Source organism: Apus apus, chromosome 7 (genome assembly GCF_020740795.1).
Source record: "Apus apus isolate bApuApu2 chromosome 7, bApuApu2.pri.cur, whole genome shotgun sequence".
Taxonomy (NCBI): Eukaryota; Metazoa; Chordata; class Aves; order Apodiformes; family Apodidae; genus Apus; species Apus apus.
In genome coordinates, this window is record NC_067288.1 from 8,992,098 (window position 1) to 9,120,358 (window position 128,261).

Sequence of the window (128,261 nt, forward strand, 5' to 3'; positions counted from 1 at the left end):
TCACTGTAAAACAAGAGCTTGTTTGCCTCTGACAGTGTAGGTAGTGAACCACAAATAGATATATGCATACATGTCAGCTCTTGACAGTGCACTGGAGTAAGCACAATACATAGGGTGTCACTGCATGGTGGCAGCCATTTCATTTTTCCATGATGCCTTTAGGACTGGCACAGCAGGAACCTGCTGCTTGCTATTTAATTAAGTGGAAAAGCTGTGAGTAAATTACTGTTAGTTCAACAACGTTGCGGACAAAATCAGCAACTGCCAACATATGCGATAGTGCATATGCTGCACCTGATTGAGTTGAGCAGAAACTAGAGCTTAACCTGCTGTTTCACTAGAGACAAACCAAAATTAATTAATCCGTCTGTTATTAACCTCTTGTCTGCTACCTTAGTTGTGCAATACAGGATTGCCTTTTTGAAGTCTTGCTCATCTTCTGGATGGGATTCTCTGTGACAAGAGCACAGCTGAGCTGAACTCAAACCTTGCACACTGAAGGGTAGCAGAGCAAGGAAGTTCAGCCAAGATTGTGCAAGAAGAGGGCAAATAATACAGGAGGATGGGCAAACCAACCTATTCTCATGACATTTCCTCTAGGATCAGAAAGGTCAGGTACAGAAAGTTCCAAGTTTGCAGAGGCTTTTGCCCCAAAGGGCATGCTGTGAGGGCCAGGTTTGCTGCTGCCCCTTTGTCCCTCCTTCCCATCCTTGAAGACAAGGAGCAGCAAAGCAGCTGTGCTAAGCCTGCTTTCTTTGTCCAGTCTTGTCCATGACTACAGTAAGCTGACAGCCTGGACATTTCTAGACATCATGTTAAATTGTCTTAACCACGTCAAGTCTTAACCAACTTTCTGTAACAAGTCAGCCCTGTGTTAGATCTTCTTACCTGACCTGGGAAAGCACTATTAGCATGGTTGTCTTTTTTTTTCTAGCTACTTCTGTGATGTTAATGAAATACCTAGCTCTGGTTAGATACATAAAAACTGGCAACATTTTTCAGTTTGCTGGTTTTTTAGATTCTGCAAGAAAAAGACAATAGAAAGCAAGAACATTGCATTCTAATTTGCTCAAACACTAAGTTTTCTTACTTTCAAAAAACTGCTGTGCTAAAATTGGCTTTCTGTTCTCAGACATATCATCTAGGCTTCTATCTGAATTTCTGCATAGACATCATGTCATATGAAGAAGCTGCCAAATATTGACCATATTTTCTTTAAATAGGTCAATTTCAATTGTCTTCAAGAGTGTTAAATTGTCTGCAAAATTGGATTTGCAAAATTGGAAATACAATAGAAGCAGCTGATCAGTATGTATAGCTTTTTCAGTAGATAAAATATGTCCTGGATATTTTATCCAAGAGAGTGCCATTGATGTAATTCTGTTTACAATATCTTATTTTGATTAACATTTGTTTTTAATCTGATTTTCTGAAATCTTTCATTTGAGTTTTCATTTTGTTAGGCATTAGAAATCCAATCCAAGATAAAAACCTCTAGGGAAAAAAAGTTTTATTAAGCCTAACGTTCATGACACATTCATTTGCCTTGTTTTACCAAAAGGATTTTCAGGAATTGATGTCTTGGCTCTGAACATACTCAGTTATGTCTGGGATCCAAATTATTCTTAAAGCAAAAGTGATTGGTAAAGCAGTGCTGTGTGTAAAAGGCCAAAGGACTGCAGACTATTTTGGTTTGTGTTTAATCAGTTTAATAATTTCAGCCTTTCATTTGTGCATTTACCAACAAGCTATTAATAATTTTTCTGGTATAAACAAATTCAGCCAATGATACAATAAAGATAGCCAGGATAAAGGGTATTGAGGAAGAAGCAGGAAAAAGATGTACAGAGGAGCTTTAGCACTGTATTTTTGCTTTGCTTCCTGTCTATAAATATAATTTATTTGCTGATTTTTCAGTTATCCAGAGTGGAATTTGCATTACAAACAGCTGCACATATGTCAGCAAAAACTATGCCCATTATCTGTTTATATACAAGACGATGTGTGTTCACACTACATTCTGATCTGGTTATGTATCAACCGTAAACACTGAAAGGTTTGCAGAAGGGCAGTTTTGCTAATCGCATTTCCTTGAAAATGACTTTTCCTGGTTGTGTCCCATGAGCAATCTGCCTTTCATTCTCCTGTTACACTGTAAATAGAATAGGTGGACTTGCTGGGATTGTAGTGATGTGCGGTGTCTGTGCATGGTGACAAAGAAGGTCACACGTAGAGTTTATCAGGGCTGGGACTGTGTTAGCACTCGCTGGGCAGGTTGATTGCTGGCACCGGCAGCCCTGAGCTGCAGAGTGCCAGGCCCCAGGCAGAACCTGCTGATCTCAACTGGTATTAGGTGGATCTGGGCTGGTCTTTCCTGAGGTGAAGCAGCATGTCCTTGCCTTGTTTCTCTGAACTGTGTGTGTACAGGTTAACCAGTTGCACTGGATATATTGGTTGCATTTTGTGTATTTCTTTTTAACTATGCAATCATAGAATCATAGAATGGTTTAAGTTGGAATAGACCTTAAAGATCATCTAGTTCCAGCCCCCCTGCATGGGCAGAGACACCTCCCTCTAGATCAGGTTGCAATCCTTTATGGTCATCCAACTGCAGAATCACTCAGGGAAGAGACTATTGGAGTTTATCTGACTTGACATAACCATATTTGGCACTAAAAGAATCTCGTTTGTCTTTGTCCCACAGTATTTAAGTTATACTGGTACAGTAAGGTATCTAAGGTAGCACAGTGACACTGCCATGAAAAATACTGAAATTAAGGACAACATGGAAATTTTTTATTTTTATTTTGTAGCTTCATTAAATACTTCTTGTAATATTTAATATCATAAAGACTGTCTAGGTATAATGATTCTGTTAGATTAGCTATAATGCTTGGTTTAGCACCAAATCCAGGGTTCAACAGTTCTCAGAAAAACAAGAATCAGCAGCATTAAGGCCTGAGCTTGCTTGTGTGACCCATGATCTAAACTTCTCAAGATCTTTGGTGTTTGCTCCCAAGTAGAAACTGTTGGTAGTATTAAACATGAACAAAAAGATTCACCGAAGTCTTTAGGCTGTAGAGGAATATGCCATGTCAGTAGTTATTTGGATGTCATGCCCTTAATCTGTTATACCTAAGAATGAAACCTCTTAGGAATGCTTGAGATTTTTCATGGGATTGCACAGAGCTGCTGAGGCTTTCAAAGGGGCCTCTGGGGTTTGCTCCAAGCCCCTGCCCAGAGAGGCTGGCAAGGGCGGCTTGATCAGGGTTGCCAGTGGATTTTGAATGTCTCCAGAAGGAGACTCTACAGCTCTTCCTCTGGAAAGCCTGTTTTTGGGTTATAGAGTTGTTTTCTTATATTTAATTTGTGCTACTGTCTTTTAGCCTTTAAATAGCTACCACTGGAAAGAGTCTGGTTCTGTTTTCTTTATCCTCCTCTCAGCTTCTCTCCACTTCTACCCCCAACCCACCCTGTTTTTCCCTTCGTAATTTTTACACAGGCTTTATGTTTGGCTTTAAAAGTAATAAAGGAGAAAGTCATACTGCTGAAGTATTTCTACTATAATTTTTTTTACTGATAGCAAAATTCTTAAGAGCTGTTTTTCTGTAGATGCTGAATAGTAACTCCTTCCTAAACACTAAAACACTGGTAGGTGTAGGTTTATGTCTCAGAGAGGTCTGGAAGATGCTTTATCTGTAATGCTTACCACAAGCACCCTGTGTGTGGCTGAGGTCATGACAGGGAAGAGTGTGTTTTGTAGCACACGTGCACCTGTAACCACATTTGGATACTGCAAGACACTTGTCTTTGGTAATTACTTTTATGTTATAATGATGCTTTTTATTTTTTGAGCATCTTATTTTGTGAAACCTCTTTTCATCTGGCTGTTTAAAACAAAACAAAAAAAAGCCAATCTGACTTTTCTGGTTTTAAAAACAAAGCAAACCAAATGAAAACAAAGTAATAAAACCCAAAAGGATTATCAACATCAAGCCATCATAGCTGAAGGCCTGATTCTTCACTCTATGTTAAGACCAAACTCCCTCTGCCCTCTCTGGTGACTGTGCCTTTCCAGGGCATTTGCTTTCTTGCTCCTGGTTGCAGGGAACAGTGTGTTTCCATTGCCCTACATGATGAGGGCAGAACAAGGAGCCATGCAGAGCACCTTGTTTGGCTGTATGAAGGTCAGGTCACTTAATTATTCCAGCAAGCCCAAACACCTTTTTGTGAGCCTTCCATTTTATGAAGGTTGGAGAATATTTGGGTTTTTTTCCCTCTATTTCACGGGCAGTGGACAGGTGCTCAGGGAAGGGTTATTGCCTTTCTACTTATTTTTTGTGTGTTTCTGTACAGATTAATGTGTCAGTAATTAAGGAACACAAACCAGTGCTGATTATGTGTAGAAGGGAAATTGAAATGACACAGATTATTTTTGTTTAGCTTCTGTTTCTCCCTGGAAAACAATATATATTCCTTCACTACACTTGTTGCACATGGCATTTTATCTGAGTCCTGCAGGACAACATTGTTCGCTGCTGTTGGGTTCTAAATCAAGCTAACTCCCTGAAACAGTATTAAAGTTTCAATGCTATTGCAGGTCAGTGACTTACGTGGTTGGTACCTAAATTCAGGAGAATAAGGTCACCATATTTTACATTATATCTCTGAGAAATGAATTAAGGAAATAGATAATGGACAGACTCTGCCAGAATTATTTCTTTAATCTAAATTATTCTAGCAGACACTTTCATTTTAATATTTTTCATAATGAAATTTGCTTATATATGAACTAGAATAAAAATAAATTATTTTTTATTATTGGATCTCTACACATGCTTTGCCTTGGCCTTTTAGGTATTCAGTAAACAAGAAGTTTATTTTAAATTTAACATTTAATCTCTTAATGATCACTTGTACCATGTAATCAGATTTGTATGAATGACCTGTTACAGTACTGAGTTCTTGTGATTGTGCCATGACTTTGATTACTATGATTGTGCTGAAGCCTCCCTTTGTTTTCATATTATTTTTTGAAGTTCAGCTGAGATTAGAAGGCAAGTCACCAGCTTTTGTAAGTAAGAAGGAACACTGAAAAATTTATATAAGGCCTATTAAGAGAAATGGAGTCTGGTCTTACAGAGCTAGCAGCCAGAGGCATGTAGGTTTCTGGTTTGAATAGCTAAGCAAGGCCATAATGCCATTATTGGCATTGAGATAAAGCAAGAGTAAAACTAGCTGACAGGATGAATATAAAAAAGAACCTTATTTTCTGTAACAAGGCAAGAGTATGTGTGCACACATGCACACGGAATTTTAAGCAAACTCTGAATGTTCAGATTTGGTAAAATGCCTGGCTGCAGTCAAGGCACAGCACTAAGTGAGAAGCAAGAACAGGAGCAGCACAGCTCTGATGTACACAGATGAAATAATGTTTGGTGTTTTTTTAATTATTATTTTTTTTTTCTGTGAGCCAGTGTAATTCTAAAAACGACAGTAAAGTTGAAAACTACAGTAAAACTGGGCCAGCTACTTACTTTTTTTGGCTTCCTCCAGTTTGTCCTTGGCACGTTTTTCTGCCTGCAGAAGCTGCTGGATTCCCTGTGACTGGCTGGTCATGCTGATTGCTGAGGCCGGTGCACTTGTGCAGGGACTGGAGCTGGGAGGGAGTTTTATACAGCTGCCAGGCTCTTCCGTGTGCTTTTTGTTCTCACTGTTATTACAGCAGCCTTCCAGATTGCACCAAACCAGCGGGCTCTGCCTGGATTGCTGCTGGGCAAATAGGCCTGCTAGTGTGATCAGAAAAACACAGCAGTGAGGTTGAAAGGAATGTTCTCCCCTCCTCAGGGTCACAGAAAAGCTGGTGTCCAGTTAACACATTGAGAAGAGCACTCCAAGTGACTGGTAGTTTAATGTGGTGGGTTTTTAAAAAAATTATTATTATTTTTTAATCTTCTATTGCTGAAGCAGAATATAGTTAATCTTGTTTTTGGTATTACTTCTTAACATTAGCTGGTAAAGTTTTTCTACTTTTAAAAAAAATCTTCATTGGAAATAAATTCATCAGGGACAGAAGTTTAGAAAAGCATGTCGTGGTTAAGGTGTACTCCATGTTGTAATCTGCCACAGGGGAGATGCATGCTGTGGTGGGAAGCTGTTGGATTAGCTCTGAGGTCCAGACTCTGGGAAGATATGACTGGTGGTCAGTCCTAACATACACACAGACACAACTGGTCAAGTGAACCCATGAGTGTGGCTGTAGGTGCACATCCTGTTTCCTAAGGTGCAAAAGAGTGTCTTGTGAGCTGCTGCATCAATAAGCCTAATGCACATATTTTGAATCCTTATTAAAAAAAACCCATCAAATTCCACTTTCACAGGTAATTTGGTCAATGCACAGGAGGCAAACATGTCAACATGCATAACTAAAATAGGTTGATTTTTAAAAAAACCCACTTAATAGTATGAGTAAAGCATATTTATTACAAGTTCTTCTGACAAAGTGTTAGGGCCAGGAGATAAACTTCTGATGCAAATGGATTTTTCTGGCTGCGGTGATATGTATGTATACAGGCAAGATTTCTGCATATATATTATAACATAAAATATGTATATATAAAAAATATTTGGTGCTCTCTGCTAATGACCCTTGCTGTAGGGCCCTTTCTTTTCTGGGGCTTCCTAGGGCAGCTGTGCCATGCTTCTTGCTTGCTGAGAGTTTGTCACCTGGTCCATATGAGGAAATGTATACTGTTGTTGTGAAGGGTTTTTTGTGTCCCCATAAATAGCTGCAGGCTTGAGGGAAAGTGGAAGGAGAAGCCTCTGGCTTTATTACCTTCTTCAGCTGTGATCTGAATGATACTGCATAGCACTGCGACTGAAAAGGAAGTTTTGTTTTCTGATATCACAGAGTCAGATTCTACCCAGGCTCTCTCTCAGGAAAATCCCTATTTCTGCATTATATTAGTCACTGAGTTTCTCCCTTTTTCCAGAAACTGTGTGAGATGTCTCCTCATCTCCAGCACTGAAATCAGAAGTCTGCTCTAGCTGCAGGAGAGCAGACATGGCACTATTTTTAGGAGATTTTTAATGCATAGCCTTGAAGTTTATTTTATTTGGACATAGAAAAGGAAGTGATGATCAATTGTACAAAAAATGTGGAAACTGTAGGATTAGGAAGCCTGTTGTGCCAGTTCCAAATGATCTGACTGGCAAAGAAAAGCAGAAGTGGAAAATGAAAGTAAAAATTGAAGAGGTTTGGTTTACTTGGGGCAGGAAACTTGGGCTCAGAACTTTAAAGCAGTAGTTACTTAAAAATTAAATAGGAAGCAGAAATCTCAGGCTTGTCTCAGACATCAAAAGTATATTCCAGGCAAAGGGTCTCATCAAGCAATTCTCACTGCTGCAAGAAATGTTACAAAACTGCCAGGAAAGGAAACTCTTTCAGAGTTTCTGCACTTGGCTGAAAGCATCGGGATCACACCCTTTGATTTTTCAGAGCAGTGCTGTAATTATGTTATGTGGGCCTCAGTAATAATCTGAATTTTGATATTTACAATCTATTAATTTTAAGTAATATTTCACAGGAAATAGTTCTACATTATTAATTTTAATGGGGAAAGAATCCACCATTGAACAAATGACAAAGCTCTTCTATTGTTAAAAATGCATATCTTTCTTTAGCAGCTCATTTGAGCTGCAGATGTCACAGTTCGCATATTTCAATGTTTTTCTGACTAAAAAGAAATCTCAAACTATAATTTTCCTTGCAGTTAGTTCATATACAGTGTGGTGGCATGCCATACTGGCACTCCTCATGGCATCAGGCAGGTACTGGTTTGCCTCTGCAGGGGAGAAGATATAATTTATTTTGGCTGGTGCTAAAATTTTATTAGACTCCACACAAAGTTGTGCCACTTAGAGCCAGTTTCAAAGCTTGTCTGATGATGACAGTGTTGATCTCAGACTAAGTTGTCATGAGACCTCTGTGTATCTCACTTTATGGGTAATTCATTAAAATAAAGTAGGTTAAGCCACCATCTGACCAAACAGGCTCCTACTTCATCACATAAGCTAATAAGAAATTTCTCTGTGTCATAGTTGCTGGCTTTCTTTCCAAGTCAGCTCCAGACTCACTTAATTAGGGAAAAGAAGCTGATGTGGTGACTGGTGATGGAAGAGAGGTGTTACCACAGGGAGAGAGGGCAGAGAGAAGGTTTGGTGTTTGTTTTTGGGTGATTGGTTGTTGGGTTTTGTTTGTTTGTTTCTTTGTTGTTTTTAAAGCAAAGCCCTGGAGCAAGGAAATGAAGAATCTTACAAGGGGTGAGACACCCTGCTGAGCTCCCCCTGTTCATCCACAACTTAACCAGCAGAAACCCTCTAAATCAGGTATTTCTGGTTTAGGTGGGGGCTGTGCAGGTGCTGCCTTCTCTCTGCAGTGGGAAGGGCAAGGCCAGTGGCTAAATTAATCCCAGGTAGTTCAGATTATTTATTTGGAAAAAAAGCTACTTGCTGTTACTCAGACTGAGCCTTACCCAGCATGAATGCAACAACTTCTCAGTCTGTCTACCACTGAGCAGTAAAGGCAGTGCTGTGGCATCCTTTTATTGTGGTTTAAGTGTGCACAGGCCCTCCTGTATGTAGGAGAGCAGCAGGGAGAGTTTCTGCTGAAATGTGTTTAAGCTGAAAGTCTCCCATGCATTCCCTCTGTGGCTGTATTTCCCAAAGCACATGCGTTGTTGTTTTTTAATAGCTTTTTTATTATTAAAAAAAAATATTTGCAAATGAGCTGCTATGACTACCAAATAGTATGTTTTGTTCAGGCTACAGCTTCAAAGCAGCAACATTGATTCAATGATAAAGTGTTAAAATGGGCAGTGTGTCAGGCAGGGCAGCTGGCGCAGATGCCTTTGTGTGTCAGGGTGTTCCTTTTGTTTTGTTGTTCTTGAAAGGCCTAAGTAAGGAAAAGCAGTGGGTACACCTGCATATCTTCTACTTCATGATAGGGACTGCTTTTCTGATTAAAATAGAGCACCTTCAGATGAAGTAAGATCTGTCATGCTGAGAAAGAGTAGCAGGCTCCTGCCAGTGTTGATATCAAAAGATCTTTGTGCGTGAATTAAAATGTATGCTGTGAGAACCATCACGTATTTCTCAAATTCACAGCCTTTTCTCTCTGAACTCAATAACCATGTTTGCTTACGTAAAAAGAAAAATAGTTCCAAAGTTTGTACTGAAGCTGTAATTGTGTCTGAAAGTGAGGATTCTCACCACAGCATTTTCTGACAGTGACGTTTTCATTCTGCTGACATCAGCAGAGCTGAGCTCAGCAGCCTGAATTTCATCCAGAGGCCCAAAAAATATGGGAACTAACAGGTAAGCAAAGATGAATAAATACGAAAATATTGCCAGAGGCGGATTGCTGCCATAATGTCTGGGTGAGCTTATTGACTGCTGGCCAAGTCTGTCAACACAGCCCCAGCTTCAGAGGGCATCGCAGTCTGCCTGCTGTATATTGAACACCTACCTGTAAGACCAGCTCATTTTTTTCCTAAATTTGGCCTGAGTCTAGATATGAGTAATTAAGTTTGCAACTCTAGTTGGTTTAGCATTCAGAGAAAGCCAGTGTGAACTATGTCTTGAACTATTTTTTCTAGAACTTCTAGGAGAAAAAAATAAGCAAAAAAGAGTTTTTTTTTTTGTAAAATAATTCAGATAAAATAAATTTGGTTTAGTTGGTTGGATTTTGTTTGTTTAGGGGTTTTTTTTGGGTTTTGTTTGTTTGTTTGTTTGTTTTTTTGTAACGCAAAAATTAAAAAAGGGCAAAAGCCATAATATTTAAAACTTCCAGGTTAATTTATAACTTGACCGTCATTATGGTTGTGATTATTTCCTACCCAGTGTATGGTGTGATCACCCAAGCTAGCAAATAAGCCCCCAACGAGCAGATTGCTCACTCCCCCACAGTGGTACTGGGGAGAGACTCAAAAGAACAAAAGCAAGAAAACTTGTGGGTGAAGATAAAACAGCTTGAAAAGTGAGTGGAAGGAGTGGGGGGAGGCAAATTGATGCAAAGACAGTCACTCCTCACCTCCTAGAAGCAGAACAATGCCCAGTCAGCCTCCAAATAGTGGCTACTTTGGAAAGATCCCCAGTTTTCTTGCTGAGCCTGGAGTTACGTGGCATGCAGTGCCCCTCTGGTCAGTGCTGGTTACAGTCCTGGCTGTGTTCCCTCCCCTCTTGCCCACCCCAGTCTGCTTCCTGGGGGCAGAGTGAGGAACAGAAAACCTTGACACCCAGCAAGCACTGTTCAGCAACACCTAAAACCATCCTTGTGCTATCAACACAATTTTAGTCACAAACCCATACAATGCGCTGCAATGAAGCAATTAACTCCATCCCTGCCAGACCCAGCACACAATGCTTCATTTCAAATAACTTTTTTTTTTTTCTTTTTCCCAGTGCAGCTCTTTGCAGTCTTCTTGGTTGTTGAACCAATTTGCTGAGCTTTGACAAAATATTAATTTTTTTACTTATTCATGTCATTGTATTTCATTCCAGCTCTGAGCAACACCAGCTTAAAATGAAAGTGAAAAAAAGAAGTAAGCAGAATTTCCTTTCTTCCATTGAAAATATTAATACTACAATAGGAAGAAGGAAAGCGTTTTCTTTCTTTTAGTCCTCATACAGCAAGTGATTATTCAGAAAGGTAAGAGGTGGAAAAATGACAAATGCTGACAATCAGTCTGTAAGACCTGAGTAGACATTGCCTGAGCTAAGCCATGTAAAATTTCCTGACATTATTACTGATACGTTTATGAAGGTGATGGGGGTGTTTTTCTCCTTATTTTGGAAGACCTACTTTTGAATTAGTATTCCTAAAACAAGAAACGTACTTAGGCAAGTACATGTGTATGTACACATGCATGTGCTTGTGCATTGAGATTTAACATCTCAATTTCTTCACTTTCCGGTGCCTTCTAGGATTCCTGGTTTAATTAAAAAATAAAACCCCAAACCAACCAACAACAAAAAACAAAAACCCACAAAACTTATCCTCAGTTCAAAAAAGAAATTGGAACATTAACTAATTTTAGCTTGCTCATCACTTCACAGCATGTCTCTGATATTTCTGTTCTGTTGCTCTTGCTCCTCAAGTGGCTGCAAGAGTAGCACATCTTGCATGTCAGTTCCTCATCTGAGAGGGGGAAGGACTTTTCTTGTCAGGTCTTCATGCAGTAAACTCCTTCCCCCCTGTCTTTTTTAGGCAGTTCCTCAGTAACTCATAGGGATTTGAGTTTTGCTTTGCAGGAAGTACTTCTGTTGATGAGGATGTCATGTATCTCCATGCTTATATTAAGCATTTGTCCCTCTTATGATCTTGGAAAAAGGGTTGAAGTTCACCATTAGTTTTGCTTTGCTTTCAAACATTTCATTTGCAAGTCATTTCAGAGCTTAAGCTAAACTAAGCACAATTATAGCATGTTGAATGTGTCCTGGCTTCTAGTGTCAGACTTGAAAGCTGGTTGATTTATGCCACTGCATCCAGAGTGTAAAAAATGCCAGCACATCCTCACACAGCATGCATCTCGTTTTCCTACCGTAAGGAATTTTTCTGCTTTATCCATCAAGGACATGTATATAAGGCCTTCCTGATAGATTCTCCTTACATTTCCAGGGCTGCCACTGCAAAAATCACATCAGATTATTTCTGTAAACCAGCTCTGGTGAATGTTTTGGACAATGGCACAATGCATCATCCATCGATTAGTGTTTCTAATCCAGTACTCATTTTTAAAGCATAACTTTATGCATATAGTACTCTTTAAGATGCAAATACTGTGGAAGAACTTGTGAAGGAAAACCTGGGAACTGTAACCTGAGAGTTAGAGCGACTTAATGCTTACAGCTGACAGAAAAGCAGCACTGTGCACAAACTGCGAGGCCTTGTGCTCTCGAAGGAAACCATCGGCACTGGATCTGAAGGCCACCTCGCTGGTTATCTGCTCTGCTAGAGCAGGAGACGACCAGTCTCACAGGAGAGCTGGTGGGCCCAGTAGAGACCCCCTGCCTCCTTGTGCCTCCCCCAGGCCGCGGCTGGCAGGGACTGGTGCTGCCGGGCCAGCCCGGCCGGGAGGGAGCTCTGAGGCGAGGGAGCGAGACGCGGGGTGGCGGGCCTGGCGTCAGGGAGCAGGACTGGCACCGAGATGAAGCTGGTGGGAGCCAACTGCCAAGCTGGGGCCCTTGTGCCACCTTTTCAAAGGGAGGGTGAGGTGAGGCTCTAAACTTTGCGCTCGGTCCAGAGTTGTTTGAGATTGTCCTTTGTGTAGGATGGAAAATAACAGAAGGGGCAATTCAGAGAAAGGTTGAAGGTTGTGTGTGTCATTGTCCTGGAAGTGTAACAGTCTGGAAAAGGTGCATTTCTTACAGGAATTGTGCTTTTAATGGTGGGTCTTGAAGCAGGGGCCTCGAAGGGCTCCTCGTATGTCTTTCTCACAGCTCCTGTGTGGACTTGTTGGCTCTTCTGTGGTTATTGCACAGAAGCTTCAGGTGTCAGATTCTGCCTGGGAAATGGAAAGGACGAAGAAGAACAAAGTTTTGTACAGTAAGAACTCTTTGGAAGTTCCTCATCTACACACAAGGGAGTATTTTCAGGCCCAGAAGAGAGCCACAAGATTTCTGGTATCACGCAGCACTTTAAAGGGGAACATCTGAAGACAGATCTGTGCTGTTCTGAAGTCATCACAAAAAAAGGTGGATTACTTTTTTTAGTTATTTATATTTTTAATATAAAATGGGACTTCATTAACATGCAGTTAATGTGAATATGAAAAGTTTTCTTCAGGAAATATATGGTTGTGGGCTGCTGGAAATGACAATATTGACAAATGATTATCAATTTGGTTATTCTGAGCAGCTGCCTAGTTTATCTTTGAAATAAATGCCTAGAAAGATGTCTTTTTCTAAGAAAGAATTAGAATTAGACTACTATGAAAGCAAAAAATATTCTCTGTATTTCTGTCTGAGGATATTGTGACTATTTGCATTGTCTTTTTTTGACACTGTAGGCAACAGCAGAAGCAGCATGGATTAAACTTTCTCTCACAGAGCATGGCAGACACTCTTAATAGTCTCTCAGAAGAAAGAAATCATTGCTTTGAAAAACCTCAAAGGATGGATTAAAAAAGAAGCTTCATGCTTATGGTAAGGTAACCCTTGATAAAAGTCCACACAATATTGCCTCTCAAAAGCCTCTTGAAATGAAATTAAATCCACTAACATCCTTCTTTAGTAAAGGCCAAACAAGTGATAGCTTTTATTCAGTTAGTGTGCCCTACTGGATCTTTTACTTCCAAGCCATCTGAGATCCCTCTTTCGCTTCTCCCTCTTTGTTAGTTAGGGGTGAACACCTTATGCCAAAATACTGAGCATTTTCTACCTCTTTCTGGCCACTTGGCTCCTCCTTGCCTTCAGAACAAGAATTACTCTGGCTTTATGAAATAACCTGTGAGAGAACAGAGAGCAGCCTGCACTTTGCAGGTACCAGTAGCTCCTTCTCAGCACTGGCTGTCCAGAACCTCATGTTCAGTACAACCTTCAGGCAGGCTTCTGCACCCACCCACCCACATAGCACTGCCAGCCCTTCTACACACTCCTACAGCCATGTTTTTCTGAATCCCACCTGAGAAGGAGAGGTATAGACATGGTGATGAAAAGACAAGCCTTTCTCTTTGTGAGCTGCAGTGAGGTGAGGCGGGAAGCACCTGTGTACATCAAATAACTGTGGTGTGTTACAGTGTCAGGCTTTTCGGATGTTGTGCAAACTGACTCCAGTAGCAACAGGTTGATATATTTTTCATAATGTGCATATTATGTCCTATATACTTCAGAAAAAAACCAAAACAGGAATATGTGTTATTACACTGGGGATTGCTTTGAAGCATTACAGGTAGAGCACTATCATTTGCCTGTGGTTGCTCAGTATAAATTACCTCTTCTCATTATCTCATATCTTTCATATCAGTGTTTTCTTCTGACCCTCTCACATTTCTGTTTTTGCAGTTCTGCAGTATGGGAAACACTTGTTATTACAGCACTGGTGATACTGAAGAAATAACAAGGCTCTACATTGTAGAAAGTTGTGTCAGTAGGTAAGTGAATTAAAGGGTGGGAGGGGAGCTGGCGGTAAGTTGTTCTGAAACCTGACACTTTACAGTAACTTTGACTTCCTCTATACAAATTTTCGCTCTTTTGAAGTTTACAGATTAAAAATACAAAGGGATGAATTGGTATGGGGAACCTTCCCCCTCCCCAGGTGGTACCTTATGGGCTTGTTACTGACAAACCAAAGGTTTTTGTGAAAAAATACTCCTGTGGCTGGATGTATGTTGTGCTTTTATTGGGCTCACAGATCTAAATAACATCTTAACACACTCCTTTGTCAAAGAATCTATGTTTATTTAGAAAACTGATCTGAAAAATAGTTTTGCAAGGGGAACCTTCAGAGTTCTCTGCAGAAATGTGATTTGAGCGTATTGAATCCTACCAGCCTGAAGATTGTTGTCTACCAGAAGTTGGCTTGAGCTCTGAAGAATCAGATTTGTGGTGCAGTAAAGGGGCATTCTTAGTCCCCAGAGGCAAGAACTACGGATGCTATGGCACATTGGGACCTCTGCCATACAGTCTATGGGCAGCCCACGTGTGTCCTGGCCTAGAGAGGATGCAAAGATGACCTAGTCCTTTCCTGTCCTGCATGATGTTTTGTCAGGTTATCTAACAGCCACAGGCAGCAGTGGGGAACAAGCAGTGTACCCACATTAGTGAAGTTTTGTTTCTAATGTTTGTTCAAGGGATACAAAGTGGGAAAACTGTTGCATACTTCCTAGAGCTGGCATTCTCTAGCTTTCATTGATACCCCCAAGGAAAAATGAAGAGGCCTGAGAGGCTGTATTTCTTTCCTATGTAATCACCAAGAATTCAGTTAAATGTTTTTGGGCTTACGGTTTTCAGTAATGTTACTAAATCACAGCCTTTGCACAGAAGCTTTAAAGCAGCAGGCTTCAAAATTTGAGCAAAGTCTGTCTTGGGAAATGGATGGAAGATTTCTTTGGATTTACTGCAGTGATTACACAGACTCTTAATGCTGAGAGTCTTAGTAGAAGGTGAGCAGCAGTAGGCTTAGCATTTGGAGGAAACCCTGACATTAAAAAGAATATTTCAAAGCAGATATATTTCAGATTCCCATAAGAATGAAATGACTAGGGGAAAAAAGACAGTTAAGGTCACTCTGGAGTGGCATGAATGAAAGCCTTTGCTTCACTTTATGAAGAAGACATTTTTTACTTTTTTATTTCAAGACTGTTCATTCTAGAGGTGAGGTTTTTCTTCTTATTTGTTTTCTAGTGAAATGCCATAAAAATAGCTTTACTAACAGTTTCAATATGGAGTGGGCTTAGGTCTCTACCAGTGATTGGTACTGACTTTAAAGATCATGTTACATCTCCTTCCCTTTCCCTCCAGTTTGATTATTGTATTGGGCTGTTACCTTAAGTCATATGCCTGGATTAAGAGATGAGTTTTGAAAGCCTTTTTTTGTGTTTCCTACTGCATATTCTGTGGTATCTTGGAGTTCTTCTGCTGTCTCTACATTGTCATCCATGGTATCATTATTGATAAAATAATGTTATTAGAAATAGATACTTATATTTTTAGAAACAAAAAAAAGTCTGGAAATATTTTTATCTCCAAAACATCGTCTCAAACAGGCAGGAAATATCTATATTTATCTATCAAAAAATCAAAAGAGCAAATTGTAGTTTAAGGCAAAAATATGAAAAGCATAGCATTAATTATGGAGGACTGGCTTTTCAGAAAAAAACCCAAATAAGAAAACATAAGCTGCCCTAAACAAACTTCATGGACAATTCTGCTAACTGCTTTCAGTTACAGCTCTGTATGCAAATCTATAAACTCTAGATATTAAAAAAATAATCTGGATTCAGTTACTGATTCATAACCATTCTCAGAATTCACCATCTAAGTGTCCACAGGAAGTAATGATGCTTCAGAGTCCTAGCATTTCAGAGCTAACTTGTTAAATATGCAGAGAATAATTAGGAGACGATTGTGTCTGTAATCTTCTTAGTCAGATGTGTAGATATTTGCAACTAGAGAACCTTTATTTTTTTTCATAGCACTCATATGCTGGGCATGATAATATAGAAAAATTCTTGGTTTTGCTCTTCAAATATGCAAGATGATTTTAAACAGTATGAAGTATTTGGCCTGCATAATTGATTTAATGGGAACTGATTGATGGTTAGTAATGTTTTAAAATTAATTAAGGTAGTTTTAAAAAATTAATTACATTTTTAATTAGTTAAAAATTCATGGTTACTGAAAAAGGTTAATGGGAATTAATGAAGATACTGTGTAGCCTTATCTTTTTTTAGGTTTTCTTACTGCATTGGAAAGCATATATTACTGGTGTAGGATGAATAATACCACTGTGTTAGTGGTAGAAAGAGATTTCATTGATAAAATCCAGAGAGCTGCTGTACAAGAATGCCAGACACTTGCCATACAGTGTTTTGCGATGGGGAATTTTTTTTTCCAGTCCTTACTGGCTCTTATGGATGAGGAAAGAATCCTCAGTGGAAGTGTGGTGGTTGGTGTGTACAAATGTTCATGTGTGCATGTGCACACACATGTTGATGAAAAGCTCTACCAGTCCCACTCTGTGCTGCAAAAATAATTTTGAAGTCCGTCCCCCTGTCCTTGAAGCATCCCAGGGCTAATTGCAGAGATAAGAAGAAACATAAAGTGGGGATCCAGAAGGCGGAAGTATTTATACATAAACCAGAATGGGAAAATAATGTTTTTAAAAGAAAAAAAAACAACAACAAAAATTAATGCAATGATCACTTCTAATTGCCTAACTAGACACCACTGCTTATCTGTGTCTTATATATTTATTCCCTTCTCTTCCTGAAATATATTTTTAATATGTTCACAAAGTTGATTTGAAACATGCAGCAATAAGCGACTATAGAGCACTGTCTCAGGGAATGATTAACTAATGATATAAAGAGTATGTAGGCTTCAATGTGTTATGACTAAAGAAGGGGTTGGCTTTTAAATCTGCATGGCTATAGGTGGAAGGAAGCATGTGTATAAATGTGCATATATGTGTCTCTGTGGACACATACAAATAGTTATATAAATGTCAACAAAAGCTGCTCAAATACACACTGTTAGGTCTCTAGTGTTTATTGCATGCATTTTAAATGCAGTTTTTCTTTCCATATGGACTGGAGCTTCAAGCTCCTTTTCTTTCTGCCCTTTTCTTATTGGGGTATTCATTTTCTTTGTACAGAAGACCAGCAGGAGGTCTGAAAAAGGACTTTTTCTAAGCAAGGACTACAGGATTTAGCCTATAGTTTTAGTGTAGATGAAAAAAATAATGGATTACTTTGAAAAAACAAGGATAATCAGGACCATTTTGTTCAATACTACACCGCTGTTTCCAGTAATTGCCTTGTGCAGTTTGCAAGTCTTTCCATTTTAAGTAAATACATTAACTTCTGAAAACCCCTTATAGCTGTAAGGTGAGGCCTTTTGAAGGAGGTATTCTTTTGATGGTTTGTGGGTCTCTTAAATACACTTCTTTTTTCTTCAAAGTAAATCTTGTAGACTCCCTGTCACAAAACCTTCTTGTTAGGAATTCTGCTTGAAGAACTGTTTGAATTTCAATATTAGGTATTTCAAACAAATACATCTAATGGCTCAATATATTTTTCTTATGGCCAGTCAGTGGACCTAAATAAGAAAGGGAATATCTGATAATTTGAAATCTATTCCTACCAACATTTTGAAGAAAAAAAAAATAAATCTGAGGTTTTTATAGTTATTCCTGGAAAATAAGAAAGGGAAAGTAAATGTAAACTTTCAAATTTTGAAGCTGTTGAACACAAAAAAACCAATAAGCCCCTATCCCACAAAAAAAATTGAATATATATATATATAAATTTAAAAAATAAAATCAGAAATCAGCTCCCCACTCCCCCAGGCACTTGGTGAAACTCTTCTGGTTCATATTGATGCAATAGTGTTACGAGTTACAGAATAACCTTGGCTAGCAAAGCTCAGGACATCATCACATCATCTGCCTGTATCCCTTTCTTAGAGCAAGGCTTACTTCAATGTTACTTGCTCACAGCCTTTTTCAGTTGACTTTTGACTCCAAGGAGGGATGTTCCACAGCCTGGGCAGCTCATTCCACTTGGTGACTGGTTTTGGGAGATTTTGGTTCTAAATACTGAGTCATGAATTTGCTGGATGCAATTGATGCCTGTTCCTCATCCTTTCCTTGTGCACCTCTGAGAAGTGTTTGACTCCTGTCTTCTCTTTAACCACATACCAGGCAGTTGAAGACAGCAATAGCATCCCCTATTAGCCTTTTTTTTTTCTCTAGACTGACAAACTTAGTCTTCTTATTCTCTGCTAATTCATCACGTGCTCCAATTCTCTATACTTTTCTAAATAAGATAAATGAGAGGTGCAAAAATCTGTAATATAAAACAATGCAGTAACATATAGATAGGTTTTTTACTTGACCCTAAATAGAGGAAATAATGACAGACATGCTTATAATTAATTATCAGTATAAGTTGTCAAGTGAATAACATTTGTATTTGTTTTCTATACTGAAATCCTATTCTAGCAGATTTTATTGATTGCAGGACAAGGATTCTATGTCACACATTATGTAAGAGAGAGGCCATAAGGTTTTAAAGCACTTACTTCAGGATTTCTTTCTGTAGCTGAGAATGGATATTTTGTTTGATAGTAATTTTGAAAATTAAGTTGTGCTATAGTGCAAATATTTTGTAGGCTACAAATCTGGAAAGAGAAAAAGTAAAAAGGTACTTTTAAAGTTGGGTATGGAGAAAAAGCATATCATCTCAAGAAAACTTCATAATGAAAGCCAGAGTATTTGCTCAGTGTCGCTGCACAGTTGTGAACATAAGGAAGTACATACCTCGTCTTGAATTAAAGCCTTTAGCTATAAGGCAATTAAGGGAGCACTTAGATGACTTGAAAGCTTGTCTGGCTTATGCTGAATTGTTTACAAGATTCCTACAGCTCACCTTGTTTTTAAGAAAACCAGAAGTGAACTTTTTGAAATCCAGCCTCATTCTTACAGTCAGAGTCTCCAGGAAGGAGATTCATAAATCTGGAATGCTATAAAATATTTTCCCATAATTCAAGGTCGAGCTATAAATCTAAGTTATCAGGTGTGTCACTGGATATGTATTTTTCTCTGGTTCTTAGAGTGTAAATCTTCCAAGAGGTGACCCTTTAACTGCTATCAACATTAATTTTAGCAGCAAATATGAATGCTAACTTTGCTGTGTGGGGCAGTCTGAGTTACTAAAAGTAAGTATATGATCAAAACGTGTTCTGTATTACACAAACATGGAACATGTAAAGGATCCTCTTAGCATGATAACCCTTCCATTTAAAAATGACAACAATTTTGCAACTTCACTCATGTACACACACACACTCTGAGGATCTTGTGTATCATTGTTGCCTTGGAACACTCCTTGAGACTTCTCAAATGTCTGTAGAGATGAGTGTAGAGCACAGGAACCTGACACCTAGATGGAGTTGCATATAGTGAAGCACATTGTACCAGCATTCATGCTTTCTCTGCTGAGATTATTGCCAGCATCTTGCTTTTATCTGCATTGCTCTGAGTGATCACCACTTCCTACTTCATGATCTACTTTTCTCCTCTGCTCTGCTCTCTTCCTCCCTCTTCCCTCCCATGCACATTTGCATTGTTTGTCCAGAACACGTGTGCTGCACAGAGCTGAATTAATCAAAGTGTGCATTTCCATGGTTAGGGGGCACCTGATGAAAAAACAAAGATTCTGCCAGTTCTTGTCCTGACCTTAGGAGAAGAACATAGATCTCTGCACTAGTAATATAGTATGTCTTCCAAAGATTTAAATGTTCAAATTATTCCAAATAATGCTGTAGAAATGGACATAAAGCAACAGCTATTGCTTTCATATAGAAAATGCAACAGGAAGGAGGATATACAATAGGTAGGTCGAAATGTGTGTTTAAACTACAAGCCAAAACACACTGAGACATAATACACATCCCGTTGAATGTACTGCTGAAAATCGGTATTAGGGAGGGCTATCTAATGGACCATTTTGTTCCATACAACATGTTCATGTCCTGTCTTGTTAAGTGGAAGGCATCAACAAGCTGAAAGAGCAGCCAGGGGTCAGGCAGAGCAAGAGATGTGCTTTCAGCACTTGCACTGGACAGAACTTAAAATTTCTGCACACTTCTGCAAGCCCTCCACTGCCGCAGAGCAGGGTTCATTGGTTCTGCAGGACCTGGGGAATCCATGTTATGTGTGTTTTAAATCAGTGCAAACTTTAAATCCCCCAATGTATCATGACAAGAGCTAAGAAACCAGCTTATCACTTTCAACGAACCTGAGGCAACTGAAAAAGTTTTGCTGAATTTTTCAAGTGGTCCTTATATGAGAATTTGGATAGTATTTGTCTGTCACTGTAGTTTTCTCCTTTCAGTAAGAAAGTGCTGGCTCCTTGTGACACTTCAGATACAAAGCTAGACTGGTGACAAGGAGCTCAGTACCTCTGATGTACAAAATGAAATCTAAGATATTAATTAGATTGTCCCCAAAGGACCAGTCTTTTCATCCAAACAATCCAAAGGTAAAAGGCATGTGCTGACATAAAAGGTTTCAGTGTGTTAAATTTAGGTTGGGAAGCCAGGCACTGGCTATCAACACTGCTGTTTTCAGCTTGGAGTATTAACTTCAGTGACCAGCAGTGGGCTGCATCAAAGTGCCTAAGGTGATCTCCAGAAGGTCCATCTTCAAAGAGATCCACCAGAAACATGAGCAAAATTGTGACTTTGCTGATGTATCTTGGATTTCACTTAGCTGGAAACCAAGGTTATATACAAATGAGGCCCTCAGTTATGAATTTTTCAGCTCTGCCCCACTGCTGGCGATTGTTGGTTCCTGTTCATACAGAAACCAGAAAGTGAAACTGGGTTGGAAAGCTGAGAGTAGCTTTACTTCACAGGCCAAGCTGAGGCAAAAGCAAAAAGCAGCAGTCAGGAGGTTTTTTTTGCTTTTCAGTCGTATCAACTTCAGTTATAATTTTTGGGACTTAACGGTCTTAATCTGATGGTCTTGGAAATGCTGCTTCTGATCTTTGTGAGTAATTGATAGTAAAGGCATTAAGTCTATCTAATGTTGCATTTAAACAAAACTTCCTTTCAATATTTAAAATATTGATAAACACAGTGTAAAAGGTAGTAGCAGCAATAACCTAGTAATTGATAGTAAAGACATGAAATGTATCTGTTGTTGCAGTCAAACAAAACCTGCTTCCAATATTTAAAATATTAATAAACACTGTGTAAAAGGTAGTAGGAGCAATAACCTAGCTTTGGTGGGTATTTGATTGGATTTGAGATAGATAATCTATTTCATAGGACTTTTGGTTTTTGTTCTTCTTTTTGAGCTTTTACTTGATCACTAAGCAATTTTAAGAGGTTGTGGAGATTGGTGTAAATAACTTACAAAACAAACTTTACTCAATATAACTCTTGTACATCACAAGAAGCAAATTATTTTTTTCCTTAATTCACTTAAGTGTTAATGAAAGCATAAAACTCTTTTAAATTAGTAAATAAGTAAAGATGGATGATCTTCAGAGTGTTCACATGATTGGATGGCTGTACAAAGAATATGTACATTTTTCACCTGCTCAGCTTTCCAGCACTGACCTAGGACATACATTGTGTTTCTCAAGAACATTTTTTCTACTTCCCATCAGCACTTGGAGCGGAGCAGAGCAGAGGCCACTGTGGAAACAGCAGAGAACAGTTCTTCCCACCTCGTTTTGGAACTTCTCCTTTTTCACCCTGCTTGTGTTCCTCATGCAAACAAAAGGGAATGAACTTCTCACTTTGCCCCAAAGCCCCCAAATCTGAGGGTTTGATTTGATCTCAGTTTCCTCAGGACTGGCATTTTGTTCTCTCTCTGTCTGAATATTGTACTAGTATGTGAAAGACATTATTTCCAGCTAGAAAAAAGTGTAAGTCTGACCTTACAGATGTGTGGTTTAAGATGGTGAGCTATCTGTGAACAGTAGTGAGAAAGTTTAAATGTTGGTGGGTATTTTTTCAGGGCAATGTGGGAAACTTGGAGAAAGGAAGGCAAGAAATAGCACAAGGAATTTTCTGGGTCAGAGACAGTGGAGGGCAGGCTGGTCTTATTTTGTTTGCTATCATCATAATCTGTCTTTAAATTATGTTCCTGTTTACAGAAGGAGGAAAGGAAAATGAGCAGTTTAATCACTTTTCATAGTAAAACTTTGTGAATCTGTATTTTTTCACAGAAGTTGGTCTCTTCCACCTAAAATGACACTGTGCAGGAGGAGGGGATAAAATCTGCCAGAAACTTCACCCCTTCAGAATGTGTCTCCATTGATCAGTACAGGGGCAACTTGTTGAACATTAGCAAGCAGAAAATAAAGCTGGGATGTTAAACTGAAATGAGGCTGATATCTTTCACAATATACCTTTGTCTGAAGAAGAAAACCCTTAATTTTTGTTTAACAAAAATAGACTGACTTTGCTCTAGGAATTGGCAATGTTTAGCTAACAAGTTTTTCTTGCTTAGCATAAAACCAAGTTTTAAATGCCTCTGTATTTTAACCCAAAATTTCATAAACTCTAAAGCGGATCTTATGAGGAGAAGACGACAGTGGGCAGAGCCTCTTGCTAAATAATTGTTGTATTGAGTTTCATCTTCTGTGGTTATTTCCTAACTTACAAAGTATAGGAAATAACACTTGCTATAAGGCAGAAAGCGGATGTGCAAATATTTTATGCTGACCTTGGGAGGTGGGGAGTATATAACCTCAGTCAGTATGTCAGCCTGAGCCTGAAATGGGAAAAATGACCTATTCTTGTTATGCCAGAATTTATATTGCTAACACTGATCTCTTTTTAAAACGAACTGAAGAAGCAATAGTGATACTAAGTGACACTAAGTTTTGGGTTTTGTTTGTTTTGATAGAGACTAGAATTTTGGCAGGATACACAAGCACAAATTATACTATTAGCTGTCATGAAATTTCTTTGTGAGACAAGTGAAAGATGCTCCTTTGTTGAACTAAAGGAATTCTCTTATTGTTTTACTCCTATTGTGATTCAGTTGTTCACATAGTCTGAGAAGTCCAGGTGTTTGGGCCGTATCAAAGCATGGACTATTTCAGCATGAGATATTACAAGCTTTCCCTCCTTCTTCGCCTTCCTCTTTTGGCTATTTTTGGCTATTCCATTGCATTGTATGCAGTAAACATGTTGTATGTGTTTATAAGGCCCCAGCAATATGTTTCTTGAGGTTGTCTGAAACAAAATAGTCAATTTGTGCTAAGTATCTTGGAGTGTTTATCACAAAACATCCTATAGTGAAACAGAAATAAGCTATAAAACAGAAATAATGAAATATTTCAGAGTGTTTAATTTCCCAGTGCTGTCATTTCTCTTAACTGTCTTTAAATCACTCAAGTACTTACTTGGCTCTCTGCCACAATTTCTGTCTTACACAAGAGCCTACTGTTTACCTGGCTGTTACTTCAAAAGTAGGTATTTTTTATATTTCTGCACCTCTGTTAGCTGCCTTTGACTATGGCCATTGACAAGAAGTGATAGATAAGCTTTTGCAATTGCATAAATGACTTAATATAGTACTCCTTTTAATCCTTTTAATGAAATTGAAATGCTTAATTAAGTCTGTCTTTCACTTTTGCTCAGATTTACCTCCTGCACTTCTCGTTCAGACAAGACACCAGTCTACTCAGGTAGGGTGATTTTCACTGAACTTTCTGAATACTGTAGAAGTTTGTAGAAGGCCAAATGAACACGTGATCTAAAAAGATCAGCCAGACCATGTTAAACTTTTTTTCCTAAATAATCTAGTATTGTCTTCAGTTTTTCTATTCCATTTCCATTTTTAATCTCGATGTTTTCTGTGTCCCAGGACAATAAACATTCTTGGTTAAAAGAAAGGATAAAATCAGTATGGAGGTAGCAGAGAAAATGAGAAGGGTGATAATTTGGTAATTACGTATTTAATGCAGCTACTATTGCAGACAACTAATCAATTTGAAATATTTTGACTAAGATATACATATAACTTTTTTTTTTTTTTTTTGGCACAGAAATGGGAAGTCAGGGAAGATGGGTTGCAATATTGGATTTTTTAGCACTTCTGCTGAAGTAGCCAGTAAGTAAGGAACATGGACTTTCAGAAGACTGAATAGAATGAGTTTCTGGGACGATACTTCAAAAATATCTTTCAAAAGTGTACATCCCAGGATGTAGCTTCATGGGTTTTTCAATCTTACAGAAGGTTGTTGTGTTTTTTTATGCTACAGAAGCTTCTCAGAAAAGTTTGTCTCTGACAAATAGTTCACAGTGCTGTTTCTTTCCAGTTCTGATAACTCTTTCTCTTTAATGAAGCTTTCAATTTGCTGCCTGTGCTAATTATTTTGTTGTTTTTATAGTGTGAGATAAAAAAGACAACCAGTGTATCTTTAGACAGACTTTTCCTGAGTTTCAGCATTATGAACTTGCCACATTTAAAGATAACGTGTGTGTGTGTGAAATGTAAATTGAAGAGCTTATAGGCAGGGAAACTGGAGGAGGGAGGTGTGACATAGATCCTGATGTGGAAGATAAGTCTATGGGATCAGTCTGGTTTCCTAACTTTCAAATTCAAAGATGGGTATTATGAATTAAGATCATAGGAATCTTCTGGACTCTTTTAGATTTATAGCAGTAGTTTCTTGACAAGCCACTGAGGAAGAAGTAATGCCTGCCACATGCTTATCTTCGGAGACATATATCTAATCTATTTGGACAACCCCAGAGAGAAAAATCATGTTAATATGTGGAGAAGGGCAAGAGATGGGCTATCAGAAGATGACCAACAGCATCACTGTAAGCAGACCGGCCTTCTGGGTAAATATTTATAGTTTATGCTTGTAAATACCTTGCTCAAAGGCATTTTTGTGCTTCTCTACCATGATGACTGCGATCAGATGTGGGAATACATTTCTGTCAAAAAAATAATCATAGTTTGGATGTTAAGAAAGCATTTGGTATAACATTATCTTGCATCTTACTGTAAAAATGAACACAAATAGTCTTGGATATAAGCACTGTCACCTGATAGATAGCAAAACACTGGAAGGACTTGCAGACTGCAGCTAATAGTGTATGGCAGTGAATCTGGCATCCTAGGTGGGAAGCAGTCTGAGTGGAAGCAGAACACAGTACTAGAAGCAAAAAATACAAAAGTTAATGTCACAGAAGAGACCGATTTGGGAAAAACTGAAAAAAGCACGACACAGACTAACCAGCTACCCTTTTAAACTGGGTGATGGAAGGATATGAAGAAAAAACCACTACGGGTAAAAATGTTTATTTTATCTTTCATAATGCGAAATGAACTCATTGCACAATTTTTGAATGTCTCATATGAAGCTAAGTCCTGAGCTGTTCTTAGCATCTAGCTCTCATTCAGATCCAGGAGGAGGAGCAGATGTTCAGCACAAATCTGACCCGGTGCCTACAGGTATGCTGCCACTGTCTAAGGACAGCAAATTCTAAGGGGATGTGTTAAACACAGCTATTCAAGAACACCCATTTTGCAATAATTGGGCCTAGCGTTATCCTGATTTTGTGTGTAAGCAAGAAGTAAGTGCTTGGCACTTCTGAGAGCTTATCATAGACTTATTGCTCATGTTGAGCCACATTGTGAATAGTGCCTCAGGGATACCAAAATATGATCTCTGTCCTGAGCAGGTACAGCCTAGATCATGCAGGCAACATATGAAGTGAAGATGTCAAATCATCATTGCCTGAGGGTTGATAGCAGCAGAGCAGTATGCCTGCACAAAGAGCTGTATTGTTTACTCTTGACCTTAAAATAATTTGATCCAATATGACATACTAAGTAAAAATGTTTTCTTTCTCCAAGAAATATTTCTTGGCAATTGCAAACAAGCCTGGAAAAGTATATACAAAATAGGTTCCTTTCCAAATATTCAACACAGATTTGAGTATTGTAATATATATTCTCTAGCATGAACAATGTTTTCACAGTAAGGCTGTCAAATTAATTTTACAGGATAAAATGCATTTAGGAGGTAGCTCCTGTGATTTAAACAGAGTTGCCCTTGGGATGAATTTATTCTGTGTCCTTAGTGTTTGCTAAGGTGTTTGCCTTCAGGTTTTGTGAAACTGCTTAAGTCTGATGGTGAATATCAGTATAACTGAACTGAGCCATACAAGCTGACTTCTATGCAAGGAAAATTATGCAAAACAAAGCCAGCATAACTTTAAATCCAAGCAATGTATAGAGTATGTAGAGAATTTAGTTTTTATTGAATTTCATACTCTGTATGTTATTCTTTCAAGTCCTTTGGACACAAATAACACAAAGATGAGTTCTCAAGAATACATTTATTGCGAAAACAAATCTATATATTTTGTAGACACAGTAACACAAAACAGCATCAGGTTTAGGTATCAGTGAAGAACACCATTGCCTGAATTAAAAACAAAGCCAAAATCCAAAAAATAAAACCAAACAAAAAATGGAACCCAGTTAAAATTCTTTCCAATGAATGCCAAAGTGTCACCATACTGGCTTTGAAAATCTGGACTTGGATGTTGTGTTGAGTGAGGAAGATGTATGCTCCATCATTATTTGGCTGAACTCTTAATGATACGAATACAGGCTGAAACCAAGAAGCATGAAATTGTATTAGGAGAGCACAGAGAGTGTGGTTTCATTGGCATCTTTCAGTCACAGTTCCCATGACACTGAACTCAGCAAGCATCAGGAATAATAATTTTTGGGTGGCACAAGACCTGTGCAGGGTGAGCATGGCTGTTACTTGATATCTGATCTCTGGTACAGAGTGGTCTCATCTTTTATGAGCAACTTGTGAAAATCCAACCTGAGACACAAATTCATTTGGCTTGTGGCTGTATGAAAGTGCTGTGCATACTCCAGTTACTGCTACTCTTGCCTTCCTTTCATCTTTCTAGTCTGTTTTCTCCCAGCCCTGAGGTACCAGGCTGAGACAGGGAACAGTTTTGGGAACACTCTGTGTGGTTGAAGAGGGGAGTCTCAGAGTCGCTTACATGGATGAAAAGTTTGTGGTCTCCCTGCCTCTAGGTAGCTAGCAGTGGCTTTTATGGCTCTTCTCTACTTTCCTCTACCCTTCACTGTACTAGGAGCCAGCTCCATGGTTTCTCCTCAAAGAGCAGAAAGTGATTTTTAGCTGCATTAGCTAAATGATGGAGTTGTTCTGTGGCAGAGGTGTTGTGTGCTCCCTCCTTTTCATACACACACACACACAGGCATGTCACTGTTACTTGGAGGGAGGAAATTGATATTGAAAACAGCAAGATGCTATGCACCCTGAACTGCCTCCTAATAAATCTACTGTAGAGCAGGGAGCTATGGAGAAATGCTTATGTTTACCTGGCTTATATGGGAACTTTTTTTCTCTCCAGTCGTTGCACATCCTTCCTCTTTCCTAGATGTATTGAAAATGCTATGACCCCTTTTTTGTGGGTTTCCCACTTGAGTACAGTTGCCTTCATGGATAAGTTCATTCCCTGTGAGCTCCTGCATGAGCAGGTGCAGCCCAGGCTGTCCATTTTTTTTGTTTTGTTTTAAAGTCTGTGAAATATTCTGGGAAAGGAAGTCTGCTTAACCACAGAATCAAGCATGTTCAGCTGAATTTTCTGTTCCTCTGACTTGCTTTTGCCTACATGGTGTGGTAAGACTTGGCCAAGCAGATTTTCTGGAATCTGGGCAGAGCTTTTTCACCAGCCAAGTGCCTGAGTAACCTACAGAGTGTTTGCCTGACATGTTATGAGAGATTGTGCAGGAGAATGGGCATGTGTAGAGCTTTGAGGACCATAGCTCCTTGCTCTGATGCTGTGGTCTCATTGGCAGCGGGGAAACCAGACCTCCCTCCTGGCTTAACCAGGGGGTCAGATGACTAGGCCTTGGGTGAAGGCTCAGCCTTGGGAGCAGGAACAGTTGCCCTCCCGCTTCCCCATTTTGGGCAACAGTTCAAGACTGGCACTGGCAGCTGTGCTAAGACTCCTTTTCCATCTAACTCAAGTCACATTGCCAAGAACAGTGGATATGTAGTTAGAAGGAAAATACTCCCATGCCAGAAGGGCACTCTTGGTTCAAGAGCTCATGTCAAATGTTTGAAAATTTATTAGACCTAGCCAAAGGTTACAGAGCTGGGAAATAAAGAGAATTGGGAATGAAGATGGATGATATCTTTATTGTCTACTTATGCAACAATTATTAGTCTCAAAAAAATGGTGGGAATTTTCATTGCTTCTTTCCACAGAATAATTTTATTTTTCTCCCTCCTTGCATAATCTGTTTCAGAAATCTCTTGCAAGGACAGAGTATCTGAAAATACAGAATCTAATAGTATGGTTCTCAGAGACATAACTCACTCTCACGGTAGAACCAAATGTTTTTTTGGGAACTGTCAGTCAAACCCAATTGTGTATTTTAGGTGTTGAAGCTGGATATAGCCTGCTTATATTCCTGTAAAATATTTGCTACCTCTGAAATGCAACTAATTTTACACTTCTGTTATTTATTGTGAGTTTGTTTCATTTATTGTTTGTCTTTACAATTTATTTTTTTTGGTAACCCTTTAGACTTGTTCTGGGATGGTTAATTTATCTGCAAATATATGGTAGCTTCAGCATAAACATTTTCAAATAGCATAGTTAGTGTAATGTAACAAACATTTATGTCATAAAACACTAATTAGTGCACAATTGATTATTTTATTATTATTTCAATGTATTTTCCTGTAAAATGATGTGACTTTCTTCATACTAGATTTTGCAACTTAGCTGGAGCAAGGACATACTACTTGAATTCTTTCTACTTTTAATTCCCTTTCTTTTCTCTGTATTTCAAGGGCTCTCTTATTCAAATATTTGATATGAAGCAGGAGACCTGTATTTGTGATCTTTTCCAAAGGTTTCAGATACCAGTTTTTATTGCCACTTCATATTTTTAGAATTTTATTGCAGCTGTGATATAATTGCTCTTTGAGCTGGTGTTTAACTGCACAGAATATGGAGGCATTTATGGTAATTTAACAAATTGACTATTTTGCAAGGTAGGTGAATCAAACAAAGATAGATTTTCTTCTTACAGGATTTTTTTATTTGTTAATTTTGTTGTTTTGGGTATTTTGGCTCTTAACTTAGAAAAAAGAGAGAGATTTCCAAAGAGATGGGTAACTTAAGCATTCACATGTTTTTTTAATGTAATTTTAGAAATCTTTAACAATACAAATTATGGTTCTGGCTTTGACTTTTTCCAGTGCAGGGGAAGTACACTGCTCTAGTTACATACCGACATAATCATTTGGCTGATTAGAAATTAGGGCTGTGTCCTGGAAAACAATATATTTTAATAGCCCATTGCTTACTCTGCAAGTAGAGTAGATTATTCCCCTCCCACTCTCCTAAAAGTGGGGTTTTGGGTTTATCCTTGCAAGACAACTGCGGCTTATGTTTGGGAAAAGTCTTCATGTGCTCTAATAGCCTTAAACACATTTGTGATTAATTCTGGGTGAGCCATGAATGCGAAATAATATATGGAATGTAAATATATTGGGGTGGGCATAAAAATCATAGAATCACAGAGTTGTTTGGATTGGAAAACACCTCTAAGATCATCAAGTCCAAATGTTAAAATATTTATAGAAAGCTGCAGGCTGAACCCGTGTGATACAGAGCTCATTGTTAGATGCTGAGCTTAAAATGCCATTATAGCATCTTTATAGTATTGCTTTCACCACAGGTCTGCACCAGACTAGAACTGAAATTTTCAGACGTTGTAATCTGTACTTTGGCTTGATCACAATGCAGTGACCTTAGTTAGCAAAACAAGCCATCTCTCCTTGACAGAAAACTGAAAAAAGAAGAGCTTATACTCTACACTATAGGAATTTCCCCTTCAACCCATCATGTCCTCTTTCTGCAGTAACTGCTTTTCCACTCAGCAAGTATACAACAACCATTTGCTGACGTTCCCTGTGGCTGAGAGAGACTCAACTGCCCTCATTTGTTAATGAGCAGAGTGGAAATGGCTCCATCAGTTCTGAAGTCCTCTAATACACACACCTTTATATCCCACAATGTCTAGGTTTTTCTGACTAATGAAAATGCTAGCGGAGCAAACAGATTCTCTTTGGCTGATTCTATGGGGTTTTTTTGCTTAAATCTGAACTTTATTTTTTGTACCTTCTAGCTTTGTGTACATAGTTGGTAACTACCTGCATGGGTAGGGACACCTCCCACTGTATCAGGTTGCTCCAAGCCCCTTCCAGCCTGCCCTTGAATACTTTCAGGGATGGGGTTTCCATTCTCAGTGCATGCAGTGAGGGAAAATGTCTTTGGTGTACCTTGCATCAACTCTGGGAAACGGACCTCAGTTCACAGCAAGAATTCCATTGAGCAATTAGGAACTAAACATTACAGAAACCAGAATTAGACTGCCTCTATCTATTTGTTGTGTATTACTGTCATATCTATAATTGCACCCTTGTGGAGAGATTCAGAAGTATATCCCATGTTTAAAGGGTTTTTAAAGGATGCCCCTTTTTATGAAGGCCTTGTTGCCAGTGTAAGGGTTTTGTTGACTCATGCTTTGGGTGTCTCTTTTTCTCAACAAAAATGTCAAGAAGTATCCATAACATAGGATGTATGCAAGAGAATTAAAAAAAAATTAAAAAAATAATTGTATATTTGTGAAATTCAGTGCTTTGAAAAAGTAGTTTTGTTTAGCTCCTCAGTAGAAAGAAATGGCTGAAAATAATCTATTTCACTTGAATTAAGGAAGCTGTGCATTACTGCAGCAACTTAAGAAAAGCGCTCTTGACTTCCTGGAAACTGAAAGAATTTTTTTTTGAAGAAGTAATTGTCTCTGACATCACTAAGCTGCATAGCGAGTTTGCGAGTGGTTAGTTTGGGGTAACAGAGGAAGCAACTCCTTCACAGATAAGCAGGCAGTGCAATGTATGTGCCTAGTTATTCTCCTTTTTGTTCAAGTTTTGCTGAAAAATTCTTTTGCAGACAGATAACACTTATTTTGCTTTCCAGAGAGAGACACATGCTGTTTCATAAGGATACGCCTGATTTCCAGAAATAACCATGTTTTTGTGGCTTAAACTCTTAACATTTGGTGTTGCATTTCTGGGACAGGATGCTTTGGTCACAGGTAGGTAGCAATTGATATTTCTTTCTGTCTTTTTGATCCCTAAATGTTCTCCATAGAAGTAAAGCAAATGAAAAGTTTTGCAAAGTGGAGAAATAACATTTTTGTTTGGAAACTAGAATACAATTGTATGCAGTAGTGTCAGAATCTAGATCAGGAAGATGGGCGCAGAACGTACAAGGCTGAAATTTCTTCTGCGTGGTCATGTGTGAGAGTTATACAAACCATTAAAAAAAAGCCAGATTTGTAGTTGTATTTGAAAACCAACACATTTAGGTCTCTTATGTGATACAATCTTTGTTTGGTTTCATCTGATGATGGAGTACTTTGTTTTCTGTGTTTAAACAATTCAAGAAAAAAATCTTACCATCCATTTTAGTCTCTCCCTGATCTCAGAATCTGCTTACAGTTCCTCAAATGTTGGTATTTACTGCAGTGGTGTTTGTAAAAAAACTTAAAAATCTAAGCATTGTATGTTAATATCTCCAGTTGGGAAGTTACTTATTTTATATTAAATTTGTAAAATATATATTATTTATTTCATAAAAGCTGCTTCTTCAAAAGCCTTCAAAATTTTTAATTGTCTGTCCGTTTACCCCACTGCATGTGAATTTGTCACTTGACATTTTTAATTTTATGATAGAGCCCAAGAAGTTTATTTTGCAAAACATGCTAGATGTCACAGATAATGTGCCTAGGAAGTGAAGCAGTTAATTTGGGGGTAATAATTTATATAAAGACAAAAATGGATCTATGGTTAAGCAAATATTTTATTAAAAGAACCTACAGCATTCTATGTGTATGTGCCTTCCATCAGTTCAGCTAGTTCATGTAATTTGGAACAGTTAATGGCAGACACAGAAGCTTTTCTCTAAAGTAATGCTCACCCTAAAAAGTAGCTTGAAACACGTTCTGAAATGGCAGAAAAAACTATGCAGGGCTGAAACCTCTCTTCACATACATTGAATTTATGCCTGTGTCTACTATCATGTCACTATAGTAACTCCAGGTTTACTCTCATGTAAGCAAGAAAATGATCTGCCTTTAGTTTATGACCAGCAAAGAAGAGTGTTTGAAGCCTGAGCATTAGTTCTCTTGTCTTTCAAAGTCTCTGAAGAGAGGCAGCACTGAATAAATCTGATTGGTAAACTGTTAGATATTATAAGAAAACAAATGAATACTGTACTACAGAGGAAAAGAACAAAATCTCTTGGTTTTCCCATCCTTAAAAAAAAAATATAAATAAAATCTAATCTACTATCCTACTTTCCATTTTATAAGTCTTTCTGAGACTTCCCACTGCTCCCTTTTCTCCAGAAAGGGCAGGTGACTGTCTGCTCCCTCAGCCACCTCCACAGTCAGTCGATGTATTTGCTAACAGAGACGGCTGTAAGACAGAAAGAGAGATGGCAGCATTTTATTTCAAGTAATGGTTATTTCCTCTGTCCACATAGAGTAGTCTAGCTTGAGCCAGTTCCTCTCTCCATACTTTTACTAAACAGAAGACCCTTAAAGAAATGAGAACTTTTAACCTCTGCCATGCTTAAAGCCATTTACAGTTTCATGCTGGGGTATCAAGTACTCAACTACATGTGAAAACAAGGTGTGTGACGTTTTGTATAGAGATTGGTTCTCCTGTAAGGATCACAGCACCATTTTACTTAATCTTTGCTGTGTAGATTACTTTGCCTGGTAGCCGTGGGTGACTGGGGCATCTACTAGGGAGGAGTTTGTTAATGGAGGAAAAACATTTGGAAAAGGTGGCCTAGGCTTTAGTTTTATGGCAAGAACAATTTTCAGGCACTTGTTAACAAGTGTTGGGTGGGCTTTGGAATTTGTTTTGTTGTTATTGTTATCCAAAAGTGATTTTGAAGACCTAGCAGGAGAAATACAAAAGCTGTCTGACTTCTACCACAAGTCCAGACATCCTATAAAGCATCTCTAATTCCCTGACATCACCAAGCCACTTTTAAGAGCATCGGACTACATTAAAAGACATAATAAATTTAGGGTTATCTACAGCCTGCACAATGGCCCTTTCACTTTGTAAATCACTCAAATGAAAGTCATGTAGAGCTGGTTCTCTTGGTAAGAAATAAGCCAAGTCAATGTATTTGTGGATGTACGCATCTATACCAATATATGGTACCAATATACACTAAACTTGGTGTAAAATTCAGTTGGTCCTTGTGAACATTTGCACTGCTGAAACATCCCATTAAATTAATCAGTGCTTTGTGCGCTATTTGTTAGTCTTTCAGCTGAACTTACATGAAATAGCTAGCTTTACTAAAATCTTTAGTTGCCAGATTTGTGCTTCTTCAAATCTTTAGTGTAAGGCTGATAACATTTACTAATATCTAATCTATCCTGACCTTCCAGTCAGAAAAGTTATGTTAACATACCTGATAAAATGCATCAATGCCTGTTTATGCAAAAAAAAAAGCCCCAAACAACAAAGTAACCCCCAAAACAACAGAATAAAAAAACCTCAAAACAAAAAAACACACAAAAAACCCCAACCCCAACACTTTGCCACTTCTTCCCCAGCCCCCTCCCTGATTAAACAAACAAAAAAAAAACAACAGAAAAAAACCTTTGATTCCATTTAGAAAAAAAACTCAAATGCTTGCAAAGCAAGCACTTTTTTTCCTATTAGAAAATTAATTCAGGTTCCTCCTCCACGCTCAACAAACACATTAGCAATTTGACAGCTTTCAAAAGCCTTCACCCACTTCTGAGCCACTTCCTTTATTTCACGAAACTAAATAATTGCTTGATAGTTTTGGGTGTGACTTTTTTATTCTCCAAGTTTAAAGTACCAAGCTTTGGCAGGCACATGAAATCTGGGGCCATGCAGTCTCCATTCCCAAGAGCTGTGGAGGTTTCTACCTGGAAGTGTTACATTGCCTTGCACAGACATCAGTGTCAGTATAGCTCATCCTATGGCTTTGACTTTCTGTAATAAGCTTTTTCGAAGATGGGTCTACCTCTTTGGAAACAATGTGGCAGACTTAATTTTTAAGTAGTAGAACTTTGGCTCATTGTATGTGTAGGATAAATAATAAGGGGTATTACTTTGGCAGAAGGGTAGGTATTAAGGTAGAAGAAAGTAAAGCGAAGGCTAAAGCGCTGCCTCTGATGTTCTCTTCTCATGGGTGCCCTGCTGCAGACTCTGCTTAGGACTGTACCATATTCTTTTTTACTGGTGCACTTAAGGCTTTCAGATATACATACCCCAGAGTCCTGTACTCAGGGACCTCTTTAATAGTTTGAAACAAATTGCCTGCTTTTCACATCTTGACCAGCCCCAGTGCTTTATTCAAAATCAACTGAGACAGAGTCTGTGTGTGCACAGAGGTGCAGGCCATCCTGCTCACTTCCTGGGCTGGCCAGACACAAGCCACTTCTAAACTGGAAGCCATTAAGTTGCATTATGGTGCTGTACCAAAGCCACAGCAGGACACATGTTAATCGGAGCACAGCAGCACGCTAGCATAGCTATGTGGTTTCTGGACTAGAATTAGTTACTGGTTTGAACCAAACATGTAATTTGCTTTAGATATTCACCTAAATCTGCACAAACATAACGAGCAGATGGGTGGTTGCTGCTGCAGCATATTGATTTTAACTGCAGCTAGGGCAAGAGACAATCGATTCTGGACTAATGGGTCTTTCTTACATAGTCTGGAAAAGACATTTGCTTGTCATTCTATAAGTGCTCACATCAGTATATTGACATACTGAGAATGTTTTTACAGAATAGACCTAAAGCTGCAAAACTGCCATGCAGAGACCAGTTCTAAAGAAAATCCAGCTCTCTGTGGCATGGTATGTTGGAACCACTTCCTTTAGTTTTAGTTTTCATTTGATGAACTTACGTCCACATATTTAAGTTCTGAAGAACAAAGGGACAGTGAGTGGGTTAGAGACATTACATATATAATGAGATAAGGGAGAAGAAGAGGGGGCAGAAACAAGATGAAGTGACTTTTCAAAATGTTCCTAGTATCAGGAATCAAACTGTTTTTCTGACTCCTGTGACCTATCTGCAGAGCTGTCTGCCTCCCTGGGAGCATCTGTATGTGTTAGACAAGTAGGCAGTTTCCACACTGAAGTTGTGTGTAAATGAAAATGATCCTATTTTCTTTTGCAGTGCAGCTGCGTAGTGGTGTGTTCTGTACCATGCTGGGAGCAAGGAAAGGAGAACAGCAGGCCATGAAAATGTTCTGTCCTCTGTTTACATTCTTGATCTAGTTTTAAGATTTAATATTCATAAGGATACATTTGGCCCACCATGAAGACAGAGCAAGTTAACCCACAATGAACTCTCTGCTGTCATGGCTTGACTTCTTTTCATACTCATTCATCTTCCTCTTTTAGAGTTAGCACAAGTGTCTCATCGTTACCCTGTGCTGTGTTTTGCAGCACATACTTGCCCTGAGTCTTTCCACTGTCATTCCCCTTCATTTGGGTGGCTGTTCCTCCTGTGCTGCCAGCCTCAGGGGTGAGGACTCAAGGGTGGCTGCAGAGATGGCACCTAAGACAGCAGAGGAACAAGAGGTGCTGCAGGAAAGTGCCAAGCAAGGCTTGCTAGCATGAGTTCAGCAATTTGTGGCTGGGAGGGAACTCCCTTCAAACCCTAGCAAGAACATGTGCTTTGTGGGAATGTACCAGCTTATGGCTGGACTGGATGTCTGCCCTGCTCAGGACAGACATACCCCTTAAGCTGGCTGCCAGGCAGTCCTGCCTGGGAGAAATGATTGTCCCTGAGCTCTGGTGCTTTCTGCATCACGTGGAGATGTCCATTGTTCACATTCATCTCTAATCATATAACTAGCAAAGGAAGCAGTTACTTCTTTCAGGCCAACTTAGAAACTACAGAAAGTCCAAAACATTTTGTGGGGAATAGTTAACTCTCTTCAAAGCTCAGTTTAGGCACTGAAGCACTTCTGTGCAAAAAGTGGTAAAAGTTTTAAAGTGGCAAAACTCTGACATCCTCTTGTAAATATCAAGAGTAAAAAAAAACAGATACAGGTGCAAACGCTGTTTTTTCCCCTACAACTTGACTTTTCTCTCAGACTTTCGTACTGTGTGTCCTGATGTATTTCCAGGCTATCCACGCACTTGCAAACAAATCTTGTTCACTGGTGGTTCAGTAGCTGTTTAAAGCATTTTATCTATTTTCAGGATTATTTCCCTTTCAAGTCGAGTAGTTTGGGACCTTCAGTGCCAGGATTTTAGAAACTAGTTGTGAGCACTTCAGTGCCAGCTCATATTATCCATACTGTTGTATAGCTAGCAGGATTCACTTCTTTTCTTATCTTTTATTCCACTACCTTGCAGTACTGTTCTTCAAGTTATTCTCTCTGTGTCAGTGCCTCCTCAGCTAGCCTGCTTGCTTAGGTTTCTATTCTATAGTTTCAAAGACTTTGCTTATAATCTGTTCTTCATCCCACCACCCTGCACTGAGCTCTCAAGGTGTCTTTTGTTGTGTGTGAATGACTTTTTGTTGCAAAAATGTGGATTCCACGGAGCAATATTTTTAATTGCCTTTTGAAATACATTCTTTTCCTGACAAAAAGATAAATAATCAAACTAGCTGTCTAATAGAAAAATGAAGCCATACAATGAGGCTTTCTGTACAACATGTAGGGAAATAGTAGTTTGTTAAATGAAGAATGTATGTCCTATATGAGCTGAAAGATTTTACACTCAAGGAAATGTGGTACAATACAGAGCCTCAGCTGAGATGGTACAAAAATTTATGGCTAGTACAGCCTTTCCAGGTAATCATATACATTGCAGAGGCTACAAATGCAATATTTAAGATAGTGTTAGTCCCTGAACTGTTTCTGGATGCTTGTGAGTTAAGACACATTTGGATGGGAAAAAAGGGCAAGAAAAATGGCAGAACATAGTCAAGCTTCTAGAATAAGATCTGAGAGACAGAAGTCAGCTGCAGTCCAGGCTGTCTCAGAAACACAGAGTTTGAAGTGTTAGGTCGTTTTTCTTTCTCCAGATCTCAGTTTCATCATCTGTTAAGTTGAAGGTAGTAGCCTTTATCCTGTTGCAAAATGTAGAGTAGTAATTCCTTAAATATTCTGGCGGATGCTTTTCTCTTGCAAGCTGTAAAGTACCCGAAATTAATTTGAAGAAACTGGTTGTGCATTGGAATATTTTATATAGTGGATCTGAGGGGGGAAAAAAAAAAATAGCATGAAAAAATTACCTGTGCATAAATTTCTATCTTGTTCTCAGTCCTAAAGCACAGGTGTTGTCAGAGGAGAGCCAATACATTTGTGCTGAGTAGGAACAATCCATACTGTGCTCACCTTCAGCAAATTTGAAATTCTCTAAAATGTGATCACATCAACTCTAGTCTACATTTTAACCAATGCTGAGTGAAATAACTGAAGTTGGTGAATGAATCCCTGTGAGACATAAGAACAGGACTGCCAGTTTCTAACTTCCAGTGTCTGCAGCTGAGATGAGACTGTGTGCTAAACAGCTGCAAAAGGCTTCATGTTACAAAGCATCCTCCAGACTTCAGGGGTAAATGCAACAGTGAGCCTGTCTAGTAAATGAGGTGTTTTAGGAGTCTCAGTGGTAGTGTTTATAAACGTAAACTGTTGTAGAGAAATGCAGGCCAAGCTGAATCTGTCAGCATATGATTTAAAATCATATGCTTTCATTATCAAAGGAAAGATGACTAATATTGCTAGTGCAGCAGTTTAGTTAATCTTCCAGTGGTAGACCCCTGATGTCCAAAATGAATGCATATTCACATGCATGTACACTTTAGAGAAATCTTTTGGTTTTCATGAGTTTTGGATAGAGTATCTGGAGGATTTTTTTTATTCATCTCACTCTTTCTTGCAATAATTTAAATTATAATGAAACATATTTTTTAAAGGTATATTATTTTTTATTAGTTGGTCCCTGATGGCAGTGAGGGATTATTGTCCTAGGTCTCTTGTAAGCAATATACAAGTTCCCTCATCGCCAAATAATGTGTATGAATGTGCAAGCCTGTGCCATGTATTGGTGTGTGTGAGTGGAAGTAACATTTCTGATACTTGAGACTGCCCAGTAAGTACACAACTTACTTGGCCTTGTTTGCAGTTAATTAATTCTTCTGTGCTCAACTGTGTTGTCTCAACAGAACTGAAAGAATTTTCTACATCCTCCACACACCTGCAGACTAGCATGGTAGTCTGAAATAGGAAATGTGGTTGAGGTTTGAGGGAAAGATATGAAACAGCAGTAAAAAATGTGCGTTAGTGCAACTTAGTAGCATTTCTGATTTTGCTGTCCCAGTCTGCTAATCAAATGACTTAGAAATAAATGTTTCTGAGAACAGCCCAATGCGCTCACTGTCGCTTTAAAAACGTAAGGAATAATACAGCTTAACCCATTGTCATCTTAAATACATACAGTTTAGAAGGTTTACAGTGGAGTGATGCTGAACACAAGGGAAGCAGTACAAGGAAATGAATGTGAGATCTATAAAGAGTAATTTATCCTTGATATTAATAGATCAAGGTTTTGTAATATTTAGAGGTTTTGTAATACTCAGAGGTAAAGCTTTAATAAAATCCAGTCATGTTTGGCCTCCTGAATTTAGCACTTCATACTTTTCTGAAGACTGGCCAGTTTGGCCATGAGGATTTTGAAGTGATTAAATAAGTTTTAATGTGCAGTAAGATAGTGTTTACAGAGGCCTATTGTTCATGGAAAACTCACCTACAGGTGCCTTTTGAGTCACTACATGATCTGTTAAGTTCATTACAAATAGTAGAAGAGTTCAGGAAAAAGGGTTCCTCAAAAATTCCAAGGTTTGAGGGTCAGAATTTTCCAAAAGCTAATAAAAAAGTGACAGCTGCATTTGTCTTCCTGCTGTGATTAATATTGGGCTTAAGGGCCTGCTAAGATACAGTTTTGCACCACCCTGAATAAAGAGACAAGTGCTTGGCACATTAGCTTGTTAAAGGTTTTTGTGATAATGTTAGGAAGAGAGCCATTTAAAAAGTAGAAGTGATTCTCCTACAGAAATGTCAACAAGTGTGTCGTCATTGCAGCAGTGTGCCTTAAATGGCAAGGGAAGGATTGCTTGCAAACCACAGCTTCTAAAAATCACTCTTCACGGAGCAGTGAAGACATCTTAATGCAGAGCATGTCAGATAAGTCATTTTTGGCTGGTCTGCAGTTGATGCCATTTCTCTCTGCAACAGAGTTGCTGCTCACCTCAGTCTCACCTCAGTGGTGAGGTCAGTCGAAAGTCTGAAAAGGCTTTCAAGTGTCTTACAGAATGTATTTTATTTTTATGGTATTTTACTGTGTTTTAATTTTTCTTTGGCTTTATATTAGAACAGACAAATAAAGTCCACTTTGTTTTTTTTTTAACACCTACTGAGGTCTTCAAACTTTATGTTCTGCTTTTTGAGAGCTGTTTGGAGGAGACATCCCCAGTTTTGACTGTAAGCTCCAAACCACTTGAGAATGGTTTTTTCATAGAAGAAAATTATCAGATTTTCAGAAGACATGCATGTGTAGGTCACTGAGACAACGTGAAAACTTGGAGTTTGCAGCTGCAAGTTCATCTTTTCCTAAACTTTTCCTGAAATTGCAAATACTGAACACTTGGAAAGTCAGGAAGGAGCAGCTCCTGTGTGTGTGTATAACTGACCTGTGTGTGCAGTAGGGCTGATGGCCACAGCCATGATCAGCATTCTTGTTGGGTTAGGTGCTGTACAAACATAGGTGAAATGTGATCTTGTCCTTGAAGGATTTATGAGATGAGTCTGGACAGCATGAGCATTTCTTAAAAAGACAGGTAAGGGAAAAAGTAATAGTAGCATATGTGCCTAGCCAAAGAGCTTGCAGAGTCCTTGACGCTATGTTTTTCTTTTCTGGGAAAGGTACATACAACATCTTGCTCAAAGTTGCATAAAGCTGAATAAATGATTGCCTGGATCCAAAATAAACTTTCCTGCCGAGGTCCATGTATTGCAGGTCTCCCATTGTGCTCTTCTTTACATTACAAAAACTGATGCACATATTCATGGAAGATAACTCTTAATCATAAAAATCACAGAATGATTAAATTGCTGAAAGTAAAAACTTACAGTGCTCTAAAGCTTCTCTCTCACTATATAGAAACAATAAAAAATCAGGTCATATACGAAGGCATTAGGTTTATTTGCAATGATTATTTTCTCCAGCTGTTTAATCCTTTCATTAACATATTGCATTCTCTCACCAGTGAGTGAAACACAGTAAATAAACAACGGAATGTGTAGATGATGTGTTACAAGTATACACACCATTCACTTCCTTGTATGGGAGAGCATGTAATCTCACCCCTCCAATTCTTAATTCTTGTAGCGGATACTCTATCTGCAGGAGATGAGCTAGCAGAAACAGCATCTGTATATGAAAGAGAGGGACCACATTCTGTTCTGTTCTGAAAATGATTGTGTCGCATTCAGCATTCTCATATTTTAAGTGTTCATAAATAGTAATAGCAATAATAAATCAGTTTTGAACTGTAACTGACATAACGTTTATTTAGACTGAAAAAACCCCACTCTATAACTCTTCTCTCTTGAAAAAAGAAAGGAGAAATAAAGAACTTATATTCAGGATTGCAGAGGATTACATTATGTTTCCCCAATATCAGGTAGTGGACTCTGTAGACCCAAGCTTTGGGAATTGCCTGCAATTAATTCAAATGTGACCTGGATCCATAATATACTATAGAATTTAAAAAAAAATAAATTATTGAGCTCTACAGAGATGTGGTTGTGGTTTTTTTGGTTTATTTTGGGTTTTGTGTGTGTGTGCATGGAATTGGTTTTGAATAATTTAAAAAGCACTGCAATGCTGGCTTATGTCAGATCTTTACAGTGTTAGTGGATGCAGCTGGTGTCTTTTTAGTGAAATGTTCCATAGTTAGAAGAATTAACATTCATTAGGGAGTTCTGATCTGATATGAAGTCAAATGAGGGGAGATCAATGTTGTGGGACAAGGAGTCAGGATGTGATGGTACAGCTATTGCTACTCCAAAGCATCAGAGGAAGGATAGTGAAACTGGTGAGAGAAGAGATTGGATACTGGGACTGAGATGGCAGCAGGGAGCGGAGCAGCCCATGTCCCCAGGTTTTACCTCACCTGAACTATCAGCAAATATCTGCAAAACTCATCGATTAAATTCTTCTGGCCCTGTCCTACACAGAAAATAATTTTTTCTCTAAAGTTAACTTTACTACCTAAACACCAAGAGGCGGGTCTGAGCAAGGAGGTACACACATCCCAGTCCTGCTGATCAGCCTCAAGGAGTGACATTGTGCCCTTTCATGGAGTTTCTGATTTTTATTTTTTTTTTGAGGGTGATGTTTTTAAAAACTAAGAAATCACGTGTATAGAGTGACATGAAGCTAAGGACCAAGTTTTAAGGAAGAAGCCTGGTCTCTATATCCTCTGCAGTTTTTCCTGTCAAACGCCATTTTTCCACTACAAGATTCTCCTCTCTGTGTAGAGAATATATGTGTTGCTCAATGTATAGTTCAGGGTGCATTTACAGAATTCCTGTTCAAAACTTTCTGCAGCTAAAAATATTTAGCTTTTTGAGAATGGTGCTCATCTTCTGTAGCTACACACATATGGATTTTTGTGTTTGTGATGACAAAATGATCCAAAGACAAAATCAATCTGTTGATTCAGAAAATTAAATGTGAGGCAAGCACCACTTCAGTTAATTTGCAGTTTTGAAAGGTCACCACTTCTGTGAACCAGATTGATATATTTAAGATAAAAACCTGTTAAGTGCAGGTCAATTATTCATGAATTTTGTGTGGAAAGTTTAGTATAAGTAGATCATACAACAGTTATGTGACAAGAGCTGGAATATAATCCTGTTACCTAAATCAGTATTTTACTACTTAGCTGTGTGATCTCTCTTCTTTCTTTGTGTATCACTAACTCTATGGCTCATGCACAGTGTTAGCTTTGCAGGCAAAAAGTGTCTTCACTGTACCCTCTGGAGTGTTTCTGTGCTGGACAAAAAGAAGAGTCTGCAATCACAGATTGAATTATCTTGGTGAATGTTCAGAAGTGTTAGGAAACGCAAAGAGCTAGGGCTTTGACCTGGCGATACAAGTTGGCATTTGCCAACTCTTGAATAAGAATACCTTTGCTCTCCAGACAACGTCTTTTGCAACAGCTTATGTATGTACAATTTGATTTTAAAACAGTCATCATGCATTGTGAAATTCACATGTATCTGCCACTTTCCATGCTGCACTTCTGGCAATGTTGTAAATTAAGCAAGTCAAGATTTTTCATAGCTACTCTTCCAGTATTTGAAACAGAGTTGAGGAACTAATACTAAAAATCCAGTGCAAACTGGACGAGCATAAACTGATTCAAGTCAAGTTTCTTTGCATTGTTGCTGAAGGTGACAGGGTTTTATCTATCTATCTATCTATCTATCTATCTATCTATCTATCTATCTATCTATCTATCTATCTATCTGTCTATCTATCTATCTATCTATCTATCTATCTATCTATCTATCTATTTATTTTTAAATGGCTATAGTGGATTTCTTGAGGATCTCTTAGGCTCCTAAATCCATTTTATGCTTTGGAAATTTTGACGTTTGAAATGACTTACAATGAATGTGCTGATATATTGTACCTGCAGTCCCGATGATAAAACACACAGCATGGGGTTTTTTCCCCAATAAATTAGGGGACTTCTTTCCTATGTAAGGAGTAGAGAAGTACTGAAGGCATGACCACCATTTTACCTTAGTCTAAAGAGGATGAAAACTTAAAGGCTTATCTCCAGCATTTCTTCAGTTGTAGCATGAAGAAAGCCTTTTTCTTTCCTTTCTTTCTTTTTTACAACTAGCACTTGGTGTCTGATGCTCCCTGATTGGCCTCATATTTTCTGATAGCCAATAGAACTAGTGCAGAGCTTAGCTCTGCTGACTACTTAGTCATAATCAACTGATTTGCTGCTTGGTCCCTTGTCTCCTGTCAACAACTCTGAAGCCGGGTAAAAACTGGATTGGGGACCCACAGTGGAAAAATCTGTGGAATCTAAGATTGTGATACTGAGCACACTTATAGTTATGGAAATAATGTCCTTAGTTTTCGTAGTGATTATCTCTGATTCATTTTGAGGGAGAAGCACTAACACTCTTGAACTGATTCATCAAGATAGGTAGCATCTTTGTCTCTAGATGAGTATGGAAAATTACCTGACCTTTGATGGATATTTTGATAAAAGCAGACACACAGGTCTAGGCCAGGTTTCCAGGAAGCGTAGGCAGAATACTATCATTCTTCCACTTGTAACAATGATTAAAGGCAGTTCTTAAGGGGAAGGGGAGGAATTCTTGCTCAGAGAAGTCGCTGAGAATGTTTCTTTTCTCTAGAGAGTAAACATATTGTGCAGAATGAATGTGGAGGGGAAGAAGCAATATCTAAGTAAGAAAAATAAGCTCTTTTTTCCAGTCAGGAAGGGATCTCATTCGTATCTTAATAATGGTTAGAGCTGCACTACTGAAACAATTATAGTGTTCCTTCAGAAAATGCTTACCTGGAGAAGCTTTCAAACTCTTTTTGTAAGACTTTTGCTTGGAAAAAATATTGCTTATCTTTGAAACAAATGTTACTAAGGTTTTATTGCTATTACTTATTAAATCTGTACTGTTAAGAAAGTGAAGAGTTGTGTACTAGTTTAATTTGAACCAATTTCTTAGAATCATAGACGATGATCATCCAAATGCTTCTTGAATTCAGGCAGGCTTGGTGTTGTGACCCCTTCCCTGGGGAGCTTGTTCCAGTGCTCAAGCACCCTCTGGGTGAAAAACCTTTTCCTGATATCTAACCTAAACCTGCCCTGATTCAGCTTCTTGCCATTTCCCCGAGTCCTGTCACTGGTCACAGGAGTGAAGAGATCAGGACCTGCCCCATCTCTTCCCCTCGTGAGGAAGCCCCAGACTGCAATGAGGTCACCCCTCAGCCTCCTCTTCTCCAAGCTAAATAATCCAAGTGATCTCAGCCGCTCCTCATAAGTCATCCCATACAGCCCCTTCACCATCCCCATGGCTCTACTTTGGACACCTTCCAATAGCTTGATGTCTTTTTATACTGTGGTGCCCAAAACTGCACACAGTGCTCACACACAGTGAGGCCACACCAGTGAGATTAAAATATGTCACTGTCAGGCTAGACACACAAGACTTGATCCCTTAGCCACCATGTACCCACTCTTCAGGATTCTCAAACCATTAATGGGATGACAGTTCTTTATAGAGTGTGGGTTTATGTATGTAATTAGAAATACAGTAGCTCTTCATAAATGCCAAAGGGTTTAGAATAGATTTCTGCATTCAGGAATGTACCTGAACCTTGATTATTTGTTACATGTGTAAGAGGTTTTGAGCAAAACATAATGTCAGTAAGCGTCATTGTTATTTTCTAAGTGAGACAAAGAAATGAAATTTCCTTAAAACAATGATGGAACATGTGTCTTTATAGGGAAAAGTAAGTATTTCCAGAAATCAGACCATGTATTTATGTTAGTGAGTGCTGCTAAACATTAGTTGTTAAAGATAATGCAAAAGAAAAGAGACATCTGCTCATAATAGCAAATTATCACTGAATAGATTTCTGCTTCATAAATGGACTTCAATGCACCTTCTTAAGTATCTTGCTGTTACACAGAGCTCAAAAAAATTTAGCAAAGAAAAGTCATTATTCTCAGGTTAAAACAGATCCAGAGAGCTGACTTCTAAAAGGTCACCTGGAAAGTTGTTGGACAAAAAGAAATAATCTGGAACTTTTGCTGAGTATAAAGCAAAAAGATGGAGGGGGAATGAAGACAAGAAGGAGCATTTTTTTTTAATTTGAATTTTTAAGTTGTCTGTGACTGTTATTTCATAAATGAAGTAACATATTTTGTAGCAAACTCAAGCAAAAATTCTTATCTAACAATGCAAACCAAGAGGAGAGAGTAGCTGATTGTTGAGTGAAGTTAACTGTTAATTTAATGAATTTCAGTCAATCAGCAGAGTGGTAGGAGGCCTGTGTAACACCTCAGCTAGTTGCAGAAATCCTGGGTTAACATTCTGCATAAAGTACATGTCACCCTGGCAAAGGGTGGATGCAAGAACTTAACCTGATATTTAGCAAAGACTAGTGGAAGACGATGTGAAAGTATTAATCCTTCTTCCTGGGAGAAGATTGCTGTCAGCTTCAAAGAAAATTTCTGCCTGCTTCCAGGCAGGGGTATCAAATCGAAGGGTTGCTGGGACAGTTGGGTAAGATCAAGGGATGTCACCTTTTAGTCGTTCTGGAGCATAAGCAAAAGTAAATCAAGAGCAGGGAATTAACAAAGGTGTGCTAGTAATTTTGCAACAGAGGTCAGTACATTCAGCAGTTGCATTTAATTCTGTGATCTGGAATTATTGTTGTACTGCAGGAGGCAAATGCAAATGGGAATTAACATGATCAGAATTACAGTGATACATCTTAGTGGGGCAGATTTCTATAAAAGTTACCATTTGCTCTGCTTGTAGAAGAAATGTGATGCAGACACCTAATCTATGTCATAGGTCACAGTGACCCATCTCTTTGAGTTCTGTTTCAATCTGTGCACATAAAATCATGTTTCCACTGGAGGTGGAAGGTGTTGCAGAGAGTATGTGGTTGCAGTGTTGGTGCAGTCGTAGAGGCAGATGAGAAATGCTGCTACAGGAAATGTGATCATTAGGGAAATGATCTGTCATGAAATTCATTGTAATGCCACATTTCAGAACAAAAGTGCTTCAAAGCTTTTAGCTCAAAAACAAACTCAAAACCAAATCCCTATGAATTCTTCTCATACTGAGACAGGAGATTTCACTCATAATGAAGAACACTGGGAATGACTGACAGTGTGTGATGCTGAGTATTTGAAGTGTTGGATGTTGGTTTCTTGTGCGCAGATTCCATCTAGAAGCTTCACAATGCAGTTGCTGGAGAAAAAACCAGTTTGATTGCAAATAGAGGCTAGCTTGGTCTCTCTGCTCATTATCTTTATGATACACTCGCTTTTCAAATGCCTGCTGCTGTTACAATATCCAAAAGGCTTTCTGAATTTCAGTACTTTGATGATTCTTTGCTAAAAATAATTAGATTTAATATTAAAGTGTCCAGTGTTTACAGTCTTACTGGTGCATGTTTTTAATACTGCTTTTGATGCCTTTATTAATGTAATGATAAGTTGGTGAGCACCAGCCCAGCTCACGCCTTTTTCATAGGTGAAGCCTTGCTATGAGGAAAATAAAGAGAGTAAAAAAGATTCCAAAGAGCTTCTCAGCTCAGATGGGTTGTCTGCACACTACAGGGGGAAGAAGAAAAAAAAAAAAAAGGAGGTTTAAACACTATACAGTACAGATTATCCAGATCTGAGGGGTTTAAAAGGCTCCTCTGGAGATGCAGAAATTGTTAAACTTCTACAAAACCCAGTATTTGCCACTTTTTTGGCTTACAAGGCCAGAGGCATTTCAAGGACACATCTCTGTCCATTGTACTAGTGTTGTACTGTCAGCAGACTAATAATTAATCAAAATGAACTTTCTTTATTTAAATATACCTTTAATCCAGGGTAGGAACCCTTATTTTCTATGGCACTTATGATTTATCAGGGCAACTTTATTGAAATCAACTGATTTTTTTCTTTTCTCTGATTTTCATAATTCCGTTAAGCAGACATAATATTTTTGGGGGAGTTTCAATTTAAATTAAAGAAACTGTTTTTATTTATAGGAATATTTTTCAAAAGTTTAAGGATGCAAGCTATGAAATAAATAAAAAATCCTTAAAAAATTACAATGTAGACAAGATATATGCCTAGGGAGGTTGTGGAAGCCCCCTTCCTGGAGGTGTTTAAGGCCATGTTGGATGAGGCTTTATGCAGCCTGGTCTAGTGTGAAGCATCCCTGCTCATAGCAGGGAGGTTGGAACCCGATGATCTGTAAGGTTCCTTTCAACATTAGTCATTGTATGATTCTATGAAATACCCAGGTGAAAACACCTTTGACTGGATCTCTTCTGCAGGTAGTAGTATGCTCTAAGCTGCACCTTGCAGCTTTGGCCTTCTGACTGTCCAGGGCGGCATCCTGGCACATGTTGATGCTCTCTTCTTTCCTGGAGATTTAGGTTTCCTTCATCTATCAACCAGAGTATGGCACATGGAGGTTCTTCCCCTTTGGTGTCTGTTATGCTTGATTGACCTGTAATCTTGGAAATGTTTTCAGGTTTATTGGTATAGACATAGTAATACATTTCTATTGATGCATTAAGGATGAAGTCTGAGGCCGCTTGGAGAGAATATATTCCACTTTTAAGAAAAACACAGGTAACAATATACAGATGTGGTAATTTGGTTTTACCTCTCTCAATTTTAAAGTTGGTCTGAAAAATTCTTCTCCGTTTTATTTCCGGTGCTTTGGAAGTTCATAGTAATTGAGTTTGTTCTTTGTGAGGACAAGGCAGTCTCACTGCAAATAATACTAAGGTAGACTGGAAAATGGTCATACAGGGAAACAAAGTTAATTCACTCAGTTATGTTGAGCTCCCAGTATACCTAACCAAATGACTCCTTGCACTGTTTAACGCCTTGCTAGAATTTTAGCATGAAGAGCTCCTGTCTTATAACTAGGCATTTGGAATTAGTTTTAAAAAAAAATCTGTGCACACTTGGTATTAGAAAGTAAGAGATGTGAGATACTATATAAATGTAATGTCTTGCAGATAAATATGCTATCTTCTAGGTATAATTTAAACAGAGTAAAAGTTACATCTCTGAAGTCCCCAGTGTTACTTTTGCAGGCTATGAGCACTGTTGTTCTCTGGGACAAGTGTTTGGAAGTTAGCTCTAAGAGAAAGCATTTTAGATTGAACTTAGAGAAAAGATATTAAAAAAAAACCCAAACTGAACTTCCAGAACCTGTAATGAAATCATGGTAATACACTAGGCAAGTGTGTGCCTGAGCCTAAATGGAGAGCAGGAAAGCCAGAAAAAAAAATAAATAAATTAGTGTTTGTTTAGATACTAGATAGAGGTGTTCTTCTGAAGCTGGAAATACATCTGAAGTGATGCAAACTAAATATCAACTGCTATAGGTAAAATTCAAAGAATTATTACCAAAATGAAGAAGAAATTACTTCAGGGCATACCATAAACCATAATAGATTAATTAAGTATTCCAGTGTATGAGAAAAGCTGTGAATAACTTGGTGCATCAGCTAGATTGTTAAAAAGAAATAGGAGCAACCAAACAGAAGACAAAAGACATCTTAAAAAAAAAAAAAAAAAAATCATTCAGTTGACCCTACAGGGATTCCTGTTCACTGCTTGAAAGTATGAGGCAATGTTTGAAAGCCGGGTATGCTACAGTCTGTTAGTGGTGTGAGAAAAGGGGTGCAGCAGTGTAACAGCACAGGGTGACTGTGTATGTGAGCAGTGAGAAGAGATGAGACCCATTGCCATTTTTTTTTTATGCTAGATTTTCTTTAAGGAAAGAACTCTGTGTGAATCTTCTGAATGTTGTTTTAAGAAAGTAAGCTTCTCAGCTGAATAATGTGGGATTCACCCAAAATTTATTGAAGGGCTTAGGAATATGATTTTAAAATAAACATAATAAACAGCTCCCTAAGCCTCAGTTGCCATGGTGCAGGTAGTCAGTGTACTACAGTAATCTTCTTTTTAAAGGTGGCTCTGTGGACTTTACAACAATGAACCTTCAGTAATTAAAGAACACTGGAAACAGCAATAACAGAAATATAAAAGGAAAAAGTACTTTGGATGTTTGTGCTGGGCAATTCAGATCATCCTAATCCAGGACAGTCAGTGGATTTTCTGTGTACAGTGTAATCCTGATGGAAGGTAAACTACAAGCAGTCTTATTTCTTAGGTAATAGCTGACTAACACTGTGATGTACCATGAGGCTTGCGTCATTGAAGAGAGTCCTTGTGTAGTGCTTTGCAGCTAAGGAAGCATGCTAAAAATGCAAGATGAGTCATTAGGACAACTACACTTTGTGCCAGTTTAGTTTTGCAAAATTCTATTTTCAAATGATGTAGGCTGAAGTGCTAGTATTTTTGTACATTGCTGCTATTCACCTCAACTTGGCGAGGAAGTTTACTAATTTGTGGGTTTACAGGCAGCCTTGCCATGGGAACGGGAAGGCACTTGCTTACAATGCAAGCTGAGAGCTGGTTTGCTAAGTACATACCAGTGTTCTGCAAAATGGAGATAAAATTAAGGCACCCACATCCTGTGACACCATATAGTTCTTGCACACTGCCATTTACCAGGAAATTGAAAGAAGTCCATTAGTTGCAAAGACTGTAAAAACATGAAAATGCTTGAAAAATTATGCTTGATTAGTCTGTACAACTGAAGTTGTGCCTCGTGAGCTACATCTTCTTCTGATGCAACTCAGCCTCTTCCTGGTGGTGTCAGGAGGAGGAGCAGAAAACAGCTCTGGCTACTCATCTGCCATGTTAGTTTTGCAGATGAACATAAGTACATTTCCATAATTTGTAGCTAACACAAGTCTTCTTGTACATCTGTAATAATTATTTACTGTTAGTTCCTTTGTTCTCCTTGTTCAAAAAATGTTCAATATGCAGCCTTAAATTATTTAAAAAAATAAACTGTATTCTATTTCTGGAATACACATACATTTCAAATGAAGTTATAGACTAGGTAGAAACGGACATTTTCTTTTTATTCTTGTGTTTGGCAGGAATAATGGTAGGAACTTAAATTTTTATTTATCTTTAGCAATAAACTAATAAACAGGGCTGACTATTTTGGAAATTTATAATTAGAAAAGAAACATAAATTTTCATTAAGCTTGCTAGTTTACCTGAAGTCAAGTAGTGCTTCTCCAGTGAAATCTGGTCAAGACTAAAGGGATAAACAGTGCCATGGTCACCTGTCACAGGCTTGCTGGGCAAGCAGATCCAAATTTCTATCTCTGTAAAAGGCTGAACCAATCTTTTTGATCTTGTCACCTTTGAATTTCAGAATTTTTGATCAAGTTGGCAGAGAGATAGCAAACTGTCAAGGCATCCCAAAATAGACAACCTAGGGGGCAATTCTAAAGCAACTGCAAGTTCATAGTAAATCTCTGGTGTAAGAACGGTCGGTGTTCAGGCTGTAGAGACTGGACACATCTTTTTAGATGGGGATATTTGTCCTGGGGAGGCATAATCAGATTCAAGGACCAGTTTCCTGGTGCATGACATAAGCAGATGCATGATGATAAGATAATGAACAGAGCCAGGCAGGAAATAACCAGCCCCTTGAACACAGGACCATTACAGTTTAGAGGCAGGCTGCTGAAACTGCCTCAGAAACACCAGAGAATCAGGAACTTCTAACCATCTGGGCCGGGGGGGGGTTGGGGAAGGCAAAAAGACAAGACGTAGCCAATCACATATGGCTTTTGCAATTTTATGCTTCCCAGCAGTCAGTAGCATTATCTGGTTCATGTGCAGAAAGCAGTGAAGCCTGCAGGACCCGCATCTAGTCCCAGACCCCTCTCTTAGACCATCAATGTATATATTCAGCACTGCATCACAAGCTGTGTTAAGTGCCGGCATTAATGCAGAGAGTGGGGAGCAACACATGAAGATGTTTTGTTGGACAAAATTACTGCCAGAGATCAGAAACATTTAACAACAGTTTTGTTGGATTGCAGTGGGTTTTATTTACTTTATGTGATATCTCTAAATCTCTGCCAAATCAGTGTGTGAAGAGTAAGCAAAACTTCAGGCTAATGGGTAAACACCAATATTGACATCTGAGTTTTGTCCTGTAAGGTCCGAAGGCAGGAACTTATCAAGACAATGGGAACACTCCCATGCTTAAGCCACTCATATCTAAACTGGAGTTGATTTATACTGAAATGGAAGTTTGACCATATGTCTGATTAACTGTAATGACTCATAGCCAAAAAGGATGTGACTAGAGGGGACAGCAAAGCAAGACAGAGAGGTCCCTGAACAAGCAGTAGCACAACAGAAGCAGGATTTTTACAACCACATTTAGTATCCTTGTGCCAAGGCTCATTAACATTGATGAGATAAAAGATTACTTTCATTAGTAACTGCCAATAGCTTAAAACTAAAGGCAAAACATGCTTAGCAATTAAGCCATTTTAGCAGTGTGTACCTTTGCACAAGTAAAAGCACCTGGAGTCCTGGCTGGAGAGCAGACGCTGAGGCACACATATCTGAGGTAACACAGACACATGTTCACAGGGAGAAAGCCATGGCCAAACAGATTGTAATTCATCTAATTTGGGAAATTCCCCACGATACCAGGTGCAGAGGGATCCCACTCAGCTCTGCAGAGCCAGCTCCTCCACTGCAGCCAATCACCCAGGATTGGGGGTTGAGCAGGGGAAATGTCAGCTCTTGTGGGTGATGTTAGGGACCTCAGTGCCATTTCTTGCATTCTTTGGAAAATATTTTTATAAAAGTTCCATTTCCATTCATCAGAGAACCAATCCTTTGGGGTAGCTATCTGCCCAGACATCTGCCAAAATTAACTGACAGCCTTTAATTCAACTGTCTTGTATACCATCTGCTGTGGTCCTAGAGGATTGACTACTCATCCCCTACCAGAAGAACATTTGTCCTGGGTGGGGAATTCCATTTCCTCATCACTGTGTTCCTCATTTTCTTGGGAGTTTACTGATCTTTGCAAAGGTTTTCTTTGGCCCTGTTAACCTAAAGAAGGCTGCTGGTTTCCTGCCTTATCTTTCAGTACACTATTTCAGATTGCTTTACAGCATTATTGCTGCAGATGCTGTTGATCTGTTCTTAGTTTCTTTGGGTCTTGATTATGTAAATGTACATAAAGAACATAGTTTATTTCCAAAAGGAAAGAAAGGCGTAACATTAAATGTGTTAAAAATGCACAATTGATAGATTTTGCAGCAGGTGTTAGAATGGGCAGAGCATTGTGCGTTCTTGATCATAGAGTTTCCTAGAGAAGAATCTTGTGCAGCAAAGTGGGAATCTATAAGCTAGAGTGTTACTTTTGAATTGATTTTTCAAACTTTCTTGGATGTGAAAGTAATCTTGAAAATACTAACTGAAATACTGCAGCCTGTTTGAATCTTCAGGTATAGTGGTCTCAATTGCCTTGCTAACATTGGGCACCATTATATGTCTTTCATAATTTTCTCTGCAGTATGAAGTGTTATAAAAACAGACAAATTGACACAGTTTGGCTGCAGGTGCTGTAGGGTTTTGATCATAGTTCAGTTTATCCAAGTACTCCTAACAGCACACACATTGGTGCAGAGCAGCCCATGGAAAGCCAGGTGATTCCAGACTGGAGCTGGTCTATATGCACTTAGTGACATGCAGAGAAAAGGCTCATGTGCCTTCCCAAGCCAGGAGAGCTGAATGCTGAGTGAAGAAGCACTGTCAGTCCTCACTTCCTATTTCTATTTGCTGCTGGGCAGGTATCAGAGCTCAGTCACGTGCCAGGCTGTAGGAGTTCTGATTCAGAACATCATGCTTATTCTAACTATGGGCTTAGTTTCTACTGAAGTCAATGATGAATTTGTGTGCAGAAGTGCTTTCTTGAACATCTACCACAACCTTTTTGTCTTTTTTTGTTTGTTCATGCTATCAGATTTGTGCAGCATGCATATGAAATGCTGTGTATGTGCTAAATAATATCTCCAAGTGTCTTAATCTACACAACTGAAGAATTTCTAATATATTCCCTTAGTTAAAAATGAAAGAGCAATTAATTATACCAGGTCACATGGTCATAATCAGCATTTCAACCAAATGCTGTTAAGGTATAGACCTTGAAAGAATGGAATTTGCACATACTGGCTCTTTCTGCTTCAGCTTTTCCATCTGTCCTTACAGAAGACATTACACATGCTTCTTCCAGACTGCTCTATGTCTATGTGTGTACACAAACTTGTTTTACATATCAAATTGAGTTTCTGATTTCCCAGCAAGAGTTGTTCTTGCTATTGTCATAAGATATGCAATGCCACTATGTACATCATTCTTATTATTAGATACCAGAAATGCTTGCAGGTCTGCTGGATTTCCTGGATTGTGCATTGCTATGCCTATATAAAGAGTGTAAAATTATTTAGAGCATGAAATTGGATGTTCTCTTAGCTTTGGCCCGAGGGCTTTCCCTGGATCCCTGTACTTTGAAAGGTCCATAAAATTCTTTTCCTACATAAATTATTGTCTAGCATCTTTATGTATTATCTTTGTTTTTACTTTTCTTTACCAGACTGCTCACTGAATATGTTTAAAGTAAAAAAATATAAGAAGAAATGGAAGAAAGGAAAATATGTATGAAATGCTAATGAAAATTGCTTGCCACACACAGAAGATGGAAGCATAGCCTGTTTATATTCCTTTTCCCTTGAATTATTTAAAGCAATACTAAAATTAGTGTAGTTCAAATCCTGAGGCACGTGAGCTTTAGATTTCTCAGGTTCTTTGCCTGGAATACGGGGCACCACAATCCCTCTGAGCAGACTGGAGTTCTTCCATTCTGAGACTTTATTTTCATCTCCTGAAACACTGAACATATACTGGCTGTCAGAAAAGGCTGGTCAACACAGGATTTAAAGCAAATTCAGATTAATTCTTTTCCCTTTTTTTACTTATAATTATCAGATATCTTATTAGTTGAAGTCAGGGCTCACATCTCATGTTTGTTATAATTAAACTTGCAAACAGAGAAAGAAAAAAAAAAAGATTACACATTTCAAATGCAGGTAACTGCCCAGAGTTTGTCTTCAAAATTAAAGATCTAATTTTCAAAAGAAAACTAAAGAAGGAAAGGGGGTTGAGAAACCACTTTTATTCAAAGTTTTTGTTGCATTTAGGAGTTGTACATGCTCAGCTGTCTTCTGAAATCTGTTCATCACTTTTTTTGGCATGACATGAGGTGCAGGTCCCATCTTGATAGCACCGGCTGAGCTTCCCTGAAGGGGCAGAGTCCAGATTTGCCCAGATTTTGCAATTCAGATTTAGAGATAGTGAGAGGCTTTTTTTGTGTGTGTGCACAGCATCCTGGGGAGCTCAAGTTCTAGGAGTTTCTTTGAAGCCCTGTGACTGTTCCTGTTTATGCAATCAGACAGATGTGAGTGCATTTTTTTATAGCACTTGTCTGTAAACTTCATAATTTTTAGTGAATTTCTATTCACGATATGCCATTTTAGTAGAATTGTGCCATTATCTCTACTTTGCAGGGGATATTACATAGGCAGAGAGATGGAGGGTATGTCTGACCATTCACACAGTAGGAAAATGTGGAATCTCTACATCAGATTCCACAGGCACGGTCACAGTTCCAGCTTTCCACATGCTGGCTGTGTAGAAGGTAGTTTTCAGGTTATATATCAAACATAGAAAATTGTAATTAATTTAAATGCTGGTAATTTTTGTTTTTCAATAAAAATAATTATTTGATATTAGTTTATGTAGGAGAGACATAAATAGTTTTTAATGGGCAGTTTTTTAAAAATATATTGATATGCTTCACTGAATGATTTATTTTTCAAATGATTTTTGCATGAGTAATGGTGTTACAATCTGATGCTTATATGATGCCTCCTAACAATACTTCATGTGTATATTTTACTGTTTTAAGATGTACCCTAACAAGTATATAGTTGATTCAGCAGTTGATCAGTAAATAGTTTGTCACAATAATTTATGAACCACAATAATGTTATTCAATAGCATATTTAATGAACAATATTCAGTTCCGTTCATTTCTGGTTTGAATGTCTGGAGGAAAAAAAGAAAAAGGATAGTAACCAAGTAAAATCACTCTCCCTTGGAACAATGAGAGTTTGCTGGCTGCAGCTGGCAGCCCTGGGAGGGCAAGGAACCTGCCCAGCAGGCAGAGTTGGTATGGGAACAGTTCTCCACTGAGCTGACTGTTTTTTTTTTTCCCTCTGTAGTTTTTATCCTTTTAAGAAACAGAAGCTAGATGTCTATCAGCCAAGGCTGGTTAGGATCTTCTCTTAATGCTGGAAGAAATCTGGGTCATGGGAGATGGCTGAGACTAGCAGGATAGTTTAGAGCATTGCTGCTTGGAGATGTGACGCTGGGACTTCAGCTGCTGGAGCACAGGGACTGCTAAGGGTGCTGTTAAGCTTGGAGCAAGAAGCTGGAGAAATACAAATGACAGATCACTGGAAAATGAAAATTTTGTGCCACATCTTTATTCTGATTTGTGTCTTTCTGAAACTGTAGTTAAGGATCTGGGCCTGTGCAGGCAGAGTAACCGAGTACAGTAAAGCCCAGTGCTGTGTGCAGTTAGAATTAAGCAGCTGTAGAATTAAGCAGCTATTTTTATTTAAGCCTGAACTGCACAATCATCAGAGAATTCAATTAAACAGTCATGTAATTCTTGTGAGCAGATATAATCACATCCTCACTCTGACTCCAGTGTGCTCATTTGAACCACAGGACACGTTGTCATCAAAACCAGCAGCTGACTCTCCCCAGTCCTGGGCTCTGTAGCAAGGATGCTTCCATTGCAGCAAACATAACTGCAATCCTCAGATCACCACTCCTGTGAGCCACTTGGCATCTCCTGCAAATGTGTGAGAAATTTTGTATTCAGGGCACTATCTGAAATGTGTGATTTTTGCAGCAATACTGAATTACTGGGATCTTTACCTTAAAGAGGATAAATGTGGGAACAGTGCAGCTGCCGCCTCTGCATTTACCCATGTCACTAAACCAGAGGTTTTCTGTGACTGCAACTTTGGAAAGACTTGTGAGGCTCTGGGCTGTTTCTGTTCCCAGCCCCTGCTGCTGAGGGTCTCAATAGCCAGATGCTGTCACTGTCAGAGCAGCCTTCAGGAACACTCTGCTACACCTTTGCCAGCACTATTGAGTGTTGCTCTCTGGTGGGTTATTGCTCTGTGGCTCATCTCACTCTTGTCTCACTGGAATGGGGCTGTTTGCCACCTCTCAGCTCTGCTTGCCCTGCCCTCAGCCCTTGGCCACGGTGAAGACATGGCATTCCTGTGGCACCTTTTTAATGAAAAAAAAATCTGCAATGCATAAAAAACAAAGTAGTAGTTTGCTAGGGACTAGCCATTTGTGATAGTGAAAGGATGGATTTGTGAATTTACACAGCGCTAGTTTGTTGTTTGGTGATCCTGTTTGTAGCATAGACTTTTTCTAAGAATTTGTGAATGCCTGTCTCAGGTTTTGTGGTTGGTTCTTAATCTTCATATTCCTTTTGTAACACTGGAAATGGTCCTTTCCTTTTCTTCATCTTGCCTGACTGAAACCTTTCCAGACAGCACTCACAGAACAAAGCCCTGAGCAGCTATGACTGGGATTGAGGAATACTGATATTTCTGCATTATAATAAAAATAAATTAAGAAGAAGCAATCTCACCTGAAAAGTCAGAATTCCATCTTAAACTCTTTACTGGCTCAGTAACAACATGCATCTAAGGTTACAATAATAATAATAACACTAAGATAACAGATTAAAGGAAATGTCATGGTCTCTTTTCAGAGCCTGTGTGTTTTCTTTCAATTTTTTATTGTACTTTGATCCTATTTGGTAGGAAAGTTAAGTCTTTGGAGATCCAGGTGATGTCAGTTGGGGACACAGATGTTCAGAGTACCTGGACATCAAGTATTTCTCTCTGTCATCTGCACTCCTCCCTCAGTTCCACCAGGTCAGTTAGCTATTTTTGTTTGTGTCGTTAGCAGAGCAATGGATCAGAGAAAATCAATTATTACAAAAAAGAAAACCTCATAGACAGATGTAATTTCTTTAGAGAACTGTAAATTTCTTTTTAAAAATTACCCACTGCATCTTTTTGAAAATCACTGATTAGTGTCCCTGCACATAATGCACCTAGTACGTAGAGAGCTGTTGATCCAAGGACTTGGTGCTGATCTCTACCAACCAGAAGGTATTTCTGAATTCAGCAGTCTTTATATTATCAGTGGCTAAAATGCTGCTATTCATGCAATACTAAGCTGTTTATGGTTTGACTTTTAAGGTGATTAAAGATAGCTTAAATAATATTTCCAAGTTGTTTTGGTTTTGCAGAGCAAAGGACTTATTTTCTATTGCTGGCAAAATTATTTAAGAAGTAATGTGCAGTCAGGAATAGATCTCCAATACCATATAATGCTTTTATCTTGAAGGAACTTAGAGGCAGATAGAGAAGCAAGTCAGATATTTAAATAAACCATGGTCCAGTAAGATAGCCTGAAATGAAGTTCGCCCTTATCTTTCACCAATAATCAGTCAGTTCTCAGTTGCAGCCTCCTTTTCTGGTCACAACTCTTGAGAACTGAGCTGCCTTCAGCTGTGCTCGGTAGCTCCCCAGGGTTAATAGAGGTGGCAATTGCAAAAACACAGGAGTGGGAATTTAGGGGACAATGTAATAGTTGCGTGTTCTTTCCTTGTTCTGCTTGCCTTGTTCTGCAAATCCAGAAGCAGTCTGTAGGTGTCATAAAGCTGAGCAATGTGGAGCAAGTGTCTCTCTCTAGTCGAAATAGATGTGGGAAAGGAAGATCAAGGAAGGTACAGGAAGGCTAGAAAAGTCATATCTAAAGTTAGGGACTGGCCCGTGACAACAGACAAGTTTAGCACGGTATCAGTGTGAGTCTTGCTCTTGACTTTATACATCCGTAAATATTGAAAATATACAAAAGGCAAAGTAAACATCAACAGTTTTTCTTTCCTATGTAGCACAAAATTGCCAGACAAATATCACAGCCAGTCTTCTATTCCTCATGTATAGGTGTTTCTTAATGACTGTGGACAGAAGCCAGCGTTTCACAGTTGAAGTAACTGTGTTACATCAGGGTTTGATATTCTACCCTCTTGCAGAAAATTCACATGGTGACAAGTACTCCCTGCAAAGCAGCCTGGATCATATCCCAAAGATTGCTGCCCCTCACTGTATCATATTAATGAACCTGTACAACTAAAAATAATTAAAAATGCAAATTTGGTGAAAAGGAGTTTAATAGGGAAGTTTCTTGACTGCACTAGAGAAGTTGTGGTTTAGCACTAAGATAGGTCTGATTGCTTGAGCATGTGGGTGCTATGGTAACTCAGTTTCACCATTTGGAAGCACTTAAGCTCTAAACCACAGTATGCTGCACCCTCTTCCTTTTGAGTAGGGTTCTGTAGAAGAAAAACGAAGTAAACAGCATGAGAGAAACCACAGAGCAGCAAAGGCGACATTAGCTGTAGTGGTACAAGTGGGTTGCTGTAGTTAAAGTCCTCCTATGAAGACTGAGGATGTCATTTAAAGTGCAGTGCAATTGATAGAAATGCATTCCTTCTGCTTGCTGCACACACAGTATTCCTGGAAAGTTATTTTAAGTTTGCAAGGACTGTATACACACCAAAAGTATTTGAATTGCTGCTTTTAGTTTTTGTCCTACTCCAGGTTTATGGTTTTGGGAAATTCTAGGTATCATTGGTAACAAATGTTGTTTCCATGACAGTATTTCTTGAGGGAAATTTCTAGTTTTCTCTGTGTTTTGGATTTTGTTTGTTTGTTTTTTAATGTATTTCATTTGATTTCATGTCAGTTGAGGAAAAAGTAGTAATTATTTTTCTTGTGCTTTTCTTCTTAGAATTTCCTTAAGACAGACTCTGTATGTTAGCAGAAGTTATGCTTGGTACTAACATATTTTAGCTGATGAATCTTGTTAAACTTTGATTTTTTTACTTCCTCCTCTTTCCTGAGTCTGCAACATTGTGTTTCTCCTTGTATTGCCAGCTATAAATTTTTTTTAAATTCCATATCAAGGAGAGGGTCATAGATGTTGGGAACGAAGAACAAGCATTCATTTCAAAGTGCAATTTTAATAAAATAATACCACTTCCTATGATATTTAGCTGTAGTGTAGGCCTGCAGTTATTCCTGAGATGTGGCTTGCCAGAAGACTCTGCCTCCCACAGTGCAATACAAGTCTAACTAAGAACTGGTAGGTGTCTTGGGAATGAGAAATTCTTTGGCTAAGATTAAGGGTGGTAGGAAAGAGTGACAGGATCAGGCTCTTAGGCAGTGATTGCAGAGTATTAAGGAGGCAATTATTAATGAACTTGTATAAAAGAAAATATTTTGAGAAATTCAAATGGAAACTATTTTGATTATGATTTTGGAGAGTCAGAATGAATGTTAAATCCTCATGGCCAAAGGAAACAATTGGCATTTCTCAATCAAAACATTTTATAATTTCAACTAAATTAAAATTTACAGTTCCAACTTTTTATCCCTCATTTCTTGTCAAAATAAGTATTGGAAATATTGCCTGTGGCAACAGAAATTATAATATTTATTTTAGGTTTCAGTCTCAGCTACAGTAAATGTATAGCATTCCTGTGACGGCTGTAGGGTTATGAAGATTCTTACCAGTTAGGTTATGGATTACTCTGAAATGATTTCAAGGCTGCATCTTCAAAGACCAAAAATGGAGACTGAATGTTCCAGTTACCCTAGAAATTTCTACATATTAAACTCAAATGGATAATTTGTTTTTTTTTTAGTCAGAGCATGCGAAATTTCAAATATTTTAATGGGAACTTTATATGGCATACTTTTAATCAATTTTCAAAATGCAGGAGTTTATCCAGAAATTGGGAACACTTGGTTTTCTTCCCCAGAGTTAGTGATGAAAAATAAATTGTAATTCTAAAATTCTGTGATCATAAAAGCACTTCATCACACATGATTCTACCTATAAAATTTGAGGGGTCCTCTGTGGTATAGAATGACTCAGATGTTTGAGTGTTTGCTAACCTATTCATAGGTCTGCCTAGATTTATTTATAAGTAGCATTGGATCCCTTTATTTCATGTTTGCAGCAAAAAGCAGCAGTAACATCTCTGGCCTTGATGCTAATTTACTTTAAGGTCCCTTTAGCTGATTGTGGCAGCACAAGGGAACCTTAAAGTAGGTGTGAATTACATCCTATCCCACTTGAAGTTTAAAAATAAATCAAAGAAGGGGAGCTGGCAGCATTTTGAAAGGCTCCTTGCCTTACTCACCCTTCACCTCCCACTAGGAACTCTTCTTTTTTTTACAATTTAGTATTGGCTTGTAGTGGAGCTGACTAATATCTGTGCTGTTTGCTAGAAGACCCCTCAAAGAGCTTTACTCCATCTGAAGAAGTAGACCACATCCTGTTGCCTTCTGTGGAAATGTGAAGAGCCCTGACCCTGCTGAAGCAGCACCATTCAGCTATAAAAAGAGGGAAGACAGGACCTACACTAGCTGCTTTGTGTGAAGTGCTGGAGGTTACTGGGATCTGTCCAATATGCTGAAGGGTGCAGAGATCCTGGGAAAAGGGCAGTAGCTCTGCAGAAGCACTAAGCATATTTCCTGGCAGAAAACCCCAACTGCCAATGGTTTTGCAGACAAGAGGTTGAGAGGAAGGATTACTTCCTCTGCTCCCTCCCCAGGTCTGGCAAAGGCATGCAGAGCGCAGCTGGATGTGAAGAGCCAGCTGGTATGATACCATGCTAGATAAAATGCCAGATATACTATTAGCAGAAAGGGATCCTCCTTGATCCTCCTGTTGACGTTTCTTTATGCTGTGTGCAGTAAGGAAAGGAAGACTGCAGCCCTCCTGTGCTCAGAGGCGACAGCCTGAGCTGCTGGCATGCAAGCACGGGCCCCTGCCCAGCCCAGCAGGAAATAAAAAAATGGGTCTGTGTGCCCACTGTGCAAATTAAGCAGCAAAACTGACTTAAAAAGCATATTCCCTGACATCAGCTAATGCCCATTTTGCACATTGAACATGATAATGATTTTAGCCTCTTAATGCAGATTCTCCATCTTATCAGCTGGAGTTTCCTTTCTTAACACATGTGCACAGGAGTTGTGTGCTGGTGCTTCCCTCTGCTCAGGAAGATCAGAACCTGGACTTTCTTGGAGTTTGTTTTCTTTTAACATATCCTAGGTCTGAGTTGTTTTCTGTTGAGCCATTTGGTCCTGCCAAATGGAAAGCATTTTCATTCTCTCTTTCCTGAGAGGAGAGCAGTGAGCAATAACTTCTTATGTGGGTGTGACTACAGTTTACTGCAGCAAGTGCAGAGTCACTACAGCCCCTCCTGAACTTCCAAATGTGACCCATACAGCCTCCTGTCTTTGGAGTTTGAAATGCTTGGCGCTTTTTTTTGTGGCCTGGTTGCTTTCAGTTTTCCCGTTTACTCTTCTTGTTGAACACTGAATCACAGAATCATTGGGAGTTGGAAGGGACCTCTAGAGATCATCTAATCCAATCCCCCTGCTAAAGCAGGGTCACTTAGAGCACATTTCATAGGGCTGCATCCAGGCAGGTTTTGAATATCTCCAGAGAAGGGGACTCCACAGCCGCCCTGGGCAGCCTGTTCCAGTGCTTTGTCACCCTCACAGTAAAGAAGATTTTCCTCATGTTTAGGTGGAACTTCCTGTGTTCCAGTTTGTGCTCATTGCCCTTTGTCCTATTGCTGGGCACTGCTGAAACGAGTCTGTCTCCACCCTCCTTACACTTAACCTTTAAGTATTTATAGACATGAATAAGGTCTCGTCTCAGCCTTCTCTTCAGGCTAAACAGAAGAGGTTTCTTCAAAATACAGCAGTCCCTGTGTATCAGTCTCAGGACATGTATGCCCTTGAGCATTCAGGTGAAAGGGTGGTCAGCCCATCCATTTTAGGTGTATTTCATTCACAGCCTGTTGTCCAACCTAAACCTTTCATTTTAAGGAGTGGCTGCACTCTGTCTGCCAACTGGCGGCCAGAGAGGAAAGAGAATGAGAGCGATGGGCCAAGCTCCAGTCTGCCTTTGGGATGTGCTGGTTGAATCTTTTTGCAGGGCACCCGACTAAGGTCAGACTTCCTCAAACGTTACTGATGGGCTACAAATCTTTCTAGAAAGTCAACAGGAAGAAACTTTTAGTTGAATCAAGGAAAGGGAAGCTTAGAGAACTTCCTCCAGTAGTAGGAACTTTTTGTATACTTTAATTCTTCTGCTTGTGTTACCTGATCCTATCCTACCCATCTTATCTTACGAATGTCTTATGGCTGGGTGCAGTTTGAGAAAAGGTTTGGGATAGTTCCTGTTTAAACCCAGACCAACTTGTTTAGCTTGCTAAGTTATCAGCCTTTCAAACTGCACAGTATGTTTTTTTGGGACTGGACATCCTTATTCAATTTTAGATATTCTTAGATTTCAGTCTTCCAGATTCCAGAAATATGTATTAGAATATAAATGTAAGCAGACACTTTTGGCTTTTAAGTTAATTTTGTTAACCCAAGGTTAGCTCATACATATTTGTTAGCTGTGGAACATTTTTGGGAAAAATAAATTAATTGTAGAAATATGCCTATTAATATTGGAGTAACACAGTCTAGTGTGTTTGGAACCTTCTGTATTTTCCTTCAGTTTAGCTCCTGTCTCTCAATAAGGTTATATGGGGAGACATATCTGCTATCTGGTTTGAGAGGAAGTTTTTAGTGTTCTGGTGCCACCTATTGAATTCTTCTCCATTGCATCCTATTCCATTGCTATTAAAAATGATATGATAGAATCATAGAAGAATGGGAGACCTTTAAAATATTTAGAAGGGCTTAAAACCACCATGAAATTCTGTTAAAATGCTGATTCTTATTTGGAGGGGAAAAAGGGCAATCTAAGACTATTATTTTCCAAACTTTTTAAAGTGATCTGCTCTAGTTGACACGGGCTTGCACAGGGCGGTCGGAGTGGATGATCTTTTGAGGCCATTTCCAACCTCGAATTCTATGATTATAACTTTTAGTATCTGTCGCCATGAGTGAACAATAAGCCTCATGCTATATTTAAGCTAGTACATTATTCCTAACTTTACAAGGGAGAGGATGGAGAAAATTACTTTCACAGGAATCTTAAGTGAATGAGGCAATCAGAAACACATCACAGTGACAACCTTATGAACCTTCTTCTGATCAAGTTATCATACTTTACTTGGAAGAGGGAATCTTGAAATATACATTTTTGTCTCAGCCATGTTTGCATTACAGATCAGTAAATAGCTTGAAAAGCATTTTTAAATGTTTCATTACTGTCTGAGCAGGGATTGGTTTAGGACTTTTCCTGGAACTACTCTTATTCTTTTCTTTAAAACAGTTATTTATGTGAAAGTTGATCTGTGTAGGTCCTCACAGGAAATTAATTTTGGACTTAAGATATACTTACTGTGCTGAAACAAAGTGAGATTTGGGAAGGAGGGGGAATAATTGATTCTTCAGATGAGAAGCCAGTTGAAAAATAAAAATCATATTAGGAAATTTAGAGTGACCAACTGCCAGCTTTCAAACACTGAATTAAAAAAACATGAAGATGCATTGAGAATTAATTGTCTAGGGCAAATATGCAAGAATATACATGTTAAATTTTACAAAGTTCCTTGGCAGTTTGATGTAAACAGATTATAAAATTGCTGTTAAAAAAATGTCCAGTCCTACTGGAGATTTCAGATGCTGAAGATACATTGATATTTCAGAAGATCATCTGTGTTTTTGTTTCTCTCAGGTTAGGAAGCTTCATCTGCTAGTATTTTGTAGCTCTGAGAAATATATCTGGTCCTATGTTACAATGGAGACACAGACAAACACACGAGTTAACATACTAAAGCTGTTAATATAGTGGCTTCTAAACCTGTGCTATTCAATCTGCTATCAGTCTACTACATTTTTTGCAGATTGTATTCTTACGATTAAGAGCAATTTTATTTTGACAGTTTCATATTATTTCAGACAAGCTATATGCAGGCCCATATCCTCATCTCATGGACCACATTTTAGGCAACACCCCTCCCCACTTCTATAAATAGAGAATGAAGTAGCTCAGTAATTTTTAGCTGAGCTTCACTTGACTTCTGTCGATGCTTTTTCTTTAAAATATCAGACAACTGGCTTTTACTTTAATTAAAAGAATTTAAAAGTACGTAATACTTTTAATTTGTAGGAGGAGATCATTAGTAATGTACAGTCCACAACAAATCCAAATGCTCACTAGAAAAGTACTCTACAAGATTTTAGCTTTTGTTTACATTCATTTTTATATCATGGCTTATACACATTCCTTGACAATTCTGAGCATGAAGTAATTGTTCACTCTTCACAGGTGACTTTGTCGTCACTCGTGTTTTTTTGATGCCTGTTGTCTGTCTTCTGAACTGTCTACACGGGGTCCAGAGTCTATGGTGGCTTTTGAGCAGCCAACAGGTGTGTTGTTGCTTGTCAGGTTGCAAAGGAGAAAATCTTTGCAGCCCCAGGAGATTCACATATGCTGAGCTTCTGTATCAGAGATGAGAGACATGGTCTTGATGCTGGCACATGAACAGGGCAACAGAATATGTGTCCTCCATAAGTATTTCTTAACATAAACATGGATTTTTGTTGTAAAGTTTGAAGTTTAGTTTCAAAAGAGTAGAGCTAAAACAGTTGTGAAGTACCATGTAGGGAAGCTGAAGCAAAAGAGAAATTATAAAGAGTGATGTACTGTCAGAAAAATACACATGAGCAAAAAAAAACAACAAACAAAAAGCAATAAAAGAGAGAGAGAGAAAGAAAGAACCAAATGGGTGCATGAAAACTTGTGGGCAGTTACAGCATGATGTGTGTGAATGAGTGGAAGTTTGTTCCTTGCTGAAAGCATAGTAGGCTGTGCTAGGGAGAATTGTCACCCTCTGTTGATATTGCTTGTATTTGTATACAGTGCTGTATGATGAAGCATAAGATTTTGATGGTTTTAGTTTTTTGGTATTGCAAAATGTGTTATTAAACATGAAAACATGTAAGTATTCCACAGTCAAATCTGTCTGGATAAACATGGTTCAGAGTAAGCTGTGAAAACTATTGTTCTTTTCCTACTATAGATGAAGTTCTGACTTTCATGCATTTCTCATCTGGTGATATCTTTTTCCCTACTGTGCAACAGGAGATGAAAACCTGGCAAATGCCAGCTCTCCCTCCTCTGTGTCACCTCCACCTGCACACTCCACATCACTCTCACCTCCAAGCACCACTGAAGGTAACAGTGAATTTGGGACAGCAGCATTGCTGCTCCTCCTGTTCCAGCTGAGCTGGCATCCACCACAGCTTTCCTGATGCTGTCTCCACCCCTCAGCCCACACTGTGCAGTCTGCTGGCTCAAGGAAAAGTTATTTTTCATGCAAACAGTATCAGTCCACATATCCTTTGCATAATATTTTGGGGTCTGTTTATTGCTGTATGCCACTAAATATTACTTAAGAATATGCAGTTCCCTGGGGAAAGCTCAGCTGATAGTTGGGAGAAAGGAATGTTTCTTTTTGTATTTTTGATATATAATTGTGTTTAATTCCTTGAAAGTTTAATTTACACTTTCTTTTTCTATTTGTTGTTTTTGTTGTTTGTTGTTTTTTTTTTTTAGGAGTTGTGTCAGCAATGACTACACCTGGTAAGAAACTTTTAATTTACATGACAGCACTGCATTGATAGGTTTTTCTGATAATTTCTTCTTTCCTTCTCCTGCACATACTTATCTTGCAGTGTGTGTAATGCCTTTTCATTCAGCCCAATAAAATGAAATATGCTGTCTTCAGAGACAGAAGTTATCAGACAAGTCTGGTTTTGAGTCATGAATTTGAGTATATTTTAATACACAGCATTTAGCATGGAAGAAATGCAGTCAGCACCAAAAAGGATTGTACTTACTGGATGTTCAGCTGATGCCTGTTGGACCCCCTAACCCCCTGAGCTTACTAACAAATCCGCAGTGCTTCAACACAAGAGCACTCCAGCACAGGGGTCCCGTGTTGTGTGCAGCTTTGTGTCCTTCCTTGACTGGCAGCCCCTGAAGCATTAGTGAAACTGCTGTACCTCTCACCACAGGTGTCTCTCCTGCAGACAGCACATACCTCTCCACGCACGCAGGCTCCACCCCTGCCATGGGACTCAGCAACCCAGCACACAGCAGCACTGCTGCCCTCACCACACGCACTCCCATTGCCTTCAAGAATGCTTCATCAGGTTTGCTGTCTTCCTTTGATGCCACTCACTGCCCTCTGAAATGTAGGGGAAAATGAAGTAATTACTGTAGGAGAAAATGAAGTAATTCAACCTCAGAGTAGCCTTTTCCAGCTTATGGTTCATCAAATAGAAAAGGTATCTGCAATTTGGCATAGTGGCAATACCAGAATTGTTTCCAGGATTTAGTATCTGATTGCCAATACTTGTAGTCATCAAAGTAGTATCAAAATGCCAGCTGCTGTCAACAAGGCTGTTGCCAAAACAAGAAAAATGAACCTAAAAGTGAATGTAGAAACCTGTCAGTGGTTTGTTTATAAGCAGGGAGATAAATACTGAGATACAGTAATATAGTGATATAATACATAGTAACATAGCGAGCAAGTTGTGTGATCTGGCAAATGAACACTACTGGAGTGCTTCTTTCTGAAAGAGCACAAGCACTATTCATAATTGTGTTTTACTGTAAGAACAGAGCAAAATGTTTCAGTTTGTCTCAGTTCACAATTATTAACACCATTTTTATGTTGACTCCATCCTGGATTATGCCTAAATACAAATAAAGAATTTTCCTTGTACATTGCAAAATTCATTAGTCAGTGGTATATTCCTAAAAGCTTGGTTTCTATCTAAACACTAATACTGGTTTATTGGATATCTTAACATGATTTTTCTTTTAGCACTCCTCTCTAAATTACACTCTGAGAGAAAAAAGAAGTGGAGAAGGGCTGTAGTGTAAGACGTTTCTAATGACATAGCCATACGAAATAACAAATTTTACTTTATAACACTGATACGTTGTTTATTTCCTTGCAGATGATTACAATTCAACATCCTTGCACAGCACCACCTCACCATCCAGCACGCCAGCAAACACTGGGACCTTCCCCACTCACACAATAGGTGACAAACTTGCACACAATTATCGCAATTATGATACTGTAAGCACAGCCAGATTTGCTATTTGTCAAGCAAGTGAAAAATAGAAATTATTTCCACACAGTGGAATAACAAGAGAGTAAATCAGTCAATTACTGTGTCAGTACTCCTCTTGAAATTCACAGAAATTTGCCCAAGCAGCAAAAATTATTAATACTTCCACAGATCTGTGTTCTCTGGTTTTCAGTGGCTTCCCTTTTGTTTCACTCAGTATCAAGTTTCTTGGGTGTTATTATTGCAATTTGGCTGCAAGGAATTACTTATGTCAGTAAAATATGTGTGCACTTGAGCAAAGACATCCAGGAGTTGGACTCTTGCCATCTTTGTAAGTGACCTTCAAGTGGCTGTGGGCTGCTGTTGACAGACTGAGCTTAGCTTTTAGTTGTGGGTCTTCTGCCACTAGCCATCTTGGAAACTCTCCACTGGATCCACTGTTTACCCTCTCACTGGGGGCACTACTCAGCCAAATAAGCCCCAGCTTGCAGGGTTGCAAATCTCGGGCCTATCTTCTACAAAAAAAAAAGTAGATATCAGCCTCTTTTGGTAATACTTATACCTCAGTATATTTGAAGTAGTTGTTTTCAGTTGCTTAAGCATTCATACAGGCTTTCCATATATCAGCTCGTAATTTCTTTTGGGCATTGCAGTGTAAAAATAGTTGTAAAATGATCTGTACTCTTGCATAAATCTTCCTCCAAAGGTAGGAGTAGCTGTGCAAAAAGTGGTAAATGTTGTTTCTTTAGTGACATTGGATACTGTTCAGTTAGCCATTCCATAGGGTATGTGAGAAACTGCTATATTTTATCATACCTCTATGAGAATGTGTCTTTTAAAAAAAATATTCTTGTGTAATTTTGTATGCAGAAATGTTGTTAATAACCAGTTTGATTTGTAGTGAGTGATGGCATTGGAAAATGACGAAAGACACGTGATCCTTGAAATAATTAGTTAAATTGTGTCATATGTAGCTGATGTTTTTTTCCCTTTTTCAAATGTGAGTGGAGTGCTAAATACAATTATTTGAACTGAATATACTGAAGAGATTTGGGCAGTATCAGTCACCCTCCTCCAATGCTCTGTGGAAAAAAACACACCACAAAGTTGCTGAGCTGCATCTTCATTTTGTTTTCTTTTCCTATAGAAACTCCCACTGTGACAACTAAGGAACCTTGTGGTAAGAACCAAATCTCTTATTTTTCTCAGTCCTGAAATTTGACCAAATCAGTACATCTAAATACAGAAAACTAATCAATAAGGCTGATCAGTTAGCATCTTAAATTATTTTATAAACTGCCTTCCAATTCTGGAGGAGTAGAATTGAAGTTATTAACATTTCTGGTCTTCTCATCTCTATTTACAATTCTGTTAAATTGCCCTGCACTAACTAGATTGTTGATATCAGGACTGCAGTTCACTAGGCCCTCTGGAATTTTTCCCCATCATGCTGATAATCGCCTATTGCAAACTGCAATCCCTAACTTAAGTAAAACTATAGTCTGGGCATTGGTTTATCTCTCTGCAGAATTAGAGATGGCTTGTTTCTAATATTCAGGAATAGACTTTAGCCATTATGTGCTAGATGGTTATGAAATGTTTTGAATAAGAAAATTTGAAATTTCTGTTCAATCAAACAATTGAATGTGTCAAAACAAAGTATTTCACTTTGAACTGATATTTTAGGTTCATGCAGATCTGGTTCTGAAATGTTAATATTTTTAATTCTTTTGTTTTCCTAACAAGATAATTATTTAAAAGAATAATTTCCTCAGTTAATTTTCTGTTTTGACTAAACAATTATTTTGAAGTAAAAGATAAATAAATAAAAAAATAGATAATAAGGAGTGGGTAATTGTGCTGTATTTTTTGGTTGTTAAAAAACACATGGTACTGAGGATGCCATAAAAAAATTAATGGTTCTTAAAATTTGTCATTGTTTATTGTTTTATCTTTTCCTTTTAGATGATATTGACTACAGCATAGAAAGTGTAACAGGCGAGCATGACATGGTTAAAGTTACCCTGAAAAATCTCAGAAACAACAGACAGTATGTTATTTTGGAGACTAACGAGACCTTAAGTGTGAATTCCAGCACAATTCAGATGCAGAGATGCATGAGATACACACTTAAAATTGAAAAATGTGCAGACCAGTATCTTACTATTCCACCTGGTAGGTACAGAAGGGTTGTGGGTTTTTTGTTTGTTTTGTTGACATGCAGGGATTCAGCTTTCCTGGATTTTTTAGTCTACTCTGGTCCCTTTTCAGAGAATCAGACAAAAGATTTTCATACTTTGTGCTTGATTTGCAAGCTACTTTGCATTTTGAAGCTGCACCTTAAAACCTCTCAGTCATTTCTTAAAGTAGGATATAAAAAACCATTAATTTTCTCATTGCAAAATCAAAAAGGCAGCTTTAACTATGTTGACCATAACCAGCATGCTTTGTATTAGCAAGACCAGCCAGCACTTGAAAGCTGCTGTTTATGCTGGGTGTTTTGTTCACTGAAGCGATTGTTGGATTAAAAGTTTCAACTATTATTTGAAAGTCAGCACTGTCTAAATCACATTATAGGCTTTTTCAATTTTTGCTTTCCATTTCTTGTTAAATTCTTTGTGTGTTATTCTGTGCCAATTGTATCTTCATATTGCAGAACAAGTCAACAAATATAAAAGAACAAATTGCTATTTAAAGAATCAATATGTAGGCAATGTCACAGTGACATAAAATATTAAACCTTTTCAGAAAGCAGCAAGAATCCTTTTCAAGTTGACAATGAAACCAACACATCTGCAAAAATATGTTGGGAAAACTCATTGGCCTGCGCTAATGTGACTGTGAGCTGCAAAGGTGGGACACTTCTAAGATATTTTTAAATTGATTATTTATGTTAATGTTGTCTTTTGACAAGAGACTGGTAGATTTAAATTAACTGCCATTCTGAGAGAGTAGTTGCTCAGAATTTCTGGGATTGCCAAATTGGAGACATCCCAATCTGCAGATCTGGGGAAAGTTCCGTCTTGGAGAGCTCATTTCATGAGTTTGCCAGCTTCACAGATAGCAGATTTCTGAAGATTTTCAGGTTGTGACTGATGGTCTGAAGAGGAGCTGAGCATCTGGAAATTCTGCAATCCATGAGTCTGTGAACTAATCCCTTGCAGACTACTTCAGCAGCTGGCTCTGCAGGCAAGAGTGCAGGATCTTGAAGCTGGCCAGCCTGAGGAGACTCTTGACTCCAAGACATCTAGTGTGGTAGGGAAGATATGGATGCTGGATGTCCTCATGTATCTCAGTAAAAACATGATAAATGTCCTGGGCTGGAGATTTAGTGTTTCAGGGAGCTGAAGAGCTAAGAAGCCACTTCAGGGTTCTGCCAGACTCCCATGAAATGTTTTGATTTATGTGGGAAAACTGTTTTCTTAGAAAGTCAAATCATATGAACTTTATATTGAATAACCATGGTAGAGAAAATCCCAGTTAAAATGGTACTATGTAGTTTTGGAGTTGTGAAAAATATTAATAAAATATTAATTAAGATACTATTAAAGCTCTTTTGTGTCTACAGGTTTTCCAGGCTTTACAGAATTAAATAAAAATTGTAAAGAGCTGAACACTTTATCCCCCAACCATGACTACATGTGCACTGGTACCGCACATTTTTTTGAAGAGAAGGTTGTCAACCAAGACTTCATTATAGCAACAGATTATGGTGGTAATTGTAATGCTTATTTTTGCTTTCTATTCTGCATACTTCTGGAAAACCCTACTATAAATCCCATTAGCTGTGTTTCCTGGGGTTGAACATGTATTTTGAGCAGCCTGCTCAGCCACTTTCAGGTTCTCATCCAGCTCCTCCTGCCTGGCCTTCTGCCCTTGTAGTTGTTCTTTGACTGCAGTCAGTCTTTCTTTCCCTCTCTAGCCCCAGTCTCAATCTTCTACTCTGATGCCTTTCTCACCTTCTCTCAGAGATTGTGGTGGTTTTTTGTTGTTGTTTTTTTTTTTGGTGTTTTTGTTTGTTTGTTTTGTTTGTTTTGGTTTCGGGGTTTTTTTGAGGTTGAAAAAAATGGCCGAGTGTAAGGAAGTTTGAGTAAAGAACAACAACCACAGCAAAAATAAAGTGCAGGCCTAGTCAAAAACAAGTGTTAAATTCTTGATTTGAAGAAAGATGTGATAGAATAATTACAAAGAATGTCTCCAGATAAAATTATGCGTTTTTCCAAAATCAACCTAAATCAAGTAACCGGCAAATAAAAATTCAGACCAAACATTTAAAGTTAAAATTATAAGGAAATCAAACCAATGTATAATATTTGGAAAGGCTGGAAAACTATGGTAATTGCCCTGAATTAATTAAATTTTATATGATGCTTTTACATACACACAGTTTATTCTTATGTGTAATTTATTTGAATGAAATACACTACAAAAAATATTACATACTGTTGGCATCTTGCTTTAGTATCCAATGGAATTAAATTTAATTAAAGTAGGTAAAAAGAGGAATATTCTGCATTTTCATTCAAACATTTCCTTCTCTTCCTGTTATTTTACTTTCACAACAGCTCCAGAAGCAGCAGAAAACTTAACAGTAGTGAGTGCTGCCAGACATGTATCAGTTAGCTGGAAGAACCCCAGTGACCTTTCAAAGGGCCCTATACATGGCTACAAAGTACAATGCAATAAGGGAGGTAAGTCTATGTTGCCTCAGTATCAAATAATCATTGTGTGTTTCAATATTTACAGAGCACTGAGCATGATACAGTGGTAAACCACACTGGAATCTCTTCAAAATACAAAAATTTTAGTTTGTTTTGTATACAAACATTTGAGCCTCTTTGCTTTGAGATTGTTCAAGTTGAACCATGTGGTGGTTCAGTGTACCATTTCAGGACACAACTCTTTTGCCCTTCAATTCTCATGCTTCATGTATTAAGAGTAAGTTATGACAAGATCATCAGTTGCCTGATTAGTTTGTAATGGTCCTCTGTCTGAGAAAATGCTCCTATAGCTGGTTAACACATTCTCTGAGAAGACAGGGACCTGTCTTCTAAGTAACAGCATATGTAAAAATCAGGGTTCCTAAATATGGCAGATACGCTGGTTTAGGCCACCTTACATTTAGATGAGTAACTCTGTATACTGGGACCATGTTTTCCCATGTGAGCTTTTCTTCAAAACGAGGACTGGAAAATGATTTTGTTGAAAATGAGGAGCCTGATACATGATTTCAGGAAATATGTTTTTAGGTTTAAGCTAATCCTGGGTTAATTTATTCTTTCTCCTCACATATTGCTTGTTTTGTAAACCTGAACTGCCACAGGAAACAAAGGCTGTTTTGCTCCTGTCCTTCCCAGGTACAAATAATCTCTCCCATTCTCCAAGCCCTGGATTTGACCATTGCCCAAAAGGGTGGCAGCCCCATGCACCAGTTTCTGTGGTTGGTCTGGCTTTGGCCAGGGTAGGATGCTGGGGTGCTGGGGAGGTCACCTATGAAGCAGCTGGAAGGAAACATGGAAAGGCCTTTGGTCTCCAGTTCCCCAAGCCACCAAAGTCCCAGCTGCAGTGTGGCTAATAGCTTCACTCATGTTGCTTCTTGTGCAATTCCTTTCTTTCCTCCTTACTACTACTACTGAAGGCACATGATATCTCTTGCATCATACCAGAACGGACTTGCCCAGTGTGCAGAGTGACTTTTGACATCTGTCTACCAACTGTTTCCCAAGCTCAAGTATCAGCCTCTTTTTATCAAGGTGCTTTATGTTAGTTTTTAATTGCAGCTGTTTAAATGAAATCCTGAGAAAGTGAAAAAACAAAACAAAACAGAACAAAACCTTTCTACCTTTTTGTTTGGGGAATACATTTCTTCTTCCTGAGCCTTCACTTAGCATTAGTGAGCAAGACAAACCAACCAAGTACAAGGTATTTAAAGTAGAAGTACTCATGACTGCAGTTTCAGGTAACTCTGATGAAATGTAAGAGCTCCTATGCTCCTAACATAAATTTCATTCATTAATTTAATTTCTTATTTTTCTTAAAGAGGCTAATTATATCGAGATGACCAACTTTATTTGCTACAAATTAGAACCTTATACCCACGGCAGTGTGACTGTGACTCCATATACAAAGAGCAAAAAACCAGTAGTAAATAATGACAAATATATGGGAGAACCTAGAACAATCCCCTTTCTGACAAAATCAGCAGGTAAGTCTCTTGTTAGCTAACTGCCATGAACAAGGCTGGTGCTAAGACAAGGAATATGTACTTTCTTATTGTACTTAATTGTACTCTTAGCCAAGAAACTGATTATCATCAGAACAATTTTATTAACGTTCCTATCATTAGTGTTTCTTTTTTGATTACGTAATGTTAACCTATTTTTAATTATGCATTTAATATTAATGTTGTTCTTATATCTGGTATACAGTAGATTTGTAGAAAAAAAAAGATTCTGCATTCATTTGAAATGAATGTTTTATAAGGTTTTAAGAAGCATTATGTTCCCACGTAAAGAAAAGAGTAAAATTTAACAAAAAGAGAATGAAAAACATTTGGGGTTTGTATGTGGCATGAAAGATAAGATGTGCAGAATTTGCCTTCTGCTCTGTAGCCACCTGTTTTCTCCGAGCAGACCTGTGTTACCCAGGCTGCACCAATACTGGTGTGTGTACCAGGTTTCAGGTACACATAGACAGTGGACTTCTAAGACTTCACATTAGGGTAAAGCCAAACGTGTGCCAACCCTTGTGATGTCAAAAATTTCTGTGCACATTTATGGGGCAAAAGCTTACCCCTTTGGTCCTGATTCTTGTTTGCCATGTATGTTCAACTGATAGAACTACTAGAAAAGCTAAAAAAACACAACCAAACAACAAAGCCACAGACTTTGCAAATGCTTTCCTGATGCAGAGAAAGTGTAATTTTGTTGGTGTTTTTTTTTTCCCCTTTTAATCTTCAGGTGTAGAGCCTCATACTTTTAAAATTCCCTCTCTGACAAAACCAAAACAAAACCAAAACCACCAAAAAAGCATGCTTATCTAAGTTCTTCCTGTCGTTTCTTAGCTCTAGTGCAACCAACTGCATATTAGATTTTGGAGCCTCCACTTTCTGGGGCCCCACTGATATTTTGTTAACTCAAGCAGAGATTACAGTCCACGGTTCCATTATTTTTTGAGAAAGTAACAAGTTGTTTGCCTTCATTAACTAGTGGTATTTATTAAACCTTCTCTAAATGTTACAACAGTTGAAATTATGATCAAGCAGATAGTGGAAGAATTCTGTGGCTTCTTGAACAAGAGAGTATATCAGTAGAGAACAACTCATTGGAAGTAGAAAAAACCCTACATTTTAAATTTTTTTTTTTTCCATCTTCAACAAAAACATTGCCTCAAGAATGTTCACTTTGTCCTAGTCACAGCTCTTTCAGTAACATGTTGAATAGAAATATGACAAATCTGCCCTGTGGATAAAAATGAGCAGATAGGTCGTTATTGCACATTCAGCCAAGTAAAATATCCTGCCATGTCCCACATGGGATATGTGATCTGCTCACACATCTTAGCTCTTCATATGAAGAAAAAAGCAACTTTTTTTTTTTTTTTTTTAAAAAACCAAACAACAAACCAAACCATGCTAGTGAGTGAAGTGATTTTGAAGAAAATTTCTATGGTGGCATTCTCCTGAGATGTGGAAATGTGACTAATGGGGCTGCCTTACTTTGCTATATGAAAGGTTTTATAAGCTCTTAATGAAAGGTCTCTTGGGCTGTGCCCTGTATGCTAAAACATACAAAATTCAAGTTAGAAAGAACAAATCTGACTTAACAGATTTCTGGTAAGTAAAAAGTAAAAAGTTTGTGGTGGTTTCAATGCTTTAATCAAAAGGTTGCTATTCCAAATATTAAAACATACCAGTAAATTCTGGTAGGAAGTTTCATTTACAGAAGTTTTTAAACTTATGCAGAAAACTGTTTGTTCCCCTGTCTTTTCTGTTGTCCCACGTTCCTCAAATGAGACAGTGATATCAAACACAGAGAGTCACCATCATATTATCTTTGCAACCTGTCAGTAGAGCTCTGATCTCCCCAGCCTTTTGAGTTCCACTGTGTATCCCTAACAGTTCAGATAAGCTTATGGTCAACTAAAAATTTACCTTGTTAAATTTGGACTGAAATTTTTAAGAAAGAAAAGGTATGAAATTATTAATAGAGAAGATGACAAAGAGACATGAACACCTACAGCTATTGAAATGTTTGGTTTGAAATGATAAGAAACAGTCACACTTCTTTTGTGAACAGAGCCACAGCCAGTGATTGATGTTGAAGCAACACTGACATCTGATAATGCTGTCTGGATTAAGTGCAAAAGTCAAAAAGTGTATGGAAATGAAACAGTATTTGAATTGTCTTGGGGAGATGATGAAATAAGTGACCGCAAAGAAAATGATTGTGATTTTAAAAAAGAAAATCTCTTGTACTTGACAACCTATACATTTACGGTAAGTAGGTTTAGTAAATTAAATATATAAAATATTGCTGTGTTTTCATTGTTTAAGTGTATTACACTAGATTTTTAGGGAAAAAAGGCAAATACGGTGGCAGAGGAGTTAATCTATGGATCTGTAGGCCACAGATGTAAAGAAGTAGCTCTAGCCTATCAAGGAATCCCTTGTGTGCTATTCCACTTAGATCAGACAGCATGAAAAATACAAGCTGAATAGGTTGTACTTGGGACAGAGTGAATCTGGGGTTTCCATAACTTTTAAAATAGTTTTTAAAGTTTTAAAATGTGTCTCCTGTTTTAATAACTTTTTTCCCAGTTATCTACATATTTTAGATCTTGCTGTCACTGAGGTGGAAACCTGATCTGTGCTATAAATGGCTATAGAAAGATTGACAGTGGATCCTGCTGTCATTGAGGTTGATTCACTGAAAACACATGGATGTGTTTTGAATATCCATTGTGTTTTGCTTCTTTAAAAAACCCCAAAAAACCACATAAACCCCATATGCAGAAATTTTTACCTTTTATATCTTAACATCTTTTATTATTCTCTCCCAATTGCATGCAGATCTTAGTGGATAATGGAGAATATAAAGGGCAGCCAGTAAAGAGGAATATAAAAACCAGATGTAAGTAAATCTATGCAGCATTTTTACTTTTAGACTTTAGCATAGTATAGAGTAGTAGTGTAAATTGTGAATTCCATTACAATTGCACCTACTTAAAAATCCAAACTTCCTGGTTTTTAGGTAATGGCTAATCTGTATTTGAAAAAAATATCATCATCCAGTATTAATATAACAGATCATGTTGAAAAGCAATTGAATGTAACTCAGAATTATTACACAGCTGTGGTTTCTTCAGGAAACACTCCCATGCAAGTAGAAATTAATTTCTCTAATTTATATTATTCACTTTAGGATTATTTTACTGTGTTCAGATCCTGTGTTTCAGGAGCCAAACATCTGTGTCAGGGATTCCCAACTCCCAGATCAGGAGCAGCTGAGAGCTTCACTTCTCAGCTGTACAGGTCTCAGAGAGCAGGAGACAACCATGGTAATGCTGAACCAGGGAGTGAGTTGTAGCAGTTTGACAGGTGGATGTGTGGAGTTGAAGTGAAGGTTCTCATATTGAAGAAAATAAAATTCCCTCCCTTTCTGTGAACTTAAAATATTTTGGCACTTTGGCATAACAAATTTAAACTAAACAACTAACAATAATTGTTTAGTCCTTTACAGGAAAAAAAAAAAAAAAAAAAGTCAATAAGCCTTGGTTCTAGGAAGTATGCAGATTTATTTTTTTTTAAAGGGGGGGAGGGGAAATGAAGCAATTTTTACATGCCATTAATTGTGTATTCAAAAAATGATAAATGTATTCTTTTTCTGTTCCTAGATAATTCTAAGGCACTGATTATATTCTTGGTGTTCTTAATAATTTTGACATCAGTTGCTTTACTACTGGTTCTTTACAAAATCTATGATCTTCACAAAAAAAAGCTCAGGTAAGTTTCATTTTCTTCTCCCTATCTTATATAAATGGAACTGAGGGGAAGGGGAACTTCATGGTTTTCTACAAGATTTCCCAGTAGGTAGTGCAAATATATTACAGGTTTTATATTTCATTAATGCTGAGAAAAGACATATTTTTAATCCTTTCAAAAGAAACTCGTTTTTTGGTGGTTTGGCTGACAAAGCAAATGCAATGAAATAGATTTAAAATGTCTCTTCTATAGCCTTTCTTAGGGCACATAAGATTTTTTGTCACTGGTTTTGTGAAAAAATATTCACAAATTTCTTCAACACCTTTCCTTCGTGATTTAAGTTAAAAATCATGAAAATAATGCGCATTTCCTTGGAACTCTTTCAAATGCATATTCACCCAAAACAATATCTCAAGGAGGCTTTCTTTATCACTGTCATCTCTAGGTGACTTTGCAGTGCTGTAGGGCAGTGGGTGGCAATAGAGGAATGGCCATTGCCTTCCCTGATGGCCCTGCTTCTAGTGCTGTGAAGGCAGGTGTTGCCATGTGTGAGGGAGCATTTGCTGCTGGTAGAGATGGAGGAGATAGGGCAGTTTCTTCAGAAACCTTTCAGCCCTCTTGCAACAGCAGAACGTGGAGACTCCTTTCCTCACCCTGCTGTTCCCCTTCTGGGACAGGGAGCTGCTAGAGCTCAGATCCAAAATTTTATGCTTAGGGAAGCAAACCTAATTTTTGCTTGTACAGCTCCAGAGAGTCCAGCTTGTTCTTTACTAGTTAGGCTTTAAACTTGATTTCACTGTATTTTGTGTGTTTTTGTCACTTACTTGGCAAGAGAAAAAATACAGTTGAAGAAATTAAAGTTTTATTGGCTGCGGGTGATATGGACAAAATTATGCAAGGAGTAAGTCTATTGGATGTGGTTCCCTTTTTCCTCCCCCTCAACAGTGCTCAGAGTAGGAAGACAAGGATCCCAACAACCTCTGTGTAGGGCCCATAAGTCCTTGTTTCACAGAGCTTGTAATGCGATCTGCTGGTTATGGGCCATCTTGGTGTCCACATACAGAACTGCTTTTACTTAACTCATTATTGTATACGTGTCTTACTAGTCAAAGCTTTTACAGATGCTTTTGCTTCTTACAGCAGTTCTTCTGAAGGTGTGAACCTTGTTGAAGGTGAGTATCTGTTTATTAAGTAGAAGTAAAATGAGTCACATCTTGCTGCCACCTTGGATTTTTTACCTTCTAGGTTGTATACAAAGGTTAGAGATATCAACATGATACCACCTCATTTGGAGGGAAAAAAACTCAACACTAGTAAATACATATCAGAAGTATTTATACTGAAATGAAGTGGAAGTTTATAAGTGTTTGAAAAACTCCTTTTTATTATTTAATTGCAAACCAAATTTTGTTATCCCAGACAATAGGTGTGGTACATTTAACCCTGATAGTAATTCCAGAATCAAATCCAGCTTTAACTAGCATTGCCCTTTCCTGCACACCTTTTTCAAAGCAAGAATTTAGACACAAGACATTCACTTTTTACTGCAAAATTTTGAAGACTTTCAAATCCAAAAACTGAAACTGAACATTGTGTGCAAATTTTTGCACAAGATTTCAAAGCTCATGAAGAAAATCAGAATCAGTCAGTACCAAAAAACGTCAAGAAAAAAAATAATTTATGAGATTCAAGCCCTCAATAAGAAAATGTGTGAAATGGGAATTAATACTGTGTTGATATTCAAAACCATTTGCTTAGACACATGGTTGTTAAAAAAAATATTTTCAGTATAAATGAAAATTTAATAAATATCTACTTAGAGATTTTAAAACTCGTTCAGTCATTACTTTATCATTACAGATGGTATTAGATGTTATTGCAACTCAGAGAATAAGTTGGATAAAATTTAGAAAATCAGGCAATACATGTTGTTACATTTGTAGGTTGTTTGCACAGTAATCCACTTTACCACTGACAATAAATAATCAGAATTGAAGTAGAGGACATGGCCATGTAACTGTCGTTGATGTTGCAGCTGTTGCTGTGACCTGAATGTGACAATCACCACTTTGTACAAAAGGGCTATTAATGTCATGTCCCTGCACGTGGCCTCCTCCTGTGGTGTCTCCAGTCAGGTGGCAGTTCTGTTATTTCCAGGCATGGCCTCTCACACCTGGCCCGGGCAATGCCTTGGATTTTTTAGAAAAGTATGCTTAGTTAAAATAAATAGGTTTGTCCTTTTGTTAATGTATCTGATAATTCAAGAATCACATTTACTGAAATGTAATTGACATTTTAAAAAGTCAGTCAAGATAAATGTTCAGTGTATTTACACAGTTAAAGATGATGACAGACAGCTTCTGAACATAGAGCCAATACCTTCAGAGCAATTGCTGGACACGTACAAGAGGAAGATTGCTGATGAAGGAAGACTTTTCTTGGATGAATTTCAGGTTTGTCCTTGTCTCAAAATTTTTAGCCAGGTGGTTGGAAAAATTCTGTTCAGGAGCACATTTGAGGTATATGCACTGATTATAAATAAATTTCAAAAATAAGAATCTAAAAAGTTGAATAGATTCTCATCTAAAGTCAAACAGGTTTCAGTTAATTTTGCTACCAATGTCTCCTCATCATAAGGTAACAATACTTTTTTTTTTTTCCTGAAGGCTTTTTTCAGCAAAATTTTAAAATACACAGTCTAAATACTTATAATTCTAAAGTACCTTTTAATGCATATTTTTAATACTCTCTCTTACTGCATAACCATTGGGGTATTAGTTTTATTAAGGGAAAATAAAATAGTTTATTTTAGATACAAGAAATATATGAAGTAGTATAATGCAAAACACATTGTTATCTTCCTAACTCAGTAGCAGAGAATTTCTTCTGTATGCATTTGACTGTAAGTAGAAGCTTTTAAATATATGCTTACTTAATAAAAGAAACATTATATTTTACAGAGTATTCCTAGAGTTTTCACCAAATTTTCAATAAAGGAGGCTAAAAAGAGCCATAATCAGAACAAAAATCGTTACATTGATATCCTTCCATGTAAGTATTTGTTACAGTTTTTCATACTTTATAGATATTTGTTTTCTCAGTGCTTTGAGATAACATGATTATTTTGTTTTCAATTATCTAAACAGATGATCATAACCGTGTTGAGCTCTCAGAGATCCCAGGAGACCCAGGATCAGACTATATCAATGCAAGTTATATTGATGTGAGTGACTTATACTTAAAAAAAATTCTTAGGCACCATTGAAGAAATTCTATAGTCTGCACATTTCATGCATCAAACAGCTTTGAGAGATTTCCGTTTGAGTTCTTTCCGTCTTTGTAATATATTGGGTATTCTTGTACTGCCACACTTTGAATTTATTTTTAAAGTTGCGTATCTTTTAAATTTTTCATGCCTCCTTTCTAAAAGTTGATAGTATTCTTCTTTTTATAGGGCTTCAAAGAACCAAGAAAATATATTGCTGCACAAGGTAATTTTTAACCTTAGTATATTTTCTTTAGTCACTCACTTTTTGTTAGAAAGTAGTAAAAAAGTATTAGTAAGTTTAAAGAAAAAGTGAAAATCTGACATTTTGAAATTGCTGTTTGAAATTGAAAAAGTTGCCAATGAGTTTTGCGTATGGAATTTCATGAAGATTAATAAATTGTGCTTCAAAGACAGTTTTCTCGTGACATAGAATTTTACAGCAAACGTTTTCAGATTTCACAGCTATGCACTAAAGATATATACATAATATATATTTATATAAGTGTTGTAGCCTAATAGCAGCAGTCACAATGAAATCAAGTGTGTGGCTGTTACTTGCTTTATCTCTGGTTAGCTTTTCAGACTACACATCTAGCATGTCAAGAAAGCAAATGTTTTTTCATGTAGCTGCACTCTTTGAAAATCTCCCTTAAAATATCTTCTTCTAGGCCCAAAGGATGAAACCACAGATGATTTCTGGAGAATGATCTGGGAACAGAAGGCAACAATTATTGTCATGGTGACTCGTTGTGAGGAAGGAAAGAGGGTGAGGAATATCCATCCATCCATGCTTCCATCCTTTCATCCTTCTTTTGTCTGTAAACACAATGGGTTGCTCTGCTGTGGTGAATTACATTTTCCTCTTAGTTCTTTTTATTCTTTGCTGTTCTCTCATCGTGGCAGAACCTATGCTGGAAAGCATGCCAAAACAGTTTTGGTTTATGGAATTACCAGTCGTATCAGAAAATGTCACTTTAGTCACAGCTGTAAGTAGCAGAGGGTTAGCTTCCAAATTATGGCTAATATATCCCCAAAAGGGCTCAAGGTAGAACTTCAACTCCTCATGGACCTGTCATAAAAGTTATGGTCTGTATTTACTCCTGTCTGTTGTCTTCTGATATCCTGGCAATGCCCTCAGTAAATGCTAGACATAATATTTTTTTAATCTGTTGTCTTTCCCTCCCTTTATCTGGAAGGTTGGGTGCTTTTGGCTTACTTTTGTTCCTTATTCCAATCACAGCAGGAAGAAGGGAAACTTCTGTTTTAAGTGCTTTTGAAGATGAAAAGTTTGGCAGCCTGCAGATTTACAGCATCCCCAAGTTGATGTTATTAGGCAGGCAGGACTTGTTCATTTTTTCAACTGGTGTACAGGACTTTCCCCCACTTTATGTTCCAAGTTAAATTCTGTGAGCATAAACTTCAGGTCAGAGATATGAATTGTTGAATATTTTGAATTATTTAGCGCTGACATCCTAAGCAGTGACAGCCTTCTCAGGAGAGGACAAGACCTATGAGAAGTTGAAAAAACTATACTGAATTGCTGTCTATTTAAAATCAGACATTCTTTGAGCTCTCAACTCTGCCACTTTGCTGTCGTGCTGTTCTCCTAATTTCCTGTCTTCTTAGAACAAATGTGCCCAGTACTGGCCATCAATGGAGAATGGCTCTGCAACCTATGGGGACATCGTTGTGAAGATCAATGAAAGTAAAACGTGTCCAGACTATGTCATTCAGAAACTACACATCACAAATGTAAGTTGATTCAAAAGTGTAGGACTTAATGGAATTGGGGTGTCTGTCTGGAGTATTGTTGAGAGATCATTTAAGGACAAGAATCAGCTATCAATGGAAGTTGCTCTACTGTTTTTCCTAAGCAACATACAGTTGAGGAGAAAACTTCTTAGATGTAGGTGTCATTCCTTAGACAAAATATGAGTTAGACATATATTTCCCATCTTAAAAATGTATTTCCCTTAGTATTCTGGAATCTACATTTAAGAGGTAATTGTTAATATGCTGTTAAGTATGGGAAAGTTAATACGCTGTGATTTCCTTAGATATTTAGCTTGGGTTTTAGCACAGTAATATTTCTAGTTTATGTGTATCTCAGCATAACCTTCTGGAAGTATAATCTGTGTGACTCAGAGCACCATTATATATCTTCGTGATAATTGTGCAGGGGGACAGTTACAAATTACGATAATCTCAAATGCATTTATAAAGATAATGGTTTAAAATTGCTATTTGGCTATTGGAATCATTAAGGCTGGTTAATTGCTCTTTTATACACCTGAAATCACAACAAATTGTTCTGTATGCAATTGGGAACAAAATTTGCCATCCAAAACAAAATGCTCCTCTCAGGCCCTTTGCCAAAATATTTTAGTGGGTAAACAGTGTAAGTCATAGCTAAAAGCATAAAGACTCAAAGAGTAAATCTGCTGACAGATCTTCAGCAAAATACTCAGGCTACAACAGATTCCACCTATCTTCATCCATACTTAGAACTGGAAATTACTATTCTGCTCTCTCATGTTGCATTATAATTTACTCAGGAAGTGGTCTGATTAAAAGAACATTGTAACTTAGTGTGAAGACAGTGGGAATACCAGAACATTAACTATTAGCAAAGACACTGCTCATTGACTAGAACAATCTGACGTTAGAAATGAGAGATTGCTTCAGATTGACAACTGATATGTTTAGAACTGTTTGCCCTCTGTTAGTCTGACATAATATTAACAAAACTGATCCTCATTGTAGAACTTAAGAGTGGTCCCTGGTAAGAAAGTGGAGACTTCTGCAGTTCTGATGGAATAGTGATGTAAAATTACTGAAACAATAGCAAATAACTGAATAAGTGTGTCATAAATGGATACTTCACTTTGAGTAAGAATTTAGGGGTTAATTACCAGGGAAATGCCCATATAGCCATACTAAATCTTGGTCAGTAGAAGATTGTCATTGAGATGTTTTTATCATTGTTTTGTGATCATGTTTATTAAAAAATGTATGTACTCTCTTTAATCTAGCAGCAACACAGGAAAGTACGACTCAAGACAAGACATTCTTTAGGCTTTAATCAAATGACTTAAGAGAGACAGTTTCATTGAAAATCAGAGGTTTTCTTCTATCTACTTCTAAACAGGAGTATAAGTTTTCCTTTTTCTTTTTTTAAATATGTTGTACCCTCAGTAATTTACTGTAGGGGACATAAGAAAATTACCAGACTGTACAGCTTGAAGGAAGCAGTGCTATAAACTGGCTAAGTTGTTTATGCATAGAGAGGAGACATGTTATGCTCTGGATCATGGGCTAACCTGAGAAAGTATTTTTAGCAACACTTTGAAACCTCCTGTGTGTCCTCTGTTGGAATCGTTGTGTGTTCCTGATTTATGGATATTTTAAAATTAAAATGGAGTATGAAAAATGTCATAACCTGAGAGACCATTTGGGTTACAACATCAGAGCACACTGTTTGAAATTTCTGCTTCAACATTTGATGACTATTGCCCTTTTTTCTTCTGGTTTGTATACCTGCACTTGATTTTGGCATTGTGTGTGTGTGTGTATGTGTGTGTGTATATATACACGTATGTGTGTGTATATCTATATTAAAAACACCTTACTTCACTTTGTCTAGGGAAGAGAAAGGACAGCTGGAAGAGATGTAACTCATATTCAGTTCACAAGCTGGCCAGACCATGGAGTCCCTGAGGATCCACATCTCCTTCTCAAACTCCGACGCAGAGTTAAAGCTCTCAGCAACTTTTTTAGTGGCCCAATAGTGGTTCATTGCAGGTAAATATATATTGTTTTTTTTAAATGGTGTTAGCGTCAACTGAACAAGAAGCAAAGCTTTTCAGAAAAGGGAGCAGGCAAATTTTGTGACTTCATTACTTGAGGCAGACAAAGATGCACAAAGAGGCCTGCTTTCTGAATGATACTCAGGCTGCTAAAATCTGAGGATACAGACACCTTTGGAAAGCAACCAGATAAATGTAGGGCTACTCTGGCTATAAGCACCACTTTTGGCAGTATTGGCCTTACTTTCATTAAAAGATACGTGAAATACAAACTCATTATTGTTTGTGTTACCAATTAATTTACAGCAAGAACTGTTTTCAGTTGCTCTCCTCAGAGTGGGACTGGGAGCTGCCATTGCCTCATGATAACCAAATCCTTTTGTGCTTTGCAGTGCCGGTGTTGGGCGCACTGGGACGTATATAGGGATTGATGCCATGCTGGAGGGGCTGGATGCAGAAGGCAGAGTGGATGTTTATGGCTATGTTGTGAAGCTGCGTCGGCAGCGGTGCCTCATGGTTCAAGTGGAGGTATCTCACTAAAACTCCTGTCACTTACTACTCTCCTTTGCTAGAGCAACTCAGTATTTCTCAGTCTTAGGTACTGCGACAGTTCCGTTTGAGTTGTACATTGAAGATATAGCTCTGAAAAATATCAAGAGAGAAAAACTTCCAACATACTTTTTCAGTTAAACTTAATTTTTAAATTCTAAAAACTGTGTGTCTAGGTGGGATATTCATTAGCGCTGAGTGTACAACAAAAGTTATGGACTGATGCAATGCATGCTTTAAAGTTATTTAAGCATTTTGCAGATCTTTTAAATCTCAATTGCATATTTATTGAATGACACTACATTTATTTGCAGGAGACTTTTCATCCAACACGCTAAGTGTGCTCCAAAATGTCTATTTTGGAAGCCACTCTGATTTTTAATATTTGTGTTTAATGCCTATCAATGTTAATTTGTAATATTCTTAAATCACATAGTGCGAGTAATAGTTTCATAGAATCATAGAATCTGCTGAGTTGGAAAGGACCCCTCAGGATCACTGAGTCCAACTCCTGTCTCTGTGTAGGGCACCCCTAGAATCACACCATGTGCCTGAGAGCATCATCCAAATGCTTCTTCAACTCAGGCAGGCTTGGTGCTGTGACCCCTTCCCTGGGGAGCTTGTTCCAGTGCTCAAGCACCCTCTGGGTGAAAAACCTTTTCCTGATATCTAACCTAAACCTGCCCTGATTCAGCTTCTTGCCATTTCCCCGAGTCCTGTCACTGGTCACAGGAATGAAGAGATCAGGACCTGCCCCATCTCTTCCCCTCGTGAGGAAGCCCCAGACTGCAATGAGGTCACCCCTCAGCCTCCTCCTCTCCAAGCTGAATAATCCAAGTGACCTCAGCCGCTCCTCATAAGTCATCCCATACAGCCCCTTCACCATCCCCATGGCTCTCCTTTGGACACTTTCCAATAGCTTGATATCTTTTTTATATTGTGGTGCCCAAAACGGCACACAGTGCTCAAGGTGAGGCTGCACCAGTGCAGAGTAGAGCGGGACAACCACCTCCCTTGACCAGCTGGCAACGCTCTGCTTGATGCACCCTAGGACACAGTTGGCTCTCCATGGTGCCAGGGCACACTGCTGGCTCATCTTCAGTTTGCCATCAACCAGGAAATCGAGACCCCCACGTCCCTCTCTGTCATGCTGCTCTCCAGCCACTCATTCCTTCATCTGTACTTCCCATCAGGGTTGCCCTGTCCCAGGTGAAGAATCTGGCACTTACCCTTGTTAAACTTCATGTGGTTGTGACTGCCCATCTCTCTCACCTGTCAAGGTCTCCCTGCAAGGCCTGCCTGCTGCCAGGGGAGTTGGCAGCTCCTCCCAGCTTTGCATCATCAGCAAACTTACTTAGAATTCCTTCATATAATGTTTTTTAAAAGTGATTTGTTTTTATTTATTTTTATTTATTTACTCTTCCATAACTTCATTTTTAAACCCTTCTCGTGGGAAACACCAGTCACAGTACATCCTTATCCATCAAGCCCTGGTGGAATACAATCAGTATGGAGAAACAGAGGTCAGTCTCTCAGAACTGCATTCCTATCTTAACAATCTGAAAAGAAAAGATCCTCCGAGTGATCCTTCTCTGCTGGAGGCAGAGTTTCAGGTAAATAAGCTTTGCATTCTAGTGCCCTTACCTCCCACTTACATGAGAAAGTGCCTTGACCAATAGTGCTGAGACAGAGATAGCATGCATAATATTCTGTGCTATTTTATTTCTCTGGCACAGAAAGCTTCTTTACCTTAAAGAAAAAGCTGCAAAGTAATGAAATTGTATTCCTGCTTGTAATGTTAATGATTTTAACAAATACGGGGAGCACAGAACGATTACTTGTGTCTATGTGCATGATTTCCTGTGACATTTTATGTGGTATAGCAGGCATTTTAAAACTATAGTCCAGATGTGACCAAAGTTTAAAGAATTAAAGTAAGAAGTGATGTACTAGGAGATGAAAGCTGTGTGTGGGTGTCCAGGGAAGACAACGAACCCAGGAACTGTTTTAATCAAGCATGATACCAAGCATCCTCTTTCTTTAGAGATTACCTTCCTATAAGGGATGGCGGACACAGAACACTGGGAATCGTGAGGAAAATAAAAGCAAAAATAGGAATGCCAGTATAATTCCATGTAAGTATTTTCCATGAACTTTCCCTGTAATCTTCTGTAGGAAAACCTAAATTCTGAAAAAAACAGTAGTTTACCTTACTGAAATGTATCTGATTGATTTTCTCAACACTGTAAAATCTGACACTTTTCATAGTGTTTTAGAAGAGATGAGTTTTTAAACATGTGAATTACTGGGAGTGTTTATTTCAAATGAGTAGCCTTTGTTCTGCAGTCTGTTTTAAAAGGACTAGCCTTTTTCTATCCATTTCCCCCCCTGCCCATGCGGGGACAGCCCCCCTCTGAAACTGTACCTGAGCAGCAGTGTGGTGTGACAGTGACACTTTGTCTCATGCAGATGACTTCAACCGAGTGCCCATCAGACAGGAAGACGAATGCAGTAAGGAGGGTGAACATGATTCAGAGGATTCCTCAGATGAGGACAGTGACCTTGAAGACTCAAGCAGATACATCAATGCTTCCTTCATAACAGTATGTGTTTAGAGAATCCACTATAAGTATTTCACAAGCTTTCAGCTAAAACTATGTTCCAGCTTGAGCTCTAATTCTCTTAATGGCTTCACAAATAGAATAAGATTTACCGGAGTAAGGGAGAAAGATCTGACAGTCAGCTGGCAAATCTGCTGTAGATTTAATCTTCAAAATGTTCTACATTTTGCTGCAGTAATAAGATGAATCTTTTTCCCTTACATGGTCTTAGATTGTGCAATCTCAAATAGTGAGAGCAAATATAGAAATACATTTTTTTTAATGTGTGAGTGTTATGTTTGAAACTGCTGGATTGGAAACTGGCCTCACAAGAACCTAGTGATACTTCTACTAGTGGGAATCTTCCCACAAGTTGATCCATATTAGTATTTTCCCTGTTAGTGAAATCTGTGTATAGGTACTCACATATACAAAACCATACTAGTGAAAATTGGGGCCATCAGTTTTTTTATATTTTATATGCCTCCAAAAGAAAGAGAGCAGTTATTAGTCACTAAAGAAGTAACTGATTTTAATGGAATTACTAGCTAAATTTGTTTTTTATGAATCCTTTAAAATGTTCTACTCTTAGGATATTTATTCAGAGTAAATGTACTTTCCCTTTGGGTAGCTCAGTGTGAACTGACTGGTGCACCAACTTTGTGTGGTATAAATTCAGTTTCTTAGTAGTCAAATTAGACAGCTGTGTAAAATTAAATCTTTTAGCCCTTAAAATTTATGTTTTGCAGAAAATGGCTGGGTAAGTCCTCACCCACTGCAGCATGAGTATACCTTGTTGTCAGTCTGGAAGTGATGCTGCTGTTAGGAGGATTGAGTTTAATGTCATTTGGCTCATAGAATTCCTGTAAGACCACTGCCTACTTTGGCAGGCATATTTTTCCTATAAACAAAAGAGTTTATTTGTTTATTTCACTGGGTATTCTTTAAGTGACAGTGAGTTCTGTTGCTTGATGATCACATTTCAAAGGAATATGAGAAAAAAATATTAAACATTTCTCTTACAGGGTTACTGGGGTCCAAAAGCTATGATTGCTACACAGGCTCCACTGCAGGAGACTGTCTCTGACTTCTGGCAAATGGTTTTCCAAAGAAAAGTCAAAGTCATTGTTATGTTGACAGAGCTGAAAGAAGAAGATCAGGTGAGGGCATTGGCTTCACACTGACACATTAAGAGTCTTCTATATAAAAAGAAATCCTTGCACCGCACTCGCTCATTCCCTTCCTTCAGTTAAGTGTGTTTCATAGGATGAGGAATTTGGATTTCCAATATTTTTATTATTTACCTTCCTAATTTACTTTCTGATTACTTTTTGAGGGGAAGAGTGTATGATGATACATTTTAAAATGCAGTCCTACTACTTTGAAGTCAATGCATTCTGTAAAGGCATGTGGAAGATAAAATAAATGGAAGTTTGAACAGTAAGCACTGACTTGTACTGTTACCCATTTTAGGAACTCTGTGCACAGTACTGGGGAGAAGAAAGACAAACATATGATGGCATAGAAGTTCAAATGACAGATGTCAACTGTTGTCCTAGCTATACCACACGAGCATTTGATGTTACACATCTGAAGGTAAAAGTTGCTTTGCAAATTCCAGAAGGAGGTTGTAAATTTGTTTTCTTCTTATAAACTTAGCCTAAAGAAAGTGAAGGGGCAGTTCCCACTGCACATACCTCCTGGTCTAAAAAATGAAAATATTTTTCTCTTCCAGACCAGCAGCCAATCACAATAAAAGCTGCAAATTAGCTCAGATTTTCCATGTATTGTGATTTTTGAGATGGTGGTAGTGGAGTCACAGAAGGTCAGCTGTCTTTTGTACTTTGAGCAAAGCTCGGATGTCTGCCCAGCTCACATCCATGAGGTAGAACTCACATCACCATGCAGGTCCTCAGGAATATATTTTTTCTTTTGTAAATCAGCTGCAATAGATGTACTATGAGAACCTTTATTTTTACCTCAACATTGACTATGCCTCCACTGCTGTTTTTCAGACAAAAGAAACACAGAAAGTGTATCAGTACCAGTATCACAAGTGGAGTGGCTTCGACGTTCCAGAAAATCCTAAAGATTTAGTTAGCATGATTCTCAACCTTAAACAAAAAATCCCAGCCAGAGCAGTCGCTGAGGACAACAGAAGTGCCCGCAGTGTCCCGCTCATCGTCCACTGCCGGTGAGCCTGAGTTCAACATATACCTTAACCTAGCTCTGAGTTCTGGATATACGTAGCAACCACAATTTTGGGATGCCTGCCTTTTCCCATGAGCCTTTCCATGTGTCTGGAGGCTCTGCTCTCTGTTGAAGATTCCTTGAATGGCTCAAGCTTGCCCTTTTTAATTGTAGTGCTGAGAAGTGAGCACACTTCTCTTTGGCAAGTGTGGCCTCGGAGTAGGTGGTCAGACCTAGCTGCTCTTGCCTGGTCAGAGTGCTCTTGTAGGATTTACTAATGAGGAGCCAGCAGAGCTTTTAGGTTTGTTGCTCACTGCAGTACATAAGGCCACTTTCTTAGGACCACTTCAAGGAAAAGCCTTGCGTACCATCTAAAACAGAAGATAATCCTGCTAAATATTGTTGGGACTGTAGGTCTGAAGATTTGATTCCTTTCTTAGCACTTAAGTGTCCTCATGAGATCCAGGTAGCCTCTAGATAAACTGTGTCTTGTGTATTTCCTACAGATATTCATAATAGTAATAATTTCAATCCACTAATTTATTTTTTTTAAGTGTAGTTATGTGGCCTTTGAAATTAATCTAACATTTAGTCATAGGACTTGCTGATTTTACATTTTAAATGTACATCATCTTCTAGTGATGGATCACAGCAGACTGGTGTATTTTGTGCTTTAATGACCCTATTGGAAAGTGCAGAAACAGAAGAAGTAATAGATGTTTTCCAAGTAGTAAAAGCTCTTCGTCGCTCCAGGCTGGGAGTGGTCTCCACCTTTGTAAGTAAAACTTATGAATTACTAGAAAAAATTATGTGATTACTTATCATGGCCATGAATATCCTCATAACCTTACATAGCATTTCTGCATAGGGAGCATTCATTCTAATCAGGACATTCACAGTCACTCACCAGTACTTGGTAATTGGCTATTATGATATGAATGAAGGAGTCTGTGAGATGTCCAGAGCTGCAGTTCTGTAACAGCTTTGTGGAAGGGTGCCTATTATAAAATTACAGATTTCATAAATGGATGTTCCTGCAGTTACTTCAAGGATGTGCATGCACAATGAATGTTCCTTAACTTCTGCAGAGTTCTGAAGCTAAGTCCAGTTCACAGGCTAGCAGCCTGTTTTGTTTAAATCACTCCAGAGGAATTGTGTCTCTCTGGCATACACTGTGCATCTACTAACAAACCAGGCCTAGGTAACATCGATATGGACAGGTTATTAGAGGACTTTCCTAGACTCCATATGTTATGTATCATTTACAATGTAGGTAGTCTAAAAAACATATTTTTGGTACTTTGTGAACCAAGAAGGTGCTGAATGTGGAACATTGCTACAGGCAGTTACAGAGATATTACATACACACAATATCAGAATAAATTGCAGAAGCAACACTCTGTATGCCAAGAACCCTGAAGCTGCTTCATATGCAGTCTTGCATGTTCACCTACATGTTGCATTTCTAAAATTTAAGAAGACAGAAAAAGAATGAGTTTATTATTGGGCTGTGAGCATTTAATTCATACTAACTTCTTCTCTTTAAGGAACATTACCAATTTCTGTATGACACCATTGCCAGTACCTACCCTGCACAGAATGGACAAATAAAGAAGAACAGCCAGCAGGAAGATAAAGTTGAATTTTGCAGTGAAGTAGAAAAAACAGATCAGGAAACCGATTTGATCACTATTGATCTTAGCCCATCAACACCAGAGGAAAAAGAGATTTCTGAAGCTTGTGATGATTCTAAGTCTACAGATGGCACTAAGGGAACAGAAAGCTCTACAAATGGCCCCACAACTCCCATTGTAACTTAGAGGCTGTCTTAAACAAAACAAAACAAAACAAAGTTGGTTTTTTTTATCTGCAAAATAATCTTAAACAATATAAGAAGTATAAAATTTCTTCCTCTTCCTATAGTTTTTTTGGAAAACATTTACTGTTTATCATTTTTTCAAAGGTACAAAATTAAAGGAATACTTGAAACTTGTAGAGGGTGACAAAGAACTGTGAAAGGTAAACTTTTTTGTAGATTTGCATTTAAAACTTCTTCAGAAAACTTTTCACTATTTTTGTACTTTTAAAAAGGTGTACAATGTAATGCTGTGCTGAGCAGTGGGAAGGAAATTTTTTGACATCTGTAAGAAAGAGAAAAGCAACTCAGAACAAGATTAGTTCATTGCAAAAACAGGTCTGTCTTCAAAACTATCAGCAAGTCAATAAACCTAATTGATAAGCATATATTCTAGCATTTCAGAAACGTTGACCAAGCACTGCTTTAATGATTGTCTGTGGAACTTATGAGACACTGTCAAACAGTTTTAAGAGATTGTATTTTACATCATGTGGCAATTCCAAGGAAATCAGACTTACGGAGAACCTGGAAGTCCTCCCATATGGGTATGGATACAATTTTTTGCAGTTTTCTATCTTGCCTCGAGGTGTCCTTGTTGCCTCACATACAGTAATCTGAGATACCAATGCTAGACTCAAAGAGTTGGGAGATTGGCATTTGAATGATTGCAACGATTCTGATAGAGAACACGTTCTGTTTACTTTTAGAGCTTAAAATACTGCATGCTTGCACATCTATTTTTTTTTTTTTTAGGCTTACTGTTATTTAAAGGAACTGCTTCCATGAATACATCCAACCTGTTTTCAGAATTGGAAAATACCTAGATGCTTTTCCTCCAAACTTTATAGATTTTAATTGGTACATTTAATTTTTTTTTTTTTTATTATGAGGTTTTGTATGTTACAGTTCTGATATTGGTATTATTACTTGCTGGATTTTTGCCTGCTGTTTTTAGAACAAATAAAAAAGATAATTAAGAGTCAACAAGGTGGGAATTATTTTGTCCTATTGGACTCTACAAACTGATAATTTTATTCTAAATGCACAGGATCTTGAGCTATCCCATACATGGATAAAATGCACAAATTTCTGTAGGAAAACACCATTTAATTCTTATAATACTCTGTGTGAACCCAGGTAAGTGTCATGATCCTCTCATTACAGAGAACAGAAACTTCATTTTTGTTTTTCTTCAAGTCATTAGAGGAGCAGTCAGTCAATAGATTGAGTGCTCCTGGTTTATCACTGCATATTCCTGATCTCTCCTTACAAAGTATAATTGAACATACTTAGCCAGGTAAACAACAGGCATGGGCACAGTTGGTTAGAATGTTAATTTAATTTTGCTGTTACTTTAGAGAAAATATTTTATTGACAGTTATCAGCTCAGACAAGTGCTTCCTGACAGTCTTGCTTGAGTAAGTGGCAACAAACAGTCATAGAGGTAGTGGGATTCTCCTTTCACTGTCAGCTGACCTGCCTTTTTCAGCTGAAGTTGTGGTAGGTAATAGACTAACAAAGCTGAGGGAGAAAAAAACTCATGAGACTAAATATGAAGATAATCTAGAAGAATTGTAGACCCAGAGCTTGTTGGCTGTTTTTAGAGAAACATGTCAAAAAGGTAAGTTTAGCACACCTTTGAAGATTGAAAGGATGATGTGCTTTGGATACAGAGTGCCTTACTGGTGCTCACTTCATGACAGACAACAATGAATTTATTTTTCTTCTAAGATTTGGCCACTGTAAAGGCTCTCTAGCTCATTCAGGTAATAAAATAAAAAGGTGAATGCAGCTACCTATTATAAGAATGTGGTGAGAGACTAGTCACACCTTTAGGAATAACTAAAAATGTTTCCCAATTCCAAAATTAGGCACATATTTTCATTTTGTGTAAATTTAAGGGTGCTCATACTCTTCAATTCCTTGAAAAATGGTTTTGCAGGTTTTAAAGCTCCTGCAGCATTTGTGCTGTAAAAATTCTGGAGGATTTTCTTCTGCTGAAATTGTTTTCTAGAATATTTTCAATGTTTTTTTTGACTGCATACATTAAAAAAAAACACGTTCTACACTTGATTTGTGAATGTATTTTGAAGGAAGAGTCCTGAACTACGTTCAGTTTTTGCCTCATACATGTCTTCATTATTAGCCTAATAGAGAAACAGACATATTAACAGTGCCCTCACATGCCTAGTGTAAACCATTTTGGAGTAAAAAGTTCCTTATAGTTGCACAGGGATAGACTGAGCTTTTAGCTTTTAATTATTTTAAAATTAAATAACACTCCAAACAATTAAATCTTATTAAATCCCAGTGTGACAATTAAGGTAGCCAGTCTTAACACACAGCTTAATTTTTTTTTTTTCCTCTAGGAACTCTGCATGTATGTATATACCAGGGACAGGTTTTTTTGCCTTCTCTATTGTCAGCTGAATTTCAAAAATCCACGAGGTGGTGACACAGAGCTTGTAGAAGAAGGTAATTACCCTGAATGCTCCATAGTCATTTGGTTTATTCTCTTTTAGATTTAATTTTATGTCTCCCAGGAACACAGTGATGCCTAGTACAAGGTGAGGCGTGAAGCCCCCCCTAATAAACTCTGCGAGGAAAATGCGCTGGCTTTGTTAGGGCAAGACCAACATTGTAGCAGGCTGGAGACTTGGCATAGGTTGTAAGCTGATATACAAACATGCAAAGTAAGATACAAAAGGTTTACTTTCTCAGGCTAAGCTGCCTGAAGTCTGCTTACCGCTGCCTGAAGCTAAGAGTTAGCTGTTGTTCGAGTGTTTTGTAATGAAGTCCAGGTTAAAAAATAACTGAGCAACAGATCATCTGGGAGAGAGGACTTAGAACAACAGTTGAGGCTAATCAAGGGCTTAAGTGACCAGGGGGACTGAATTTCTCCCACAATTTGGTCGTTAGAAGCTGATACAAGAGAGGGTATGGAAAAGTGACAGTGCTGTATTAGCAGCGTCCAGTGTGTGAAGATGAGAAGGAGGAGGGATCTTGAAGTCTCCACAATATTCTGCATGGCCAGGTAATTGCAGTGGGGAATGAACTGTGTGTTTGCTCCTGTTTAGATTTTTAAATGTTTCTTGTGCTCTGTATCGAACAAGAGTGTTCTATTAAAATATTTTCCAGAGACTGTACATTATGAGTATCAGCCACGTCATGATTCTTCATATAAATGTTATACAGCACAAAAACCATCCTGGACACCGAGCTGTGGCGATCAGGAATGCTGCTGAAGGTGACAAAGCCCTGTTGCGTTCCAGCACCCGCGCTTCCACTGTTGCGCGGGGGCTCCTGCGGGATGCGGTGGTGCCTGCTCCTTTTCCAGCCGGTACGTGCAGCCCGTGACCGTGACCTCGGCCTCTCCATGCCCGAGCCGGCTCCCGCTGGGGAAGGGGACACCTTCCTCCCCGTGCTCTGAGCTGATCTGCTGGGAGGAGGCTGGTGGCCACACGCAGGAGCCCCAGGGGCGGGACAAGCCCGGAGAGTCCCCGCCTGCCCCTGCCCCACCTCTCACTGCTGCCCTTAGGACATGGCCTGGGGCGTGCGAAGCGTGCCGGAGGAGGGAAGCCAGCAGTTCTGCTGCAAAACAGAAAACCTGGGGTAAATCTTCTGTCAGAGGCTCAAGCAGAGCTGGATAGCGAGCCTGTGACACAGGGGGCTGTTGAAGCTGGGAGCCGTGAAGTAAAGTACTGACATTTGTTTGTGTGAGATGGCAAAGTACGAAAGAATAGTGGCTCAAGACAGGTGTCTCATTAAGCTAGAAATTATATCCTTTATTTAACATTCCTCAGAAAAAGTCTCCGGTAGCAAAGCCTATCTATTTGACAAGACATCTTGCTTTTGTAAAGGCCCAGTTTTTTGACACTGTACATTCTCCAGATTGCCTCTAAAACAGTATCAGAAATTCCCCGAGGGCTCTGCACAGCTGTACCACAGATATTTTTCCATACCTAAAGCAACTGTTTGCCAAGAACCAGCGTGCTGTGTTTTAGACTAGGGAAAACCAAAGTAGAAGAGAAGGAAAGTTGCAGTTACAGAGTACAGCACACTTCCATATGCATCAGCTCTACTTCAGAAAAAATGCAAGTCTTCTGAAGAAAAACAGAATCCAATAATTTTAAAGGTACAGCAATGTAGAAATAAAGTTTTAAGCAGAAGTATTATAAGTCAATCTTTCTTTTTGATGCAAATGAAAGGAAGATAATGGCTAAAAGATCTTGTTTCTAGTGACAAAAAAATTAATTGGTCAGGAAAGATTCTTAATACAACTTATTGTAAAATATTAGTCTCATTGTTTTGACCTCAGTGAAAAACATGATTTTATTTAATAGTTATGTCCTCTGACTCAGGATTGTCAGCATCAGCAATGGATAATGTTACTGAATTTTTGAAATTAACATAATAAACATTTTTTTGAGGAATTGGCATATAACTATTTATAGCTGGATTGTCTGTAGAATCACACAGCTGCACACCACTGTGGCTGGCAATACTAATGTAATCATAAGTGCAACTGTCTGACATACAGAGGAAAAAATAAAAAGGGAGTTTACTTTGGACCAGTTTTAGCACTCTGTATAAATTTTTGGTTTTGGAGATGAAACCTCGGTTTGCCTGACCTTGCCTGGCAGTTAGCTGGGACACAGAGCTCTCACAGATCAATAGTCCATAGAGGCCTTGGGGTGGATGTGGAGTATTTTCAGAGCTTACCCGCCAGGCTGTGCTGAAACTCTTCTAATGCCTCTTGCTTTGTTTGATGCTTGCTCCGTTTCAGTTCTGTGGAGCCATCTGAGGTAATGAAGATGACATTTGTTTATACAACACTGCAGAGATTGTGTCTATCCAAGACCAAGCATTAGTTCAGAGTGAAGGAGTGTATGTGTGCCTGAGTGCATGCATGCCCACGCGGGACTCGCCGCCCTGAGTGTGAGATTATGTTCCCAACCAGAAATCAATGAGTTGTTGACTTGGCAGCTGCTTGGCTTAAAAAAAGAAAGATAGTAGAAACAGGGATAATGTGCCGGGTCTGTGCTATTTTTTGGGGGGGCAATGCAGCACTGAGACAATATCAGATGGCGTAGCTGATGGGCTTAATAAGAGTGAATTTCAAAAATGAATTTGCAAAAAAGCTATGGATGAGGTGCACGAGACTCTGCACATAGAGAGTGCCTGTTGTCACAGAATAAATCCGTGCTGGCATCAGTGGCTACTAAGAAATTATTTGTGAGCTCTCCTGATCTTGCAATAGAAGTCTAAGTGTATGTTCTTCAGCTGCAGAGAAAAATGGTAAAAGAATGACAATAGAAATTCACAACTGGAAGATAGAGTTCTTGCAAATGCAGACATTTAGCAAGAAGTGTCAGTTCGGATTGTTTTTTGGTTTGTGTGTTGTATTTGTTGTTTTTTTTTTCTAAGAAAGAAATAATGGATCATTTTAATCCTATTTTACTCATTAATATGTAATTTTGAGAATAACAATATCTTGCTCTAGGTTTAGTACTATACTTCCCCTTACTCTTGCTTTTTTTCTGAAATATTTAAATATATTATTTTTAATGTCGTTATGTCATTGAAACCACTTCAAGACTAGAACATTTCAGTATCACGAAGTGTTTCCTTTGTCTATGCTGCTTTCTTAATATAATTTCAGTACAGCAATAAAATGAAATTCTGACTTCATTTATTGATTTAGCATAAATAAAATTCTCATGGAACAGGAATTCAATTTGTTAAATGACATTAATAAATTATTCCATAAAGAGTTATGTCTCCTTCCAAAGAGAGCGAGGCATTTCCACTATCAAGTAATGTCTTGCCTTGTGCCAGACACAGTGGAAAGACTCTTCCTGTGGCCTCACAGGGAGGAGGAGGCTCCAACTCCCCCTCCTACTTTATCTCCACAGTCCAAATAGTCAAAGTCTGACTTTTCCCTTTGTAATTCTCGCTTCAGTTACAGGACAGTGGCCTCTTCTTATTTGAATATTTATATAAACTTTCTAGGTTTTCTCCTTATTTGGAATATTCAGCATTTCACTGACTTGAAGAGCTATCTGTTTTCTGCAACACCCTTCCTCTCCTATCCCAGTTCCTATCCCTATCCTCACTAACCCTTTTTCCCCCCATCCTGGGGGCCAGGAAGCAGCAGGAGCTGGCTGCCCGGCTAGGGAAGTGAAGCCCAGCAACAGGGTGAAGCAGGACAGGCATAGAAGGGGCAGCACCCACATGGGGCAGGCCCACAGTGTCCAAATGAGGTGAGCAGAGCACGTCTGGTGGCAGCAACCAGCATCAAACAGCAGTCCACTGCTCGCTAGGCAAGTGCAAAGCCATGAAGCAGGTCTGAGGCCAAGGAGTGGTGAGTCAGGCTCAGCCAGGAGCACAGCCAGATGCAGGTAGACCTACAGCACAGCAAGTCTAGGCTGAGCTCCTGACCTTAATGCCTCTCATTTCCTGGCCTGGTGCCAAGATACAAATTTCTGTTACATCTTCTTTTCTCATGGCTTTGGACTTCACTTTGGAGTTGTTGACTTTATGAAGTGCCCATGTCACTTGGCTAGATGTTGTTGAGGTTGATTACTAACCACTGGATGGCATTAGGGAGAGCCTGTAACATACTGACTCGTGAAGACCTCATACCAGGTTGGTAAAGTAGGAGATGAGCACTGCATCTCACCATATCACAGTGCACTATTCCATGGGCTTTGCTTTATAATTTCTGAAGAGTGCTGATATTTTAGAACTTACATGTTTAGATTATAGGAAAACCATTGACCCTTGTAAAATCAATGCTGCAGGTTGAATGCCAACAGAATATTTGGACTAAAACTTAAAATTTTATTGATTAAAAAAAATTAGTTTATGATGATTTGTGCAAAATTTAGAGTTAAGAGTTAAATGTATAGACATGAGAGAAAGTTAGCTGAGTGCATTGACTTACAGATAGGCTGCTCATGTATATTTTTATTCAAGGCCCATTTCTACTCTGCGATCTACATCTGCATCTTCTGCATCCTAAGTGAATCCTCCTTGTATCTGGTCAGCTGAGATTTTATTTTGAAAGTTCATCTTAGAAAAGATAGGAAAGAAATAGCCACAAACCAGATATCTTCTGCTCAAAATTTCCATCCTGCAGGAACAGCTTTCTCACAGTATTTTGAGAGAGTCACAGTTTCAAGCTTGCTAATTCTGAATGCTTAATTCAGTACTCCTTGAAGTAATGAACTGTGCACTGCTGCACAGAAACATATGAACAAGGACCACATCTCATTTTCTGCTCTCATATTGAAGGACAAAGCTATATAATGTGCTGTATAATTGCTGTTATTTTCTGAAAGAGCTGTCTTTCTCTTTTCATTTTTGACAAATGAGAGAGTTGAGATACCAGGAACTCCTCCTTTTTTCTCATGTATGCCCAAACAAGGAGAAGATTCCTTGTCCCAGTGTATGTATGTATATGAACAGCCTCACAACTCATGACAGGCTACAGCACAAACCACTGGTTAAGTCTTGGCTACAGGATTTTTTTTGTTCTGGAAGTTTTGACTTTTAAAGACCTTGAGGCGTAGACCACGGTTCTAGTCTAAGGTGCAGGTGACAGGCATGATTATCAACTGACAACATGTATGAAACAGTGGGCTTGGTCCTGTTTGTGTAGTAAAAGTGCAAATTGAACTGCCTGCCACACATGCAACTGGACAAAATTAATGCAGATTGGTTTCAAGAACATTAAGGCCCATGTTTTGTATACTTCTAAATGTCTTCTCTGGTGCATGCTCTCCATAGGCCTCCTGTAGCCTCCTTTTCATAGTGAGGAGCCTCATTAAACTAAAACAGAGCAGGAACGAAGGCAGCAGTGATGCTAGAGCTGCATGACAGGATGCTTCTAGCAGGAGGCACCATTTTTCTTTTCAGAAATAAATGCTCCGAAGTCCTCAAACAAATGCTATTCAACAGCTATTTCAATCTCTTCTCCATTTTCTCTTCCATTCCTTATGGAATTTTCTATTGCTTTGGTTCATTTCTGCATTACAATTTGTTTTAAAATTGCATCTAGCACTCCATTACTTAACTTCAAGCTTTTGCTTGTAGCTAAATATCTAAATAAATCAAGAGTTTGGTTAGTCTAATTCCTGGTGCTGCAATTTTTTTCATCCAACTGTCATTATGAATTAGTTATTTCTTTGATTAAAACCATCAAGTACAACAGCACCCAAGGTAAATACTTCAATAAATCAAGTTTGATAAATTAAGCAGTTATAACTTCAAAAATCTAAGATAAATAGGAAGGAAAGACTATTTTTATAAGGTTTATTCAGGTTTCTTTGGCAGGAGCTTGATCTACAGTAGACATCCCAGCCAGTACTTTCCCTGCAATCTGACACTCTTGGCTGAGAGACATCACAAACACAAACGAGTGACCGTGTGATGGTAACTGCTCTGAACAGCTACAGCTGTGTGCTGATGGCTCCTCTGAAGTGGTTCACCAGCAGAGATCACGTATAAAGGGCTGTTAGAAGGTAGCATGAGTAACCCAGCCCTGGAGCTAGAACAGGACGTGCCTCCATGGCAGGGAAGTAGGCTGTATGCAAGAAAGAAATGCAGGTGTCCATCTGTTCTGCTGGACTTCTAAATCGGAAAAGGCACACCAGATTTAGAGAGGAAGAGGATTTTTGTTTTCCAGCCAAGTATATAATTTGATAGCAGCATTTAAAAGAAAAACTGCGGTGTGCACTAGTAATTTCTATGGCAAATTAATAAAATCGTGTGCTAGGAAGGAACACGTTGACTCTCTTTGCTCCCTCGTACTGGTTCCCTACTTGTCCTCTAAAACTGAAGCATTCATATTCTGCAAGGCTGCCCCCTCAGCCTGAAAACATCAGGGCAGCTTCCTCATAAAGGACTGAACTATGCAGGGCCAGTAGTATGTTTTATAAAGAATATCTGAGCATCCATTGTTTATCAAGGACTAAGGAGAACAGAAGGTTATATTAAAAAGGAAAGAGGAATTTTTCCTGTTGTGCTTACTTTGAGGTGAAGGACAAGCCCAGGATGTCAGAGTTCAGCACTGGGAAGGAGAGCTCTGGAAGCTGAGGATGTCTTTTTCTGTCCTAAGAGGAGATGCTGTGACACTAAGTGTGTCATCTTAGTCCTCTGTTAAAGAGCACTTTGATGATGTTCACCAGATGTTGGAGGGCAGCTGTTATGAAGTGCAGCTCAAGAAGCTCTGCTGCCTCCAGGCCTCGGAGCAGCCTTTTTACTTTTATGTCTCGGCTAATGAACAAACTGCCTCTTGGCATCTGTTATATAAGCGAAGAGCTTTTTGAGCCCAATGCATTTCACATTCTCTTGAAAAACAATTTTTTTGACCCAATAGGACAATGCATAAGCAGTCCTCTGAGTTTTCCCTGTGTGAGTTTTTGCTCACAAAGCACATTATGAGCAGGAGGAAAGCAGTTCCATAGACAAGCTGCTTTTGCAATGTTGCTTAAAAGTGTCCAATGATGTCAATATGGTCACACCATTCTTCTGAGCCAGGACTCTGTCCTAAATAAACTGAAATTAGTAGGATTTTTTTAATTTTATTTTTTTTTCCAATGATTTTGCTGTGTAATAAGTTGGGATTTAAACAGGAGAATCAAGTATTAATAGATTACTTACAATATTTATTTTTTGTTTGCCCTTCATTACTAGATACTGATACTCTCAAATACTACATACTGATACTCTCAAATACTGCCTCTACAAAGAAAGTTTCCCTCCTGTAATAAGCTCTTTCTTCTCCCCCAAAACAAGGGGAAATCAGAGGTCATCTACATAAAAATGTGTATTTGGCACGCTGATGTGCCTTGAAGCAATTTAGTTCTTGGACTCTGCTGCCCTGTAAGTGGAGAACAGCAAAGGGTACATTTGTGGTGAACTCAGTATTAACTTTCACATTCTGCTTCTTTAAGAAAAAAAAGGTACAAATAGTGATCTGTTTTAAGTTTTACCTGGAGCCCACTGTTAAACTGGTCCTCAGCCAATGGCATTCTAAGAATATGTTTTCCTGCTAATTTGGTTCAGTGATAAGATCCCTGCCAAGCAGTATCCAGTAGAGAAACTGTATGTGGTTAGCCTTGATTCCTTGGCAAACAGGCCTGCAATTTGAACGGCAAGTGGGAAATTCCTGTTGACCCAGCTAAACTCTTTTTCAGATTCTTTCACCTATTTGTTTTTCAATGCTCTATTCCTCTCTGTCAGTTTTTTCTTGGGATTTTCTTGTGCTTGTAAAAGATCAAAGCAAGAGGCAACATGAATCTATTCTTAGAAGGGCGTTCTATTATATCAAGATTCAATCCAGAAGATTAAAAATTGGGATGTAATAAAAATAATTCCGAAGCCCATCATCACAGGTACAGCTGCTGCTACCTCCTGGTTTATTTTTTGGATAGGGCAAATTACATGAGCATGGTTAGATAGCACACAATTACCTTTTTCAGTGTCAGAGTTAAGCAAGGGAAGTGTAATGAAATGTGCTGTTCTAGTGGTCTTGAAACCTATTTGCAATCAGGCAAACCACTAAGCTTTTCATCAGCTTTGGCCCTCCGTCCCAGAAGAAGTCTAGTACTGGGACAGCAGCCATGTCCCACTGTCACTCCTGACTGAGATGCATTGCCAGAGATGTGTGGGAGTTTACACAGGGTATGCTTGCCCTAAACCTTGCTCTGGCCAGGATTAATCTCTGATTTTTAGGAGTACTAAATTTTACCAACATTTATCCCCAAATAAAAAAACTAACAAAAACTTATTACTAAAGCAATTAAACATTGCTTTATCTACATAAATAAAACAGAGTCTTATTTAATCTTTGTTGTCTTGGAGGAGGAGAACGTGGTATTAGGTGCCAAACCTTTTATGGCCTCCTGGATGTACCTGAAATTAACTCTTTGAGAGGAAAATGGAAGCGATGAGTCACATGCGGGTTTGCAGTTTCTTTTTATCTCCCATATAACCAGGAAGCAACTGGCAAAAGCTTGAATGTTATAAAGATTCTATGTACAATGTATGTTCACTGAAATGCAATGTAGGAAATACTCAGCTCAACCAGTGAGCTTGAAGCCATGAGTCAGATGCAGCACAACAATGTTGTTCCAGCAGCCTTATCAGAATTAATTAGCCTGGCTGAGAGGCAGGACAGATTTGCCTGGGCAGACTGCAAAGACAGAGCAGCTATAGTGCCTGGTACTGAGCAAGTTTATTTGGAGCAATATGGAAGTGTTGTCAGTGTTGAGAAAATTGTACTGACTTAAATGGGTGCCAGATCACACTGTTTATTAGATCAGTTGTCTCAAAGACACATGCACAAGGCTGTATATAAAACAAATAGTTTTTCTCCTGTGCTTTTCCTTTTTGGTATATCTCCAACAGAAGCAAGAGTCTGAGCATGATTGCTTGTAAAGCCATTCTCTAGGAATTCGGAAAAAAGGTTAAATTGTAGTAAAGCAGTTTCCTTTCCCACCACGTATGCATGTACAAATATTAAGAAGTAGAAGCAGGAACACATAGATACATATAGCAAAGTATAAAAGTAGTGATCTCCTCTAAGATTGATCCATACACAAACTAATATGTATTAATTAGATTTTACTTTAGTCAAATATTTTAAATGAATGTTTGGCAAATAGTATGTCTTTTATTTCTGAAATCTCAACAGCCAAGTAACAGTTAAGCACATAAACTCACATTCATTAGCTTCCAGGAGAAAGGAATTTGGGAACATAATCTGTTATTAAGACCTTTCCAGGTAATGTGAGTCTTTCATCTAATGGAGTTCTCTTGGATCTGACCCATTGTTGCCAGGCATTTTACCTCCAGCTTCATGGAAAGAAGACTAACCTGGAGAGGTGTATAATCACCAGGGAACACTGATGGAGGCTTTACTCCTTCCTCTGCCATAGCCTTCCTGAATGATTCTGGGCACTCTGGTAAATAAGACAAAGGGGCTATTTGGAATGTGAGGAACGTAATACTTTGTAGTAGAGTTAATTTATTGTGAGAGAAAAAGCATCGAAAGGCTGTGAAGGAATCTTCAGTAATGGGGAACAAACAAGCATTTTAGGAAGAAAAAATACTGTTATGTGTCTTGTTTTTATGGAAATCAAAGAGGAAGCAAGACATAAATGTTCATAAGAGAAAGTGCTTTACATACATATACCTAGAACTGATGGGATCGGTAGAGAGGATTTGCTCTGGCAGGTTAAACCCTGCCCATATCCTTCACATTGTACAGTTAATTCCTCCTACAACAAGGTCTGTTTTTCATAGGTGAGACTGTTGTAGCTATACATGCCACACAGCTGCTGCTGTGTTCTGAAGTACTCAGGGCTAGATGCTGCAGTAGTTTGGCAGTGAATACAGAACAGGAATTAGGACTTTCAGAGCTATCCATTTAATTTGTCTGTTTCAGTTCAGTTAACAGAATAAAATTTCAAAGCTGAAGATGTCAACCAACAATCTCTGGAGAAATACAAGTTAAGAGGTAGCTCAGAAAGTAGCAGATAATGTCTACGCTTTTCTGTGCAAAAGTGTGCTGTACAAATTCTGTGTTAAAAAACCCCAAAAAGCAAAGCCCAAACATTTTTATGAGAAGCAACACTAATGGGGAGACATGTTAACAGGAGTGCTGATTCATATCATTAATGTGGGCAGGCAGGAACTGTGGAGAGTGAAAGAGCTGTTGGAACATGCTTTTCCTGAGAACACACCTAAATTAAGAGGCTGTCAGAGACATGTGCTTGATACTGTTGGCAACCCAGGTGTAACAAATTTTCAAAGTGACTATTAGTGAGTACTAACAGCTAAAAAAGCATTTCTGATTTCTTGCTGAATATGGAGACTTAAGTATCAAGAGGAACAAGAGACTGTAAACAGAAGGGAAGGTCAGTCGGCATACATGCGTGAAGTAGTGCCCATTAGCAGGGAGAACATAAATGACTTCCAGACATGGTGGAGTTCAAACCAAGTGATGTGATTTAAGAAAAAGGGCCAGGAATGGCAAGAATGGAAAGATCATCTCATACTTTCCTAGTGCAGAGTTTTTTTGCTTTCCATGTCAAGCTTTTTGTCTTGGACAGTAGATCTTGGATCTGGTTTGGTATGGCAATTTCTGTCTTCCTGTATTTGCTTTTCTTTGGATAAGTTTTGAATGAAGTTAATTGCACTGAGAAAAAATGCACATGCTCTCCTATTATTTTTCTTTTCTGAGTGCTACATTGTTTTTCATTTGTGGATCACCTTCTTAATATAATGGGACCAAAGAGATTATAGAATTTTATTTCCTGAATGGGATTGATCAATGCCTCAGAAAATTACCTTTTTGTTTCATTGAGGCTGCTTTGCAGAATGGAAGTGGTAATTAAGCACAACTTTCAAGAATTTTTGTCAACTTTACTACTCTGCTCCTTTCAGTTACTGGCCAGTTATCTGCAGTGGCAGAACATTTAGGCAGATGACATAAAGGAAATTAGATCTTAGTGCATTTTTAATAACTTCTAGTTATCTTGCTAGTAAAACACTCATTTGTTTCATGTTCAATTTTTTTTTCTTTGAATTTTTTCACTTGGAAGTTCTCTCTGGATTTTAAGTAAGAGTTGAGGAGAAAAGGCAGAATTTTTTATGCCAAACATTAGGGCAGGGTTCAAGGACATATATTTTACCTGTTGACTTATTATTGGCAATGTTTATTATGAAAAGGTTAAAATGGTGCTCAGTTTGACTACTTCCTTTTCAACAGGCAGCCCCACTCTCAGCTGCACCTATGGCATCTAAACGTGTGAGATTGATGCTATTGATTTTTGAAAAACATTTTCTTGCACGTTAAAGAAGTATTTTTTCTGACAATTACAATGTGCTGACCCATCCATGAAGCAGAGCATTGAGGCCAGTGAAATTGGTGTTACTCAGACCTCAAAAATGGAAGGCTCCCAGGTCATATCTGAAGTATCTGGAGTGCTTTTTCCAGAAAACACTGTGTAAATCACTGCTGCTAGTACCAGAACTCTGGCCAGACAGGCCAGCTCAGGTAACGTAGCTCCATGTTAATCAGACTTGAATGCTGGGGTTTTTTTGCTTTTTTTTTTTTACAGTCTTTCTGTACTCCACACTTATGTAATTCTAGAAGTTTTATTGATTTATTAATCTGATTTATAGTGTTAATTAAAATAGTGTCTGGGAACACTTTGGAAATACATGCTATTTAGGACCTGTGTGAAAAACTGCTGAAGGACAAGGGAACATTCATCCCCATGAGTTTTCCATTTGTCTTTCACGTGATGGCTTGCAGTGTGCACTAAGTTTCTGCAGGTATTTGGGCAATACTTGGAATCCATCTGTGGTGTTTTCTGGGGAAGAGACGGCATCAGAAATGAAATTACAATCTACTGTGTGGTAGAGAGCTTGCATGGCAAGGTTTTTGTAGCAGGAGGGCTACAGGGGAGGCTTCTGTGAGAAACTGCTAGAAGGCTGAGCCCATCAACTGTGGTGGTAGTGCCTCTGTGATAAGGTATTGAAGATGAGGGAAAAGTTGCTGCACAAGAGCAGCTGCAGACACCAAGGTCAGTGAAGTAAGAGGGAAAGGAGGTGCTACAGGCACTGAAGCAGACATTCCCCTGCAGCCTGTGGTGAAGACCATGGTGAGGCAGGCTGTTCCTCCTGCAGCCCATGGAGGTTAACAGTGGAGCAGATGTCCACCTGTAGCCCGTGGAGGACCCCACAGTGGAGTGGGTGGATGCTTGAGTCTGTTTTGCCCATGATGGTAACTGCTGAGTGATCTCCCTGCACTTATCTTCACCCACAAGCCTTTAGTTGTATTTTCTATTCCCTGTACAGGCAACGAGAGGAGTGATAGAGCAGCTTTGGTGTGTACCGGGCATCCTGTCTGGGTCAACCCACCTCTTATGCATCTCTAACCACTTAAATAAAAATAATTTATTAATGTTTTCTCAGCTAGAGAGAGAGTAGAGGACTTCCAGGTCCTAATCCTTCCTGTAATAAATTTTCTAGACAACACTTGTCATGAGTAACTGTTTCTGGTGTCTGTGTCAACCTCATGGTCCAAGGGCTGTCCTTTTAGATGTATGCAGAAATCATGGTGTGACAGAATAACTTTATTTTCCGCCGTAGGACACAGTTTTATGCTGTGTCTGCCCTGCCCATCTCACAGAATCTTTCTTCAAACCAAATGCCTTTGCTATTCATGGTGTTATGATCTTGAACTGCTGTTGGGCACAGGAAGAATAACCAGCTGGAAAAGGAGGGAAAAGGCAGGCAGAGTTGGTAGCAGCTGCAGTGACCCACTCAAGCAGCTTGGGCAGCCCAAAAGAAAGGAGAGTCCTCATTTGCCTAGGAGTAAGAAAAGCAAAAATAAACACGCCAAAATGAAAATAAAAGTTTTGGGCTATTGCCAGAAATTTTGTATCTGTGTCATGTCTGTTGACTCTGCCCTGGGACCTTAGTTCCAGGATTTATCCCTCACAAAGGTTCGACAGCTCTCAAGTAGCTGCATCAGCCTTTGCAACATCCACCTCTGCTTCAGGCACAGGTAGTCCGGGAGAGTGCTGGCAGAACACCGAGCCCCTGTTCCTGGGCAAAAAGGGGTCAGCAGGGGACACTTAAGTCAGGCAGGGGTCATGAGATCAGTCAGGATCAAGTCAAAGACTATAAAAGCTTGTGCAGGGTGACTGTGGGGCAAACACCATGGCCAGTGTTCCCGGTGGGGATGTGTTTAGGATGCTCTAAGGCTCCAGGCTTGAAACTATTTTAAAGGAATTGCGTGAAAGATCTCTTCTAGTACTTTATGAAGTTATTACAATAGTTGAATGTCAGGATTTGGGGAATTTTTAATTTAAAAAAGTAATTATTCAAGTAGCCTTTTCTTCATTTTTGTGTTTTTATGGCAGATGGATAACATGAAGTAGTCATACTACTGTAGTAGTCATACTAGTGTTTCAAATTGGCATGTTGTATTAAAAACTGGTCAGGAGCTACTCTGTAATGTTTCCTGAATCCAAGAGAGCTAATGCAGATTTGCACTAACGTTATTGAGAGGAGAAATTGGCTGGTTTTGGACATCAACATTTTCTAAGCAAAGGGATGTGTTGTGTCTCCTATAAGGCTTCATAACCCTGTATAAATGGGATTTATGGAACTTAAAGAGAAAATGGACTGCTGGGCAACAAGTTTATTCTTTGCAATCTGTGGAAGCTTCTGATACATAACTTTTCTATTTAATAACAAAATACCTGGCCAGAGCACTTTTTACACTTTTGCTTGTACACACATTGGGTCTGAGTATTTTATTTCTATCTGTATCAGAAAGTTATACTGCTTGTAATATAATATGTTATACATGAAAGAGTTTTTACAGTGCTTAGTAAAGTTCTGTCTCCCTGAAATTGGATTTTGGAGTTCTCAAGTAGGGCATTCTCTGCAATAACTTTCCATCATGCCTTCCAACATTCTTTGGCTCTTTTGAAAATCGTGGCTGATTAAAAGTCTAATGCAACAGCTGTTTGTGATCATATGATTGATATGTTTTCTAGACAGATGCTGAGTATCAGAAGCAGAAACATTCTGAATTCTTTGCAGTGCTCAAGAAATTTTGAATTTGTACTTTTTAAAGTCACAGTAGGACAAAGCTGCTAGGCAAAACAGATTCTTTACATATTTAATTACAACTTGATGCAATTCAAGATTGCTCATACCACACCAAAAAAAAACCTGCCATAGGCATGACTTTAGGAGGTGAAATTCTTTGTCTGCGTGAAACAAAAAGTGCTCTGAAAGCTTTTAACAGCTTACTATCCCCATAGATTAGCGTGCACTTCATTTTTTTGCTGTTTAGTATCAGAAGTGAAGTCCCCTCATGAAAAAGCCTACTAATTAGATGGCATCAGCTGGCCACTGCATAACAGCTAGCTGAAGGGTGGTGAAACCAGCAGAAGTTACAGAAGGAGCAAAGGTGGCAGTATGGAAAACATCAGGTTTTGTGTAGGAGCACGGTGGCTAGGCTGGTCCCTACAGACAGCTCTCGTTTAGGCACTTGGGGCAACAGATCCTCATCCAAGCCCACGCCACGAGCTGGGCCCTGAGGCGCTTCCCGCCTCAGCGAGCGCCGCCTCAGCGAGGCCCCTCCAGACCTGCTGGGCACAGGCTGGCGCCGCGCTGTCACCCCGAGGGGTAGCACACGGAGTGGCTCCCCACAGCCCTCATCTGTGTGTGGGGAAACTGAAGAACCAGCTTCAGCAAAGCTTTGCAATGCCACCTGGCCCTGAGGCCACAGCAGCTCTGCAGGCACCTTTGGCCCAGGCTGATTTGCAGCACCTGGCCCTGATGGGCAGGGCGGGAGCTGAGGGGCTGCACCTGGGCCTGAGCTGAGGGGCTGCAGCTGGTGCCAGCCACACCCAGCCCCAGAACCTTCCTCAGCAGCAAACCTTGTGAGGAAGGTGCTCAGTTAGTGTTTCAGGAAAGAGCTGAAGAGCTCAGGTAAGTTATTTCTGTTAACATCATCCTTTATAGCCCTGATCTGTTGTTGGAGTAGCTGTGTGGGTGGCAAGATGCAAGGGGAAGGGAAGGTTTCCTTCTTGTCTGGAGTTCACTTGGGTTCTGGAATTTTAAAGGTTCTTGCTTCAAGTTTAGAGTAAGGTTGCTTTTGCTGTAGTTGGGTGTGCTTGTGAAAACTTGCCTGTGTAAATGCAGTCTCTGCTCTGTTGTTCCTATGTTCTCTGTTTTACTCAGCTGCCCTTGTAGTTTGAGGATGCTGTGGCTACACAGAGTTGCTGTTATGGAGACATGAGGCTTAAGCCCTTAAATAGAGTATAAATATGGAAACTAGGGAAAGGTTTTGATAAAATTGTGCTTTAATTGCAGGGTGATGTGATTCCTAACAAATATTAATGAGAAAAGTTTGAATGGTGCCCTCATGTCTTGTATATGCTTTTGCTATCACTGCTCAAGGTTTTGCTTTTCTGGTGGTGTAATAGGTCATGAGCTTGGGTAAGATATTCTTCCTAAATGAAGCTCGCCTCTGAAAAGTACCTGAAGGGGCTCAATATTTTTAAGGAGGAGAAATCTTCAGTCATGCGGCTTTCCTTCTAGAAGTTGTGTGATGTGATAGTCCAGTTATATACACAATTTATCTTTCTGGGTACTAGGAAAATGTTCCTTTCTTTTACTTTTTTTACCATTAGGACAGGAAGTTTTATTTGGATTACAAAATTTGTATCACTTACCTCTGCATCGTGGACAAAGAAATGTAAAGTAAATGCATGGTTTCCATTTATGCACTCTCAGAGCTGCACCTTAAAGCAGTTATTTGCAGTTGTTTGGACTAAGGGACGGGAGGAAGGGAAAGCAAGTTTATTCCTTTTTGTGGAGTTAAATTTTGTCTCTGATATTTTTAAACACTAAGCTCAACGTAAGCTGAGAACCTAGTGTTACAAATAACAAAAAAACCTAAATAAGATGGTGTTTATCCACTCCATGTTTTTTTTCCAGGAAAATATATTTTAATTGATAGAACATCTAAGTTAGAAAATTATTGTTACATAAATTAAAAAAGCCAAAGCAGCATACTAGTTATCAGAGATAAGGCAGTAAACTTTGAGTCTGAGAATTCTGCAGTAATTTATACTCTCAGCCATCAAACATTGTATGTATACTATGGGAACAAATAATAGTACATGAAATGAACATTACAGAAAAGCCTTATTCAACACAGAAGACAAATAGGCTTTATAGAGTTTGAGTAAAATTTCTGCTCATGGGAATCTACTTTTTGTATTTGGTGTTGAGTCCCTTTGGCAGTGATGGCTTTAGAAGTCTGACTCAGATGGACAATCAAACAATTTTGTTTCCCACTTAGGAGAAATTAAAGGAAAATAACAGGACTTGGCATGTGAAGAGGGGCAGAAAAGGGGTTCTGAATGAAAGAGAGAACAGGGATTAAAAAAGACAAATGGTGTGACTTGAGTATTCCTGCATTTGTGAAAGTATGCTTCTGGGACAGATGGACTAGGTTTCTTATATAACTTTTTAAAGTTTGCCTTGTACTGTAAGTTGGTTATAACACAAACATCAAAAAATGTGTGTGGATGAAATAACCTGCATTCAATTTGTCTCAGTGTTCCACCCTATTATAGCAAAGGATGGTAAAAAAAAAAATATTATCTAGGAAGTAGAGACAATGTATCGATGCATGCAACAGTATCTTAAACCAAATACCGACTAAGTATTTCCTGTTGTTTGCTACAAAGGAAAGTAACAGATGAGTTAAAATTATCTCAAATACAAGCTAGCAGATGCGTATGAACTACAAATACCCATATATCAACTGGCTCTTGATATTTTTTTTTAAGTTGCCTACTTCATTATACAGAGCAAAACTACTTAATATAGATCCCTAAGGTAAAAAATATTCTCAGACTTTGGCCTAAGCAATGCTGTAATGGAAGCATTGTAGTAAAACCTAAGCATATCCATTTCAGATTTGTTTAGCTGATTTTTTTTTTTTTCTATTTTCTTCATGTATTTCTGCTTACATTAGTAAGTTTTCACTTCATTATATCATGCACTTACTTTGACTTTAATAGCAGGAAAAATAAAATGGGCAGCTATGTAACCTGACTTATGCCACTGAATTCAAGCTGTGTAACTAGAATAGTGTATAAAATGTAACTGTAGTCCCTGTATAGGCAGCAGAACGCTGCCTTTCCTTAGTGTTGGGAAACCCCCTTTGGAAAAATGAAGTCCAAACAATACAACAACTTGCATAAAGCATAGCTTCCCTGAAAAAGCTTCAAGAGCTTTACTTCAGTTTCATTTCTTCCACTTTTCATCAGGATAGCCTCTTTAAAGCATGGATGCAATTGTAATTTCTAAAAATTCATGGGACTACTGTGGCTATGAAATACAGTAAGTTTGGGGGTCGTTTTCAGTGTGGACTATCCATTAATCGTAAAATTCTCATAACACAATCAGGGTTGACTAGCTGTCTTCTAAAGGAGTATGTAAACATCTGGGGAAACAGGTGTTACCTCTCCTAAACGCATCTGCAAGAAGTGGAAAGCTCCACTGAATGACTGTCCTGTTGTAATCCAGAGAGTGTCTCTGATTCCCCACTAGCATTCTCCTGTAGTTGGTCCCACCTTCTGACTCGGATGGGATTGTGTCTGTATTTGGTATTGTAACTGTTTAATATGCCACCTGTGCTGCTGGTGCCATGATAAGAGCTCCAATGGCTAAAACTAGAACTCCTAAGAGCATTCTTAACCCCTAGTGGGTTAGATTAAAAAGAATTTAAAACAGATTTAAATTTAGAACATGGGTGAACAAGCTCAAGAAAAATAAGAGGTCCCACCTATGTCCTTGTAGATGGCTGAACTGATATGAAATTAAGTGCTGTATTGCAAGGCATCCTTATGAATATGCATTTAGGGTAGTCTCTAATAGATATGTATTTATATATGTACATTCTAGTAATATGGGTACAAATGCAGTCTACCACACAGCTTTCTTTATTAGGCAAATATGGTATTTTTTGTGGGAGAACTAACATTTATGTTCATAAAGACAGCTTGCCTATAAAGCTGACTCTGGGAATTTAGGGCATGTGTTTGCTTATTAATGGTGTCCTTTATACCATGTATATAAAGAGAGGCCATCAAAAATTCCATTTCTGATTTGTAGCTTGAAATTCAGATCTTTAATAAAGTTTGTTTCCATGCCAAATGTTTGCTCATAAAGATATATAGGCTTATGTCCAGCTTGGATATTCTGAGATTAAACCAGTGAAAAGAGGCAAGCTGGAGTGCTTTATTAATGGGCAAAAGCGTTGTCTGAAAACTTTACAACAGAAGAGTAGTTCTAGACAGCAAGGCACCACTGAGGGAGCTGTTTGCTCATTATATTTATAGATAAGCACAGAAGCAATGTGTGAAAGATTGCTTTAAGGGGTGAAGTTTTCTAGTCTGTGATATGAAGTACCAAATGCTGTTTCTGAAAGCTGTTGCAAACACAGATTTAGGTATGGGATCCTGTCTTTAGCAGCTGCTGAAGGATTCCAAGTAATTCTTTCTTTAGAAAGACTTTTTTGAAGTTGTAAGAGTTCTAGTTGTGCAAGTGAGAGCTTCCTTAGTTAACACCAAACACTGCATGCCTGATAAGTGATGAGGAACTTGTGAGCTCTTTATTGGAATTCTGTACAATCTAATGCCTGCAGTTGATAATAATCAGCAGTACTTTGACTTAACCTGAATTATGCTTTTATGTCCATTTGAAGCCTGGTGGGCAATTCAGTAAAGAGCTGGCTTCCCACTCAACCAATGGACCATTCAGCACACCATGTATTTAGATAATTCTTGAAAGCAGGGTGATCAGTGTTACATCTGTGTTTTAACAGAGTCGCTTTCTGTGCTTGGCAAGTTCTTGAACTTAACAGAGTAGTAATTTGTTTTAAAAGGAAGCATTATGTAGCATAAAGTATGATTTTGAGACTTCAGACTTTAATTTCCATACTTTGTTGAACTTCAAATGTATCATTCAACTTGAAAATGAAACTTTTTTCTGAATCTTGCATAGCACTAAAATTGCTGTCATTGGCACTTAACCTTCTTATATTTTCTCTTTTCAACTTTGCTTACCATGTGCCACTTCTTCAGCTAGTTTGGTAAGGAAAGGCTATGCAGGAGTATCCTTTTCCTCCAATGACGTGTCAAAATAGAGGCTTAAAAATAGTATAAGGCACAATTACTCAGTTTCCAAAACTAACATTCTTACTTTGAAATTTGCTCTTTTTTTCAATACAATAGTGTTTGAAGTTCATATCATCTGTGTTATCCAGTTGTGTAGCTTCTTGTTAAAAAGTTTTAAGATTCTCTCTGCATTGCAAGCTGCCACCTTTATCACCTCTTGTGGTTTGGGAGCTGACTGGAAGGCTAGGAAACCCAAATGTATTGAAGTGCTAGCGATATTACTGATGGCCTGAAATGGAGGCCTTCCAGCAGTGGGTCTGCACAGCCCTTTCCTCTTGTGCCTAGGGGCTGTGGCAGATATAGCAAATGATGCCCATTAGAAACATCTTGTATCACGCTCTTTTGGTCTCCACTTTCATAAGGTCACCACTTGCTGTGGTTCCTTCATGATGCTTTCTTCTTTTCTTGCAAGTTAAAGAATGTGGCCTGAATGGCAAACTTAGGTCCTTAACTTCCCTGAGCGCCCAGGCTGTTTGAGTTCTGGCTTGTATGGTCACTCAGGACAAACTCTCAGATGATGTAGTTGGCTCTGCTGAAACCAGCACCTGCACGCTCGTATCTGGGGCCACCCTTAAGTCTCAGTGTGAATAAAAATGGTGTTCTAGGAATAAAAATCTTATTCTGTGTAAGTTTAGAGAACTTTATAGCTACTATAATGAGAATATACAGGAACTTTGTGTGATAAATCCTGCATTGCAACCCAGGTTCTGGAAAAATTTCTAATGTCTGGCTTCTGTCAGCTTCTGCACGTCTTATTTTCAGGATGTGTTAAGGAATTAGGGCTGCAGTTTTTAAAGTGTTGTGTACTTTAAATTGACAAAGAAGCTGTACCTAGACCATGTTCATGGTCTCATTAATCTTAAAAAAACCCAACATCCCAGTAATGCCTTCTAAAAAACTACAGAACAAAAATACACCAAAATAACCCAAATACGTGCAAAAAAACCCCACAGAGTACAAGTTACATTGACCACGATGTAAATTCCAGTCCAGGTTTCTGATGCTAGTTCATGCTCTCTTCTGTGCAGATTTAACTTTTCTATTCTCATATGTGCTATTATTTTGGCATTTTCGTATCAAAAACATTTAGATGGAATATTGGGTATTACACATCAGGAAAAAAAAACACTTTCTAGAAGCAGTGATGAAAGAACTATTGCTGATCTCATTGCAGTTTCCATTTTTAGTGTAAGGGTAACAGCTGTGGAATGAGACTGACTAGGGGTTTTTTGCCTTTGTAATGGTAAGCAAATAGGTCATCTTTCCAGATTTCCAGTACTTGAGCTATCTCCCGTATGGAAACAAGTAAATACTGGATTCTCAGAGCTAAAATAATGGATTGTGTTTATCTCAATCTTGCTTGATTGCTTTATTATTGTTTTTTTTCAAAGTGACTAAGATAGTAATGTATTCAGTTTTCACTCCTGAAACAGAGAAACACAGACCTAAAAGTGAGTAAACTAACAGCAAGTTTTCTGTGTCTCATGCAGACCACCATGGTAGCTGAAATTACCCTGCAAAATAATTCATTTTCCATCTTTCATTATCAAACTATTTGATTTCATTATTTATTCAACACAGCATAACACTGGTTGCCTGCATGTGGCATGTTTGTGTTGCTTCTTGTGAATGGTAAAAACTTAGTTCACTATTGTACGGACCTTAATTATTTCAACTTTTAAAAATTAGTGGATATAAAAACTTAATTGATTTTGGACAAGCTGCAATGAACCAAAATGTTGCTTTTTAGTACCTTGTGTTGTGCAGCCTCCCTTCAACCTTGAAGATCCACAGCACAATTAATAGATGCTATGTAGTTTGAATAGGCTCCTCAGATTGTGAATAAAGATTCATACAGGAAGGAGAGATTTGCTTCTCTATGTGCCTAGAAATCTTTAGAAGGGAAAGACTCGTAATGGGCAACAGCCCCTTCCTGACAACAGCAGTAAAGCCTAATGGAGTAGGAGGAATGTAAAGGGAGCAAGAAGGTAACTTGGTTTTGACTGCGTTTATTGTGCAGAGGTTCCCTGAAGTGGTTTGTCCACTGCTAAATTTTTTCATTGGTGGTGTCCAGAGAAAATCAGGACAGATTGTTTCCCAAGTCTACGAGTTTGGTGTATGACCCCTGACAGTGCCTAATAAAATCCAACAAATTTAAAGAGGTTCCTTGTTCTAGTTAAATATTGCTTAGCAAAAGGCTTTGGAATCTTCATGTTATATATGTGCATCGAAGCACAGATGTTAAATAAAGCTGGACTTTTTCAGTTAAATGATTGAATTAATGCATTTGAAAGGAAGAGAGGGGAAATGGTGTCAGGACAAACCAGATGGGAGAAGGTGGTGGTGAGCTTTCTCACCAGTTTTTTTTGGGCAAAACCAAATATACGATCTGAAATTAATGTTTTAATATAGAAATGATTTTATATTTTTAATATATATATAAAACTTTGTTTTAGATGAAAAATATTTGGTATTTTTGTTTTAAATTACTGAAAGAACTAAGCTGAGCTCCCAGGTTTTCCCTGTCTGTTTCGATTCACATTGGTCATGCAGTTTGACTGGAAACCACAAAAGGGCTTGTTCTTATGAGCAAATGTATTTTATGGTTAATTTGCTATTTTACTGAAGGGTGGAGGGGTGTCAGTTACACTAAATGCTTTGGCTTGTTTATTGCATGTTTAACTGCAATAAATAAAATAAAATATGTTCTTCAAGACTGTGATCTAAGAAGAATGCTTTCTAAGCTTCAGTTGCATTGTATGTCAGATCTGTCCATATCAAATGATACAAAAAATGAATGTCATACACCCTTATTTTAATTTTTCCTAATGTCTTATTGGTGGGAACTGAGTTTTTTTGTCTCAATATTTTAAAAAATGTCAGATACCAAATTACTGACTCTTCCTTTCATTTTGTACAGTAAAACTTTATTTGGAAGCATTTTATTTCAAAAAGAATTCTTAATGAGTGAAGATATGTTAAATCTTGTAGATCAGCAGAAATACCCACTGTAATTCTAGTTTTGAAATCTCACTTTGTTAGATTATAAAAGCCGTATTAGCACATGCTACTTGGTGGAGCTATTTTGATCCCAGTCTTGAAAGACTCCATGGACTCATGCTATATATTACTTTACCTAGAGGATAACATGTGTGGACAGTTGGACAGGTTTGTGCTGTGGTTACTGACCTGAATTTTGTAGGGGTCTCTGCAAACAGGAGTGTAAGAGCTACACGATTTGTTTCAAATAGTGGGGAATACTGTGGTTTTGGCTCAACACATTTATGCCTTTCTAGATGAAAGTGGAACAAAAGTTTGCTGGAAGCTACAAGATTTTTTTAATGAACTCTAGCAGTCTAGAAAAAAGAGTTGGCTCAAAGAAAAGAAAAATGAGATGAAAAAAGTTAACTCCTGGAAAACATTTTTTGCCACGTGCAAGAATAGATCAAATGCCTTCATTTTTCGTGTGTTCTTATGTTAATTTTTGAAGCAGAAAACAACAGCAGTGCAACTTATACAGTCATAGCACAGAGCAGCTTTGAAATAGTATTTCAAGATGACGGAATTTATCCAGATAGAGCTGCAACTTGCTGTCTAAATCAAATGGGATTTCACAGGATACACTTCTGGATGAGGCCAATCCTCTTGTCTGTATAAAAACATGACCAAGTGATGAGTTGCTACAAGAAAAGTCTAACTTTTGAACATCAATAATTACTACAGTCACAGTCCAAAAAGGTACTTATTTCTTAAAACAAAAGAAATGAGAAAATATTGATTAAGCAAATCAGGAAACAAAAATTTGTATTACTTGTTTTGAAGCAGACAGCTGCAATGTGAGCCATTGAATCAGCATCTCTGTGCATGGCATAGCTGTCTGAGCATGCTGGCAGGAATGGGATGTTCATCTTCAAAGAATCCACCCAGAAACAAAACATTTCAATAAATATCAAGAGCGATGAAATGTTTAAGGATTTTATCCTGGATCTGGCTATAAAAGGACTTATATTTGCCAGAATTCACAATGCATTTCTGAGACACTATTTTCTTCAAAACAGCTAAATCCTTCAGTTGGAAAAATATCTACAAAGAGGAAAAAAACCAGTAGTTATACAAGCAAATTTTAATTAAAAGTATGATCCTACTAACTCTGTTCCTATTGCAATACTAGAAACAGGAAATCTTAATTTGAAAGTGAGTTGGCAAAGACCCTTCTGTGTGCTTCATTACCAAATAATGTGTTACTCAGGTAGCAGGGGGAGTAGGACAGGCCTCTTTAGCTGTGAAGAAGGGAATAAGGCCAATGTCATGCGAGATCTTGCCAGTCTGATCCAGATTAAACCTAGCTTGGCAGTGGACTCCATTCCAGCATCTGACCTGTAGAGTCACAGCAAGACAGCTCAGCCAGATTCTTAACTTACAAAATGAGGTGGTCTGGAAAAAGGTGAATATCTAGTTCTGTAGAACTATCCATATGTATGTAAGCCCAGTGGGTTGTCAGTATGTGATCTTTAAACTATCAAATTGAGTAATGATTGCAAAGGGCTGTTATTAAATATGGAAGTGAGCAAGAAGAGAGGTACTACAGCTGCATGCCACTTACTACATGTCCTACTATGCTCCTTTTTCTGGCATATTTGTTGACTTGTTTTCCCCATTCCTGCAAAATATCTCATCTCCTCTTGCTTAATTATATTTTGATCTATACTGAGACACCATCTGATTCTTCTGTATTCTCTCTTACAGCTTTTTTTTTTTTGTGTGTGTTAAGGTTTCATCTCATGCAACCATTTCAACATTTTCCTTACTGGAATCTCCCTATGAAGTGCTCTTTTCTTATCTGTCAGTACCACACTTCCTTCATCCTGATGCATGGCTCATCCTTCTACTGTTCCTATGCTACCTGGCTGTCATCTCACAGTGTCGTCTATGTCTACAGTGCTCAAGTCACTCAATCACATCTATGCTGTCCCAAAGCAAGGCTACTTAAATACCAGCAATGATGCCTGGCTTGCACCACACTAAGTACCACTTGTTTCATTTTGCTATTGGTATGTAGTGAGAAACTGGGTCATTTATTTTTGCCTACAAGTTTTTCTTCAGTTCTGGTATACTTCTGATCAAGTAATTTTTCTCTCTTACTGTGAGAAAGAATGTTTGCCTACATGTTCTAAAGTAGGTGGATTAATCTAAATCTATACTCTGAATACCTCTAAAATTTGAAGTGGAAGACCAAATTGTTGTTTTTTTCCCAAAACTATTGTAGACTAGCATTAGAGCCTTTTGAACTTGTGAATACGTGTTTAAAGTTGTAATTTTATCTTGGGCCAGTCCTGTGCAATTAAACAGCAGGAATTTTTGTACTGCTGACTTATGCATTGTATAACTATTCCATTTTACATTATGGTAAAGTGAATACATCCTTAAATTATTATCTCTTTATCTGGAATCATGAAGACATACTAAATTTACTTATCCCAAACTAATATTATCTTAATTTTATGTTTTTCCTCCTAAGAAAAATCCTAAAGAATAGTGAGCTAATGTAATGGTTAAAGAGATGACATAAAAAGAATTGATACTAGCACTTGTCCCGATAGGAGTACATTGCACATCTGTTATTTATGATGTGAAGTGCCACTGGGGACAGATCCAGTAACTATGTACATAGTAATACCTTTAATTAGACTAACAGAATAAATATTGCACATGGGCTTTAGGGATCTCATAAAAGCTTTACTCCTGATGAAGAGGAAATTGGAGCAACTGGAGAATGATAACTCCAACAGGAACTGTAAACTGGGAAGATCAATATCTCCTAAATTCTTGTGCATTGATTCTTGCAGCACTTATGGATAAACTTGCGATTCCTTTATGACCTTTCAGAAAAAACCTTCTTGTCAACTTGGAAAGCTTAAGAATGCCAGTCAAATGACAAATATCAGATGACCTTCTGCTATCATGCTGCCTATACAAAGAATTTTTTTTTACAAATGCAATTTTTTTTGTAAGCAGTGCAGAGATTTGGTTATTGGAGCAGAAAAATATCTTTACCTGAGACTATGCTGCCTCTCTTCTGGGCTGCACTGCCTGAGGTATAGAGCTGAAGCTTGGGGGCATGAAGGCTTTGAAGTGTAGGCATAACAGCCTCTTTGTTTTCTCTGTTTTCCTTGCCATAAAGAGCACATAGCTGGAGTGGCAGAGTTCAGTGAATAGGAGCTTTACATGGCTGCCCATTGCAACACCTGCTGGCAGCTGAATGTGACACCACTGCAAACCTGTGGCACAGGAAGAGACACAGAAACTCCTTGTTCAGTCTCATGTTTTATAACAGTAAGAAATATACACGTGGTGGGTTGTTTTCCTCATTCTTGAAGCCAATTTTTCCATGTGTTTCAGCCAAAGTAATACCTGTAAACTCTAAGACTAATTTTCCAGCTCAGTACTTCCGAAGTGACTATGGCAATTCTACAATTGTATTGTGTTATCTTCAGCTTCAGGCTGGCTTCCATGTCCTAACATTGATCTGCAGACACAGTGAGGTGGACAGGATGTTTTAATAATCTGTGCCCGTTGATTGTGCCTTTTAGCTTGTATATCTTGAAATGAAAGACTAAATGGAATTTTAAAATTGGATCTTTTTTCAGGGTTGTCACAAATTTAAATCATTTCACTTGAAATCTTGATGCAAGGTGATAGGACAAATAAGCTAACAAAAATTGAGCTAAACCTTGTTGGGTAAGCTGGAGAAAGTACACCCAAAACAGTGGAACCCCAATAGTCTCTGCTGTGGAAACAGTTGTATGACTTAAGAGACTCCAGTTTGAAGTTGTTTCTGTGTGCTGTCATCACTTTCATACCTTGATCTGTTCACTCACAAAATGAAGGCCAAATGCTTTTTTTTTTACTGTACCTCTCTGAATTGCTTTTTTTTTTTTAGAGAGGCCTATTTGTCCCTTGAAGAGGGACACCAATTAGATCTTTTTCTGACTTTTTAAGTGTTCATTTCCAAATGTGAGGCTTGAAAAAATAGCAAACCTCTAAATTTTACACAGCAGATGCCTCTGAGCCATGTTTGATAAGAAAATATTTCAAAAATGTCAATTTTAAGATTTGAGTCAATTTATCCACCAATTTCTATATGAAAATTAATGCATCTATTTTGCTGTTTAAAGTTTTATCTGAAACAGCACTGGTGGCTATTCACATGAAATGCAGATTAAAATCTAATAGTAAAAGCTGAGCATCTGCTGCAGTATTTCATTCTCTGTTTAGTTTAATAGTTGAGGGCTTTCTTGGTAGGACTTATTTTGATAATCATAAGGAAAAATTCTATACATGTATAAATAAAACTTGGTGATGAAAAGTAGGTCAGTCCTTCAGTCTGACTTTTAGCTACATCTTAGATTTTTCTCTGCAGTGATTTGCTGATCCACTTATTCCTGATATAATCCTTAAATTTATAATCCTCAGTGATAGCTGATGATTGCTATTATGTATAATTTTCCTCATCCAATGTCAACAGCGCCAGTGATACATTTGGTCATGTGCTTGTGAGTGGCTGTCTGTTTCAGAATCTTGTTATTTAAAGTGTATCTAATTTAATTACCAAGCAGCAAATACACTGTCTGCAAAAGTCACTGACCTAGAATGTTGGCTTTAAGCTTTTGAGCATGGCTGATAGCAGAATGATGTAAAATGACATGAAAGCTGAAGACATAATTGCTCATTGTGAATCTTTTTTCAGTAGCGAACATTATTCCAAAGATGAAAAGTGACAGTTATATATTTTTGGCAATGTTTCCCTGTAGGAAAAGAACATGCAACCTACTTATTTTTCTACTGTTAGGGCTGACTCAAAGTTATATTCATAAAAAGTTTATTTACTGACATTATGGACTGAATTTTTGAGTGGTCTCTACCCAAGTACTAATTTAGGGCTCTTATGGTCTAGATATGTAGTAATGCAAAATGAGTTGTTAGTGTTTTATCCACCAAAAATCACAAGAGTTATTTCTAGAAGCAAGTGGTGTGTTTGGGGAGTATATATATATATATATAAAAGGTAAGCACCCAAACTTCGGATGCTGCTTCTGAGTATCTGGCTGCACAAAACTTAATGCCATCTGGTGATGGTTTTACCTTCTATACAGATTCCATCAGACTGAGTGCTCGTGTGTGTGTTCCTGTTCCTTGCAAATTTACACTTGTAGCTGATGGAAATGCTGCATATGTGAAAGCTTGAAAAGCAATTAGTGAGCATCCTTATTTTAAAGAGTTGAGAAAACGTAGCAGCCAACAAGTGAACATAGGGCCTAAGCACATATTGCAGTATTCTGTGCTTGTAAGTATGCAGGCTCTCTGTTCACTGTAACACTGACTGTGACAGCTTCTGATGATGATAAAAGCACAAAAAATACAGCTCAGGAACCACCAGTATCATCTAAGTGCAATGCAGAGATACCCACTTAATTGCTCAACAAGCTAGGAGGACCTGCTAAAGCTGTGGTCCTTCCTGTTGGTAGGAGAATATTGGCATGAGCACCCTGTGAGCTTGAGCACAGCAAGCTGCTAATGTAATCTTACTGATTTGGGGATCCAAGCCAGAATTCCTTTGTAGATGGGACCTATACCAGTTCAAATGTGGTATAAAGATGGCAAAATATTAAGTCTCTTTAATTTTAATGATTACAAAGACTTCTTAAAAAATGGTCTATTTGTAGGAAATTTAATTACCTTTCAGTTTCAGTTCAGCAAAGCCTAGTATATCCTCCTGACAGATAATTTTTTCATGGGAATCCTGAGCTAATCTGATAGTGTCCTCATGGAAAATGAAGGTAGGAAGACTTCTCTTTCAGGAAAATATAGCTCAGTTGCCTTATCAAAATATAGAAGCATCACTGGTGCTAGACATTATAACTGGTCAAAACCAACTGGAAAGGTATGTGCTTATGTTCTAGCAAAAAATATTTCTGCAGGTATGTGGCCTCAGATTACTCCTGTCTAGTTAGCAATAGATGCATTACTGCCCCTAAAATCTCAGTGCCAGTTTTAAATCAGAAGTCAAGTTCCCCTGCAGATAAGTCTTTACAATGAGGAAGGAAATCTAATGTGTTTTCTTAAAGTATGAAGTGTCTTAGGTGTCTGTTTGTATCCACAAAGACATTGCTGGGATTGCTGGACTAGCAACAGAGTGAGGGGAAGGTGTTGTTTTGTTGGGTGTTTCTTGTCTTTTTTAGAATTGACTTTTAACAGTCAGTTTGTGGTATTCCCTTTGAGCAGACTTGTGGTTTGGTTATCTTACTCTTGATGTGTCGTCTGGTTCCAGAAGGCACTTCCAGTCAGCAACTCACAAGCATTAGTACACTTACCTACAATGTCTAAATATTTATAGAACAAATAGTATCTTGTAAAGGCTGTTGCAAATCTGAAGACAGTACATAGTTCTAGGCCGGAGAGGGGTGCCAGATGAAGAAGCTCCTGGATCTTGTGACAGAATGTACTTTAATTTAGAATCATAGAATGGTTAAGGTTGGAAGGGACCTTAAAGATCATCAGGTTCTGACCTCCCTGCTATGAGCAGGGATACCTCACACTAGATCAGGCTGCATAAAGCATCATCCAACCTGATGCTAGTGTTTTGCTTTGACTTCTTTCCTCAAATGCAACAAATGAATGGCTTTGCTTTACCAGCTCTTTGTCAAAATAATGGAAAATGACAAAGTTCAAAATGTGAAAGGGGGAGAGAGGAAACAAGCTGCCATTGCTTTAAGTGTGTGCCTCTGTGCTGTGAGAGCTGTCAGACAAAAATATACTATGAGCCCTTTCCCACCCACGTACCTCAAGCTTCATGAATTGAAGGAGACTCTCATGTGGTGGTGAAGGCCAGGTTATCATAATGTGGGTGTGATGTTTCTGCCCCAAAATACTATCTTGCCTGTTGTCCCAGAACTCCTTATTTGTACCTGTTAAGCAGTAATCTGTACAAATGGAGTAGCTGGGTGTCCAGGTGCTGTTTGTCCAGGGCCACCTGCAGCTTTTCTGTGAGCAGATGCTACCTCTGTAGGTGGGAACGTGTTTTTCAAGTACACGTTCTTTTGTTTCTCCCCCCTCCCCGAAGAGTGACATCTACCCTAACTGCATTTTTATTTAGTGTAGGATGTGTGAGACCATACTTATTTTACAGTTCTCTGTGTGTTGGCTTGCCAAATCCTCATCTTGCACTAACTGGTGTAATTCCACTGAAACCAATAGAAATAAGTTGACTAAAACCAGAGAATCTAAATTCAGTACTTAGCAGACCACAATCCATGTGAGCTTCTGGAATGATCTCCCAAAGTTGTTTTGGGGATGTACAGAGATCTTCCTTGGGAGGCTACAAAGACTTCCTTTAAGGTACTCCATTCGCCACAGCTGGCTGCTGTTTTGAAGTACTGTTCTATAGTTACATCCTGAATGTCTGAAAGTTCTTTCAGTTTTTGTATCCCCCTAGCAATTTGTGGCCCACCTAGTCTGTGGGACAGTGGGTACAGTAATTTCATAATTTCTGTCAGTGTGTCAGCCGGTGGCATACTGATACTGAGAAACGGAACTGCAAGGCATTTAAATTTAAATCCATTGTCATGGACTCTAGGCTTATCATGGCTCATTATTTTGATGCCAACACAGTAATTAGCATGGGGTGTACTTTATGATAATTTGGAATGGTTTATGCATCAGATGGTGATGTTGACTTTTGAGGGAAACCACCTGGACTCAGCTCTCACTAGCTAAAAATATTATTTTTGTATTTCTTTTTGTTAGTGTTTCAAAATGCCTATGATAAAATTTCAACTCTTTAATAATGAAATAATAGATCCATACAATCTATTAGCTTCATAGCATGATTATTGGGTTTACTTGTCATAACCCATAGGTGATACTGCAGTTTAGATAATAGTTTATGTATGTTGTAGTTTTCTGGAGTGTAATACAAAGCTTTCATTGTCGTAATGGCCAGATGAATGTTACTTTCCAGCTATCTTGCCTCTGCCTGACCTGGTATCTGGACCTTCTGAACACTGGTGTCCTAGAATGATGGCATCTTGTCCATTTCAGACTTGTTTTTCATCATAAAGACACTGTGTGAATTTCTAATAGAGAAAATAATGATTATTAAAGAGACAAACACCACCAAACACAACGTAACTTGCACTATGGTAATCTGTTTGCAAGCTTAAAATATGTTTAAGTGACTTTGTTACAACATGATCAAAACATTAAACACATTAGAAGTTTTAGGGCTAGCTTGGAAGCACCTATATTTCATGAAACAATCAGAAGAGGTCAGAATACGTCTAATTGGCATGTATGCTTGTTGCAGAGCTATGGGTCTTATTTCTGTTATGCTGTGAAATACAGACTAAGTTTCTGTTGTGATTCACAGCATGTGTGGATTAAAGTTTCTGCACCTCAAGCTTTACCTGCAATTTTTGGTACCCATTGAGATCCAAACCTAGGAGCTGGAGATTATTTTTTGTTCTACTGACGATATGAAGGCAGTCTCATAATCAGCAGATTTATGAAGAAGGCAATTCTATCCCTTTTTTTCTAAGAGCCATGTTTGGAAGCTGTGCAATTTGAATACTTGCCCTGTTTCCTCCTCAAATCAATACTTCCTAAACTCAAATATAAACCTTGTTTATATTTTTTAGACGTGTATTCAGCTTTTGATAACTAGTTGTAATGAAGTGAAGGCAATATAAAATACTGAGCTTGTAAATACAGTTTAGCTGCACACAGCAGGAGGGGGCAGTTCACCATTATGCTTACTATATGAAAAAAGAATGAGGCTGCAATAATGTAAGAGTGTTATCCTTTTAATTCTAATACATTTTCTTGGCCAGCAGTTAACCTCTGTAATAGATTTCCAGATTTTTTTCTTAAATTATATGACAGTATCTGCAATATTTCCATACAGTGACAAATGGCAAATATTTTAATGGTTCTCTTAAAGGTATGCACCTTGAAGGTACACCTCATTTATAAGACAGGATGTTTCTTAAGCTCCTGAAAAACTTGCTGGCTTTGTATATATTCTTTCTATTGCCACTTTTGCAATCTGCACTTTTAAAATTAATGTGGGAGAAATGAAATACAATGGCAAGTTTACATATATTTTTACTAAATCATAATAGGCTTCTGCTTGTATTCCAAGTTCAGTCCTACTGCTGCGTGCTGTCATGGATTCTAGGTTTTAAAGCCCTTGTGATTTTTGGGGGGAGGAGGAGAAGTTATATTTTGAAAAAATTCTCTAAGTTCAAAAAATTGCAAGTGCTGCATTTCAAGGACATGAAATGATCTATTTAAAACTAGGAAATAAATGTGGACATGTATCTATGGAATAATGTCAAATAGATTTAAATGTGTTAACTGTATGGTGCCATTAGAAATGCTATTTTTGGCTGAAAAGGATCAGTAATTACTTATAAAACACAAATACAGACTATTTCAGCTAGCCTTGGCTGGGCTGTTTGGAATGCAGTCTGCGTTTCTGGTAATTGCTCTTGAGGTGGATGCACTGGAAGACTTAAAAAAAATAAAGATAAGATAAAATTATAAAAACTTAGATGAAAGGGCCAAGTGAATTTTTATGTCTGGAGTGGGTATCACCATTGATGTGTTTTAAAAACCCACTTAGTTTTCATTGTAACTCTGGCAAGTAACAAAAATAAACATCCAAATAAAAACAAACGAGGTGGTCAGCAAGAAAAACATGGTCTGCACTTTACGGAAAAGTCAGGATTACAGGATCATTGTTTTTTTCTGGAACAATATGTGATTGGAGTCCACAGTCATCTAGATAGTGCTTCCAGTTCAAACATAGACCTCTTCTATGTTTGACTTACCATATGTCACTTCACTCTCTGTAAAGCAAGAGATGTTAGTGTGGTGGTATTAGGTGCTAAAAAGCAAATCTGACATTCATCCTGCCATGGTCCTGAATATCACAACTATTTCTATCATAGGAGTTCTTTGACTTGTACTTTTACAGGTACAACCAAGTATCTTTCTGTACTTGCTAAACCTAAGTTATAGAGTTGATGCAGAAACTAATGGCTTAGATGTTTTGACTCATCTTATGCTTAAGTCAGGAAAAAAAGAACATGGAAATAAGTAAAAAAGCCAACAACTTCAAACCTTGTAACAAGCCCTTACTATCACCTGTGCTGTCTTCAAGCACGTATGCGCACTGTGGAACAGCAACTCATCTCTTGTATGGAAAGTACATTCCTTTTCCTCCTTTTCTGCTGCTGTAAAGCTATTGCTCCTATTATGTCAAGGTCCATCGTGTTTACTGCAGCTTTGATATGCCTGACCTAAAAATATTGCTCTCAGTGAATTATTTAAAATGACACTGAGGAACAGTTTTCTAGAATGTCTCTATGGCCTGTGGGCATTGCACTGAGTACATATGTATCATATTAACAAACACCATGAAAATTACCATTAAGCTTTTCCACAGTATTTCTCAGCTACCGTTAGTAAAATGGGATTGTTCTGTGGCTTTTGTGAGGTGTGGAATAATGGTATGGGTTTGTCAATGAACATTTTGTAAATTACTAGGCTGTGTAACTTGACTTTTAGTTAAGTTGCATGAAATATGTGTATCTGTACATGAAGAAGACATTTTTCTATCTCTGGTCACTAAAATCACTGAAACTTTATAAAATTCACCATTAAAAGAGGTCATTGCTGCTGTCTGTTCTTAAGAAACCAATAGAAACTTGCAGTCCAGGAGAAAGTATTTGTTTTATATTTGTAATGGGTGTGAACTGATTATCTAGGGTTCAATGCTGACTGAGGTTTCTGCACCCTATTCTAATAGGGTCTGAATTGTTGCTGTTTAATATTTAGCAAATGCATGAAACAAAAGTATGATAGAAATCAGAATGACATGTATTTTGGGGAAGACTACTGCCTTAGAAAAGGATATACCTTTTTTCTGCACTGGAATCTGTCCCCTCAATGCTATTTTTTTCAGATATTATCAGTTAGCATAGAAAATGTATACTGGAACCACCCATGCTCCATGATGCTAGTTCATTTCAGTGTTGCCAAATTCTATAGTCTTCTATTTTGCTCAGTATTTTCTCTGTTAAAAGTACATAACACAACTGTGACTAGCATTAATAAATATGTGGCAGAAACAAAACCTGATATTTTTTTAGGTTTGGATGAGGAACCTTGGTGCATGCTGTTGCAAGAATGTACTAACTACAACTGAATTTGAAAGCTGTATCTTCTAGATAAAAGTGGGAGTCAAAGGTGTATCTTCTAAGATTACCTTTATCTGCAATAAAAAACTAGTGATTCAAGTTCCCATTTTCAAAGAAGTAAGTAAACTTAAAAGATTCAGGCTTATCTCAGAAGCGAGTTGCTGCAAAGTTTTACAACCATAGCACCCCTTCCTTTTAATAGCTGTCTCTGACCACAATAATAGTCATTGGCTGATAGATCCTGTGGGTTCTTCTCTAGTAAACATTGCACTGAAAAAAAAATAATCTTCCCAAGTATCAGGTTTACAAAACATCCAAACAAGTCCAGAATTCATAGAATTGTGGAATGGTTTGTGATGGAAGGGACCTTAAAGATCATCTAGTTCCAGCCACTCTGCATGGAGAGGGACACCTTCCACTAGATCAGGTTGTTCAAAGTCCCATTGAACCTGACCTTGAGCACTTTCAAGGAGAGAACATCCACAGCT

The 128,261-nt window shown here is 38.3% G+C and overlaps 2 protein-coding genes and 1 long non-coding RNA gene across 10 annotated transcripts in view; 2 read left to right on the forward strand and 1 right to left on the reverse strand.

The window, feature by feature from the left end:
• The window catches only part of ATP6V1G3 (ATPase H+ transporting V1 subunit G3), an 11,623-nt gene extending 6,004 nt beyond the window's left edge, over positions 1–5,619 (reverse strand). Inside the window, exon 1 of the mRNA XM_051624427.1 lies at positions 5,538–5,619. Within this exon, the coding sequence (XP_051480387.1) occupies positions 5,538–5,619 (82 nt within the window). The remainder of the gene's footprint in view (positions 1–5,537) is intronic.
• A 7,547-nt stretch (positions 5,620–13,166) lies between these two features.
• Positions 13,167–23,924, forward strand: LOC127386842 (uncharacterized). Its single transcript, XR_007889994.1, has 3 exons — positions 13,167–13,203; positions 14,062–14,150; positions 23,884–23,924. It is a non-coding gene; the product is annotated as an uncharacterized LOC127386842 (long non-coding RNA).
• Positions 23,925–31,164: 7,240 nt separating this feature from the next.
• On the forward strand, positions 31,165–93,949 carry PTPRC (protein tyrosine phosphatase receptor type C). Of its 8 annotated transcripts, XM_051624417.1 has the most exons (32): positions 31,165–31,221; positions 31,306–31,423; positions 65,466–65,558; positions 65,940–65,966; positions 66,401–66,538; positions 67,352–67,438; positions 68,616–68,648; positions 69,434–69,643; positions 70,217–70,321; positions 71,037–71,183; positions 72,034–72,159; positions 73,509–73,673; positions 75,766–75,965; positions 76,539–76,599; positions 77,363–77,471; positions 78,591–78,622; positions 79,788–79,903; positions 80,411–80,501; positions 80,597–80,673; positions 80,905–80,941; positions 81,387–81,484; positions 82,345–82,470; positions 84,362–84,519; positions 84,917–85,052; positions 86,537–86,686; positions 87,118–87,208; positions 87,543–87,676; positions 88,699–88,833; positions 89,147–89,269; positions 89,689–89,867; positions 90,503–90,638; positions 91,411–93,949. In XM_051624417.1, exons 2-32 carry the CDS (start codon positions 31,357–31,359, stop codon positions 91,681–91,683), a joined length of 3,660 nt encoding a protein of 1,219 aa, XP_051480377.1. In that variant the 5' UTR covers positions 31,165–31,221; positions 31,306–31,356; the 3' UTR covers positions 91,684–93,949. The 8 variants fall into 8 exon arrangements, with proteins under 8 accessions (XP_051480377.1, XP_051480375.1, XP_051480379.1 ...); XM_051624415.1 differs by lacking the exon at positions 31,165–31,221 and having other exon boundaries at positions 31,268–31,423; XM_051624418.1 differs by lacking the exons at positions 31,165–31,221; positions 31,306–31,423 and adding an exon at positions 64,689–64,750.
• The last annotated feature ends 34,312 nt before the right edge of the window (positions 93,950–128,261 follow it).

What these genes read in the sequence shown, in the direction of transcription:
- PTPRC (XM_051624417.1), top strand. Translation starts at nt 31,357, where the DNA reads ATGTTTTTGTGGCTTAAACTCTTAACATTTGGTGTTGCATTTCTGGGA. An exon ending in TGTGACTGTGAGCTGCAAAG is followed by an intron (nt 70,322 to 71,036) that starts GTGGGACACTTC and finishes TTGTGTCTACAG; the next exon opens with GTTTTCCAGGCTTTACAGAA. An exon ending in GTTGTGAGGAAGGAAAGAGG is followed by an intron (nt 81,485 to 82,344) that starts GTGAGGAATATC and finishes CTGTCTTCTTAG; the next exon opens with AACAAATGTGCCCAGTACTG.